A 116,140-nucleotide genomic window follows, 5' to 3' on the forward strand; every position below is an offset into this window, starting at 1 on the left:
TAGGTTAAAATCCAATCTGCACTTTGTTAAAATATATAAGAAATTGCACCAAGCTATATTAAAAAACAAATCATTATTTCTTCTAGATTTTCCAGAACAAAAATTTTAAAAGAAATTCAAAAGACTTTGAAACAAGATTTAAATTTGATTCTAAAGATTTTCTAGATCTGCCAGAATATTTTTGGGGAATTTTAATCATAATAAGTTTGAAGAAATATTTTACAAATATTCTTTGTCGAAAAAACAGAAGCTAAAATGAAGAATTAAATTAAAATGTATTTATTATTCTTCACACACACCAAAAAAAAATACTTGAACATTGATTTAAATTGTCAAGAAAGAAGAGGAAGGAATTTAAAAGGTAAAAACTTATATGTGTTTAAAAATCCTAAAATCATTTTTAAGGTTGTATTTTTTCTCTAAAATTGTCCTTCTGAAAGTTATGAGAAGCAAAGTAAAAAAAATAAATGAATTTATTTAAACAAGTGAAGACCAAGTCTTTAAAATATTTTCTTGGATTTTCAAATTCTATTTGAGTTTTGCCTCTCTTAGAATCAAAAATGTCGAGCAAAGCGAGACCAGCTTGCTAGTAAATAAATAAAATTTAAAAGAATAGAGGCAGCTTACTGGTAAGTGCTGCTATTTGAGCTATTTTTTAGAACAGGCCAGCGGGCTACTCATCTGGTCCTTACGGGCACCGCGTTGGTGACTCCTGCTATACACCATAAACATTAACAAAATGCTATGTCACATGAATGTTTTTAAAGTAATTAGTTTGTGGGCGAAAAAAAAACAAGAAATGTAAAAAAAAACATGGTATTTACTCTGATATCAATATAAAAAAACTAAGTAGTTTGGCTAATGGAGATAAAGTCAAATAAACAAACTTTGTTCTTCAACAACAACAATCTACTTCAGTGCAACAGTTTGGCCTGCAAAAATAAAAAGGAGTGACCTCTCCCATTTTAAAACAATCTTTGTGCCTGCCGGAAGACTCAGCCAGCGTTCAATTGGATGAGATGACAAAACATTTGAGCTAGTATTGATGTTATTGGAACACAAACAAAGTTAGCAATTAAAGGATGTATGAAAATCCCAGTAAACAAACTACAAACTTTATAAACAAGTTGTTACTACGTGCCCGACACATTGCCAGCTGCGAGCTAACTTTCAGCATACTTACCAACCCTCCCGAATTTTCCGGGAAACTTCCGAAATTCAGCGCCTCTCCCGAAAACCTCCGGGATAAATTTTCTCCAGAAAATCAGGCGGAGCTGGAGGCCACGCCCCCTCCAGCTCCATGCGGACCTGAGTGAGGACAGCCTGTTTTCATGTCCGCTTTCCCACGATATAAACAGCGTGTCTGCCCAATGACGTTATAACTGTAGAATGATCGAGGGTGAGTTCTTGGTTTCTTATGTGGGTTTATTGTTAGGAAGTTTCATTAACATCCTCCCAGCGCGGTAACGACACACAACAACAGCAGTCACGTTTTTGTCTACTATAAAGCAGTTTGTCTGCCGTAAACAGCAATGTTGTGACACTCTTAATCAAGATAATACTGCCATCTATTGTACATGCACCACAACACCTCCAGGCAACTTCAACCCTTTACTAATATCCTCCTCCATTCACATCTTATCTCCCCGAATTGTAAATAACCTAATGTAAATAATCGAATGTATTTCTAATGTATATACTTGTTCTTGTGCTATCTGAACTCACTATGTTTTCTGCTCGCTGTACATATCCTACCAAGTAAGACCTACACTGTTTCAATGTCCATTTCTCTGTTGATGACTGAAGTACTGATATCAACCAAAGCCCTTCATCCCACCCCCCGGATTATAAATAATTCAATGTATATACTATGATGATTAACTTGTGTGATGACTGTATTATGCTGATAGTATATATTTGTACCATGAATTGATTAACGTGGACCCCGACTTAAACAAGTTGAAAAAATTATTCGGGTGTTACCATTTGGTGGTCAATTGTACGGAATATGTACTGAACGCTGCAATCTACTAATACAAGTTTCAAACAATCAATCAATCATGCATATGTGACAATAACATCTACGGCTTTTAGAGAGTCTAGTGCGCAAGTGCAAACACAACAGCTGTAAATATACTCCTCCCCTCTTGACCACGCCCCCGACCTCCCGAAATCGGAGGTCTAAAGGTTGGCAGGTATGACTTTAAGTCCGAGCTGCACGTTCAAAATGAAACTGCAACATCAAATATTGTTCTCCTCATTGCGCTCTTAATCGCACACAGACACTTGTTACAGGATGATTGTATGGACATGCGGCGCCACCCTGTGGCAGCCACGGTGCCTGCACCTATAACTTGTCACTGTGTCACGTGTGTTTACCTCCGTTGTACTTCCTACATGCAGCCTGAATACACGGTACTGACACACAGCAGGACTCTTGTCGTCTTTATAATACAACACACACTATAACATGGTGTCAGAAGTCCAAGCAGGACCCGATTATGTCCCACATTCTGTCCGTTGTTGAGACAGTGTGCATTTATCTGTCTTGGTGAGTTTTAGCAGTTTCAGTTAGCCTGTTAGCTTTAGCACCGCGTTGGTATAATGGCATCCAACATCCCGCCTCCGGAGCCCATGAAGATGGCTGGAGACACTCACGGCAACTGGAAAAACTTCCGAGCAGAGTTTGAGGATTATCTGCTGGCAACGGGGCTCAACGAGAAGGAGAAGCCCGTCCAAGCAGCGGTGCTGAGACGGCTAATGGGGAACGACTGCCTCCATGTTTACAAATACAACCTGGGACTCACTGTCGACCAACAGAAAGATGCCGATGCTATTCTGGAGGCACTGGAGGGATACTTTACCCCCGCGAAGAATGTCACATTCGAGAGGTACGTTTTTGGAAACTTAAAGCAAGAGGAAGGAGAACCCATAGATGCTTTTGTTACAAGACTGCGAGAAAAGGCTGCCTCTTGTGAATATGGAGCTATAAAAGATGAACTCATAAAGGACAAGCTTGTCCTTGGCATTGCTGATGAGGGCGCCAGACGTCGTTTGCTAAGAGAAAATGATCTCAAATTGGATCAAGCAATCATGATCTGCCGTGCAGCTGAGGTCATGGACAATAAATAAATGATAAATGGGTTGTACTTGTATAGCGCTTTTCTACCTTCAAGGTACTCAAAGCGCTTTGACACTACTTCCACATTTACCCATTCACACACACATTCACACACTGATGGAGGGAGCTGCCATGCAAGGCGCCAACCAGCACCCATCAGGAGCAAGGGTGATGTGTCTTGCTCAGGACACAACGTGTTTTAGACCATTGGTTCTTTGTTTTATTTTTGCAAAAATGTATACAGTATATCTATTTTTATATTGCTATTTTTATCTTTGGTATGAAAATTATTAAGTAACAACATCTATTAGTATTTTTTGGTTCTTTGTTGTTGCTATTTTTGTATTATGACAATTTATTATTGGATCATGTTGTACTGCATTTTAATCGTTTGTTCTGTGGTTGTGTGATGTTTTTTGCCTGGACCCCAGGAAGAATAGTCTCCACTGCGGTGTAGACTAATGGGGATCCTTAATAAACTAAAAAACAACGGACGTGACGAGGTTGGTACTAGGTGGGATTTGAACCAGTGACCCTCGGGTTGCGCACGGCCACTCTTCCACTGCGCCACGCCGCCCCTTAAATTAAAAACAATGTCACTGGGCAACTCTGGGCCTGGAGAGAGCATCAATGCCGCGCAGGGGGGACAAAGATATGGACGCAGGTCTGCCGGTAGGTCATCTGAGCCCACCAACACCAGTGCACAGCTCCAGAGAATGAGAGACACAGTGGAATGCAAGTACTGTGGTACAAGACACGCACGTGGGCGAGACCAGTGCCCTGCATTTGGTAAATCCTGCCGCTTTTGTGGCACTGCCAACCATTTCGCCAAAGTATGCATGAAGAGGGGTCAGCACGCACGCCAGTTGAATGCTGTGGATGACCCGTCAACAGGGGAACAGGAGGACAGTGATGAAAGAGATGTGTACACAGCAGAGAGCGTGGGAGCGGTGAACACGCAAGGGAAAAAGTGGTTTGTCAATCTGCCACTGCAACAGGGGGTCCAGAGGTTCCAGCTCGACTCGGGAGCCACCTGCAATGTGATTAGCATGAAGGACAAGATGAGACTGGCGCCCAGAACGCCTCTTCAGAAGAGTCACACCAGATTGAAGCTGTACAACAGTGAGTGGATGAACTCGCTGGGGTTGTACAGCACACAGTGTGTCATTAGGGGCAGAACACACAAGCTGGACTTTGAGGTTGTGCATACAGGCCAAAGGCCCTTGCTTTCAGGGGAGACGTGTGAGAGGCTAGGCCTGATACGATTCACCATTCCTGAGGAGCTAAATAAAGTGGAGCACTGCAGGAGGGGAGACCTGACCAAAGAGCGTCTCATCAACACATACCACGACGTGTTCACCAGCCCAGTCGAGTCCCTGCCTGGTGATGTTCACTTTGAGCTGGACAGCAGTGTGGTGCCTGTGCAGTGTTCCCCCAGGAATGTTCCAGTGGCCCTCAAGGCAGCTGTTAAAGCACAGCTCGATCAATATGAAAAGGATGGACATTTAACCACAGTCACACAGCACACAGACTGGATTAGCAATCTGGTCATAGTGAAAAAAACGGAAAAATTGAGACTATGCATTGACACAAAGCCACTCAACCGAGCCCTGAAACGGTCCCACTACCTCATGCCCACTTTAGATGATGTGTTATACAAGCTGCCAAAGGCGCGTATATTCACGCTGGTGGATGCGCGTGATGCATTCCTGCAGTGCCGACTGGATGAGGAGAGCAGCCTGATGACAACGTTCTGGACACCATGGGGCAGAAAACGGTGGCTGAAGCTCCCCTTTGGTGTGTCAGTTGCTCCGGAACTGTACCAGAGAAAGCAACATGAGCTCCTAGCTGGATTAACTGGGATTGAGCCCATAGCCGATGACATCCTCATAGTTGGCTGCGGGGATACGGACGAGGAGGCCAACCGCGACCATGACACAAACCTAATTTCCCTAATGGACAGATGCAGAGAAGTTAAGCTCAGGCTGAGCCTGAAAAAGTTGCAGTTCCGAGTGAAGGAGGTCCGCTTCCACGGCCACATACTGTCTGCCGAGGGCCTCAAGGCTGACCCTGAGAAGATCAGGGCGGTTCTGGACATGCCAAACCCCACAGACGCTAAAGGGGTCCAGCGGTGTGTTGGCTTTGTGAACTATCTTTCCAGATTCATGCCCCGCCTGTCAGAGGTATGTGAACCATTGAGGAGGCTGCTAGACAAAGACGTGGCGTGGCACTGGCTGCCAAAACATGATGCTGCCATGAAGGAAATGAAGACAATGGTCACAGCAGTACCGGTCTTGCGCTATTATGACGCCATCAAGCCAGTCACCATACAGAGCGACTCCAGTCAGACAGGCCTGGGCTGCTGTCTGCTACAGGAAGGGCAGCCTGTCACTTTTGCTTCCCGCGCCCTGACCCAGACGGAACAAAACTATGCACAGATAGAAAAGGAGTGCCTGAGCATCGTGTTCGCCTGTCAACGCTTCCACTACTACCTATATGGACGGGGTGATGTGACAGCAGAGACCGACCACCGGCCTTTAGTGTCCATCTTCAGTAAGCCCCTCCTCAGCGCGCCCAAGCGCCTACAGAGCATGCTCCTGACACTTCAGAATTACTGCCTTACGGTGGTGTACAAGCCAGGCCCTGAAATGTACATAAGTGACACGCTTAGTAGAGCCACCACCCCGCCACGGAAGACAGACACACTGTACCGACGAGAAATGGTCTGCAGCATGCAACAGGAGCAGTGTGACGCAGCGGCCATTCAGCAGGCAGACTACCTCAATGTCAGCAGCCAACGTCTGGCACAGATCCGAGCACACACAGAGGAGGATGTGTGTCTCCAAACGCTCAAGGCAGTCGTACTGCGGGGATGGCCAGAACACAAAGAGGAAGCCCCCGTACTCATCAGGGACTACTGGGCCATCAGAGATGAAATAAGCGCACAGGATGGCGTGCTTTTCAGGAGCCAGCGTGTCATCATTCCGAAAGCCATACGTCCGGAAATGCTGAGGAGGATCCACTACAATCATGTGGGTGGTGAAGCATGTTACAGACATGCTCGCGATACATTGTACTGGCCCGGCATGCAAGGGGAAGTCAAAGACTATGTACAGCAGTGTTCTGTATGTAACGAGTATGCGCACGAACAACAAAAAGAGACCATGATGTCACACCCGCTCCCCACACGTCCATGGCAGCTGGTAAGCATGGATTTGTACAGCTATGCAGCACAGAACTTTTTGCTCGTGGTGGACCACTACTCCGACTTCTGGGAGATAGACCTGCTCCCTGACTTGTCGGCCGACACCACAATCCGACGAATCAAGGCACAGTTTGCACGTTATGGCGTCCCGGACAGAGCCATCACAGATGGGGGAAGCCAGTTTGCCTGCAGTGAATTCCGGGCATTTGCAAGGGAGTGGAGCTTCGAACATGTCATGTCCTCACCGCGGCACCCAAAAGCTAATGGCAAAGCAGAGTCTGCAGTAAAGATTGTGAAAGGCTTGTGCAAAAAGGCGGACCGTGCCAAAGAGGACCCCTGGAAAGCCATTCTGCATTGGCGAAACACGCCCACTGAGGGCATACATTGTAGCCCAGCACAGCGTCTCATGTCACGAAGGCTGAGAACACTTCTTCCGGTGGCCGACCAGCTCCTTGCACCTCAGGTCATCACAGGGGTTTCCGACAAGCTGAGGGGGAAGCATCAGGCAGCGAAGTTAGTGTATGACAAATCGGCGAGGGATCTTCCGGAGCTGAACGTCGGCCAGCCTGTCAGAATGAAGCCACTCCCGGGTGACAGGACGGGCAGATGGAGGAGAGGGGTGTGCCTGCAGCAGTTGGGACTCCGGTCCTATCTGGTCGACATAGAGGGGACCACATATCGACGCAACAGAATTGACCTTAGACCGGCCGAGGCAATGCCTGAGCAACCGCTGGCTCGACCAGAATTAACCCCAGAGCAGCCTGCGAGTGGCAGTGGCAACAGAGGCAGTGTTGGCGGTGCTGGGGAGTCTCCAAGGTCTTCACCGGCCCCAAGGTCATCACCGTCTACTCCGCAGGCCAGAGACACACCGCGCCGTGTGCTTCAGGGCCAGACTTTCTCCCGGAGTGGGAGGCTGATTAGGCCTCCTGACAGACTTGACCTCTAGGTCACACATGGACTGTGACACACATATACACACACACACTCACACACTCGAATACACATACATGGACTGTTTGCACTTTCAAACACACATGGACTGTGGGTTTTGTTTAAAAAAAATAAATAAATAATAATAATTAAAAAAAAAAAAATTAAAAAAAAAGTGATGTTCTGATGGAGTGTGATTTGATGACAGGTGTGCTCTTATCCTGCTACTATGTAATGTTACGTTCTGTTTTGCCATATATTTGATATCTGATATTGGATGTTAAACCGGGTGTCGCTATCTGAGGTTGAATAGTGTGTTGATGGTCTACAGTGGATTTACAGGCAGCATTGTTCCAGTGGGGATACTTTGCTAAAGGAAGGGAGATGTTACAGGATGATTGTATGGACATGCGGCGCCACCCTGTGGCAGCAACGGTGCCTGCACCTATAACTTGTCACTGTGTCACGTGTGTTTACCTCCGTTGTACTTCCTACATGCAGCCTGAATACACGGTACTGACACACAGCAGGACTCTTGTCGTCTTTATAATACAACACACACTATAACAACACTCCACAGAAGTAGGAGCGATAGAAACGAAGCGATCGGCTCCGTTAGCTCGGAGGGAACATTTTCAAAACAAAACCCATGGAGTCAGCCCCATGTTTGCCAAGTGCGCATGCGCAGACTCTTTGGCGCTTCAGTATTCAGAAAGTACGCAGTTGCCTAAAATGCATTACAAAATGACGGCTTTTCGGTAATTAAAAATAATAAATAAATGAAAAAGTAGTAACGGTGTTACTAACCGTCTGGAATTTTACCGCTGTCTACCATTATACCGTTTATCATTGCATCCCTACCCCATTAACAAGTAAAAAGTCAAGGGCGGCCACGGCATGTTTTTGCCGTAAATGTTGGTCAAATTTTAGGGCATTACAGCAAATGACAAGGGTGGTTAAATTCGAGCACTGGATACGTTTTATTAAAAACGTCGGAACATGACGTTTGTATATACGAACGTTAGCAAAATGACAAATATGTTTTACTTCCGCCATGTATTTACGAACGATAACGAAATGACAAATATGTTTTACTTCCGCCAGCTTCAAATACAGTTAACGACACAGCATTATCTAATACAAATAAATACAGAGAAAAGGCATACCTCGAACCAGTCTTTCAAAGATGCGTAGTAAGGTTTGTACCAGAGACTGAGACAAACATGAGTATTTATACCAGAAGAGAAGGGAAGAGAACGCCTTGCTCCAGGAGTTGTGACGTTGGCGAACGAACTGAACTTTTTGAGCGGTTCTTTTTAAGTGGACAATGAGAAACGATTCGCACTTGGAGGCTTATGCGTTTGGGAGCAGTTTTTTTTATGTAACTATGTTTTTATGTGTGTCGGTAATTGCCCACGCATGCCTTTGTAACCGAGGGTGTATAGATATCGCCTATACTGAATAAAACTACAAAATAACAAACAAGGAGTTTTACACGAGGACCGCTTTATTTCCTTTCTTTAAAATCTCCGCTCCACTACAAAGTGTCACCACTTCCGCTCTTAGCGCCTTCAAAATAAGAGCTCAAGGCATATACTGTATAACAGCCATACTTGCCAACCCTTCCGTATTTTCCAGGAGACTCCCGAATTTCAGTGCCTCTCCCAAAAATCTCCCGGGACAACCATTCTCCCAAATTTCTCCCGATTTCAAGCCGGACCTGAGTGAGGACAGTGTCATCACGTCCGTCTTTCCTCCTCATAAAGAGCGTGCCGGCCCAGTCACGTTATAACATCTACGGTTTTTGGAGCTCAGTGCGCGGCTGCACACACAACAAGAAGGAGACTATATAAATAAATAATAAATGGGTTGTACTTGTATAGCGCTTTTCTACCTTCAAGCGCTTTGACACTACTTCCACATTTACCCATTCACACACTGATGGAGGGAGCTGCCATGCAAGGCGCCAACCAGCACCCATCAGGAGCAAGGGTGAAGTGTCTTGCTCAGGACACAACGGACGTAACAAGGGTGGTACTAGGTGGGATTTGAACCAGGGACCCTCGGGTTGCGCACGGCCACTCTCCCACTGCGCCACGCCGTCCCAATATGTCGCAGTTATCAATCCATCCATCTTCTTCCACTTATTCGAGGTCGGATCACGGGGGCAGCAGCCTAAGCAGGGAAGCCCAGACTTCCCTCTCCCCAGCCACTTCGTCCAGCTCTTCCCGGGGGATCCCGAGGCGTTCCCAGGCCAGCTGGGAGACATAGTCTTCCCAACGTGTCCTGGGTCTTCCCCGTGGCCTCCTACCGGTTGGACGTGCCCTAAACACCTCCCTAGGGAGGCGTTCGGGTGGCATCCTGACCAGATGCCCGAACCACCTCATCTGGCTCCTCTCGATGTGGAGGAGCTGCGGCTTTACTTTGAGCTCCTACCGGATGACAGAGCTTCTCACCCTATCTCTAAGGGAGAGCCCCGCCACCCAGCGGAGGAAACTCATTTCGGCCGCTTGTAACCGTGATTTTGCCCGTTCGGTCATGACCATAGGTGAGGATGGGAACGTAGATCTACCGGTAAATTGAGAGCTTTGCCTTCCGGCTCAGCTCCTTCTTCACCACAACGGATCGATACAGCGTCCGCATTGCTGAAGACGCCGCACCGAGCCGCCTGTCGATCTCCCGATCCACTCTTCCCTCACTCGTGAACAAGACTCCGAAGTACTTGAACTCCTCCACTTGGGGCATGGTCTCCTCTCCAACCCGGAGATGGCACTCTACCCTTTTCCGGGCGAGAACCATGGACTCGGACTTGGAGGTGCTGATTCTCATCCCGGTCGCTTCACACTCGGCTGCAAACCGATCCAGTGAGAGCTGAAGATCCTGGCCAGATGCAGCCATCAGGACCAGAGACCTAATCCTGCGGCCTCCAAACTGGAACCCCTCAATGCCTTGACTGATGTCTCAGTTATCCAAAAGTTTATCTATAACCCACAAAGTAAGCAGGCACAAAGCTATTGCTCAGCCTGTGTTTATCCCAGCCAGCATGTTCATACACTGACACACAACATCCAGATTCCCATCATGCATTGCTTCCAAACTACAGCAAGTAGTAATGTCCAAAAACATAACAGTTCCAAAATGATTGGAAACAAGAATTTCAGGTCATCCAGGACAGCTCGAAGGGGAACGGGTATGCTAGGGAGAGGTGGAAGATTCCACACTCTGGTGCATTTGATGAAAGCATTTAAAATTCTCATTTTTCCTGCATTACTTTTGTACGTGCAGTTAATTAACAGTCGGATTGGATTCTCTACCATTAACCGTCTTCAAAAGCATTTTAGAGAATTTGGTAATACATCCAACCGCGGACAATGAGTAAGCATACTAGGTTAGGGCATGCATATCCAGCACCTTCACCTCTAAGGTCCTCTGAGAAGGATGCTTAAAAACGGATGAATCCATCATTATGATCAATTCGATTAAAAATGTGATACAACTAACCCATTTGCTGAATGAGTTAAAATTAATCTTATACTGTATATACTTAAAGGCCTACTGAAATGAGATTTTCTTATTCAAACAGGGATAGCAGGTCCATTCTATGTGTCATACTTGATCATTTCGCGATATTGCCATATTTTTGCTGAAAGGATTTAGTAGAGAACATCGACAATAAAGTTCGCAACTTTTGGTTTCTAATAAAAAAGCCTTGCCTGTACCGGAAGTAGCAGACGATGTGCGCGTGACGTCATTGGTTGTAGGACTCCTCACATCCTAAACATTGTTTACAATCATGACCACCAGCAGCGAGAGTGATTCGGACCGAGAAAGCAACGATTTCCCCATTAATTTGAGCGAGGATGAAAAATTTGTGGATGAGGATAGTGAGAGTGAAGGACTAGAAAAAAAAAAAAAAAAAAGAGGGCAGTGGGAACGATTCAGATGTTATTAGACACATTTACTAGGATCATTCTGGAAAATCCCTTATCTGCTTATTGTGTTACTAGTGTTTTAGTGAGATTATATAGTCGTACCTGAAAGTGGGAGGAGTGTGGCCATGAGTGTGGTCACCGCCAGTGTCTCTGAGGGTAGCCACGGAGGAGGCAAGAGAGTCGCAGCTACCTCTTTGACAGGTGCACGAGGATTGATTGATTGATTGATACTTTTATTAGTAGATTGCACAGTTCAGTACATATTCCGTACAATTGACCACTAAATGGTAACACCCAAATAAGTGAACTATATTTATATAGCGCTTTTTCTCTAGTGACTCAAAGCGCTTTACATAGTGAAACCCAATATCTAAGTTACATTTTAAACCAGTGTGGGTGGCACCGGGAGCAGGTGGGTAAAGTGTCTTGCCCAAGGACACAACGGCAGTGACTAGGATGGCGGAAGCGGGGTTCGAACCTGCAACCCTCAAGTTGCTGGCACGGCCGCTCTACCAACCGAGCTATACCGCCCCACAAATAAGTTTTTCAACATGTTTAAGTCGGGGTCCACGTTAACAATTCATGGGACGCAAGCTCCGCTCATGTCTACGGTAAGAGCAGACTTATTACCACAATTTTCTCACCGAAACCTGCCGGTTGACATGTGGTAGGGAACCATGTTCGCTTGACCGCTTTGTTCCATAGTAAAGCTTCACCTTCGGGAATGTAAACAAGGAAACACCGGCTGTGTTTGTGTTGCTAAAGGAAGCCGCAATACACCGCTTCCCAGCTACATCTTTCTTCTTTGACGTCTCCATTATTAATTAAACAAATTGCAAAAGATTCAGCAACACAGATGTCGGGAATACTGTGTAATTATGCGATTAAAGGAGACGAGTTATAGCTGGGATCGGGCTGGAACAAAATGTCCGCTACTATCCGAGACGTCACGCGTCATCATACTCACGTTTTCAACAGGATACTTTGCGCAAAATTTAAAATTGCAATGTAGTAAACTAAAAAGGCCGTGTTAATATTTCATCATTGATATATAAACTATCAGACTGTGTGGTCGGTAGTAGTGGGTTTTAGTAGGCCTTTAAATGTATGTGTGCATGTGAATTGGCCTGTGGGAAGTGGAATTCTTCTTCCAAAAGGTTCAAAACCTGTTTGGTGTTTCCAACTTCGCCTTCAGTGAACACAAAAACCTAAGACACACACATACATTTGACTTGCTGTCATTGCAATAATTATGTATGGGAAGTGTCACAAAAGATGTTTGTTCAGTCGAGTAAGAATGTGATACTGGCTCGCCCTGTTTGATGTATTCTAAAAGTGTATGCACGTGTGTGTGAGTGTGTGTGTACACATTACTTGTCTTGGTTGACTGGGAATGCAGGGTTGGTTGTAAATGTGTTTGAGCAGCTGAAGGATCTCTGTCCCTCCCAGGTTAGCTTGAAACTCCTTAACTTTCTTCAGAGCCTCTTCCATGGTCTTCTCACTGTATTCCACACCCGTCCTGCCATCAATATACACACAAGTACATGTACTCATGCAGTGTGACTTACCAGGAATGTAATGGTAGGACAAAGGGTACTTTCTTACGGGAAGACAGCGGCCAAAAATATTTTGTTCTAACTGTAGCTTTTAGGGAAGGAACTGATTTATTCTAGCAAAGCATTACAGTAGTTTAGTCTCATAATAATAAAAGCATGAATTGTTTGTGAAGGAGTTCAAGTATCTCGGAGTCTTGTTCACGAGTGAGGGAAGAGTGGATCGCGAGATCGACAGGCGGATCGGTGTGACGTCTTCAGTAATATGGACGCTGTATCGATCCGTTGTGGTGAAGAAGGAGCTGAGCCGGAAGGCAAAGTTCTCATTTTACGGGTCGATCTACTTTAACATCCTCACCCATGGTCATGAGTTTCGGGTTATGACGGAAAGGAAGAGATCACGGGAACAAGCGGCCAAAATGAGTTTCCTCCGCCGGGTGGCCGGGCTCTCCCTTAAAGATAGGGTGAGAAGCTATGCCATCCGGGAGGAACTCAAAGTAAAGCCGCTGCTCCTCCAAATCGAGGAGCCAGATGAGGTGGCTCGGGCATCTGGTCAGGATGCCACCCGAACGCCTCCCGAGGGAGGTGTTTTGGGCACGGGGAAGACCCAGGACACGTTGGGAAGACTATGTCTCCCGGGTGGCCTGAGAACGCCTCGGGATCCCCCGGGAAGAGCTGGACAAAGTGGCTGGAGGGAGAAGAGTCTGGGCTTCCCTGCTTAGGCTGCTGCCCCCGTGACTCGACCTCGGATAAGCGGAAGAAGATGGATGAATTGTTTTTTCAAGATCTGCTCACAGCGGAAGAGCCAGAGGCAGGGATAACCTGCTCTTACCACAAAGCTAATTTGTTGATTAAATTTCAGGCTGCTATCTAACAAGAGTGGTAAAAAAAAAAGCTGTAAAGGTAGACATTGTGTCAGGAGATGATTACGCCTAATAGGATCATATAGAGTGAGCATAGAATAAGCCCAAGGATGGAACCCTGGGGTAGGCCAGCCAAAAAGGTAAAATCACTAATCATCACTGAGCATTTATGGAGTGAAATTAAGTAAGCCAGGGGTGTCCAAACTTTTTCCACATAGGGCCGCACACCGACGAGTCAAAGCATGCGGGGGCCATTTTATTTTGTAAAAAAAAAATAAAAGAATCTAAAACAGACATCAATTTACAGACAAAACAATGTGTCTGCTTTGTATTAATATTAATATTAAAATTAGCTGCCATATTTGTTTTTTATGCTTACATTTTTACTGTTGTTTTTTTGTCTGATTTTATTTCAACAACATGCCACGGGCCAAAAAAACTTGTGATGCGGGCCGCAAATGGCCCCCGGGCCACACTTTAGACACCCCTGAAGTAAGCCATTTAGGCACAGAGTCACGTAGGCCAATGCAGTTTACAAGCTGGCGATGACGATGGATGGTCCACGACAGAGGTGGGTAGAGTAGCCAAAAATGGTTCTCAAGTAGGAGTACTGTTACTTTAGAATAATATGACTCAAGTAAAAGTAAAAAGTAGTCATCAAAATAATTACTTGGGTAAGAGCAAGTAGGTATTGCGTGAAAAAACTTGAGTAACTTCTGATTTATTTAGTAGCTATTTTTCAATGGTTTTTGGACTACAATTGTACTTAATGAGCGTGCATGTGTAAAACAAACTCATAAACAATTTATTGCAAAATTTTTTTTGTAGTTAGAAGTATAATTCTTGTTGGCTGAAATTTGCAAATTTTTACTGACACAGATGACAGCATGTGGTATAATTGTAATAGTTTGAAAGTAATCATTGAAGATGTGTGCTTCCTTGTCTGACGTCATGCCACTTTTTACAGTCAGGATGTTTTTATGCACTAAATTAGTCAAATCATTTAATTTATTCTATTTTGACGAAGATGTGTGATGTTCTCGGCCCCGTTTACACTGCACACCAAATCTGATTTTTTTGCCCTCAAGTGACACAGATCTGATTTTTTTTGGGGCAGTCTAAACGCTCCAAAGTGCTTCAAAGCTGATCTTTTGTCATCAGATTCAGGCCACATCAGGAGGTAGTCCTGAATCAGGTTGGAATCTGATCTTTTCAAATGTGACTTCAGTCTAACCGCAATGCAACCTGAATGTGACTTTTTTTGTCAGCTTTGGGCGACCTACATCACTCGTGTGCCGGGAAAAAACGCAGTCGCCAGCGTAAGTGGGTATTTCATCACAACATCCGGTTTCAGTGAGCAAAGTCTATATTCAAGACAACCACATTTTCGGTACATCACTTGTCAATAGTCTGCAAATAACAGGCTATACTTAATATATGAATATATATTTTGATTCCAAAGAAACAGCGATTGTTGAAAGACAATCAACTCACATGTAAACATTTGCTTACATGTGAGTTGAAAAATAAAGCGCACATAGATCCACGTTGATGTCCGTGTCTCTAATTAACAGCCAATAAAAGATTTGAACCTTCCCAAATATATTACACGATGCATTATGTTACTTACATTTATTTTAACGTAAAACACATTTTTCAAGAGTTGCGACTTTTATTTAGTTTTGTAGTAGTAGCGACTTCCACCCAGTCAACTTCCCTTGTTTTCACTTTATCGAAGTGCACACGCAAGTGACTCCGAGGCCACATTGGGGCCTGTGCGCATTTACAAAGAACACATTTTACTTGCAGTGTAATCCAGTGTTTTTCAACCACTGTGCCGTGGCACACTAGAGTGCTGTGAGATACAGTCTGGTGTGCCGTGGGAGATTATGTAATTTCACCTAATTGGGTTAAAAATATTTTTTGCAAACTAGTAATTGTAATCCGCAACTGTCGAGTTCTAGACAGCACAGACACTCAACAACGGCACAGAGTAACCGTATAGTACTCTTCCATAGCAGTAGGTGGCAGCATTTAGCCAATTTCTTTGTAGATGTGGGGAACATGGTTGGTCGTGATCACAATATGCGGGAGGCAATGTGCAGGTAAAAAGGTACCTAACACTAAAACCAATAATAAAGCAAAGGCGACTGTCGTTAAGTGCCGCTCAGAAAAGCCATTGAAGCTTAGGGATGGTAATGCAAAACGAAACTCAATCAATCAATGTTTATTTATATAGCTCTAAATCACAATTGTCTCAAAGGGCTGCACAGGCCACAACAACATCCTCAGGTCAGATCCCAAATCAGGGCAAGGAAAAACTCAACCCAGTGGGATGACAATGAGAAAACTTGGAGAGGACCGCAGATGTGGGTGAAGTTAAAGTACCAATGGTTGTCACACACACACACACTAGGCGTGGTGAAATTTGTCCTCTGCATTTGACCCATCCCCTTGATCACACCCTGGGAAGTAAGGGAAGCAGTGGCCAGCAGCGGTGCCGCGCCCGGGAATCATTTATGGTGATTTAACCCCCAATGTTCCTGGACTGCCAGGAACTCAACTCCCCTTTCCTTGGCACAGTGTGCCAGTGCTTCCGGCCTCGCCTCTTCCATCACTGTGTTTGCGTTGTAGGTTGCCACCAGAGGTGGGTAGTAACGCGCTACATTTACTCCGTTACATTTACTTGAGTAACTTTTGGGATAAATTGTACTTCTACGAGTAGTTTTTATGCAACATACTTTTACTTGAGTATATTTATAGAGAAGAAACGCTACTTTTACTCCGTTCCATTTATCTACATTAAGCTCGCTACTCGCTACTTTTTTTAATCTATCTATTAATGTTTGTTTTGGTTAATGACAGAGCTTCAAAGTAGGGTCTACGCATGCCTGCGTTTCACCAATCACATGCAGTCACTGGTGACGTTGGACCAATCAAACAGAGCCAGGCGGTCACATGACCGTGATACGTAAAACCCGATTTAAACATGTTGACAAACTTATTGGGGTGTTACCATTTAGTGGTCAATTGCACGGAATATGTACTGTACTGTGCAATCTAATAATAAAAGTTTCAATCAATCAATCAAAAGTGTAAAGGAAAAAAGACACTTTTTATTTCAACCGTACTTCCCGTCAAAAGCCTAAAGACTGATCGCACAGTTCCTGTCTTCACAATAAAAGCGCCGCTACATCGCGCCTGCGTTAACAAAATAAGAGTCTCCGAAAGCCAGCGCAAACAAGCTAGCAAACTACGGAGTTTGCCGCCAATGTATTTCTTGTAAAGTGTATAAAAACGAATATGGAAGCTGGACAGATAAGATGCCAAAAACCAACGACTTTCATGTGGTATTAGACAGAAAAGGGGAACTTTTTTTCTCCTCCATTTGAAAACGTAAACGTCTGATTCCAATCAATGCAAGTCATCAGAATCAGGTAATACACCAACTTATATTCTTGTCTTCATGTAAGATAGGAATGTATATCTTAAACATGCATGTATATTCATTAAAACACCTTCAACATGTGAACAAAAACGGCAAAATAAATAAATATAAATTATATACTGTATATATAAATGTATATATATACATACACATATATATATATATATAAATATATATATATATATGATATGTGTGTGTGGAAATGATATGTGTATGTATGTATATGTATATATGAGGTAGATCACTTCGACTTGGTCATTTACTAAGTAATTGATAAACGTTAAAAAACTTATTGGGGTGTTACCATTTAGTGGTCAATTGTAGGGAATATGTACTGTACTGTGCAATCTACTAATACAAGTTTTAATCAATCAATCAATCAAATCAATGAATGCCTACTGAGGCTACGGTGCTGTTAAGTTATTGTGGCTCAATGTGCCATTTTTAAATTGTATTTTAATGTACTATTATTTAATATATATTATTGTTTTAGTTGCTAAAGAGATATTCCTGGCTATGAATTTGCTCATTGCTATATTTTTGTTATTGTGCATTATTTGTTGCCGTAGTCAGGTTACTCATCAGTTACTCAATACTTGAGTAGTTTTTTCACAACATACTTTTTACTTTTACTCAAGTAAATATTTGAGTGACTACTCCTTACTTTTACATGAGTAATAAATCTCTTAAGTAACTGTACTCTTACTTGAGTACAATTTCTGGCTACTCTACCCACCTCTGGTTGCCACAATATATGGTCTCCTACAACGCAAGAGTGCATTGGACAGTTGGCTGTGATCAGACTGAACCCTGCCTCCCCGAGGGAGAGGATTTGGGGTCCAGTCGTCATTGTGCCCACCCGAGGGAACACCAGCACCAACGTCCGCTGCGTGGATCCTGCGGACTCTCGCCACTGAAAGTATATGATTATCGGTGTCTTGTGTCTTCGTGAAAGCTATACTTTACGCATTAATAATGACTGTGGGGCGCAACTCCTCACAGCCATACTTTGGCCGTTTCAGGCTTAAAGCCTTCATCCGCCCTTGCTGCACACCTTCAGATGGTATGCGGTGCGGAGCCAGGCCCGAGCAACACCTGTGGTTTTTGTTCGGAGTGACCTTCTCTTGGACGGGTTGCCTACCACGGCGGAGCCCCATCTGCCAACTACCAATACTTTACTCATTGCTGGGACAGTGGTTGACGGGCGGCAGGACGTGTCCACCGTGTTTATGGGGCCCACTGCAGCTCCCCGATCCCCTACAGCAGGGGTCGGCAACATAAAATGTTGAAAGAGCCATCCATCCATCCATTTTTCTACCGCTTAGTCCCTTTTAAGGGGGCGGGGGGCGCTGGCGCCTATCTAAGCTACATTGGGGCGTAAGGCGGGGTACACCCTGGACAAGTCGCCACCTCATCGCAGGGCCAACACAGATAGACAGACAACATTCACACACTAGGGCCAATTTAGTGTTGCCAATCAACCTATCCCCAGGTGCATGTCTTTGGAAGTGGGAGGAAGCCGGAGTACCCGGAGGGAACCCACGCATTCACGGGGAGAACATGCAAACTCCACACAGAAAGATACCGAGCCTGGATTTGAACCCAGGACTGCAGAAACTTTGTATTTTGAGGCAGACGCACTAACCCCTCTGCCACCGTGAAGCCCCATATTTGACCAAAAATACAAAAACAAATATGCCTGGAGCCGCAAAAGATTAAAAGCCATATTACATACGGATAGTGTGTCATGAGAAATAAATTGAATAAGGACTTAAAGGAAACTAAATGGCCTCAAATATAGCTACAAATGAGGCATAATGATGCAATATGTACATACAGCTAGCCTAAATAGCATGTTAGCATCGATTAGCTTGCAGTCATGCAGGGACCAAATGTCTGATTAGCACTCCACAAAAGTCAATAACATCAACAAAACTCACCCTTCAACGTTAAAAGTTTGGTGGACAAAATGAGACGGAAAAAGAAGTGGCATAAAACACGTCTTAGAAAGTTATACATGTTAACAAGCTACGGTGAGTTCAAGGACCGCCAAAATTAGTAGGAAAAAACGGCGCTTGCCAAATACTCGAATCAGTGAAGCGTGTTTAATATAAACAATGTGCTTTATAGCAATTAGGGAGGTTTGTGTCATGTTTGTCCTCCGACAGAAACTATATTAAAACAAAAAATATATCAGCCGCGGGTTGCCGACCCCCACCCTACAGTTTAGCCTGGGACTGCATAGTCCAAGTTACCGTGTGTGGCCACTGGGAGGCACTGCATGGGTCTTGGTCAGGGGTGCCCATTACGTCGATCGCGAGCTACCAGTCGATCGCAGGGTGTGTGTCAGTCTTCTTCTTCTTCTTTTGTTTTTATGGCGGTTGGCAATCAACCTTCTGGTGTGCATTACCGCCACCTACTGTAATGGAGTGTGGACCGAGGTGGATCCCTACTCTATATTCTTTTATTTAACCCGGTGTTTTTTAAATATGTGTATATTGCTTTGTATCCTATGTTTTCTGAATGCAATCCTAATATACTTCCCACTTCTAACCTAATATTTTCTTTTGCTAACTTATTTTCCAGTATTTCTCTTTTTCTATTGTATTTCCTACATTGTATTAAAACATGGTCAACATTCTCTATTTGATGGCAAAAATCACACAGCCCTGTAGTATGTTTTCCTATCAATTTTAGTGAACTATTAAGATATGTATGTCCTAATCTCATTCTAGTAATAATGTCTTCTTCTTTCCTATTTCTACCCCCTCCTCTCATGACACCTACTGGACTTTGTAAAACTCTCTGTTCTATCTTAATTATGCTCTTCACTTCTTCTTTACTGTGCTTAATCTCCATGTTTACTTCTGTTTTAGTGGTTGCTTGTTTTGCGTATCTATCAGCTAACTCATTACACTCGACTCCTACATGAGCAGGAACCCAGAGAAATGTTACCACACCTCCCGCTTTATTTATCCTGTAGATTGCCTGAACTATTTCATAAACTATATCTAGTCTTGTTTCTGATGCTATGTTTTTTATGCTCGTCAATGCACTGCTGGAGTCCGAGCACACGACTGCTTTCCTTGCTTTGTTTGGGTGTGTCAGTCGATCTCCAGCCAGGCTTTTAAAAAAATAGACCTAAAAATTAGTGATCATCAATCTTCACCAAGACGTCACTTAAATGACATTCACGGTACCGGAGGGTCTTGTGAGATGACGCTGGCTGCTGCAAGATCATTACTATTAAAAATGACCGAGAGGAAGGCGAGAAACACTTTTTATTTCAACAGACTCTCGCGCCGTACCTTCCGTCAAAACTCTAAAGGCCAACTGCACATTTCCTATCTTCACAATAAAAGCCCTGCTTCATGCTGCCTGCGCTAACTAAATACAGAGTCTCGGAAAACTGGCGTGCACAAGTGATCCCTCAGAAAGCTGGCGTGCACATCACTTGTGCACACCAGCTTTCCGAGAATCTTATTTTGTTAGCGCAGGCAGCATGAAGCAGGGCTTTTATTGTGAAGATAGGAAATGTGCAGTCGGCCTTTAGAGTTTTGACGGAAGGGACGGCGTGAAAGTCTGTTGAAATAAAAAGTGTTTCTCGCCTTCCTCTCTGTCATTTTTTCATAATAATGAACTGGCAGCAGCCAGTGTCATCTCACAAGACCCTCGGGTGCCGTGAATGTCAATCAAGCAAGCTACGGAATTTGCCGCCAATGATTTTCTTGTAAAGTGTATGGAAGCTGGATGAATTAGATGCCAAAAACCAACCACTTTCATGTGGTATTGTACAGAAAGGACAACTTTTTTTCTCCTCCATTTGAAAATGTGGGCGTTATCATCATTACTGTCTGATTCCAATCAATGCAAGTCATCAGAATCAGGTAATACACCAACTTATATTCTTGTCTTTGTGAAAGAAAGACATCTATATGTGTTACACATGCTTGTATTATCATTAAACACAATTAACTTGTTCACAAAAATGTCTCTTTCATAAATAAATAAATATAAATGAGGTAGATCCCCTCCAGTTGGTCAATTGATAAGTAGCTCGCCTGCAGAAAAAGTGTGGGCACCCCTGGTCTTGGTGGTGCAGAGGCTGTATACCAGGAGGAGGAGGCTGACGCACTCGGCTCCTCTTTTCACCCCCCCCACCCAAGGTGGGCTAGCCAGGCAGTAGCTGAAAGCAAGGCACAGCAAGCAGAAGCGAGACACATCATGAACAGACACATGCACAAGCTACAAACACTACTACTACGCCCACATATGCGGTCCTCTCCAAGGTTTCTCATAGTCATCATTGTCGACGTCCCACTGGGGTGAGGTTTTCCTTGCCCTTATGTGGGCCCTACCGAGGATGTTGTTGTCGTTTGCCATCCATAACCTATCTCCATCATATCTCTCTGACCTGATCCATGTCGCCACGCCCTTACGTTCCTTAAGATCCTCTTCATCCATCCATCTCACTGTCCCCTTATTTAAACTGTCCACCATGGGTGCCCAAGCTTTCAGCCGCTCTGCCCCACATCTTTGGAACTCATTACCACCTGACCTTTGCAAATTGGACTCATTATCCCTCTTCAAGTCAAGACTCAAAACACACCTATACCGGACTGCGTATTCTTTGTAATCATCCTATCTTATCTGTCTTTGTTGTTATATTGTTGTTTTTATCCAATTTGATTTTGTACGGTGACCTTGAGTGCCCAGAAAGGCGCCTTATAAATAACATTTATTATTATTATTATTATGGTTTGTGCAGCCATTTGAGGCATTTGTGATTTATCCATCCATCCATTTTCTAAATAAATAAATAAATGATAAATGGGTTGTACTTGTATAGCGCTTTTCTACCTTCAAGGTACTCAAAGCACTTTGACACTACTTCTACATTTACCCATTCACACACACATTCACACACTGATGGAGGGAGCTGCCATGCAAGGCGCCAACCAGCACCCATCAGGAGCAAGGGTGAAGTGTCTTGCTCAGGACACAACGGACGTGACAAGGTTGGTACTAGGTGGGAATTGAACCAGGGACGCTCGGGTTGCGCACGGCCACTCTCCCCACTGCGCCACGCCGTCCCGCTTATTCTCTTACGGTGGCGTAAGCGAGTCAAATGCCGCAGCGAGTAACATGCTTCATGTCTTGGTGAGCCATCAAAACGGCAGAGAAAAAAGTCTGAGGTGAGGTAAACAGTTCTCGTGTCTCAAGATAGGGGCGTTAATGATCAGAGACATACGGTGGCGTAAGCGAGTCAAATGCCGCAGCGAGTAACATGCTTTATGTCTTGGTGAGCCATCAAAACGGCAGAGAAAAAAGTCTGAGGTGAGGCAAACGGTTCTCGTGCCTCACAATAGGGGCGGGGCACTCATGTTCCCAGACATACGGTGGCCTCAGCGGGTAAGTGCTGCAGCGACTTATTTTTTCCGTCTCGTGCACCCCGACTTTCAACATGGATGACTACATTTCCGCAGTTTAAAAGTTTTCTAAAGTGGACTTTCAAGCGAAACAGGAGATAAATACTAAAGGAAGACCAACGCCGGAGCTGAATGGTTTGTTTCAATCAGCAGGACGGAGGGTTACTCGCTCTTTCCAGACAGAGTGGTATACGTGAAAAGACTGGCTTTGTGAATGTTCTGCAAGAAACCGCCTTTTCTGCTTTCCTTGCCTTCTTTTTTCAACCTGTGGAACTGTGTGGACTCAAATGGGATTTTGTGACCTAAATAATTTGCAAAGAAGCCTCACTAAACATGAGCGGTCGGCCGCCCATATCAAAAGCTAGATTGCGCTAAAAACGTTTGGGATGACGAGGATGGACTTGGCTTTGGATGAACAGCGGCAACTCAACATCAGTGTCCACAATGCTGAGGTAAAAGAGAAACAAGAGTTTTTAAAAGATGACATCAATGCGACCTGCTTCCTCGCCAAACAGCAGCTAGAATTTCGTGGAAATTATGAGAGTATGAGCTCTGCTAATTATGCAAAACTATGTTGAACCCTTACAAGACTTTTAAAACTGAAGGAAGTGAAGGAGGACTTTTACCAGAAAGTGAAGGATATTTTTTATCCAGAAGGATACATATAAAGCATTTGCATATATATACATACATAAATATATATACTGTGTATATATATATATTATATATATATATATATATACACACACACACATACTGCTAACTGTTCATATCAAATATTAATACGCTTTCCTGTTTGCACTTGGTAATATTACACAATAAAAAACTGAAGAGTGTCGATGAGTGTTCTTGCAGATATCTATGTGGAGAGGCGGAGCCAACGGGCTGACGGCGGGGCAGGCCACGCTGCAGCCCTGCCCAAGATGGCGGCAAGGAGGCGGAGGATGCAGCCGAGCGGAGAGGCGGGGCGTGCCGGTAGCGACGCCGCCGCAATCTGATTCAGGTGCGTGGCTCACACACCGGGAAACTATTAACATTTCTCCTGATGATGTATAAAAGGGGAGAAGGAGGAGAGATCGGGGAGGAAGGAGTTGGAGAGCCTGCAGGAGCAGATGAAGAGCAAGAGCGATCAAAGAGCGACAGAGAGCGAGCCAAAGAAGATGACAACGACGACGGCGGCTGAAAGAGCGGACCGTGAGCGATAAGTGGAAAGGAGCAGCTGAAAAGCGATCCGACCTATACTAAAGCTTGTTTATTGAAAAATAAACCAGAGTCAAACCTGCTCAAAAGCATGTCCTTCCTGGGTGGTCCATTGAGCCCGCACGACGACAGCAAGAGTCTGTTACAATGTAGTTCTGCATTGTATTACTTTTTATGATATATAGGTTGTGTTGTAATTTATCAATAACTCACAATTCATTATTCACTCACTATTCTTTCTGCAATGTGAAGTTATAGAGGAGCATATTTATTAGTACGGGCCAAAAAAAGCACATTACTTCTGCAGCAACATCCGCTTGTTTAACATAAACGTTCAGAAGATCTCTTCCGTTTAAAGGCAAAGCACAATGTGCCACAGGAACATTTTTAGTTCCATGAGGAAGTATAGTTCCATAAAATACTAAAGTTGGGTAGAAAAGAGGGGGGAAGTGGAGTGATTAGGCAGGTAGAGCTTGGGTCCGTTTGAAATAACCCGCCCTGCTGTCTGTCAATGGTAAATTGTCTTTTTTAACAGTACAACTATTTATACTCACTGTGTTTTACATTATACGTCACATTTACCCATTCACTCACACATTCATACACTGATGGCGCTAACCACGACCCATCAGAAGCAAAGTGGGTGAACTGTTTTTCCCACGGACACAATGGCCGTGACTAGGATGGCGCAAGCTGGATTTGAACTAGGAACCGTCAACTTGCTGGCACGGCCGTGCTCGGAGTGTGAAGAATTGTAATACTATTGCCTCATTTATTATCTACAGCTTGTGTGTTTAGCATATTGCTTGCCTCATTTATTATCAGAGCACTACAAAAAGTCAGTCTTCAAAAACAAGAGAAAAAAATACAAAAATGAGGGGTATTTTATTTGAACTAAGCAAAATTATCTGCCAGTAGAACAAAAACCTTTGGCTTGTCAACACTTTCCAAAACAAGTCAAATTAGCTAACCTCAATGAACCCAAAAAATCCTTAAAATAAGTATATTCTCACCAATAACAAGTGCACTTTTCTTGGAAGAAAAAAATTAGAACTTTTTACTCAGTATGTTGAAAAATAGTCCTAAATAAAGTAAATGCTAGTGCCATTATCTTGACATAATATGTGCTTGGCATTACATTTCTTGAAACCAACGAACTTATACTAAAAACTTATTTATTGTTCTTAATGGAAAGGCAACAAGGCAAGCACTGTTACTCTCGGGGTCTCCTAGCCGCTCAGGAAAATCATATGGTCTAAAAATGCATTTTTCCATCCATAACATGACATCATCACGCCAAGTGCGTGCTCTTTCAGTCAATTAGTGCGCATATAAAAAGCCCGGCCCCTGGCCAAAATTTTTTTAATTGTAATTTTGAGGAATTTACCTGATTGTGCATGAACTATTTCTGTTCAAAATTGTTTGAAATATTAACTGTCAGTTTGCTGTACTGTGCCAACTCTACTACTGTCACTACGTGTTTTCTATTGTTTCATTGAAAATAAAACGTTTTTTTTAATTAAGAGACACAATTGTGTCAAAATCATGATTTTTTTTCATGCTTGAAGTAAGAAATGATTACGTTAAAGTAGTTTTATACTTGTGAGTGCTGATGACACAAATTTGCAACAGTTGATATTTTAGTTTTAAGCATGTTTTACTCAATATAGGTCATCAAATCTCAGCAACAAGCTGTAATATCTGTTTTGTTTTGTTGCATTTGTTCATGCAGAGAAGCAGCGCATCCTGTACGAGTTTAGCTCTTGCAGACAAACACCACATACCGTGCAAGTCTCGGGCATACTTGCCAACCCTCCCGGATTTTCCGGGAGACTCCCAAAATTCAGCTCCGCTCCCGAAAACCCCCCGGGACAAATGTTGTCCCAAAAATCTCCCGAAATTCAGGCGGAGCTGAAGGCCACGCCCCCTCCAGCTCCATGCAGACCGACTCAATGTTGTGACCCTCTTAAACAGGACAATACTGCCATCTTCTGTACATAGAATAGAATGTGAATATATTCTACATTTAAGTGCAGTCAAGGAACATGCATTAGGGAGTCTGTTCTGAAGCCCACAGTAAAGAGACGTAACTTCATCACGTCGTCTGGTTATTGGCTCCAACCCAATATATTACACCGTCGACGAGCAAAATGAAGAAATACGCTCGCAAGTTCCAGAGCGATTGGAAACAAGAATTTCAGTTTATCCAGGAGAGTTCGAAGGGGAAGGGGTATGTTGCCTGTAAATTTTGTAGAACTGACTTCTTGCGGCCGAACCGATATACTCAGTAATGAACGGTCAGCGAAGCACAAAGCGTCCCCGGCGCTGCATCGTTCACAATCCAGTATTATGGGCCACCTCGCAAAATGGAGACCCGATGGTGTAACTTATGCTGAGACAAAGATGACTATGCTAATAGCTGGAAGCAACATTCCGTTCTCATTTGCGGATGTCTCCAACAAATCCGTGAAGGATGTTCCCGGATTCTGAGATCGCTCGCCAATACGCAAATGGCAGAACAAAGGTTACTCAAATCGTGAAAGGTAAGTGTTTTGTTTTTTTTAGTAACCAGCAAGCACAGTACAGTTTGTAGAACAACTGTGTTTTTATTACTGTGTATTTGATAGGTGCCGTTGGAAGATCAACTATTTATTTTATTTATTTATAAAATAAAATAAAAATATATAGCTAGAATTCACTGAACGTCAAGTACTTCATATATATATATGTATATATATATATATATATATATATATATTAGAAATACTCGATTCGTGGAATTATACGGCACCCCTCTTAACCACACCCCCCGCCCCAACCATGCCTCCGCCCCACCCCCGTTATGTCAAGATAATGGCACTAGCGTTTACTTCATTTAAGAATATTTTCAACATATTGAGCAAAAAAAGTCTCATTTTTTTTCTACCAAGAAAAGTGCACTTATTAGTGAGAATATACTTATTTAAGCTATTTTTGGGTTTATTGAGGCTAGCTAATTTTACTTGTTTTGTTAAGTCTTGAAAAGCCACATTTTCTTGTTCTATTGGCAGATAATTTGCTTGGTTCAAATAAAATACCCTTTATTTTTGTATTTTTTTCCTTGTTTTTGAACACTGACTTTTTGCAGTGTAGGCTCGTATTTTTTTTTTAAATTAACTCCGGATGAATTAATGTGTGTTATACAAGCCAATAAAAAACACATCAACAGGTTACCCACAGCCGCGGATATTAATGCATATGTTTTTTAACTCGGCATTCGTTTGACACTGAAACGGTTATTGTCAAACTACACTGCTGAAAAACACACACATTAAGGACACACACATCTCAACTCACAAAAATCCAAATATTCCACTTGAAATTTTTATTGTGATGGTTAGTAATTATTTGAGAATGAAATGCTAGAATACTAAAGGGACTGGATTTAGAATCATAGTGTTAGCATAAAATCCCACAAGACAAAAAAATCAGTTGTGTGTATGGCCTTTGTGTAGCTGTATGCACTCCCTACAATGTTTATGGTTCTACAGGTTTCAGGTTTGCCAATTTTTAATTGATCTGTGTAAGAAAACATGACATTGATCCATGAGCAACTTATCGAAGAGGAATGCTGACGAGAGAACCAGATTGGATGAAAATAGTGCAATGGTGACAACGTTTCTTTGTATTGGGCACCTCACAGGCCCAGTGTATCTTTATGTACGTTGCAGCCCAACAGAGTGTTTGCAGCCACAACACAGTCTGTCACAGAAGGTGCTTTGGAAAAAAAAAAAAACACACACACAACATTCAAATTCGATGGGATAAAAATATTAAAATCACACAATTGTGTGAGTTAGTTTACCATTCAGAGAAAGGAGCCATGATGCAGCCTTCCTAGCCAGAAGCTTCCATTCGACCTCAGCATCCGATTTGAAGCCATGAAGCCAGACCAGAGCAAGAATGGTGGCCCACACGTTCTCATTCGCCTGAGCTCATCCAATCAAAAGATAGAAAATAACATAAACAAGCGTGGAAAAAAGTTTCCTGGAACATTTATCATTTCCAACAAGAACTCACTGAAGCAGGTTTCAGCTTCTCCAGCTCCTTGCTGGTCTTTCCTAGCACAGCAGCCAGAGTGGGGTTGAGCTCCCAGCTGCCCAACGCCTTCTGGAGGGAAACCAACTGCAGCAAAGGGTCTGTAGGCGACGGGCTGGCTAAAGTTTTTTCAAAACATGCAGGGGAAAGGAGGTCTTGTCAAGAATAAACTTGATAATTCACTGAAGATCAATCATCTTATATTAATATTTATTGAATATATCTGCAGGAGTATAGTGTACTCATGTTCAACAACTTTACAGAACACAGCATACATATCAAATATTTTGCTCAGAACATTGTATGCACCCAACCACAGAAATATACAGCACAATAGTACGTTGTGTTTTTGTCGGGTAAGGATTAGCTCAATTTAAACACGTACATTAATAGAAAATGGATGGATGCAATTAAAATAATAAAAAAAGGCTTTCAACTGACAAGAATCCGCAGAATTCCTCATGCTTGGTGCAGATTTCTTCTTAGAGCGTTGCATCAAGCGTTTAAGTGAATGAAAAATACCTCCTTCAAATTTTTCTGCAAAGGAATAAAGAGCAAAAGCAATTCATAATTGTATGCAAGTTTGCTGGAAAACACACAGGCCTCGAGTTGCTGCACGGTAAACTCTGGCGTTGAAAAGGTAAACTATTTAGTAGGAAAAATAGTTGTTAAACACATTTGTTGGATATCCATTTCTTCCTCTAATAAGACAGGTACTTACGGCCTGCATTTTCCATTGACCTCGGCGTGGAATAATCACCTTTGGGAATAAAAAAAGGGATTATTATAAGAGAATTAAAGAGCGAAATATTTCAATAAATTTGTAAACAAGTGATTGTGAGATGCAGTGACATTAATTAACCAACGCCTTTGAGAGAAAACAAAATAAATAAAAGTATTGAAAGGTACACTATGTGCCATGTAACCTTAAGTAATAAAAATGTGTTTATTGACTTTTATTCTAGCAATCTTTTATTTTTCGTAATGATGTGCTAACTTGGTAGATTTAGAACTCACTCAAGTTTTTCATGGAAGGTGTTGGAATATTTAATAGGTACTTAAGTAGAAGTTATTTTCATGACTAAATACCATGTTGCGCAACAAAAGGTAGCGTCACAAAAGTCAGTATTTTGTCAGGATGAGCTAAGGTAAAACAAATAAAGAAATCAAAGAGGCTGTCAACTGACAAGAAGAAACAGAACACGTCAGCTTATCCATCATACCTGTACTTTCTTCAAATCCTGCAAAAGAATAAAGAGCAAAAGCAATTATTAATTGTAGATTCTGGCGTTGAAAAAAACATGTGAGCCAGAAAAAGCAAAAGTAAGGTTATTGTTATCTGTTGAATGGTGCAGTAATATATCAATCAGTCAATCAACGATTACTTATATAGCCCTAAATCACTAGTGTCTCAAAGGGCTGCACAAACCACAACACAAACCACTACGACATCCTTGGTAGAGCCCACATAAGGGCAAGGAAAACTCACACCCAGTGGGACGTCGGTGACAATGATGACTCTGAGAAACCTTGGAGAGGACCGCATATCTGGGCAACCCCCCCCCTCTAGGGGACCGAAAGCAATGGATGTCGAGCGGGTCTAACATGATACTGTGAAAGTTCAATCCATAGTGGATCCAACACAGCCTCGAGAGTCCAGTCCAAAGCGGATCCAACACAGCAGCGAGCGTTCCGTCCACAGTGGAGCCAACAGGAAACCATCCCAAGCGGAGGCGGATCAGCAGCGCAGAGATGTCCCCAGCCGACACACAAGCAAGCGATCCATCCTGGGTCCCGACTCTAGACGAGTGGTCCATCCTGGGTCCCGACTCTGGACAGCCAGTACTTCATCCATGGCCATCGGACCGGACCCCCTCCACAACGGAGAGTGGGACAAAGGAGAAAAAGAAAAGAAACGGCAGATCAACTGGTCTAAAAAAAGGGGGTCTATTTAAAGGCTAGAGTATACAAATGAGTCTTAAGGGGAGACTTAAAGGCCTACTGAAATGAGATTTTCTTATTTAAACGGGGATAGCAGGTCCATTCTATGTGTCATACTTGATCATTTCGCGATATTGCCATATTTTTGCTGAAAGGATTTAGTAGAGAACATCCACGATAAAGTTCGCAACTGTCGGTGTTAAGAGAAAAGTCCTGCCTTGTTTTTAATGGGAGCCTCCAACAAAAACTGCTCTTTTGGACCGAGAAAACGACAATTTCCCCATTAATTTGAGCGAGGATGAAAGATTCATGTTTGAGGATATTGATAGCGATGGACTAGAAAAAAAAAAAAAAAGTAAAAAAAAAAAGCGATTGCAATCGCGTTGCATTGAGACGGATTCATATGTTTTTAGAGACATTTACTAGGATAATTCTGGGAAATCCCTTATCTTTCTATTGTCTTGCTAGTGTTTTAGTGAGTTTAACCGTACCTAATAGTCGGAAGTGTACGTCCACGCCGGCCGGGTGTTGACGAGCAGTGTCTCGGGGACGCCGACTTTTTAACCACAATTTTCTCACCAAAACCTGCTGGTTGACAAGTGGTAGGGATCCATGTTTGCTGTGATCCATATAGGAAAGTTTCAGCTCTGTGAATTTTAAACAACGAATCTTCATGTGTTTGGGTGGCTAAAGGCTAAAGCTTCCCAACTCCGTCGTTCTACTTTGACTTCTCCAATATTAATTGAACAAATTGCAAAAGATTCAGCAACACAGATCTCCAAAATACTGTCTAATTATGCCGTTAAAGCAGACGACTTTTAGCCTGAGTGTGTGCGCAGCGCTCATATTCATAACAGCCCGTGACGTCACGCGTTCACGTCATCATTACGCGACAATTTCAAGAAAAAACTTCCGGGAAATTTTTAATTGCAATTTAGTAAACTAAAAAGGCCGTATTGGCATGTGTTCCAATGTTAATATTTCATCATTGATATATAAACTATCAGACTGCGTGGTCGGTAGTAATGGGTTTCAGTAGGCCTTTAAGGGGACGGTCAATATGCGCATACGTAAAAATAGGAGGAGATGCCTCATTTAGCGCAAAAAAATTGTCTGGTTTAAGCCAGGTTTTGCTGAGACCAATGACGTTAAGATTGTTGTCTCTGATGACCTCATTAACTAATAACGTTTTGGGAGACAGTGATCTTATGTTTAAAAAGCCTATATTATAGGTAGTGGGCTGTTTTTAAGAAGTTTTTGATCAAATTATCCGTAGAAACAATATTAATAATGTTGCGTTTATTATGCGTAGTGCACTTAAAATAATTACGACCATATCTAGGAATTGATATGATGGGAATTTTCCGATTTTTTGCTTGGTGCTTTGATAAACTGAACGCATCATAGTTTGCCACATCAGTAGAACGCATGTTCTGATTCTTTGCTTGGTGCTTTGATAAACTGAACGCATCATAGTTTCCCACCCAACAGTTGGGTTCCATGATTGGGTATAAAAGCAGTTTCCATTAAATGCTAAGTAATTCACAAACAATGATGGGGTGAGGTTCACCACTTTGTAAGCAAATTGTCGAACAGTTTTAGAACAACATTTCTCAACAAGCTATTGCAAGGAATTTAGGGATTTTACCATCTACGGTCCGTAAAATCATCAAAAAGTTCAGAGAATCTGGAGAAATCACTGCACGTAAGCGATGATATTACGGACTTTTGATCCCTCAGGCGGTATTGCATCAAAAACCGACATCAGTGTGTAAAGGATATCACCACATGGGCTCAGGAACACTTCATAAAACAACTGTCAGTAACTAAAGTTGGTCACTACATCTGTAAGTGCAAGTTAAAACTCTACTATGCAAAGCCAAACTCATTTATCAACAATATCCTGAAACGCCGCCGGCCTGCTCACCTAAGATGGACTGATGCAAAGTGGAAAGGTGTTCTGTGGTCTGACGAGTCCACATTTCAAATTATATTTGGAAACAGAGGATGTGGTGTCCTCCAGAACAAAGAGGAAAATAACCATTTGGATTGTTATAGGCGCAAAGTTCAAAAGCCAGCATCTGTGATGGTATGGGGGTGTATTAGTGCCCAAGGCATAGGTAACTTACATACACATCAGTGAAGGCACCATTAATGCAGAAAGGTACATACAGGTTTTGGAGCAACATATGTTGTCATCCAAGCAACTTTATCATCGACGCCCCTGTCTCCTATCGAAAATGTGTGGCACATTATGAAGCGTAAAATACGACAGCGGAGACCCCGGACTGTTGAACGACTGAAGCTCTACATAAAACAAAAATGGGAAAGAATTCCACTTTCAAAGCTTCAACAATTAGTTTCCTCAGTTCCCAAACTTTTATTGAGTGTTGTCAAAAGAAAAGGTGATGTAACACAGTGGTGAACATGTCCTTTCCCAATTACTTTGGCACGTGTTGCAGCAATGAAATTCTAAGTTAATTATTATTTGCAAAAAGAAATAAAGTTTATGAGTTTGAACATCCAATATTTTGTCTTTGTGGTGCATTCAATTGAATATGGGTTGAAAAGGATTTGATAATCATTGTATTCCGTTTATATTTACATCTAACACAATTTCCCAACTCATATGGAAACGGGGTTTGTATATTGGATCCACTTTAGACTGGACTCACCGTTATGTTAGATCCACTATGGATTGGACTTTCACAATATCATGTTAGACCCGCTCGACATCCATTGCTTTCGGTCCCTTAGGGGGGCGAGGGGTTGCCCACATATGCGGTCCGCTCCAAGGTTTCTCATAGTCATCATTGTCACTGTCACCGACGTCCCACTGGGTGTGAGTTTTTCCTTGCCCTTATGAGGGCTCTACCGAGGATGTCGTTGTGGTTTGTGCAGCCCTTTGAGACACTTGTGATTTAGGGCTATATAAATAAACATTGATTGATTGATTGCTTGATTGATTGTTGGATATCCATCTCTTCCTCTAATAACACAGGTACAGTACTTACGGCCTGCATCTATCTTTAACAGTCTGTGACAACCTTTGGGAATAAAAAAAGATTATATGAGAATTAAAGAGCAAAATATTTCAATAAATTTGTAAACAAGTGATTGTGAGATGCAGTGACATTAATTTACGCCTTTGAGAGAAAATTCTTGAAGGTACACTATGTGCCATGTAACCTTAAGCAATAAAAATGTGTTTATTGACTTTTATTCTAGCAATTTTTTATTTTTCGTAATGATGCGCTAACTTGGTAGATTTAGAACTCACTCAAGTTTTTCATGGAAGGTGTTGGAATATTTAATAGGTACATAAGTAGAAGTTATTTTCATGAGTAAATACCACAGGTGGGACCAAGTCATTGTTTTGCAAGTCACAAGTAAGTCTCAAGTCTCGAGTCAAGTCCCGAGTCAAGACAGGCAAGTCCCGAGTCAAGTCCAAGTCAAAACTGAAAAGTCTCAAGTGAAGTCCCAAGTCCTGCATTTTGAGTTTCGAGTCATTTCAAGTCCTTTGAACCACAGACTAATATATTTACACAGATTGTGTATGCTTTTAAAACGCTGTATGTATTTATTATAAAAGAAAATAGTGCTGACATTGCACTTCATAATAGCACTATTAACCAGTTATTTTAAACATGTAACTCATTCCTTTACAGAATAAACACATTTGAAAAAACAAGTGCAACTGTAATTATTTGCACCAAAGTGTTATCATTGTACTTCCATGGCATAACTGCAGTGGAACTAGTAGAAACTGCAGGATGGAAAACTGCAGTGGAACTAGTTCCACTGCAGTTTCCATCCTGTTTTTACCTTATATCATTGATCTCATCTCATATTGTATGTGTTTTAAAGTGTGCGTACACAGGAAAACCATAAATACATGAACATAACAATGAACAGATTTGTACTTTTTAGATGTCAGGGCCCTATGGAAGGTGTACACATATTCTTAATATAGTATACATTTTAACTGACCTTTATTTGACTGTTTGTCATTTTTTGGGTTGTGGTAGGTGGCTAAAATATCTGGTGCTGCTGACCGCCGTCTAACGTTACGTTACTGTGTGTGATACATTCACTAACGTAACATTATGTGTAGATACCTCATGCAACCCTGCTTAAAAAAAAATCACTTGACAATAAGTATGAATAAGGTAGCGAACTGCAGTGGACGCAACAGATTGTAGTGTTTGCAATGACGTTATAACCATAGACATCTTATAAGTAGACCCAGCATTGGCTGCTGTGACGCGAGCAACTTGGCCACCATCTTGAAGTGGTGATGAGGAGCTGGGGAGCAGCTTAAACTGACAGTTGAGAGGTAGAAAATAAAGATGCAGTGGTGTTCAGCGTTTTCCTGCTTAAATGAGCGGACTGTTAAAAATAGGAATCGGGGGATTACTTTTCACAAGTAAGATTTAACATTAACATACTATTGGTTGTATTTTTTGAAAATAATATTATCACAGAATTGTGAAGGAGCAAAGATCTTCAATATTTGTATGTGAAAATCACAAAGAAATCTTCTGGAGGAGGATGACCCCCCTACTGGTATTTGGTTTACTAACTTTCAGCCACACCTAAAACAAAATTCACCAGCCACCACTGATTATGATGCATTCATAATTTTAGGCAAAACAGAAGACAATACTCTCTTAACAGTAAAACTGTAACCAGGAATAAGTCTTCAAGTGACAATATTCAAATACTAACATTGTTGGGTAAGACAGACTTTGATTTTATTCTGAATCCAGTGCAACAGATTGTTGGCTTTAGCTGATATAAAGACTTTCAGGCTTTAATATATGTTTAAGTATTTGGCAGACACTTTTATCCAAAGCAACATACAGTAAAAATACATATAAAACAATCACTGTAAACATGATCGTTTAGGGGAAGAATGTAATAGAAAATATCAATACAAAATGTCAAGACAAAATAAACTCTCTGCTGTTGCAGCAACACAGATACAGTCTATTGGTTCGTAAGATATATAGATATCTAATATATTCATACATTGTTTATGTAGGATATTTAAAAATAGCTGACCGTTTTTTTCCCCCTTCTCTGGGATTATTATTCCCAGTTTTGATCTTGGACGTCTGGTCACTTATAGCATATAAGAATATTCAATTACTGTTAAGCAAACTATGAACACGCCAAAACATGTGTCCTTTATCATAGTTACACGTATGACAAAAAAGCGCGTGAAAATCAGTGGTATTCAGTGAGATAAAATGCGCTGACAGTTCATTGTTCCTACCAAATGAATTGCACTGAGTGGAGTTGATCACCACTCCAAGACGGCGGCCGCGTGTCTCGTTTCGTCAGCGGCAGTAGTGGTCGATGCTGCGTCTACTTATAAGATGTCTATGGTTCTAACGTTAGCAGTGAGTTTGCAGCCTGACTGATTTAATTACAAAGCAAATAAAAGTTATGTTACACAGCCAATAAACGTTAGCTTACATTCAAAACTTACTCTTCATTGTGCATCTTCAAATGTCGAACGAAGTTGGAAGTTGTTGCGTCTCCGTCTGTAATCTTCCAACCGCATGTTTGGCATACGGCAATTCGTTATTTGTGGATCAAGTTGTTTCAATACCCGAACAAAACTACTTTTGGCATAATTTTTCCTCACTGGCGCTTTGTTTGAGAGCTCTTCTTCGTTGTTTATTCTGCAATTTGATTGGATGAATGCTGTGTGACGAAAATAACGTGGATGTAATTTGATTGGCTGTTGTACTGACAGGTAGCACACACGCTGTAACATACACTTGTACACAATGGAAATACGGAGCACCCCTGAATAACTTTTTAATTGTTGGGTTTTAGGTAAAGTAGCAAGTCATGTCAAGTCAAAAGGCTCAAGTCCAAGTGAAGTCACAAGTCATTGATGGTAAAGTCTAAGTCGAGTTGCAAGTCTTTTTACATTTTGTCAGGTCAAGTCTAAAGTCATCAAATTCATGACTCGAGTCCAAGTCATGTGACTCGAGTCCACACCTCTGGTAAATACCATGTTGCGCAACAAAAGGTTGCGTCACAAAAGTCATTGTTTTGTCAGGATGAGCTAAGGTAAAACAAATAACTTAAAGAAATCAAAGAGGCTGTCAACTGACAAGATTCAACAGAACACATCAGGCTTTGCATCTTCTTAGATATACTTCCTACAGATTGTTTTGCAAAAGAATAAGGAGCAAATGCAATTATTAATTCTATGCAAGTTTGCTGGAAGACACAGGCCTTAAGTTGCTGCACAATAGACTGGCGTTGAAAAAAAAACATGTGAGCCAGAGAAAGCAAAAGTAATGTTATAGTTATCTGTTGAATGGTGCAGTAATGTACAATAATTCTCTCACAATCAATAGTTATGTTAAGTTTGAACCTTCCTTAAATAGAATAGAAAATCGCGAACATGGTAGTTTTTTTTTTAACTCACATTTGAAGTTATTTGAAGGTGTTGGAATATTTCTGAGCAGCAGAGGTCCTTGAACGGCTTCTTTGCTTGCTTCTTTGCTTGCTTTGTTGATTGCAACAAAGGCGGTGAAGGAGCTGCTCACTCCTGATTGGACGCTGACGTCCACCACCTGGACCTTCACTGTCTCATCCTGCTGTGTGCCGCGTTTGCTCTCCTTTGTCTCCAAGCAGCGAATCAAAGTCCGAGCACACAGTCTATGGATGGTTAATCTGCGGACAGCAAAAACTTCCCATTTCTATCACAAACTCTTCAATTTAATACAAAGCAGTAAGTTCATATGTCAATAAATACTCCTTATTTGTCTGCTGTTCGGGGCAGTGAAGTTTTCTTCCCCAAGTTGCCAAAGTAACAGTGAGAGTGACTGGCCATGCTATTTTTTATATTTGGCTTGATTAACCAAATTATCATGTCTCACAAATTCTACCTGGCAACAAGTGCCAATAATTGAAGTTAGTAGTGTGTCAAAAACATGAATTAAGCCTGCATTACCCTGTTTCCTCTGTGGGTTTTAGAACGAAGCGGAGCTGGTTCTGGTACGGATGACCTGCTAGGCTGTACTCGACAGTTACACAGCCATCTGTTGCCTCGGAACTCTGAGGAAATACAGCGGGGTTAGAAACCCAATGACACATCATTCTTGTATGTGCTTAAAGACAAGACATGTGACCGACCTGTCCAGTGAGCTGAACATAAATGAGGGACCTTTGACCCTGGAAAATTGATGTGAGAGGTGGAGACAAGACAGTGACAGACACTCCCTTTGGCAGATCCCACTTGACCAAAATGTCCGCCACTGCTGGTTGCAAAGCAAATTGCAGCGATTGCATCACCTGTGTAGGACAAGTGTCAATTATTTATTTGGGATTTATCTTTATAGTGAAAGTCTTGATGTCTCGCCAACTTTTGCTTGCATTCTGTCAGCTCCTGTGATGAACTGAGCATGACCTCCTCCCTCCTTAGCCAATCCATCGATGAGAGCAGTGCTGGCCCCTTCGCCCATCCCAAAAGAGAAACACCTGCAAGACAGCCTTGTTGATTATATATACAGTATACATATATAAACAAAGATATACAGCAGGGGTGTCCAAACTTTTTCCAATGAGGGCCACACACGGAAAAATAAAATCATGCGGGGGGCCGTTTTGATATTTTTCATTTTCAAACCAAAACAAAATATATGGATTCCTTTTTTTTTACCTTTAGGACTCCCAGGGACCATAGAGGGTCTCCGTCATTAACATGTTAAAAATAAGTCAAATGATTATTTTCATTTTTTATGTAACGCTTACAATAAATCTCTATATCAACTTCAGGTTGATATAAAGTAAAAAAAAAAAAGGTTTTATGGCTTTTCAGTAAAAGACAACTTAGTTTTTTATAGTAAAACTGAAATATGCAGTATTTCCCCTATTGCCCAAAACATTCAAAAAACAATGTTTGATCTGAAATAATTGGTGCCCTAAAAAGATCAATAATACAGAATACTATTGATTTAAATGTATTATTTTTTCTGAGTAATCACAGTGAAAAAATAAATAAAATCCCACTAAATATCTTTGGGAACCAAAAGGTCCCCCCACTCATAAAGTGATACATTTTTATTATTATTTGTTCTACTTTCAACACTTAAGTTACGAGATCAACTTCATATATATCTGTCGATTTTACGTTTGAACTATTTTGTTGGTTTTATGCTCTTTTGTCAAAGAAAACACTGTTTTTATATGGCAACCACACAGTATATGCACATATTTTCCACATAAAACATTATGAAGTGAAATATTTGAAGTAATTGGAGCCTTAAATAGGTCAATAATTAATAAAAAAAAAAAATATATATAACTTTTTTTTTTCCCCGCATCGGCAATAAGAGCAAAATAAAGAAAAACAAAAGAAAAACAAACAGTCTTCATGGCAGCTTTGTGTTAACATTGCAACTTTTCCCCGTTGGAGTTCACATCCTTCTACTTTTTTTAGTGTTTTTAAAATTTATTTTTGCAATAGCATTTCCAGAATGTGTGGTGGGCCACTAAACAATTAGCTGCAGTCCACATTTTGGACACCCCTGATATACAGACATATTATACATATGCATATATATATATATATATATATATATATATATATATATATATATATATATATATATATATATATATATATATATATATATATATATATTATAGAAGGCTGAACTGCTGATCAGCAAGTTGCACACTGCTGCACCAAAGTTATAGCAACATTTTTTAAATTATGTATCCTCAGAAAGCCATTTATACAGGCATTCAATTTAATATGTTGATGCTAAGCAGAGGTCTCCCGTCCAAAGGCAAAACCTAGTAACTCACTTCTAGCTGATTTTGAGAAAACAAAGGAAAACCAATCTATCTTGATGCTGTCTTATAAAGATCTACAAAGTCATCAAACGTATAGATGTTTTTTTGAGCTTTCATTTTCTTGCCGATTGAGCAATGGATTGAATCTGCTCTCATGAACGTGTGCCCTTTCTCCAGATATTTTATCACAATCTCGGGTGGGGCCCATTCTGCGTTTGCACATTGGGCAAGAGCCGTGTACAGCGTCCAGTTTTTATTTTGACCTCCACAGTTATCTGCCCAAAAGAGTATGCAAGGTGAAGAATCAAAAACAATACATTTAATGAAGGTGCTTGCAACCTCCTGGGCCAATCTTCCAAATATCCCCTCGTGCCATAATATCACAATCAGGTTGACCGTCGGCCCCCGTTCGTGCAAATGTCTCATTAAAGACAATAAGGCGACTGACAAAGAAGCTTCGATTGGTCCCTTGAGATACTAGGTTTTTCTGTTGTATCTAGGTGGTTATGTGGTAGTTGCTAGGTCCTGCCATGAGCGTAACAGCTTACTTACGGAACAAATTACAATATCGCATACACTAATGTAAAGCATATCACCTACGAACTCCAAAATTATTATCAGCTCAGTTTTGACCAAAATTGAGTTACTGGGTTTTGCCTTTGGACAGGAGAGGTGTGAACTCGAGTCACATGACTTGGAATTGAGTCACACTCGAGTCATGAATTAGATGACTTTAGACTCGACTTGAAAAAATTTAAGGAGACTTACAACTCAACTTAGACTTTAACATCAATGACTTGTGACTTCACTTGGACTTGAGCCTTTTTTACCTGACAAGTCTTGCTACTTTCCCCAAAACCCAAAGTTATTCAGGAGCGCTCCGTATCTTTCATTGTGTACACGTGTGTGTCTGTCAGCGTGTGTGCTCTCAGTACAAAAGCCAATCAAATTAGATCTACATTGTTTTTTATCCCACAGCATTCATCCATTGCAGGACAACCAACGGAGAAAAGTTGTCAAACAACGCGCCAGTGAGAAAAAATTAGGCCAAAATTGGTTTCGTTCGGGTATAAAAACTACGATTCGGTCAACAAATTGCAGTATGCAAAACATGCGGTTCGAAGAATTCAGGTTGGAAACGCAACAACTTCCAACTTTGTTCGACATTTGAAGATGCACAAAGAAGGGTAAGTTTTGATTGTAAGCTAATGTTTATTGGCTAAGTAACATAACTTTTATTTGCTGTTTAGTTAAATAAGTGAGGCTGTAAACTCACTGCTAACGTTATAACCATAGAGATATTTTACAGTAGGTAGACGCAGCATGGAGCTCTACTGCCTACTGGCGCTGACGAGATGAGGGGCCGCCATCTTGGAGTGGTGATCCGCTCCACTCAGTGCAATTCATTTGGCAGGAGCAATGAACTGTCAGTGCATTTAATTTATTTTACCTCACTGAATACCACTGATTTTCACGCACTTTTTTGTCATACGTGTAGCTATGATTAAGGACACATGTTTTGGCATGTTGTATTATTCATATCATAGTTTGCTTAACCGTAATAGAATATTCTTATATGCTATGAGTGACCAGATGTCCAAGATCAAAACTGGGAATATAATCCTAGTGATGGGAGAAAAAAACAGTCATCTATTTTTAAATTGAAGAAACAATATGATTAGGTTATATATACATGCGTGTATCCTACATAAACAATTTTTGAATATATTAGATATCTATATATTGTATAGATTGTATCTCTGTTTCTGGAGCAGCAGAGAGTTTATTCTGTATTGATATTTTGTATTACATTCTTCTCTTAAATGATAATGTTTACAGTGATTGTTTTATTGTATGTCACTTTGGATAAAAGTGTCTGCCAAATACCTAAACATTAACATATATAAACACCTGAAAGTCTTTATATCAGCTAAAACCACCAATCTGTTTCACTGGATTCAGAATAAAACCAAATTCTGTTTTACCCAACAAAGTGAGTATTTGAATATTGTTACTTGAAGACTTATTCCTGGTTACAATTATACTGTTAAGGAAGTATTGTCTTATACTTTGCCTAAAACGAGAATGCATCATAATCAGTGGCGGCTGGTGAATTTTGTTTTAGGTGGGGCTGAAAGTTTGTAAACCAAACCCCTGTAGGGGGGTCATCCTCCCCCAGAAGATTTCTTTGCGATATTCACATACATATATTGATGATATTTGCTCCTTCTCAACTCTGTGGTAATATTCTTTTCACGAAATACAACCCATAGTACTTAATGTTAAATCCTACTTGTGAAAAGTAATCCCCCGATTCCTATTTTCAACAGTCCGCTCAATTGATTAGGAAAACGCTGAACACCGGCATCTTTGTTTTCTACCTGTCAACTGCCAGTTTAGGCTGCTCGGCGGCTCCTCATCACCACTTCAGGATGGCGGCCAAATTTCACGCGTGACAGCAGCCAGCGCTACATCTACTTATAAGAAGTCTATGGTTATAACGTCATTGCAAACATGGAAATCTGTTGCGTCCACTGCAGTTTGCTACCTTTTTCATATTTTTTGTCAAGTGATTTTTTTTAAGCAGGGTTGCATGAGGTACTTACACATAACGTTACGTTAGTGAATGTATCACACACAGTAATGTAACGTTAAATGGCTGTCAGCAGCACCGCATATTTTAGCCACCTACAAAAAGACAAACAGTCAAATAAAGGTCAGTTAAAATGTATAACATATTAAGAAAATGCTTACATATTCCATAGGGCCCAGACATCTAAAAAGTACAAATCTGTTCATTGTTTTGTTCATGTATTTTTTATGTTTTTCATGTGTACGCACACATAAACACACATACAGTATGAGATGAGATCAATGAGATAAGGTAAGAACAGAATAGAAACTGCAGTGGAACTAGTTACAATGCAATATGCCATGGAAAAACAATGTTAACACTTTTGTGCAAATAAGTACAGTTGTACTTGTTTTTTCAAATGTGTTTATTCCGTAAAGGAATGAGTTAAATGTTTAAAATGGCTGGTTAATAGGGCTATTATGAAGTGTTTCTGTCAGCACCATTTTTTTTTTGCTGCAATTTCAAATGCACTTGTTTTAATAAATAAATACAGCGTTTTAAAAGCATGCACAATCTGTGTAAATATATTAGTCTGAGGTTAAAAGGACTTGAAAGGACTCAAAATTCAAAATGCAGGACTTGGGACTTGACTTGAGACTTTTCAGTCTTGACTTTGGACTTGACTCGGGACATGCCTGTCTTGACTCGGAACTTGAGGGCAAAGACATGAGACTTGCTTGTGACTTACAAAACAATGACTTGGTCCTACCTCTGCTGCTAAGACATTTAACATTCAAATGTTTCCTGCATTACTTTTGTACGTGCAGTTAAATAACAGTTGAATTGGATTTTTCTACCATTAACCGTCTTCAAAAGCATTTTAGATAATTTGGTAGTACATTGAATTGTGGACAATAAGTAAGCATACCAGCTTAGGGCATGCATATCCAGCACTGAGAAGGATGCTTGAAAATGGATGAATCCATCATAATGATCAATTTGATTAGAATCTGATACATCTAAACCATCTGCTGAATGAGTTAAAATTAATCTTATATATACTTAAATGTATCTGTGCATGTGAATTGACCTGTGGGAAGTGGAATTCTTCTTCACCAGGTTCAAAACGTCTTTGGTGTTTCCAACCCCGCCATCAGTGAACACAAAAACCTAAGACACACACATACATTTGACTTAAAAGGTACACAACTACATGTTGTCATTGCAATAATTATGTATAGGAAGTGTCACAAAAGATGTTTGTACAGTCGAGTAAAAATGTGATACTGGCATACTCTGTTGTATTCTAAAAGTGTATGCATGTGTGTACGTGTGTGCGTGTGTGTACACATTACTTGTCTTGGTTGACTGGGAATGCAGGGTTGGTTGTAAATGTGTTTGAGCGGCTGAAGGATCTCTGTTCCTCCCAGGTTAGCTTGAAACTCATTAACTTTCTTCAGAGCCTCTTCCATGGTCTTCTCACTGTATTCCACACTTGTACTGCCATCAATATACACACAAATACATGTACCGGTACTCATGCAGTGTGACTTATCAGGAATGTAATGGTTGGACAAAGGGAACTTTCTTACGGGAAGATGTGTTCAAAGCTAGATCCGAAACTGTAGATGTTGAAGTAGCAGCCCATTGGTAAGCTCTTCAGAAGCAGCAGAAGAGTATCCTGTGTGGAAGTGAAAGTCAAAGAGTGAAGGCCACCGTAGGGACAAAAGACAAATGAATGATTTATTAATCCGCTGATTACCCTGGCACTGCTGATGCAAGTCTCACTCTTCTTGGTGTTGTTGATGGGACAACCCATACTTCCAGATCGATCCAGTAAGAACACAAATTCTCCACTTGAGGCCAGTGAAGACATCACAGCCTGAGGGAACTCAGGGTACACACTCAGCATCACGACCGCATCTCCCATCAGTGTACCTAAAACACAATGAAAACATTCAAACACATTCAATGGATAGTTTTACATCAGAAGCAACTCACCAGGCTTGGCAGACGCCTGACCTGCCTCCACCACAGCAGCCGGCTGGTGGGCGTCCTGGTAGTAAATCAGCAACTCAACATCCCTGTCAAACTTGTGACCTGCAGCCAGTTTCACCTAAACCCAGTGAGTAAATAAATACATACATAGCACTTCTCAACCGTGAAAAACAGTTGTCAGCGTTTACGTACCACAGCCTGGCTTTGCTCAGCGTTGAGGTACTGCAGAGGCTCCAAGGAACAGTTGGAGTCGATTTTGGAGACCTGACGAGGAGAGGACACCCGAGCAGAGAAAGACAGACTGTAGGGCACTTGAGAGGCGGGGACAGAGGTCACCTGGACGCCGCCACCTTCACTCCCTGGAAACATCATACAATCAACAAGAACTCTGCCAAAACTAAGTATCTACATCAGGGTTTTTCTAAATGTTTTCAGCCCTAATATTTGGTTTTATCATTACTAAAATACACAATAATTTGCCATGACATTAGCAAATACTGTATAAACACTAATAACATGAACAGATATGATATTAGCATGAATGAAAAAGGTGTTGCCAAGTGCCTTACCGTGAGGTTGGTAGCGAGGGTTGAGCACCGCAGGCAAACAAAACCTCAGCGCATCATCCGCCTGAACAGCCAGCTCAATGATATACTCCAGCCTGATGGAGGCGCTCTCTCCTGGAGGAAGACTGCCCACACTGAGAGAGAAGATATCCGGGCTTTGCTCACTCTCCTCCAGGAGGAAGGCCTGCTGCCCTGAGCTCAAGGCGTCGTCGTACTCCTCGCGGGCCTGGAGAGGACAAAACCTGTTCGAGGACTCTCTTTTCCAGCCTTTCCGTCTTCATCACTCATGTGACTTACCGCCAGTTTCTCCTTCACCTCGGCCACAATCTCAGTCTGTCCGACCTTAGCGCTGAAATGGCAGACAGCAGCATCTCCGGGCAGAGGGAAGACAAAAACAGCTTCTATGGCTTTGTCCTCCTTGTTCTCATAGTGCAGAGTGGACACTACTGTGGCTACGTGGTCCTTCACCTCCAGCTCTACTTCAATGCCCTTTAAAGGAACTGAACCACACACACACACACACACACACACACACACACACACACACACACACACACACACACACACACACACACACACACACACACACACACACACACACACACACACACACAAAAGTTGTAATAAAAGGTGCAAAGATAAACAATGTGTCTGGGGATGATTAAACCTAATGGAATCATATAGAGTGACAATATTACAGGCCCAAAGATTGACCTAATGGAATCATATAGAGTGACAATATTACAGGCCCAAAGATTGACCTAATGGAATCATATAGAGTGACAATATTACAGGCCCAAAGATTGAACCCCGGGGGTACATCAGAAAAAAAGGAGAGCAACTGTATCCGAAAAAAATTAGTAATCATCACTGACAATTTACTATTGGAGCGGAATTAAGTAAAATATATTAGCACAAAACCACATAGGCCAACTCAGTGTATCAGGTGGGAGATGAGGACTGCATGGTCCATGGTGTCAAAGGCTGCTATAAGAGCCAAAAGTAATTGACATTGTGCACTTTTATTAAGCCTAATCAAAACATTTCAGCAATATCATGTAGGGACAGAAATGGCTGAAGGAAAAGTTACTTTGCGACTTTGGACAGACAAGGCAGAGATAAGATTGGAGGAAAGTTGGACAGGTCTGAGGTATGCGTTTTGAAGACTGGTCTGACTACAACTTGTCTAAGAACAGTCCCTTAAGATACTTCAAGTCTAGCTTTCTTCTAATTTTGCTCAGCCTCTTTACACTGACATCTCAAGACATGTGTGGTTTAATTTTGCCACGGGTCAGGAGTAGTTGTAGTTACAGTGACTTTGTCTCCTACATTCTTTTCACGTGTTGTGCAATTCATAATTATCACTTTGTTTGAATTGATTATTATTTAATAGTGATATATGATTGATCTGTACCTGGCTCTCTGTTGTAAGTGAGCAGCCCACAGCGTCTCATCATGATGCGGCGTCAACAGGAAACTTTTCAATATTGATTTTTTTTCCTGCAAAAGAAGTCGACAAGTAAAGGGAAACGGAAACATATTACAAATACAATGCAGTTGTAGACTACACAAGAGCAAACATATTATATGAACACCTTTTTTGGGAAATGTGAGCATTATTATTATAGTTAAACAAATACTCTACAGCTTACCTGTTGGTGTGTGTGTGTGAGGAAGTGTCCACAGTAAACACGGAAGAGGACTCAGTTAAGTTTAGAGTAGAAGGCCACACCCACTCAGCGTTGAGATATTTTTTTTTGTCGTTTGGCACACCACGCCCGACTGGGTACACTCCTATTTATTTAGTTTTAATTTCAGTTTTTAAAAGAAATCAAGAACAATCCAAAATAAATTGCAAATGTTGGTGATTATTTTTAGAAGGTTTAATTAATTGATGTACTGTTTGATTTTATTGAAATAATTGCTTGTGTTTAAAATAACTTAAATGTATTTGTATAATTAAGGCTATTATTTTAATGTAAATTAATAATGGAATATTGATTTTAATACAATAAACAAATCTTACTTTGATGGATATTTATTCCCTAGGTCAGGAAAACACAGAGGCTATTTAATCTCTGCAGGTTTGTTTCACAGGTTTCCCTGCTCTTGAGGGGAGTTTTGATAGATTAGTATGGATTAGTATAGATTAGTATAGATCGATAGATCGATAAATAGCGACAGATATAATATACATGTATATGTCAAATATATATATAGCACAGAAAGTTGTTAAACAAAAAAATTCCACATTGGATGCATCAGTTGCAACGTGAGATGGTAGAGAACAACAAAGAAGCAAACGTGGTCTGCTGTTGACCACAATTAAGATGATCCAAGAAGACACAGAGGGCAGCGAAAGAAAACAGAGCGCCGCAGCAAAGTGCAGACTGTGGAGTATAATTGTGCAGCAATAGGGTTGCTTGCGTTGGCACGTGTATACTCAAATGCACCCAGACTGACAAGCTACAACAAACCATATCAGTTTAAGTGAATGGAAAAGCATCATGCAGAGTAGGGCCAGGTCAAGTCCAGTAGGTATTGTGCAGTGGGAAATGAGCATTAGCGTGAGTCAAGTGGGCATTGAATTGAAAATAATCCCATGCAAACCGAAGGAAAGTCATTTATATTTTAACTAGTACATTACTCCTATCTACAAATCCTTCAGTAATTACTGTAAGATACATAGCCTGAAACAGCTGATCACTCAATTCACACGGGTGTGCCATGCCCTGCTGCTCAAACAGTCATTGATTTGATTTTGACATCAGACCGGACCAAGAACTCCAGAAGTGGTGTAATCGAGTGCGTAATAAGTGATCACTTCATCATTTTCTGCACACGTAAAATTTAAAAATCTGTATCAAATTGTCACAACACAATAAGATTGAGATCGATGAAAAAGTACACCAGCGAAGCTCTAACAGCAGCCCTGGAGAGACTGGACTGGTCAAATGTACTAAATTGCTCATCGTTTGAAAAAGCATGGGCATGCTTCAAATCCAACTTCCGTAATGTATCTGACCAGCTAGCACCCATGAAAGCTTCCAGGGTAAAATCCAGAACAGAACCCTGGATCAATGCAGACATAATAGAAGCCATGAAACTTAGAGATGACAAACACGCTAAGTTCACAAAAAATAGGGCTGAACAGCTCCTTAAAGAATACAAAAAACTAAGAAACGAAGTAACTAATATGATCAGAAAAACCAAATCCAGTTACTTCAACGACAAAAATAGTGGAAAATACAAATATCCCGCAAAAACTCTGGAAGACACCGAAACAATTGGGCCACAGCAGTCTCAAAACAAAAAACACCAACCTCAACTTGAAAATAAGCGGCTCACTCACGACAGAAACTGAATGTGGAAAATTGCTTTAATAGATTTTACTCAACCATCGCTTCCACGTTGGTAAGCAAATTGCCCTCACATCCAGGAGTCTACAGTGAACAGCACATCCAAGACGTTTACAAAAACAAAGGGCTACGCAAGGATGACTTCAAATTTGTCAAAGTTAAAAACTGATGATGTGTTAAAGAAACTCAGCTCTCTGCGGCCAACAAAGCCACAGGACATGATAATATTCCCACCAGATTTCTCAAAGACACAGGTGTCACGATTGTCCCAATGGTTGCTCATATACACTAACTTATCTATCAATCAGTGTCTTGTCCCACAAGAATTCAAGCATGTGAGAATATCGCCTATATGAGCAAATAGATAATTATTTATCAAATCGCAAGCTTATTTTCAAATTTCAATCAGGATTCAGAAAATCAAATTCCACCGATACATCCCTACTGTACCTAACTGACTACATGAGGCGAGAGATAGACATGGGCAAGTACTATGGAATGGTTATGTGGACCTTTAAAAGGCATTCGACACAGTTAACCACTCGATACTGTTAAACAAGTTGAGGACAATCGGTTTTGACAGCGCAGGCACAAACTGGATGAAATCTTACCTTGAGGATAGAAAACAGGTGGTCGAGGTGAAGGGATCGCTGTCCTCTTCCCTCAAGGTGATGTGTCCCACACGAGAGCATTCTGGGACCATTGCTATTCTTGATTTACATTAACGACATGAAGTAAGCCCCAGATTGTCCAGAATAGGGCAGCAAGGCTGGTTCTGGGTTGTTCACTAAAAACCAATGTAAACCAAATGCATGCTCCTCTTTCCTGGCTAACAGTGTAGAACAGGTTGTCAGCTAATACTCTTATATTCTTCAAATCAGTAACCGGTAGTAAAACTCCTGCTTTTCTCATGGCCCAAATAGTTCACAGTAGCACTATGCACAATCATAATACCAGGGCGTCCAGTGAGGGGCATTTTGTACTCCCTCGTCCCAGGAAGAATGATTTGCGGAAATCTTTTATTTACAGATCTGTACCGCTCTGGAATAACCTGCTTTAAATTCTCACCGCCGCTGAAAGTAAACAGGTTTTTAAAATGAAAGTAATATTTTATCTGAGTTCTTAAATTACTTTGCTCGTTGATGATTTTTTTTAATGTTTGGTTTTATATTGTGTAGTTATATTTATATGGTAATAATTATTCTGTGACTGTAAATTGTTTGCCTGTTTTCTTATTGATGCTTTTATTTTTACATATTTTTTATTTTTGTCTGTATTGTGTAGTTACAATTATATGCTTTTACTTGTAATTGTATTGAGTTGTGGACCCCAGGAAGACTAGTGGGTTGTTGTGGCAACCAGCTAATGGGGATCCCTAATAAAAATCAAATCAAAAATCAGCATGTAACAGCAATGTGTTCCTGTTCGCGGACGATTCTGCGATCCTGGCCTTGGAGAGGTGCAAATTGAAGGTTGAAAGTGCCCTCAGCAACAAACTAAGTAATCTCTATCCCTGGCTTTCCGATAAACTGTCTGTACACCTGGGTGAAACAGAGTCCATCCTATTTGGGTCCAGGCCAGTGGTTCTTAACCTGGGTTCGAACTCTAGGGGTTCAGTGAGTCGGCCTCAGGGGTTCGGCGGAGCCTCTGCCGCGGAGGTCAAGACACACCCGACTCATCGTGTAAATAAAAACTTCTCCGTATCGGCGTATTATGCATACCCCCAAACAATGTTCCCGCTAATGTTCCATCTGATTTACAGGTGTGTAATTAGTTGTGAGTTCATGCACTGTGTTGGTTTTGTTCTTTGAACAAGGTGATGTTCATGCACGGTTCATTTTGTGCACCAGTAAAAAAAAACAACTAAAAAAAAAAAATTCACTAAAGAAGGGTTTGGTGAATGCGCATATGAAACTGGTGGGGTTCGGTACCTTTAACAAGGTTAAGAACCACTGGTCCAGGCACAACCTAGGTAAATCCCAGGGTTTTACGATTAAAGCAGGTGATACCAAAATCACCAGCAAAGACAAGGTAATTTACCTATGTTGTATATTGGACAACACTCTCTCGGGTGAAAAAATGGCATTAAAAGCAATCACCAAGATCAATAATGAAACTAGATTTTTGGCCAGGATTTCTGCATTTATCAACAGGGATTCACTTAAGACCCTTGCCGGTGCCCTCATACAGTGTCATTTTGGCTACGCCTGCACCTCATGGATCACCAGTATCCCCAAGCCACTAAAAACAAAACTGAAAACTTCCCAAAACCAGCTGGTGAGACTCCTGCTCAACAACCCATACAAGACTCACCTCACTCAAGCCCACTTTACCAAATTGGGATGGCTCAGAGTTGAGGAAAGAGTACACCAAGTTGCAATGTGCCTGGTATTCAAAATACTCAGAGAAACTGTCCCCAAGAACCTGTCAAACTATTTCACCAGAGTAAGTAATGCTCACAGGTACTACACGAGAGGGAGTTCCTCAAACCTCGTCCACCCCAAATTCAAGACTCACATGGGAAAAAATGCATTCTACTATTTTGCCACCACACATAGGAATGCACTACCAACAGACCTTAGAATAAGTACTTCCCTACTAAATTTTAAAACTGCCATAAAATCATGGCTCAGCTCAACCTCTACCTGATCTGAACCAAAATTGATCCCCGGCAACTTTCCGAAGCATCAAACAGGTTTATATGTGGTTATAGTGTATATATATTCTCTCATGCTGTTTTGCAAACTCTTGGAGTCAACATGTGCATAGTCATGTACTTAGTGTCATGTACATAGAGTATATACCCCACACCCCCATTTTTTCTATTTATTGTTTTTCAAATCACCTGACGTATACTGTGTATATGTACATAATCTATCCATTTTTTTAACGTAATTTTTTATATACATGTTACAGGTTATATATCTTTTATTATTGAGTGGATCAAGTGTGATGAATATTTAATGCACCACAATGGAAACAAGCCTTTTGGCATTTCGTCCCATCCATTTGCCTTTTTAAAGCATTACATGGATTCAATTCTTTAAGATGTCTCTGAGCTGCTACCTTACCGTGGTAGAGGAGTTTGCGTGTCCCAATGATCCTAGGAGCTATGTTGTCTGGGGGCTTTCATACCCCCTGGTAGGGTCTCCCAAGACAAACAGGTCCTAGGTGAGTGATCAGACAAAGAGCAGCTCAAAGACTTCTATGGAATTACAACAAAATGAACCCAGATTTCCCTCGCCCGGACGTGGGTCACCGGGGCCCCGCTCTGGAGCCAGGCCCGGAGTTGGGGCACGATGGCGAGCGCCTGGTGGTCGGGCCTGTCCCCATGGGGCCCGGCCGGGCACAGCCCGAAGAGGCAACGTGGGTCATCCCTCCAATGGGCTCACCACTCATAGGAGGGGCCATAGAGGTCGGGTGCATTGTGAGCTGGGCGGCAGCTGAAGGCAGGGCACTTGGCGGTCCGATCCTCGGCTACAGAAGCTAGCTCTTGGGACGTGGAACGTCACCTCACTGGGGGGGAAGGAGCCTGAGCTAGTGCGCGAGGTAGAGAAGTTCCGGCTGGATATAGTCGGACTCACCTCGACGCACAGCAAGGGCTCTGGAACCAGTTCTCTCGAGAGGGACTGGACCCTCTTCCACTCTGGCGTTGCCGGCAGTGAGAGGCGACGGGCTGGGGTGGAAATTCTCGTTGCCCCCCGGCTCAAAGCCTGCACGTTTGAGTTCAACCCAGTGGACGAGAGGGTAGCTTCCCTTCGCCTTCGGGTGGGGGGACGGGTCCTGACTGTTGTTTGTGCTTACGCACCAAACAGCAGTTCAGAATACCCACCCTTTTTGGGTACACTCGAGGGAGTACTGGAAAGTGCTCCTCCGGGTGATTCCCTTGTCCTACTGGGAGACTTCAACGCTCATGTTGGCAACGACAGTGAAACCTGGAGAGGCGTGATTGGGAAGAATGGTCGCCCGGATCTAAACCCGAGTGGTGTTTTGTTATTGGACTTTTGTGCTCGTCACGGATTGTCCATAACAAACACCATGTTCAAACATAAGGGTGTCCATATGTGCACTTGGCACCAGGACACCCTAGGCCGCAGTTCCATGATCGACTTTGTAGTTGTGTCATCGGATTTGCGGCCTTATGTTTTGGACACTCGGGTGAAGAGAGGGGCGGAGCTTTCTACCGATCACCACCTGGTGGTGAGTTGGCTGCGATGGTGGGGGAGGATGCCGGACAGACCTGGCAGGCCCAAGCGCATTGTGAGGGTCTGCTGGGAACGTCTGGCAGAGTCCTCTGTCAGAGAGAGTTTCAATTCACACCTCCGGGAGAACTTTGAACATGTCACGAGGGAGGTGCGGGACATTGAGTCCGAGTGGACCATGTTCCGAACCTCTATTGTCGAGGCGGCTGATTGGAGCTGTGGCCGCAAGGTTGTTGGTGCCTGTCGTGGCGGTAATCCCAGAACCCGTTGGTGGACACCAGCAGTGAGGGATGCCGTCAAGCTGAAGAAGGAGTCCTATCGGGTTCTTTTGGCTCATAGGACTCCGGAGGCAGTGGACGGGTACCGACGGGCCAAGCGGTGTGCAGCTTTAGCGGTCGCGGAGGCAAAAACTCGGACATGGGAAGAGTTCGGGGAAGCCATGGAAAACAACTTCCGGACGGCTTCGAAGCGATTCTGGACCACCATACGGCGCCTCAGGAAGGGGAAGCAGTGCACTATCAACACCGTGTATGGTGCGGATGGTGTTCTGCTGACTTCGACTGCGGATGTTGTGGATCGGTGGAGGGAATACTTCGAAGACCTCCTCAATCCCACCAACACGTCTTTCTTTGAGGAAGCGGTGCCTGGGGAATCTGTAGTGGACTCTCCTATTTCTGGGGCTGAGGTCGCTGAGGTAGTTAAAAAGCTCCTCGGCGGCAAGGCCCCGGGGGTGGATGAGATCCGCCCGGAGTTCCTTAAGGCTCTGGATGCTGTGGGGCTGTCTTGGTTGACAAGACTCTGCAGCATCGCGTGGACATCGGGGGCGGTACCTCTGGATTGGCAGACCGGGGTGGTGGTCCCTCTCTTTAAGAAGGGGGACCGGAGGGTGTGTTCCAACTATCGTGGGATCACACTCCTCAGCCTTCCCGGTAAGGTTTATTCAGGTGTACTGGAGAGGAGGCTTCGCCGGATAGTCGAACCTCGGATTCAGGAGGAACAGTGTGGTTTTCGTCCTGGTCGTGGAACTGTGGACCAGCTCTATACTCTCGGCAGGGTTCTTGAGGGTGCATGGGAGTTTGCCCAACCAGTCTACATGTGCTTTGTGGACTTGGAGAAGGCATTCGACCGTGTCCCTCGGGAAGTCCTGTGGGGAGTGCTCAGAGAGTATGGGGTATCGGACTGTCTTATTGTGGCAGTCCGCTCCCTGTATGATCAGTGTCAGAGCTTGGTCCGCATTGCTGGCAGTAAGTCGGACACGTTTCCAGTGAGGGTTGGACTCCGCCAAGGCTGTCCTTTGTCACCGATTCTGTTCATAACTTTTATGGACAGAATTTCTAGGCGCAGCCAAGGCGTTGAGGGGTTCCGGTTTGGTGGCCACGGGATTAGGTCTCTGCTTTTTGCAGATGATGTAGTCCTGATGGCTTCATCTGGCCGGGATCTTCAGCTCTCACTGGATCGGTTCGCAGCCGAGTGTGAAGCGACCGGAATGAGAATCAGCACCTCCAAGTCCGAGTCCATGGTTCTCGCCCGGAAAAGGGTGGAGTGCCATCTCCGGGTTGGGGAGGAGACCCTGCCCCAAGTGGAGGAGTTCAAGTACCTAGGAGTCTTGTTCACAAATGGGGGAAGAGTGGATCGTGAGATCGACAGGCGGATCGGTGCGGCGTCTTCAGTAATGCGGACGTTGTATCGATCCGTTGTGGTGAAGAAGGAGCTGAGCCGGAAGGCAAAGCTCTCAATTTACCGGTCGATCTACGTTCCCATCCTCACCTATGGTCATGAGCTTTGGGTCATGACCGAAAGGATAAGATCACGGGTACAAGCGGCCGAAATGAGTTTCCTCCGCCGGGTGGCGGGGCTCTCCCTTAGAGATAGGGTGAGAAGCTCTGCCATCCGGGAGGAGCTCAACGTAAAGCCGCTGCTCCTCCACATCCAGAGGAGCCAGATGAAGTGGTTCGGGCATCTGGTCAGGATGCCACCCGAACGCCTCCCTAGGGAGGTGTTTAGGGCACGTCCAACTGGTAGGAGGCCACGGGGAAGACCCAGGACACGTTGGGAAGACTATGTCTCCCGGCTGGCCTGGGAACGCCTCGGGATCCCCCGGGAAGAGCTAGACGAAGTGGCTGGAGATAGGGAAGTCTGGGCTTCCCTGCTTAGGCTGCTGCCCCCGCGACCCGACCTCGGATAAGCGGAAGAGGATGGATGGATGGATGGATGGAAGATGTCAATAAACTTCTGTCATGCCCGGCTCTGCCGGTTAGTGTTTGGGGCACTTTGGTCCTCCGACCCGCAGGTGGAGCTGGTCTGTGAAGACGTGCAACATCTCAGAGGGCTGCTGATTGGGCGGCCTATAAAAGGCCTCCCATCAGCATGCTCTCGCTTATCTCTCGTCCCACAGGCACATTCGTTTGGTGACCGTATGGTCACGGCAACGACGGCCGGGATTAGCACCACACTTGCACCCTTTTGGGACAACACTCATTTACTGATACATTCCTTGGTTAATTCACATTACTGATCACTGATACATGTTGTAAAATAAAAGATCTGTTGGCTAAAATGTACAAATCGGTGTGGTCTCCCTTAATGTTACAGCCACTAACAAGCCAGTGGTTGTGACATATGGGGGCTCGTCCGATCTTTGGTAGTAACTTTAGGCTATGGTAATTCCTTCTACTGGCTATGGCAGCGTAGGAAGGTACGTAGAGCTCTTTGTATTGAGTATTCCTTCTACTGGCTTTTGGAGCGTTGGAAGGTGAGTAGAGCTGAGTTACTAATTGTGAACTGCTGATAGTCAGTTGGGGCCTGTTATCAGTTAGTTAATTGGGGGATCTACTGATTTGTACTTTTGAGGCTTTGTTTGACCGTGCAAGTGTAGGTAGACACTGAATTGTTTGTTCCAGCCATCTTGGTTTAGTTTCATTGCAGTTTGTAGCATTGCATTCAGCCTCTTAGGAGCTGTCGCCTTTATCCCCATCTAGTACGGGTTCTAGGTTCCTGCTGTCACAGAGCCTGGGCGAGGGCACCGCCTTGGAGAAACGGCTGAATCGGCTTTGTCGGGATGGTACGTCTCCACAGGTATTGGTGAGTAAATGATCCTCGTCCTCGGGCTCTGTGTGAAAATAGATTAGTCTAGTGGGGGGAAAATGTTTAGGGGGATGCTCCGAGGTTAGTTTGCTGTGTTAACATAACTGTAATGTTTTAGAGACCTGGTTGGATTGGTTGGAGAGAGAGAGCCTAGCGTAATTAGAGCTAGTTTTTGGTTGGGTTGTTTTTTCAGTAGTTTCATTGTTGGTTTGGTACAGTAGCCAGATTGGTACTGACGGCCTGGGTTGAGCAGGATGGAGGCTTTTGTGGAAGCACCATCTGAGAAATTGTTGTTTGCCCTTAATAAGGAACAATTGTTGCAATTGGCAGAAAAGTATGGCATGGAATTGTCATCAGCCATTAGAACTGGTAAGAAGGGACCCTTGCGTGACTCCATTCACGAGTTTTTGTGTGAGCAGAGCATTTTGCCTTCAGGAAAAGGTGGTGACGCTCATGTGAAGGGTATGTCAGAGCCTATGCAGTCAGAGAGGGTAGGCATACTGACTTTTGAGCAACAAAGAGAGATGAAGGCACTTGAATTTGAGTGGGCGCAACAGGCTAAGGAGAAAGAACGTCTTTTTGAACTGGAAAAAATCAAATTAGAACGAGAATTGCAACAGCAAGCAGATATGGAGAGACTCAAATTTGAAAAAGAAATGGATTTGAAAAAAGGTGAAATGGACCTTACAGTACAGCTTGAGAAAATTAAAATTGAACAGGATCGTTTGAAACTAATGTCAGAAGGTAAGATTAGTGGAAATCTGTCCGGGTCAAGTATGGATAGCATGGTAAAGTATGTTCCAAAGTTTGACGAACGTGACCCAGACGTGTTTTTCTCACTGTTTGAACAGATGGCCTCTGACAAAAAGTGGAGTGAAGAGGATAGAACGGTGCTTTTGCAAACTGTACTAGTAGGACGGGCACGGGAGGCATACTTGGCATTAACACCTGTTGATAGGCACAAGTATGCTGAGGTGAAAAAAGCGGTCTTGAAATGTTATGAACTGAATCCAGAAGCTTACAGACAACGTTTCAGAAACTGGCGTAAACGTGATAATCAGACCCATGCTGAAGTGGCAAGACAGTTGAGTACTTATTTTAACCGGTGGCTCACTTCAGAGTCCGTCTCAACTTACGAAAATTTGCGTGATTTGTTGATTTTGGAGCAGTTTAAGAACATTGTACCAGATCGAATTGCAACCTACATTAATGAGCAAAAGGCAAAGTCAGTGGAGGAGGCAGCCTCGCTTGCTGATACCTTTGTGTTGACTCATAAACGTCCTCCACGGTATAATAGCCACCAACGTTATGATCCTGCTCGTTCTCCTCCACAACGTTCTCCTCCTCGTTATGGTCGTAGTTCAAATCGATCCAATTATGGCAATTCCAGTAATGTTCCTAAATTTGATAATGGAAGTAGCAAATCTCGCCCAAGCCCGACGGATAAATGTCATTACTGTTTGCAGGAGGGACATTGGAAAAAGGACTGCCCGCTGTTGAAAGGCCGTAAATCTAATGCCAAGGTAGCTGGGTGTGTTTCTGTTGTGCATCCAGTTGATTTTGGCGTCTCTGATCTAACACCGTTACCTCGTTTGGAAGTTCATTGTGAGCAAGTGATTGAAGATGGTGCATCTGTGTCAGACGAGCAGACGAAATCAGTAGAGTCAGCTGCGTCTGATTTCGCTCCATTCATTAGTGATGGCTGGGTGTCATTGGTTGGAGAGACACAAAAAGTTCCAGTTAAAATCTTAAGAGACACTGGGGCATCTGAGAGTTTCATTTCTGGAGCAGTTTTGCCATTTTCCACAGCATCTGACACTGGGAAATGTATTTTGATTAGAGGAATAGGCATGCAGTCATTTTCTGTACCGTTGCACAAAATTCACTTGTGTTCAGGATTTGTGAATGGGGAGGTGACTATTGCTGTGAGACCGTCTCTGCCTATGCAGGATATCCATGTAATTCTGGGGAACAATTTGGGTGGGTGTTTAGTTTCTCCACCTCCAGTTGTTACACCTGTACCGCTATCTGTAGAGGAGCCAGACGCGTGTTGTCAAGAATTCCCAGAAGTGTTTACTGCTTGTGCTGTGACTAGGGCAATGTCTCGCACGCAGGCGCAATCGTCGGATGTGTCCAAATCTGTGCCTATTTTTGTTCCTGAGCTGCCCGAACCTCTGTCATGTCAAGATTTAATTGAGGCACAAAAGAATGATCAGAGCTTTGAGAAATATTTTGCCTTAGTTTCTACTGATCCAACGATGGGTTACTTCATTCAGAATGGCGTTTTGCTGCATACGTGGTTGCCAGGTGTTGATCCTGAAGTGGCAGGTCAGGTGATTCAAGTGATGGTACCTGACAAATACCGTGATTTGATTTTGAGAACAGCCCATGGAGCAGAGTCTGGGCATTTTGGAGTTAAGAAAACCTACCGACGTCTTTTGGAACATTTTTACTGGCCACGGATGAAACGCCATGTATCTAGATTTGTCAAAGCATGTCATGTTTGCCAGGTTGCGAAACAGAGTACTCCCATTAAACCTGCACCACTTCAACCTATTCCGTCTGTTGGCACACCATTTGAGCATCTCATTATTGATTGTGTAGGTCCACTACCCCCTTCGAAATCTGGTTGTGTGTACCTCTTTACCATCATGTGCCAGGCCACTCGGTATCCAGCAGCGTATGCCTTGAGAACAATTACCACAAGGTCAATATTGAAATGTTTGTCTAAATTCATTTCTGTCTTTGGCATTCCAAAGGTAATTCAGAGCGACAGAGGGTCTAACTTTACCTCCAGAACATTTGCTGCAGCGTTGAAGTCGATGCAGGTGAAGCACAATTTGAGCAGCGCGTATCACGCACAGAGTCAGGGGGCATTGGAGCGCTGGCATGCCACGTTGAAGTCTCTCTTGCGCGCTTACTGTGTTGAGATGCGGAGAGATTGGGAGGAGGCGTTGCCATGGCTCTTGTTGTCTGCGCGTGGTGTAGTTCAAGAAAGCACTGGTTTTAGTCCAAATGACCTAGTCTTTGGCCACAAAGTCCGGACCTCACTGTCTGTTTTAAATGCCAATCTGGATCTGCAGAACACTCCCGTCAGTTTCATTGAGTATGTAGATGGTTTTCGTCGTAGGCTGTTGCTTGCATGGAAAGAGGCAACCGAGCATTTGACTAAAGCTCAGGTGAAAATGAAGCTGCGTTATGACCGTAAAGCGAAGATCAGAGTTTTCAATCCAGGTGATCAAGTTTTAGCTTTGCTGCCCATTCCGGGGTCACCATTTACAGCAAAATACTCTGGTCCATTTACGGTTATGAGCCAAGTGTCAGATCTCAATTATTTACTGTCAACTCCTGATCGTAAACGATCACAGCAACTGTGTCATGTGAATTTACTCAAGCCTTACCACTCTGCAGGTTCCGACAAGGCGGGTGGGATTGCTGCGAGTCCAGTGGGTCTAGCCGTTGGGGTTGGGGAACCGCTCAACTGGCCGAAGGTGGCAGCTTGGGATGAAGTGCGCGCACCTGATGATTCAGTGTTACACGGGCGCTTGGATAATACTCAGCAGTTAAAGGAGCTAGATAGTCTCCTCGGTCATTTAAGTGAGGTACAGCGTAAACAGTTGTCGGATTTGATTTTTGAGTTTTTGCCTTTGTTTTCCGACACTCCAACCTGTACCACACTAATTGAACATGACATTGACACACAGGGTGCCCGCCCAATACGACAAAGATTTTATCGAGTGGCTCCCGATAAACAGAAGAGTATGGAGGACAGTGTGCAGTATCTGCTTGATCATGGTCTCGCCAAGCCATCTTACTCCAGTTGGGCATCGCCATGTCTACTGGTGAAAAAATCAGATAACACCTATAGATTCTGTACGGATTATAGGAAAGTAAATGCTGTGACTAGACCAGATTCTTTTCCATTGCCACGTATCGAGGACTGTGTGGATCAGGTTGGGAGTGCTCGTTATGTCAGCAAATTTGATTTATTGAAAGGTTACTATCAAGTGCCTTTGACGCAGAGAGCGCAGGAGATATCTGCATTCATTACCTCTTCCGGTTTGTACTCGTATACTCGAATGAGCTTCGGTTTGCGGAATGCTCCTGCAACCTTCCAACGGCTCATGAATAGGGTCGTTGGGGGGCTGCAGGGGTGCGCGGTTTATTTGGACGACGCCGTTTGTCATTCAGACAGTTGGGACGAACATTTGGCTCGCATTCGAGCGCTTTTCCAGAGGTTGGTGGCAGCAAACCTCACAGTAAATTTAGCGAAATGCGAGTTTGCGCGCGCCACAGTCGTCTATTTGGGTAAAGTAGTCGGCCAGGGGATGGTGCGGCCCGTTAACGCAAAGGTGGCAGCTATTGATAATTTCCCTGTGCCGGCGACGAAGAAAGAACTTATGCGCTTTTTGGGTATGATCGGGTACTACCGCAATTTTTGCTGCAATTTTTCAACTGTTGTATCTCCTCTGACCAATTTGTTGAAGGGTGGCGCCAAATTCATTTGGTCGAAGGAGTGTCAGCAGGCTTTCCAGAATGCAAAGCTTTTGTTAACATCAGCTCCGGTCCTGGCTGCACCCAAACTGGATCTGCCATTCCAGCTGCAGGTGGATGCAAGCCAGGTGGGAGCAGGTGCGGTCCTCTTGCAGGCTGATGATGATGGAGTAGCCAGACCGGTTTGCTATTTTTCAAAAAAATTCAACAAATACCAATTTAATTATTCAGTGATTGAAAAGGAAGCATTAGCATTGATTTGGGCATTGCAACACTTTGAAGTCTATGTGGGAGGGGGTCTCCATCCAATTGTGGTCTACTCAGATCACAACCCTCTCACTTTTCTGCAGTCTTTCAAAGGGTCCACCAACCAGCGCCTGTTGCGCTGGGCACTGTTTCTGCAGCCATTCCACCTGTTGATCCGCCATATTCGCGGGGTGGAAAATGTAATGGCTGATGCGCTCTCTCGGGCTCTGGACCAGGAGGTCTAATCATCTCTACTCACTCCTAACCTGCGGTTTTTCTCTGTTTCCCTTAAAGGTCGCTGTCCGGGTACCAGGATTTGCTGGGTGCAGGGAAGGTCGGAGGGGAAGGAGGGTGTTTGGGATGGTTTGGGTTCTGGTTGGTCTGGGGTGGAGGGGAGGTGCGTCAGTGGGACTAGAATATAGCTACTGGGGCTACTGTAGTTTTTTGTTTTCTATTTTTTGATGGTGCTTCAGAGACCCAGTTAACACGGGTCTCTGTTTTTAAGGGGGGGGATGTCATGCCCGGCTCTGCCGGTTAGTGTTTGGGGCACTTTGGTCCTCCGACCCGCAGGTGGAGCTGGTCTGTGAAGACGTGCAACATCTCAGAGGGCTGCTGATTGGGCGGCCTATAAAAGGCCTCCCATCAGCATGCTCTCGCTTATCTCTCGTCCCACAGGCACATTCGTTTGGTGACCGTATGGTCACGGCAACGACGGCCGGGATTAGCACCACACTTGCACCCTTTTGGGACAACACTCATTTACTGATACATTCCTTGGTTAATTCACATTACTGATCACTGATACATGTTGTAAAATAAAAGATCTGTTGGCTAAAATGTACAAATCGGTGTGGTCTCCCTTAATGTTACAGCCACTAACAAGCCAGTGGTTGTGACACTTCTCAATAAAATCAATCAATCAATACATTACCAATCCAACCATATATTTTCTACCGCTTGTCCCTTTCGGAGACGCGGGGGGTGCTGGAGCCTATCTCAGCTGCATTCGGCAAGTAGGCGGGGTACACCCTGGACAAGTCACCACCTCATCGCAGGGCCAACACAGACAGACAACATTCACACTCAGATCCACACACTAGGGCCAATTTAGTGTTGCCAATCAACTTATCCCCAGGTGCATATCTTTTGGAGGTGGGAGGAAGCCGGAGTAGCCGAAGGGAACCCACGGACTCATGGGGAGAAGATACAAACTCCACACAGAAAGATCCCGAGCGCAGGATTGACCCAAAATACAAATGCTTAACTTCATGTCCAACGATGTAATGTTCGCCAATTCCCCCAGTGATGGACAGCAACTGCCACCCCTTTGCCATCAATAGTGGGGTGGGAGGAAGGGGCTGTGTTTTTTGTAATAGTAAGAAAAAAGGGAGAGTGATAAATGGAGGACGAAAGGGGGGAGGGAGGGTTAAGACCTAAGTTGAGCCCAATGGATGGTAATATATGCGTCTCTATTGTGGTGAATCAATGCACCGTGCGTTAATGAGGGGGGGCAAGTAGGCCCGTAGGGAGCGATGACGAGATATCTTCTGCCTCACACTGTGTCCCACTTCCCAAGAAACACACTCAAGACCACTCAGTGCCGAGCCAGAAACTCTTTCGAAGCCCAGCAAACTACCTCTTGGAGCCATGTCTCCGTTGTCATTTCACTTTTCAGGGTTTAGAGCAAAGTTCAATTGAAGACTTTACTTACATTTTGTTAAGCGGAGTGAAAGTGTCCTGCTGACCTTTTGAAGTGAAAGTCTACATTGTTACTTGAACGTACATATGCGGTGCACCCGTGGGATTGTGATTCTGCATCAAGTGTGAAGACAAGGAGAAGATGTGAGGTGAGAACTTTTTTCTTAATTTGCATTCTTCTTATGTGTTCTTTTAGGCATAGATGTAAAATCCCATTTTCCAAATGCAAAGGCAATGCACATGCTCACACTGGTCACAAACGACAAACTACAGAAGTTTCATTTTTGCCACACAGATTAGTTTAAACGCCGAAGAGGGTATGCTTGTTTGTGGTTTTTGTTTCAGCTTCTTCCTTGTGAGAGTTAGGAGAACAAATGTATTGTGTTGGAATAAAGAACAATGAGGGGACTCAATACAGACCAAGCTCAGAGAAATGCATGGAGAGTTTTTTTTGGACCGAAGGGCGGGGTTTATGAGTGGGTGACTAATTTAACAAATTGTTTAATGAACCAATCTTGCATTGTGTTTCAGACAAAGTCCAACAAGCCCCCTTGAATGTCACTTTGTTGTACATTAATATTGTCAGACAATACAACAAATTTGTTTTTCACGCGTTGGCTCCAACGCTCTAGAGCATGGGTCGGGAACCTTTTTGGCTGAGACAGCCATGAAAGCTAAATATTTCAAAATGCATTTCTGTGAGAGCCATATAATATTTTTTTACACTGAATACAATTAAATGTGTGCATTTTTAAGTAAGACCAACATTTTTAGAGTATAATAAGTCTCTTATTATTTTGAATAACATTGTTATTCTTAAACTAACAATAATAAATATAATACTTCTTACCATTAATGCAACTTCTTGAACAGGTGCGATAGAAAATGTATGGTTGGATTAAAATGCATGAGAATGTTTTATAATTTAAATGTTATTTTTATCACTGTGATTACCGGCGGAAATATTAATTACTTATCGTGTTAAGCAATGTCAGCTAAGATTTATCTGAGAGCCAGATGCAGTCATCAAAAGAGCCGCATCTGGCTCCGGAGCCATATGCAGTCATCAAAAGAGCAGCATCTGGCTCTAGAGCCATAGGTTCCCTACCCCTGCTCTAGAGGAAGCTCTGGAGGGAAAAAGAAGAAGCTAGAATTACAGTAGGTCTTCAGTATTCTGTTCCAAGCTGTTCCGTAAGAGAAACCTTATGAGTTGAATTATTTTGCTCATATTACTATTTTCTTGATTAGCAAAGGCAATGTTTAAGATAAGTTAAGCACTGTATGATAAAATACAGTAAAACTACAATAGGCTACTCTCCTTTGACGTTGCGTAATAGAGTAAAATAATAAATACACTTTTAAAAAAAAATTGTCACATAGTGAAGTTTTATTGGTATTGCTGAAGTTAATACAAGCACATATGCAACAGAAGATCACACACAATAACCGATCGTTTACATTTTGAGACATTTATGAACATTTTTTGTTTAAAGTCTGAATAGTACGACTTCTGTGGCATTTGTCTTTTTTTAAATTCATTTTAAATATTTTTTTCATTGAATCTTGATTTATTTTATTTCATATTATGCCAAAACTAAACAAAAAACAAATACCTGTCCCAACTGTGAGCAACTACAAAAGGAAACTGAAATAGACTATTTATTTACTAAATATTAAAAGCGATGAACGATTAAGATTTGAAAATGTTTGTTTTTCTGTGATAACCAAATCTTTCATATGCAGGTAAGATGTGAGGCTAAGACATGACTGCACAAGGAAGAAGAAGAAAGAGAAGAAGCGTTTGAAAGGACAATCCAAGTAAGATGCACTGGTTCATTTGTGCTTACCTTTTCCTGGCGGCACCGTGCACATGCTTTCTCCCCAACTTTTGGTCTCGGGTGTTGACGCTGTCCTGGGATTCGCACACACACCAGTACATCACTGAGCAGGCTATCCTCAATGTCACCTTGGAGACTCTGAGGGACATCCATAAATACAAGGAACACCATGCTGAGGAAGAGGTGTGCCACAATATTTAGAGAGAAAAAAAAGTGAAAAGTGTTGACTTTTTTCAAATAATTAATGAGATTTAACAATAACATACCATGAACACGTTTGGAAATCTACATGTCCGCTTGCATCCTTTGCAGACCAGTCTGGGGCGAGGGTTCTGGAGAGCCATGGGAGAGGTGGTGAATGCCAATGCAGAGATGGACTTCCTGAGCTCTACCAAGTCCGACCCTGTGTACCACTTTGATTCCGAGCGCGTGGACAGTGCCATAGCAATGCTGCGGAGGTTCTGGGCTCATACGCTGCTGTCAGTACGGGCCCATGAGCACCAAAGTGCCCGTCACAGCTTGGGCCAACTATTTCACTCCTTGCAGGTACACAGTACCACTTAAATTATTATATGAAACGTTCTGTCTTGCAAATTTATGTATTTAACTTACATACAGGACTTCTACAGCCACAGTAACTGGGTGGAGATGGGTCAGCGCTCGGTTTACCTGCACCTGTTGCAGCCTGAGGAGCCAGCTGTCCCTGTGGCTGAAGGTAACTTAGACATACACCTAAGGTTCAACATGTCATGCTTGCTGTCTACAAGGTCCTTTTGGAATGAACTAAAATAGTGACAGTGGCAATGTAGCGCTAAGGCTTGTCTAACCAGTTCAGGGATCGGTTAATCATGAATTTGAAACTGAAAGACTACTATAGGAGGATGAACAAAGATTAAAAAAACAAATTGGCAACCCAAATAAACCTACTAAGCACACAAAAGTGAAATACGGTTATATTAAAAAAAAAAGACTGATAATGAAGGAGTAGTCCATACTGGTAGAGTTGAGTTGCTGTTTTGTATTCTTAAATATTTGTCTAAATGTAATTCTAAAAAACAAGTTTTAACTCAAGAAAGTTCAGCCTGAATAAGTAGGTAGAATTGATATGAAGTGCACAGTGTTAATTACATAATATCGGTACAATGATCCTGTCACTGTCCTTCATGCACTGAGTGATTGTTTGGACTCTTGAATATAATATGAACTATGGGTATAGGACAAACTATTTATGTTGTGAATATCATGATTCAGCACATTGGTATCAGTCACAATACAACTTTACTTAAAATCAATACGGTCACTGTCCTATGCACAGCACACTTGTTCTTAGATGTTTTAATATGAAGTGAATTAGGGGTTGATACAAAATATCCATATTGAAGAAAATATCAATATTGTGATGTTTTAAATATTTGGCAGGACTAAGATGAGTATGAGTGGTTTTGTGCATATGCACTGAATGTGTACAGGCAAACTGATGCTCTTGTTTCTGGAAAAATAATCCAGTTTTAACAATGGACATCAGGGATCTCAACAGGGGGCTGGACTTCTTTGTCTTATTTTGTATTTTCCGGAAAAAAAACTCAGTCTTTTACAATAGATGTGTCATTTTAATATCTTTATTTTGTCAGAATTACAGGAGCGCTGTGCTGTTTTTAAGAACCTTCTGCAAAAACGATAGTCAAAGATTATCTCTGACAGCACTCTGTTTTTAAGGAGGTGCTGCAAAAATGTGAGTCTCTCACAAGTTTTTTGACAACAGTTGAATTGGCCAAATGCTGAAAAGAGCCTGAAATGGAACCTTGAGGAACACCCCTAGTATAACTGAAAAAGTTGAACAATTGACTACTGACTAAATTGAAAGTTAACAAGCAACAGCAATACATCGGTTACAAAAATTACATCACGAAAAAACAATTTTAACTGCCATGAGGAAAATCACAAGTTTTGACCCTGTGTAGTTTGTTTGCTAGCAAGGTTAAAATGTCAATGCAAGGATCTGCCAATGCGCTTACAGTGGTCTAAATTTATGTAAACAACAGAAGCCATCCATTGTTTTTAGGAATTTCTGCAAAAAAATGTGTCTCAAGTTTTGAACTGAACTTGTGGGCCTGTATGGTCTCATTTCCGGGCTGGATATGGTCCCCTGGCTGCCAATTGAATAGCACTGGTGTAAATATATTGAATTTTATAATATAAAGTATTCATACCTTGGGCAGAGGTGCGTCAGTCATGATAAAGGGTGAATGGTCGTTAACTCATGTAATGGGCGTTCTTCTTGCTCCACAGGTGACACACCCACCTGTATGGAGTGCTTTAGTGCCACCTGTCGAAACAACCTACTTCCGAGACTGACAAACACAAAGCGAGACGACCAGATGCTTACAACCGGCTACTTCAGCAATTTCCCTCCAAAACCTGAAGGTATGCAAAAAAAAAAAAACAAGTCAGTTAAAGTTTTCAAACAAATACTTTTACATGTACAGTGGGGCAAAAAAGTATTTAGTCAGCCACCGATTGTGCAAGTTCTCCCACCTAAAATGATGACAGAGGTCTGTAATTTTCATCATAGGTACACTTCAACTGTGAGAGACAGAATGTGAAAAAAAAAATCCAGGAATTCACATTGTAGGAATTTTAAATAAATTATTTGTAAATTATGTGAAGTGAAGTGAATTATATTTATATAGTGCTTTTCTCAAGTGAGTCAAAGCGCTTTACATAGTGACACCCAATATCTAAGTTACATTTAAACCAGTGTGGGTGGCACTGGAAGCAGGTGAGTAAAGTGTCTTGCCCAAGGACACAACAGCAGTAACTAGGATGGCACAAGCGGGAATCGAACCTGCAACCCTCAAGTTGCTGGCACGGCCACTCTACCAACCGAGCTATGCTTTATGGTGGAAAATAAGTATTTGGTCAACCATTCAAAGCTCTCATTGACGGAAGGAGGTTTTGGCTCAAAATCTCACGATACATGGCCCCATTCATTCTTTCCTTAACATAGATCAATCGTCCTGTCCTCTTAGCAGAAAAACATATCCAAAGCACGATGTTTCCACCTCCATGCTTCACAGTAGGTTTGGTGTTCTTGGGATGCAACTCAGTATTCTTCTTCCTCCAAACACGACGACTTGAGTTTATACCAAAATGGATACATGGATGATACAGTAGAGGATTGGGAGAATGTCATGTGGTCAGATGAAACCAAAATAGAACTTTTTGGTATGAACTCAACTCGTCATGTTTGGAGGAAGAAGAATACTGAGTTGCATCCCAAGAACGCCGTACCTACTGTGAAGCATGGGGGTGGAAACATCATGCTTTGGGGCTGTTTTTCTGCTAAGGGGACAGGACGATTGATCCGTGTTAAGGAAAAAAATTAATGGGGCCATGTATCGTGAGATTTTGAGCCAAAACCTCCTTCCATCAGTGAGAGCTTTGAATGGTTGACCAAATACTTATTTTCCACCATAATTTACAAATAAATTCTTTAAAATTCCTACAATGTGAATTCCTGGATTTTTTTCCCACATTCTGTCTCTCACAGTTGAAGTGTACCTATGATGAAAATTACAGACCTCCGTCATCGTTTTAAGTGGGAGAACTTGCACAATCGGTGGCTGACTTAATACTTTTTTGCCCCACTGAAAATATCTGCCTTAGACATAGTCAAACAACAACATTAACCAATTAATTATGTAAATTTAGTCACTATTGCCTTGAAAATAACCTCTGTTGTCAGGCAAATGCAGCCATGGAGGCATTCTGGACAGCAGTCGCTCTATAGGAGCCAAAGGGGGCATCAACAAGGACAGCACTTCCCCGGTCTTCTCCCCTCATCATTACCTCCACGTGAAAGCGGCGATGCTGGCATCTGAAGCCACGCTGACAGTACTGAGAGACCTCAGAGACACAGTGGGACACAAGACCTTCCTCAGGTGCTTTTCAAGATGTTTTCGCCTGTCAAGAAAATCCTGAAGAATACTGTAATAGATATGCATGTTTGTAATGCAGGCTTTTTAGCGTGAAGCAGGTCCCAGCGCTGGTCTTTGTCATGGACACCACAGGGAGCATGTTTGAGGAAATCACAGCGGCTCGCCTGCGGTCTCATACCCTCATCCAGAATAGAGCCAGCCACCCTGGACAACCCGGCAGCTTTGTGTTGGTACCCTTCCATGACCCTGGTGAGAGTTCACTGCCGTGAATAACCGACTGTCATGGCAGTGTCTCAGAAACGACAGCATTTGATCCCTGCTGGGCACAACTTTGTCTTCCCAGTACCCAATACTTGGCACTGCATACTGTTAGGGTTGAGAATATGAGTTATGAAATCATGTGGCTCGGTTTATATCCATCCATTAATTTTCTACCACATGTTGCTCTCGGGCTCAGTCACACAACATCCACAAGTGACAGTTTTCACCATTAACACATGAACTAATATACGTTTTATATTACTTAATGGATGAGAATCAGCACCTCCGAGTCAGAGTCTATGGTTCTCGCCAAGGAAAGGGTGGAGTGCCATCTCCAGGGTGGGGAGGAGATCTTGCCCCAAGTGGAGGAGTTCAAGTACCTCGGAGTCTTGCTCACGAGTGAGGGAAGAGTGGATCGTGAGATCGACAGGCGGATCAGTGCGGCATCTTCAGTAATGCGGACGCTGTTATCGATCCGTTGTGGTGAAGAAGGAGCTGAACCGGAAGGTAAAGCTCTCAATTTACCGGTCGATCTACGCTCCCATCCTCACTTATGGTCATGACCTTTGGTTTATGACCGAAAGGACAAGGTCATGGGTACAAGTGGCCGAAATGAGTTTCCTCCGCCGGGTGGCGGGTCTCTCCCTTAGAGATAGGGTGAGAAGCATCCGGAAGGAACTCAGAATAAAGGGTGGCATCTGGTCAGGATGCCACCCGAACGCCTCCCTAAGGAGGTGTTTAGGGCACGTTCGACCGGCAGGAGGCCACGGGGAAGACCCAGGACACGTTGGGAAGACTATGTCTCCCGGCTGACCTGGGAATGCCTCGGGATCCCCCGGGAGGAGCTGGACAAGTGGCTGGGGAGAGGAAAGTCTGGGCTTCTCTGCATAGGCTGCTGCCCCTGCGACCCGACCTTGGATAAGCGGAAGAAAATGGATGGATGGATGGATTACTTAATGGGCACCTCCTCTAAATGTTAAATTCTAAATGTGCATCTTAGTCAACCCCAAAACAAAATATGTAAACTTTAAGAGGAAAGACCTAAATGGGCGAGATGCAAAGAAAGAAGTGTAGTTGTAAATCCTCTGCCGGCTGCCTGGCAACCCAACAGAGACTACAACAATTTGCTGAAAAACCTGTTACAAGCTGAGAAAGTGAGGTTGAAAAAGTTATGGGTACAATTAAGCTGTAATTTCAGACATGGCAGGTTGAGTTAAAAAAAAAAAAAGTGTGTGTTAGCATTGAAAGAATGCTTTATGGTGGGGTTTTTTGTTTTTAACCAATGTTTTTTTGGTTTAATCACATGCTTGCAGCCACCTGCTGCAATCATACCTGCCCTAAAGATTAACAGAAACAGACAATTGGAATTAAATGATCACTCTGCATTAAAGACATACAAGTTTTATATTTAATATAGAGTGACAAGGGAAATATACATCCCATTAGATTTATTACCAGTGTTGTGTGCAGAGGTGGGACCAGTGTACGAGACGGATGACCCCAACCAGTTTATGCAGCACATGGAGAACTTAATGGCGCTGGGAGGAGGAGACGAACCAGAGATGTGCTTCACAGCCATTCAGGTAGATCCAAAACTCCCATGACTCAAGTGTGTTTGTCCGCTAACTGTTGTGTTCTTGCAGCTGGCTCTCTCTCACAGTCCGCCCCTGTCCGAAATCTTTGTGTTCACTGACGCCTCCCCCAAGGACGCCCACTTGTTTGACGTGGTGAAGGCCCTGGCGCTTGCCAAACAGAGCAAAGTAAGACTGTTAGTTAGAAGATACAAACCAAGCATTTCCTTAACTAATGCTCCCACAGGTGACATTTCTCCTGACTGAAGACCCCAATCATGCCACAGAGAGCACAGAAAGGAAGAGGAAGAAGAAGAAAAGGAAAAGGAGGAATAGAGAATCTTTGCCCCCTGATCGGTTCTCCCTCTACATGTCCCTGTCATCTTTATCTGGAGGACTGACGATATTCACCAGCAACTCTGACATACACAGCGTCTCCTCTATTGTGGAGGACAACACAGCAGCTGACAAGGTAAATGCGTTGCAAGGTAAACATCATATTCAAAGGACAACTGTAATATTAATTTTGTATTTTTTGTATGTTCTTTTGTCCGTTCATCATTTTTTTTGTTTAATACATCAGGATTACGCATCGATTTTCATAAAAACATTGTAAAGGAGTGGCGCAAGGACCCAGGAAAAAATTGAGTTATTTAGTACAAATCTGGATACAAAAAGAGGTATCGGAATCTAGGTTATAGTATCTTTGGCATTCTTCATGAACCAAAACATAGCCCACTAACTAAAATAAAAAGATAGGTGCAAAATAATGGTATAGTTTTGGCCATTAAAGAAGGCATACGACGATTCTAATCTACATTTAAAACACTTCATCGTGGTTGGTCCTGATATTATGCACAGTAAATATTTTGATGTAATTATTGCGTATATTTTGCTCCAAAGACATTTTAATAAGCTATTTTTTGAGTCTTTCTGCAAGATGTTTGATTTTGAAGTCGTTCCTCGATTGCAAATGAAACCAATGCCTCACACTTTCCAAAATGATCATTATTCATCTTTTGAAACTGTACACTGTTTAAATGTATATCTTGAAGTAGCCAGCACTGTTCCCCCCCCCCCCCCAGACACAGTCAAAAAGAGACTTCATAAACATGATAACCATAACCATATATTCACCCGGTCACAAATTTAGGTACACTTGCACACTCGCTGAGCAATTTAGACAGCATAAAAAGCAGTTGTTTTTTACCAGCATTTATGTTACTGCATGTCACACGTCTGTGTTTTATGCGCATACCAAGAATTATTGAAAATAATACTTTATCCTAACTTGTTTGCATTTTCTTACAGCTTGAACCAGAGGGATAGGATCTTAACTTTAACGAGCTCATGCCAAAATGTATGAACCTCAGTGATTTCATGCTTTGGCATTGTTTAACACAAGTATCCAACAATGTAACACATTTTTACAGTAATAATACATGTATTTGGTGTAGAGCTTTTATGAATACTCAAAGACGCTTAAGACAGTGCTAGAAAATGGTCTTAAAAAGGTTCCTACAGGTGTGTTCAAGGTTTTTTTTCTTACCAGGTGACTCTTCTCTATCTCAAGACGGACCAGGACCAGAGGTCTTCACACTCCTTCAGAGTTGACAGCTCTGTAAAAAACGTGACCTTACACATTACTGGCCTTCTGACAGAGTGCATCCTTGTCGATCCTTCAGGTAAACACAGACACAACTTAACAGAGAGTATAGACAAATCACTCTATACCTTTTTTAGGCCACAGCCAGTCTCTGCTGAGCGAGGAAGGCTCTCTGGCTGACTTCCAGCCCTTCAGTGGTCTGTACCGCGTTCGTCTGCGTCCTCCTATCCAGCCGGGTCAGTGGCACCTGCAAGCCACAGCTGATGGACACATAACATTCAACGTAATAGGTACTACTGTGAAAAATGAACCATTAAATGGCAGAAATAATATTATTGTGACAATTGGTCCCCTCAGCTGATAGCCGTGTGGATTTCCTGTATTATTTTGCCACTGTAACCAATGACCCACACCCTGGACTGGCCAGAGTGGACGGCGGCCCTGTCGCAGGTTAAAGATATTTATATTTTTAGTATTAGAGGCATCATAACACTGATTTGTGGAGTTGATTTCTTATTTCATCCTTTAGGTGTTCCAGCCTTCCTGGTGCTGGCAGTGACGGGCCTGGCTCCTCACCAGGAAGTTTCCTTTAGTCATGTGACGTTGCTGGGCGCTGAAGGGGAGAGCCTGAAGCAAGTGTTACTAAATTCCTCCTCCACGTCTGCGTCATCTTCTTTGTCAAGCTACGCTGCCGAGGAGCTGGTTGGATGGGTGGATTCCATTCCCAGAGTTCCCTTCTGTGTTCGCCTCACGGGACGTGACGGCGAAGGAAACAAGTTGGAGAGGGTTGCCACGGAAATGGTACAGCCCACTCGTGTCCAGATACAGGTGAGCAAGTAGCCATTGTGCTTAACATCACAGTCAAAAATTCTTAGGTATATATTAAATTATCATAGTGTATGGCGGATGCACACCAATTGTTTACCTTTTTAGACAGTGGAGCTGAATGGCCAGCCCAAGGGCCATTTGCGCCTAGAAGCTCATTTTCATTGGACCACAGCCCATTTAAAAAAGGCCTATTTTCCAATTTATACGGGGAAGGATTTTTTTGGCCTAATTAGAATTCTGCAACAAGCCGCATTTTACTCGTGGGTTAATAAATGGCAGCAAAGCTTATTTTTATATAGTTTTTTGTACAGTGTCAGATTAAGAAAACCACTCACACTCAATTTACCAAGAACAAAACATGTTAGCGTCCCAATATACCGCTGGAATAAAAAATAACTACTTTGGACAGATTGTATACCAAATATTTCTTGAATTTTCACCCTTTAAAGCAGTGGTTCTCAACCTTTTTTCAGTGATGTACCCCCTGTGAATTTTTTTTTAATTCAAGTACCCCCTAATAAGAGCAAAGCATTTTTGGTTAAAAAAAAAAGAGATGAAGTAAAATACAGCACTATGTCATCAATTTCTGATTTGTTAAATTGTATAACAGTGCAAAATATTGCTCATTCGTAGTGGTCTTTCTTGAACTATTTGGAAAAAATGATATAAAAATAACTAAAAACTTGTTGAAAAATAAACAAGTGATTCAATTATTAATAAAGATTTCTACATATAGAAGTAATCATCAACTTAAAGTGCCCTCTTTGGGGATTGTAATAGAGATCCATCTGGATTCATGAACTTCATTCTAAACATTTCTTCACAAAAAATTAAATCTTTAACATCAATACTTATGGAACATGTCCACAAAAAAAAATCTGTCAACACTGAATATGCATTTCTTTTCACTGTTTATGAACTTACATTCATATTTGTTGAAGTATTAATCAATAAATATATTTATAAAGGATTTTTGGATTGTTGCTATTTTTAGAATATTTAAAAAAAAATCTCACATACCCCTTGGCATACCTTCAAGTACCCCCAGGGGTACACGTACCCCCATTTGAGAACCACTGGTTTTTAGTACCAGTTGAGTGGAAAAACTAGTTGCCTCTATATTGAACCTAGTATCATATATATCTGATTTATGACACCAAAAGACTTCCAAAGTTTGCAAATGAATAAATATGATCAAAATAGTATCAATCTCAGAGAGATTCCCCAGCCAATTTGAGAAATAATGAGTATGCCAGTCATGTGATCGCACGACATAGCGCTAGGATCAAAATTCTCTTCCCGAGCAACAAAAATGCTGGTCAAGCAGACTTTGCGAGAGCCAGGACCTTATATATTTGAGCCCGAACACAAAGAGGATGAGCGAGTGATGGATGGAGTTTCATTGTGACATTATCATCCGCAGCATTGCTAGGTGCTAAACAAACAAACTAACAATAACAAACCATATTAAAACAAACACTTACTGTAATATTTCTACTCACGCTTGGATGCCAACCAACGGCACGCTCACATAATTCCGTTTGGATAAAGATCCATCTTGTGGGGTCTATTTTGCCATTTCGGGGGATGTGAATGTCGACCATCGTCACTCACATTAGTCTACAAACAGGTGAGAGCTGCATGAATTATAATCTGGAATTTTGAGACGAAGCAGAAGCAGCTCACTGCTATCAATGCGCCGCTAAAATAGTCAGTCTGCGTTGAAGCTTACAATAACAATCCATTCATCCATCCCTTTTTCTACCGCTTGTCCCTTTTTTGAGGGTTTGTGGGAGGTGCTGAAACCTATCTCAGCTGCATTCGGGCAGAAGGCCGAGTACACCCTGGACAAGTCGCCACATCATCACAGGGCCAACACAGATAGAAAACATTCATACACTAACAACATCACTCATATTTAATTAATTTTAAGGTATCAATTTGTAAATGGTATATTGTTGGCAGTTTCTGGATGTTTTTAGAGTGTAACGAGCGCAACAGAGGATCCTCGATCTGTTGAATCAATTGTTGGCTATTTACGATTTCGAATGCATAAAAAAGCCAAGCATATGTGCTCTTGTCTCACATAAGGGTTGTGAATGAGAAACACAACAACTCTTCCCTTTTTTTGCGTATATCCAGTACGACTGATCTGATAACATTGTCAGAGTGCGGAAGCATTACTACCTTGATGTCAACCTCTGATCGCAATATTCATAATGGCTGACTGAATTTGTGGCATTTTGTGAGGTTTACACAGTGTTTTCAGATACTTTGTGGATTGTAAATACAATTGGATATGGTTTAATGCAGTGGTTCTCAACCTTTTTTCAGTGATGTACCCCCTGTGAACATTTATTTAATTCAAGTACCACCTAATCAGAGCAAAGCATTTTTGGTTGAAAAAAAAAAGAGATAAAGAAGTAAAATACAGCACTATGTCATCAGTTTTTGATTTATTAAATTGTATAACAGTGCAAAATATTGCTAATTTGTAGTGGTCTTGCTTGAACTATTTGGAAAAAAAGATATAAAAATATCTAAAAACTTGTTGAAAAATAAATAAGTGATTCTATTATAAATTAAGATTTCTACACATAGAAGTAATCATCAACTTAAAGTGCCCTCTTTGGGGATTGTAATAGAGATCCATCTGGATTCATGAACTTAATTCTAAACATTTCTTCACAAAAAAATAAATCTTTAACATCAATATTTATGGAACATGTCCACAAAAAATGTAGCTGTCAACACTGAATATTGCATTGTTGCATTTCTTTTCTCAGTTTATGAAGTTACATTCATATTTTGTTGAATTATTATTCAATAAATCTATTTAGAAAGGATTTTTGAATTGTTGCTATTTTTAGAATATTTAAAAAAAATCTCACGTACCCCTTGGCATACCTTCAAGTACCCACAGGGGTACGCGTACCCCCATTTGAGAACCACTGGTTTAATGGATAAAATGAAACACATATTAGCATATAAAGTCAACTTGTTTTTGTACTCTACTGGTACGTTAAACACCAGTATGTTTACCATGCTCATAGCATATGCTATACAGTACACACAGCTTGTTTTTTTTTTGTTTAAATCACACAGGTTCTATCTGCCCCTCCTCTGGTGCCTGGTCACAGCACCATGGTGGACTTCCACATCATGAACCACGGCCCAGACAGACTCTTCAGTTTGATGGCTGAAGATGACTCCGGGTATCTTCATACAAGAGGACCTCACAGGTAGTACAACCCCTAAGAGAGTTTGCATGGAAATCAAATCCATCCATCTTCTTCCGCTTATCTGAGGTTGGGTCGCGGGGGCAGCAGCCTAAGCAGGGAAGCCCAGACTTCCCTCTGCACAGCCACTTTGTCCAGCTCTTCCCGGGGGATCCCGAGGCGTTCCCAGGCCAGCCGGGAGACATAGTCTTCCCAACGTGTCCTGGGTCTTCCCCGTGTGGCCTCCTACCGGTCGGACGTGCCCTAAACACCTCCCTAGGGAGGCGTTCGGGTGGCATCCTGACCAGATGCCCGAGCCACCTCATCTGGCTCCTGGCAGATGAGGAAATCAAATCTTATATCCTAAACAAAATGCAGTCCGTCTCTCCTCTCAGGTTCCACATTGGTGCCAACAAGCTTTTCCCCGGTCAGGTGGGCTTTCACACACCCTCCACGGCTCAGGCAGGAGCAACTGTCACCCTGACGCTTTCAGTGCACGCTCTTGATTCTGCTGACACAAATTACGCGGTGGCATACCTGACAGTGGTTCCTCCAGTAAGTATGGGTCAATTGGATGCGATTGTTCAAGGATGCAAATTAAGTTTTTATAATATGTTTTCTTGAAGGACCCTGACACCTCCCCTCCATTCTGCTCCACCACACAAGTGCAGTCCTCCTGTTTTCTGGCTTGCAATGACTCCACCTGGAGCGTGTCTTTGGCTCTGTCAGACAGGGGGCGTTCTGGCCTTGCTGCCCTCCAACTACTGCGAGGACAAGGCACTTTGACAATATTCCACATCCCCCCGCCTGCAGAGGACAACACGGGCAAAGGTCAGCCCCAGCAGCACGAGGTTATATTAGTAGAAGGAGAAGCCCCCTTAAATGTGTCCAAGTGGGCTGTCGGCTCATCTCAGCCACTGTGGGTGAGGTACACGTCCAGCTGCTGCTCTGCCCAGGCTGAGCTGCTGGTGTGGGACGCAGTTGGAAACATGAAGCGCTGCCATCTTGCATCTGGTCAGCAAAGAGAGCTCAGTGATACAAGGACAGAAAGTAGTGCAAGCAGATCTGTGACACCCACTGGCTTCTTTTTCTTCTTCTTCTTCTTCTTCTTAGATGCTTTAGTGGGGACACTGGAGCATATTGCTGCATCAATTGAGATAAAAAAATCTGTTTTTTTGTAATAGATACCTACTGCATTAAAAACGGCACTTTTTTTTTTTGAGGAAGTGTTGACTCACATTGTAATTGCCAGCTGCAATTTCCACTCTAACAAACGTCTCACCATGAAGCATTTTTTTATTCGCGGATAACAAAAAAATCATAATTGGTATGGCTTAGGCTTTGATGACAGTATTAAAACAATATTTGTTCTGTTAATATGCTAAGGACTGCAAATAAATTGACATATTACATAAGAATTGAATCAAACTATTTATATAGCACTTTTTAAAAACATAGGCAAGTGGCACAAAAAAAATTGAAAACAAGAAAACGCACACACACACACACACACACACGCACACACACACGCACACACACACACACACACACACACACACACACACACACACACACACACACACACACACACACACACACACACACACATCACTACTGACAGTAATAAAGCAAAAACAAACACGGCACTGATGATTTGAGGAAAAACGCCACCTTTGAGGCCTCCACACTGGAGAATAACTCAAATTAACGCCATCTAAATACTATAAAACATATGATAAAATATATGTTAAAAAAAAATACAAATATAATTATTATTTTAATAAGTTAATAAAACACAACATTGTGAGAATAATTGTAGTAATACAAATAATTAAGATAGAAAACAATACAATAAATAATTAAAAAAACATAAGAGTTTAAGGTGTGTCTTAAGTCTTTTTTTTTTTTTTTTAATTTCAACGGTCTTTGCAGTCCTGAGGGACAGGTGAGGGCCAAAGTGGCTAAATGACGCTTCACCATGGGCCTTTGTTCTGGTATTTGGTAAAGATAGAAAGCCAGTACCAGAGGACTAGCGAGGGGTTGGTAAACGCAGGTCAGATAAATAAGAAGGCGCAAGACTCTGAAGTCATTTCAAAATTAAAAATAGAACTTTAAAATCAATCCTGCAGCAGAAGGATTTTTCTTTCTTTTTTTTTTGGCAGTAAAATTCAGAACATTCAAGGATTTATTTTTGCATCAAAAATACAATTGCAGTAACAGGGCTTCTACAGGACAGGCTGGTGTATTTCATTACAGAAGCTTAAAAAATTATTTTGGTGTGTAAATTCAGAGAAGCTGTAGCTTAAAGCTTACATTGGGTCTAATACAGATTGTACACTTTTATCTAAGTATCATTATTTGTAAAAACATATCAAAATTACACACGCATGCGCACATGCACACACACACACATAAATAAATAAATGCCTTTCCCCTAAAAAACACATTTTCCTTGCTACTATTTAAAGAAATATGTACATGCTACAGTTAGTGACAAATGTAGCCAGACATAAGCAATACTGTGTCTGATGAAGAGCGGGATCGCTAAACAAATGCCTATCACATGAATTGGGACGGCGTGGCGCAGTGGCAGAGTGGCCGTGCGCAACCCGAGGGTCACTGGTTCAAATCCCACCTAGAACCACCCTCATCACGTCCGTTGTGTCCTGAGCAAGACACTTCACCCTTGCTCCTGATGGGCGCCTTGCATGGCAGCTCCCTCCATCAGTGTGTGAATGTATGTGTGAATGGGTAAATGTGGAAGTAGTGTCAAAGCGCTTTGAGTACCTTGAAGGTAGAAAAGCGCTATACAAGTACAACCCATTTATCATTTATCAATTGACCAGTGATGGGCAAGCTAATTGGAAAATGTAAGCTAAGCTACAAGTTACTTTCGATTAAGCTATCCCCGGAGTATTGTAGCAAGCTACACGGCAAAAGTACCTTACTACATCAAAGCTTTACATTCAACAGCATTTATATCTATGGACCCACATGTATAATATCAATGTTAATGTACCTGAGAGTGTACAAATGGACCCTTCTTAGCTGGGGACACCCTACAACGACCACAGGGGTCCCCTGCACACCACTCTATGTATTTATTTAGTTTGCCTTTTCTTTGACCCAACTCTATTTTTTCTACTTACAGTAAAAAAAACAGCATATATCTATATCTTGACAAAAAAAAAAAAGACTTGAGTGATGTTTGGGAACAGATGGTAATGGTTACATGCAGAAAAACTTTTCAAATTTTTATTTTTTTTTTTAAATAATGTGTGTTCCTAAATTTGTGTTGGACGCCTTAGATAAAGAAAGCAGATATGATTTTAGTTTACAGAGTAAACAAATAAAGACTAAGGTTTTGATCATTGGTTTCTCTGAAAGCATACATATGTCTGAATATGGCTAACGACACGCATTTTTGTGGGTTTCCTGCATGTCATCTTCATCACTAAAGGAAAAATGTAATCAACGGGAGAGAATCCCTCATTTTTCAAGTATGTTTCTTTTTTTCTTTTTTTGAGTTGTCAGCTTGAAGCATCGCTCTGTCTCTGACTCCCTCACCATCATGTGACGAGTGTGTGTCTGCTATGATTTTGCTTACTAGTTTTGATGACCCGCCTTACCTTGCATCTGATTGGCCAGTCCAGAACAGTTTGCCCTAACCTTAGCCAATTGTGACTCATACGAACACCAACCAATCATCCTGGATTTTCTCCGTATGTACAGATTTTCTTGGTTATCCAAGTCATGCTATTTTCTCCATATTTTCTTGGCCTGGATTCGTAAGCCATTTTCTCTCTTTGTAGCTTGCAGCTTTGATGTAAGCTACCCACCTACATGGGTCTAAAAGTAGCTAAGCTACAGGAAAAGCTACTCATTAAAAACGTAGCTAAGCTCCCACCAAGCTAATGGAAAATGTAGTCAAGCTATGTTGGTTAGGTACATGTAGCTTGTTACTACCCATCATTGCCAACCAATCAACAAACATGCTAGAATATATAGTTTGTAGCCAATTGCGGAACTTTTCTTAATCTTTGTGGGTTTTAACATTACATAAAGGTGTACCCATGACTTGCAGCTGTATTGTACAAAACGTCGCAGTTCATTCTCAACTTGGAGATCATTTACATTTCTAGCGGAAACTGATTAACTGTTTGGTAGGTTGCTCATTAAGTGACAAAGTCATCAATGCGCATGCAAGTAAACCTTAACACCCAGTGTGGACACTTGCATTCACGTTAAGATTTTTGGGAATGTGGAGGAAAAAGCGTGGGACGAAACAAAGCCACAATGAGGTGGAGGAAAGAGGACACTGGGGCAGCAAGGTGGAATTCCTCCTGGCTGTTGCTGGCAACATAGTTGGCTTGGGCAACGTGTGGAGGTTTCCTTATTTGTGCTACAAAAACGGCGGTGGTAAGTCTCCCACAGAGCATCTTCCCTTCTGAGTGTTGTACATTTTGCATATCAATATTTGTTAACATACAGGTGCATTCCTGGTGCCCTATCTGGTGTTTGTGGTGACGTGTGGCGTACCGCTCTTCCTTTTGGAAACTGCCGTTGGCCAGTACACCCAAGAGGGTGGGATCACATGTTGGAGGAAGCTGTGTCCACTGGCTGAAGGTGTGTAACACTCTGAAAGACAAACCGCACATCAAAACCTGCTTGTGTCTTTTTCCATCTGTTACGGCATTTCACTATGAGGTCACATGACTGTTACGTGTGTGATGCCAGTGACAAATTACCAACCTTCTGCCAGTCAAACAAAAACACTTGAAATGTTCTGTCAAGGCAAACACTGACAGCACAACCTCTCTAACATCGAATCCAAAGCAAAAATGAATAGTGTTTATCTTCATGCACCCATCTGAACACTTATGTACACTTCCATGACAGACTAAAATCCAACCCAAAGGCTGAAATTTATATATTGCATTTCTAAATTAAAGTACTGTAATGTATTACATTGTATTTCAAATATAGTGTGTGTGCGTGTGTGAGTGCGCCAGGTATTGGATATGGAGGGCAGCTGATCCTGCTCTACAGTTGCATGACTTACATCATTATTCTGTCCTGGGCTCTCTTCTACCTGCTGTTTTCCTTTAAGTCCCAACTGCCCTGGAGCACATGTGACAACTACTGGAACACAGGTGAGGGCATATATTAGCTTAGTTTAAAGGCTTTTTTTTGTATACCAGCATGGCAGTTGTAGTCTGCATCAGCCTAGAACTGAACTACGCCATACTCTGAGCTGTTGCTAACACCACAGTTAATAATCCATCCTTCCATTCATCCATCTTCTTCCGCTTATCTGAGATCGGGTCACGGGGGCAGCAGCCTAAGCAAGGAAGCCCAGACTTCCCTCTCCCCAGCCACTTCGTCTAGCTCTTCCCGGGGGATCCCGAGGCGTTCCCAGGCCAGCCGGGAGACGTAGTCTTCCCAACGTGTCCTGGGTCTTCCCCGTGGCCTCCTACCGGTTGGACGTGCCCTAAACACCTCCCTAAGGAGGGGGTTCGGGTGACATCCTGACCAGATGCCCTAACCACATCATCTGGCTCCTTTCGACATGGAGGAGCAGCGGCTTTACTTTGAGTTCCTCCCGGATTACAGAGCTTCTCACTCTCACTCTTTAAGGGAGAGCCCCGCCACACGGCGGAGGAAACTCATTTCGACCGCTTGTACCCGTGATCTTATCCTTTTGGTCATGACCCAAAGCTCATGACCATAAGTGAGGATGGGAACGTAGATCGACCGGTAAATTGAGAGCTTTGCCTTCCGGCTCAGCTCCTTCTTCACCACAACGGATCGGTACAACGTCTGCATTACTGAATACGCCGCACCGATCCGCCTGTCGATCTTACAATCCACTCTTCCCCCACTCGTGAACAAGACTCCTAGGTACTTGACCTCCTCCACTTGGGGCAGGGTGTCCTCCCCAACCCGGAAATGGCACTCCACCCTTTTCCGGGAGACAACCATGGACTCGGACTTGGAGGTGCTGATTCTCATTCCGGTCGCTTCACACTCGGCTGCGAACCGATCCAGTGAGAGCTGAAGATCCCGGGCAGATGAAGCCATCAGGACCACATCATCTGCAAAAAGCAGAGACCTAATCCCGCGGCCACCAAACCGAAACCCATCAACGCTTTGACTGCGCCGAGAAATTCTGTCCATAAAAGTTATGAACAGAATCGGTGACAAAGGGCAGCCTGGGCGGAGTCCAACCCTCACTTGAAACATGTCCGACTTACTGCCGGCAATGCGGACCAAGCTCTGACACTGATCGTAAATGGAGCGGACCGCCACAATAAGACAGTCCGATACTCCATACTCTCTGAGCACTCCCCACAGGACTTCCCGAGGGACAAGGTCGAATGCCTTCTCCAAGTCCACAAAGGACATGTAGACGGGTTTGGCAAACTCCCATGCACCCTCGAGAACCCTGTCCAGAGTATAGAGCTGGTCGACAGTTCCACGACCAGGACGAAAACCACACTGTTCCTCCTGAATCCGAGGTTCGACTATCCGGCGTAGCCTCCTCTCCAGTACATCTGAATAAACCTTACCGGGAAGGCTGAGGAGTGTGATCAGTTGGAACACACCCTCCGGTCCTTCTTCTTAAAGAGAGGGACCACCACCCCATCTGCCAATCCAGAGGTACCGCCCCCGATGTCCACGCGATGCTGCAGAGTCTTGTCAACCAAGACAGCCCCACAGCATCCAGAGCCTTAAGGAACTTCGGGCGGGTCTCATCCACCCCTGGGGCCTTGCCACCGAGGAGTTTTTTAACTACCTCGGCAACCTCAGCCCCAGAAATAGGAAAGCCCACCACAGATTCCCCAGGCACTGCTTCCTCATAAGAAGACGTGTTGGTGGGATTGAGGAGGTCTTCGAAGTATTCCTTCTACCTAACCACAACATCCGCAGTTGAGGTCAGCAGAACACCATCCACACCATACACGGTGTTGACAGTGCACTGCTTCCCCTTCCTGAGGCGACGGATGGTGGTCCAGAATCGCTTCAAAGCCGTCTGGAAGTCGTTTTCCATGGCTTCTCCGACCTCCTCCAATGTCCGATTTTTTGCCGCACACCGTTTGGCCCGTCGGTACCTACGAGCCAAAAGAGCCCGATAGGACTCTTTCTTCAGCTTGACGGCATCCCTCACCGCCGGAGTCCACCAACTGGTTCTCGGATTACCACCACGACAGGCATCGACTACCTTGCGGCCACAGCTCCAATCAGCCGCCTCGACAATAGAGGTACGGAACATGGTCCACTCGGACTCAATAAAGTTCTTCCGGAGGTGGGAATTGAAACTCTCTATGACAGGAGACTCTGCCAAACTTTCCCAGCAGACCCTCACAATGCGTTTGGGCCTGCCAGGTCTGTCCGGCATCCTCCCCCACCATCGCAGCCAACTCACCACCAGGTGGTGATCGGTAGAAAGCTCCGCCCCTCTCTTCACCCGAATGTCCAAAACATGAGGCCGCAAATCCGATGACAACTACAAAGTCGATCATGGAACTGCGGCCTAGGGTGTCCTGGTGCCAAGTGCACATATGGACACCCTTATGTTTGAACATGGTGTTTGTTATCGACAAACTGTGACGAGCACAAAAGTCCAATAACAAAACACCACTCGGGTTCAGATCCGGACGGCCATTCTTCCCAATCACCCCTCTCCAGGTTTCACTGTCGTTGCCAACATGAGCGTTGAAGTCCCCCAGTAGGACAAGGGAATCACCTGGGGGAGCACTTTCCAGTACTCCCTCAAGCGTACCCAAAAAGGGTGGGTACTCTGAACTTTTTTGGTGCGTAAGCACAAACAACAGTCAGGACCCGTCCCCCCAATCGAAGGCGGAAGGAGGCTACCCTCTCGTCCACTGGGTTGAACTCCAACATGCAGGCTTTGAGCCGGGGGGAAACAAGAATTGCCACCCCAGCCCGTTGCCTCTCACTGCTGGCAACGCCAGAGTGGAAGAGAGTCCAGCCCCTCTCGAGTGGTTCCAGAGCCCTTGCTGTGCGTCGAAGTGACTCCGACTATATCCAGCGGGAACTTCTCCACTTCGCGGACTAGCTCAGGCTCCTTCCCCCCCAGTGAGGTGACGTTCCACGTCCCAAGAGCTAGCTTCTGTAGCCGAGTATCGGACCGCCAAGTACCCTGCCTTTGGCTGCCGCCCAGCTCACATCGCACCCGACCTCTATGGCCCCTGCTATGGGTGGTGAGCCCATTGGAGGGGTGACCCACGTTGCCTCTTCTGGCTGTGCCCGGCCGAGCCCCATTGGAACAGGGCCATTGGAACAGGCCACCAGGCGCTCGCCATCGTGCCCCACCTCCGGGCCTAGCTCCAGAGGGGGGCCCCGGTGACCCGCATCCGGGCGAGCGAAATCAGGGTCCATGATTTGTCTTCTTCATATTGGTCTTCGAGCTGCTCTTTGTCTGATCCCTCACCTAGGACCTGTTTGTCTTGGGAGACCCTACTAGGGGGCATAAAGCCCCCAGACAACATAGCTCCTAGGATCATTGGGACACGCAAGCTCCTCTACCACGATAAGGTGGCAGCTCAGAGAGGAGTTAATAATACATTATTAAAAAGATATTTGACTCTATTAAGACCAGTGAAACAAAAGATACAAAAAGACAACTGTCATACTCAGACTCAATAACTTGTCTGTTACCCATAAGTGGATTGTGTAGACTTCACAACAAGAAATCACACACTGGAGGGCAGCAACCACACCAAAGGAACTTCAGCAGCAACAGAATTCTGGGAGTATAAACAATAAATAAATTAATAAATTGCTTCTAAATGCATATTTTCCCATAAAACATACATTTATTTATTTATAGACATAGGGTGTTGAACATCTCAGGGGGCATTGAGGAAATCGGCAGCATTAGGTGGGAGGTGCTGCTGTGCCTCATCGCCATGTGGATCATATGTTACTTCTGCATCTGGAAAGGGGTTAAATCTACCGGAAAGGTAAAGTCTTGAAAAATGGCAGCAAGTGTGTGATACCTCATTTAAAAGCAAGAAACTCCTATCCTTTCCAGGTGGTGTATTTCACCGCCACCTTCCCTTACATTATGCTGCTTATCCTGTTGATCCGTGGACTCACTCTTCCCGGGGCCAGACAAGGAGTGGTGTTCTATCTTCTTCCAGAACTGTCACGACTCACAGACCCTCAGGTATAGGCGCTGTTACGTGGTGGGAACACAATGCAAAGAGCAAAACACACTCATTTGTCAGTGGGTGGTGTTGACAGGTGTGGATGGAAGCTGGCGCCCAGATCTTCTTCTCATACAGCATTGGTGTGGGCACGCTCACTGTACTGGGCAGCTATAACCCTTACAGCAACAACTGCTATAAGTAAGTGTCAACAGGAAGCAAATGTGTATATCATTACTTCGTATGTGTTTTTGTTTTTTAAGGAAAAAGCTTTGTGTCGTTATTGGCTGATGTTGACATTTTTTACTTTTTCTCATCATGCTTCTGGTTGTTTTCACAACTTTTGCTGGTGTTTATTTGTTTGTGCGGAATGGGATAAAGGCATGGGCCCGAACTAACTGGGTTACAAATATGTAAAATTTTGGTTCTATTATTTGTGAAATATTAGAAACACTTAATAGAAAAGAAGTATGAAGCCATGTAGTTCAACACCACTGCAAACTACAATAAACATGTATTGTTTAGTAATTGTATGCGAAAGGGACTTGTCACAACAGAGTGAGTGCAGAAAATCTTCATTCAATTTCATTAGAACCTCTGTGGGCTTTTTTTTTTTTAATGATGAACACATCCAATAAAGTAAAATGTTTATTAAATACAGTTGCACTTGAAATGATATACAGCCCCCTTTATTTAATACATAAAAGCCTTCAATATTTTTTGGAGTAACTTTTTGAAAGATGAGTTAAGCTACTGTATTTTAATTGTATAAACTTTTGTAATTGTATAATCTTTGCAAGTAAATCGACAGTGAGTGCAACTGTATTTTTTCAGTATAGTTCATGTACATATTTATATTTTTGTACGTATTTCGACATTTAGACAAATAAAAGTATTGCACGGTATATAAGTACAAATAAAAATTGGACTTAAATGTGCTGCGTATGTCAGTTAGAAATGGACTGATTTATTCCCAATTTGTCAGGATTAGTTTTAACATCATTCACGCCCTTATTTTAACTGCGCACCAGAAGTACAAAGTCTAAAGAGTGTGATGGACCAAGTTGTACCAAAATATTTAAAAAAAAGTCAATTTGTGTGTTGCAGAGACTGTTTGTGGCTGTGTTTACTAAACAGTGGTACCAGTGTGGTGGCTGGTTTTGCAGTCTTCTCTGTGCTGGGGTTCATGGCCCATGAGCAGGGAGTTCCCATTGCAGAAGTAGCTGAGTCTGGTAAGCTTTAAACCCTATTAAAATGGCACCTGCTATTGAAAAAAAATAGAGCAAAATTAAGCTCAGAGATAACATAAGGGTTTCAAACACAGTAACAGAGTTTGCAAAAAATATGAAAGATTTGTAAAAATGTCTGCTGCCATCTTGAGGACACCCACTCACATCACATGCACAGGTATCAAGAAACAGTTTTTCTATAGTTAGTGTTCTTACTAAAGATAACTGCACAATTACATATCTTCCACAGTTAGTTGTGTTTATGTAATAAATTATATGAACGTTTTCTTAACCAGTTAATATCAAATAAAAAGAAAAATACTATGAACACAATCAATGGACGCCAACATTTGAGCAACTGTAAGCTTATTATGCTAATATATAACAAGTATACAATTAGCCAATCACAGTTTAGCAACTGTGGCATTAGCAATGTTGGCATGCCAGTATGAATAAATAGTTACAATTGAAATAGGCTCAATAATATGTAACAATATATGAGCTCAGCTGGTTGCAAGCGTATGCTAACATTGGGGTTGCCATCTTGTCTCATTTGACTCAGGCCAGAAGTAAATGGTAAATAGGTTGTACTTGTATAGCGCTTTTCTACCTTTTTTTTTTTAACAAACTCAAAGCGTTTTGACACTATTTCCACATTCACACATTGATGGCGGTGCTGTTTCACATAATAAAATTACATTGTAATACATTTGAAGAAGCTCTCTAATTGACCATTTGTAAGCTTGTTTCTTGTTCCATTTAATTAATAAAAAAGCTAACTACACTGATGAAGAACGCAAACAATGTGTTGCCTTCAATGTGTGACAAGACAAAATAGCAGCCAGTACAGCGTCAATCCTGAAAATGATAAAAACATAATGTTAGTGCCATTGTTCCACTTTAAATCTTCCATTGAATACAATTCAAACATGATAGGAAATGGTTGAAATGTCCTATATTGATGGTGACAGTGCATGGGCGTGTTTTTTCCAGGTCCAGGCTTGGCATTCATCGCTTATCCTCAGGCGGTGGCCATGATGCCGTTACCTCAACTGTGGTCCATCTGCTTCTTCTTCATGATCATTCTCCTGGGCTTGGACACGCAAGTATAGACTTATTGTCATTCTGAAACTACTGACCTGTGCAACGTCCCTCATGGCTTGATCTTTTCTTTTTCTGTATAAAGTTTGTTGCCATGGAGGTAGTGATCACGTCCGTGGTGGACATGTTTCCCGCAGTGATGCGCCAGGCGGGCAGACGGGAACGTTTCCTTCTCCTCTTTTGCCTCACGTGTTTCTTCTCCCAGCTCATCATGATCACTGATGTGGGGATACATACTTCTTAAACATATATGCACAATTACATGACAAACAAACAAACAAGATAAAAAAAAATTATAATTACCCCTGCTCTCATTCTCAGGGAGGAATGTACATCTTTCAGGTGTTTGACTATTACGCCTGCAATGGAGCCTGCATCCTCTTTCTCTGTGTGTTTGAAACCTTGGCAATAGGCTGGATATTTGGTAGGTATGCTGATGCAGGTAAGTACTGTTAAAAAGTCCTTTTTACTATTATGCAAAAAATATTTTTCAGTGGTGTTCAAACACAGATCCCAAACATGAGAAATGCATAATGCCTGGGCCACACTTTGGACAACCCTCATTTTGAAAACTACCACAGGGTTGAGTGCACAAATTGACATCCACTCATTGAGACACTACAACTACAAACTAAAACTGTCAAACTTTTTAACTTGCGAGCAAACTATAGTAATTAAAGAGAGAAGTGTTAATGCAGTTCAAACACAAGACTCAAGCGCAAGACTCAAATAAAACTAAAACTGGCAAAAAGCAACAGAATGCATACCAGAGAGCAGTGAACCATTATAGGTGTAGTTAAGAGTAAAAATGTGTACATGTTGGAAGGTCTTCAATCTACATGCAGATACCTTGTCAACTTTCTCCATTGATATGCTGTACATACAAACCTAGGAGTGTTTCTGTTGTGTCTTAGGTTGGTTGACATAGGAGTTACTAGTGATCTTACACTTCATCTTAGATAACTACCCGTTTGTGAATATTCAATTAAATACTCATTTTGGTATCGCTTCAATCTCACTATTGTCCACAAACCATTTGTTTTCCTATTTAGGTTTGTGCTTGTGGTAGGAATTACATGTTAATAGTGGTAGTTCCAATACGGGCTCATCTGTTTGTGTAGTAGATGTTACAAAATGACTTCTCTGTACAGGAGCAGAACGGCTATTTGCCATCATCGCGGATATGACGGGCGAACGTGCTAATCCTTTCTTCAGAATCTGCTGGCTCTACCTCACACCCATCGTTTCACTGGTGAGTACAGGGGCGTCACGAGACCTAATACTGTACTGGGGCACAAATAATTAATGTGAGCGTGCAAAGCGCGCAAGCAAAAACATTTTTAGCACTTATTTATCATAAAAAATACATAAATAGTGCTTTAAACTATGAAATCGTATCAGATTATGTTGTATGGATCTTTGATTAACCACCTGAAATTAACTAATGCATTTGGCCTACTTGTGCACTTTTTTACTGCAGACTTCTAAACAGATACTGGTAGAAGCAAAAAGGAAGAGCAATTAATCTTTTTGAAATATTTATTGCAGTAATCATCTGCAAATGTAACATCTACAAAGATAAAAAAAAAAAAAGAAGCACCCCTACATCTGTGTTCTTTTATATTATTTAATTTCCATTCCATCCTATTTCAGATACACCATGTGCAGGTCAAAAAAGCAAAACTGCTTGATGTGCTATTAGACAGTCAACTGTCATGGTCCGATCATATCGTTAGTATTTTAATGAAAATGGGAAGAGGTTTAGCCATGGTCAGAAAGTGCTCCACCTTGTTGACATCCTCAACAATGGTGTAAGTTGTACAGTCCTTGGTTTTCTGTCATCTTCCTTACTGTCTTATAATATGGTTTGCTAAAACTAAGTCTGACCTGAACAAACTTCAACTTGTTCAAAACAGAGCGGCTAGACTGTACTTAAATGTTCATTGCGCACTAATGTTTAATTTATGCATTCACGTCTGTCCTGGTTGTCTGTTGAAGAAAAGATGCAGTGTAGGCTCCTTATGATCTTTAGAACTATCATGTTAGATCAATCACCAGATTACTTTTACAAACAATTTTTAAAATCAACTAAGACACACATTCATGACACTAGAAATGCCAGCAAAGACTATTTGGCACTTCCTGCTCCCAGGACCAATCTCCTCAAACATACAGTCATGTATAGATGTATTTCATTCTGGAATATATTGCCATCACACATTAATCTCTCACAAAGTAAATTGTCATTCAAGACAGCTTTGAAGATACACCTATTGCAGCTACCCACATGATGTGAATTTTTAATACTGGTTTTAACTAGCTATGTTATCTTATGTTGTATTTTTCCATTGTATGTTGGGTAATGCATGTATTCTTTGTATTTTAATTTTGTATGCTCCTATATGGACCCCAGGAAGACTAGCAGTTGCCTTGGCGTCAGCTAATGGGGATCCATTCAATAAACAATAACCAACATTATGTTTCATGTTCATTAGAAATTCCCCCGACAGCTCGTACAGCAAATGAATATGTTTGTCTAGATACAAGGAATAACGTTAGCTAACTTAGCATCAACTTAAGACAATGATGTTGCCTAGCTAGCTAGGACTTCACTGACATCTCTCATTCCTCGCTGCATCCCTCCTTCTGCGGGCGAATAACTTTCTGATATCCATAGGAGTTACAGTTTGAGTCAAATCAAAATCAAAATAATATAATTAACAAATTGTTGTTGGCTAACGTTACCTACCTCACGCAGTGATTGCATTCTCTCTCTCTCACGTGAATAAATTACCATATTAATTAGCCATGTGCTCATTGTTAAGTGGAGTGAATACAGTAGCAATCAATTACCATACTAAGTAGTATGTGCGCTGTTGTCTATGTTATGTAGAGTTAAAACTCTGAAGTGTTTTTTTTTTTTATTGGTGAAATTTGTACTGGGGCACTGCAGATCAACATTGGGGCACGTGCCCCAGTGAAATATGTCTGGCGACGCCCCTGGGTGAGTATATAGAAGCACAATTCAATAATATTTTAGTACAAGAGCTCTGTCTAAAAAAACAAAAAACAGAGGCATTTCTTTTTTGGCAGTTAAAATACCAACATTGATTTTGACAAACATATGACAAATTTTCAAAGGGTTGACAAATGTGTAATTCACTACTATCCCCACTGGGTAGATCATGTGATTTCATGAGGGATTCATTATGGCTATCTACGAGCATGCATTAGCTTGCTTTCTAAATCATATATTCAGGTGTACCTGCAGGTATAACAACCATTTTTGTTTCCCCAGGGGTCCTTTCTATGTTCACTTATTGAGTATCAGCCCTTGACCTTTAATCGCTGGTATGTGTATCCTACCTGGGCCTACGTAATGGGCTGGATCCTGGCCCTCTCCTCCATCCTGCTGGTGCCAGGCTGGGCACTGTACAAGCTAAGCACTGCCACTGGAACCCTTAGTCAGGTGGGGCAAGGCTGTACCTGACAATACCCAGTGAAAGACTTACAGTATCAATGATAACATGACACAATGCCTATTTTGCATCCTTCTGTAAAGAATAGTCTGAAGATTTGAGCTTACTTTGATTTGTGTCCACTTGTTAGCGTCTCCATAAACTGTGCCGGCCCAAGCAGCCTGACCACTCGCTGACCAGAAAGGAAGAGACGGCACTGCAACCCATCACTCGGGAGGATCTCATATGAGTAACAGAAAAACACAAGGGAGACAAGCACTGGACATCAGTCTATTGTTTATATTATCTATACATGCCACCAATGTAAAGTTCATTATCTTACCCATAGCTGACATATGTGCTAAGGAAGTCATTTAAATTTTCGATGAACATGTGAGTTAGTCTATTCCAATTTAATCCTTGGAAAAAAGAAGTTCATGAACAATTAGGTTATTTGCAATTTTACATTGGATGTATGACGAACAAAATGTGAAATAAAACTATCGCTTGCACTCACACAAAGTAATGAACATTTTCTTCAACTTTTTTATTATACTACAGTTACGTATTCTTTATAAATGTGGAAAAATGACTTGCAGCTGTATTGTGAGTATCTGAAACGTTGCAGCCCATTCTCAGCAAGGAGATTATTTACATTTCCAGTGGGAACTAATTAACTGTTTGGTAGGTTGCTCATTAAGTGACAAACGCCTCAAAGATTATGAATTTAAACCTGGATAGCCTGTGTGGACGCTTGTTTTCACATTGAGACTTTTAAGAATGTGGAGGAAAAAGCGTGGCACGAAACGAGGCCAAAATGAGTTGGAGGAAAGAGGACACTGGAGCAGCAAGGTGGAGTTCCTCCTGGCAGTTGCCGGCAACATAGTCGGCTTGGGCAACGTGTGGAGATTTCCTTACTTGTGCTACAAAAACGGTGGCGGTAAGCCTCCCGCAGAACATCTTCTCTTCCAAATACTGCACATAAGTATTTGTTAACATTCAGGTGCATTCCTGGTGCCGTATCTGGTGTTTGTTGTTACGTGTGGCGTACCACTCTTTCTTTTGGAGACCGCCGTAGGCCAGTACTCCCAGGAGGGAGGGATCACCTGCTGGAGGAAGCTGTGTCCACTGGCTGAAGGTGTGCAACACTCAGTGTATACAAACCATTCACACTTGTTTTTATACTGTATATCATTGTTTTTCAACCACTAGCGTACCGTGATATATTGTCTGGTGTGCCGTGGTAGATTATGTAATTTCACCTAATTGGGTTAAAACATTTTTTTTGCAAACTAGCAATTATAATCTGCAAATATAACGTGGTTGAGTGTCTGTGCGGTCTCGAGATCGGCAGAGTAACCGTGTAATACTCTTCCATATCAGTAGGTGGCAGCAGTTAGCCAATTGCTTTGTAGATGTCGGGAACATGGTTTGTCGTGATCACAATATGCAGACAGCGGGGAGGCACCATGAAGGTAAAAAGGTATCTAACGCTTAAACCAAAAATAAACAAAAAGTCGGGTGCCGCAAAGAAAAGGCATTGAAGCTTAGGGATAGCTCTGCAAAACAAAGCTAAAACTGAACTGGCTGCCAAGTAAACAAAAAGAGGATGTTGGACGACAGCAAAGACAGCGTGTGGAGCAGCAGACGGCATCCACAAAGTACATCCGTACATGATATGACAATCAACAACAAAATAGAAGCGCAAGACAAGCACTAAAACACTACACACAGGAAAAACTCCAAATAAGTCACAGGGGTTGAAATGTGACAGGTCGTGACAGTAGACCTACTCTGAGACAAAAGCTATAGTGTGGCATGGTTGGTTATGACTTGAATTCATATCAAACAATTGCGAGAACAACTTATTATTGTCAATGTCAGCAGCTGAGATTAATTTTTTAATGTTTTCAGCTGGTGGTGTGCCTTGAAATTTTTTCAATAAAAAAATGTGCCTTGGCTCAGAAAAGGTTGAAAAACACTGCTGTATATGACAATGTGCGGTCTGTCGCGTGTGTTGGTGAGCCGAACACAATGTTCCACCTTAGTGGGCTATAAAGACTTATTTTGTTCTATTCTAAAGACAATGCACACAGATCATACCTTATACTACTTTATCATGCAAAAGACTGCACAACCAGTCTAAGATTACATCCAAAGCAAAAATGGACAGTAAGTAATAGAGATGCGCGGTTTGTGGTCTCATCCGTGGAGTCCGCGGTTGGGCGGTTTACATGACGAAAAAATAGATTTTAATTAGATAAGGGCGGGTGGCGGTTGATCCATCCGGAAATATTTGATATACATGGTTCTGGGATCGGTATTCTTTGCCATTCAAAGAGCCATTCAAGACCCGTGTCATAAAGCGAAGAAGACAATACGAGACGCTATTATTCTCTTGAATGACTGCCAGCAGTCACCCAGATTATAAATGTTGGGGCGTGCTATGAAGCCATTGACTTTGTTGCCTTCTACAACATGTACGATCTGCTTGTCAGTCCAGCAACATGTTGGGTGTGGCTTCCGCAGCAACACGCACACGACTGCAAGGCATACTGGGTGACACAGAGTACACTAAAGGTTGTGATATAAACTATTTTAACATTTTTAGTAATATGCGCCACGCTGTGAAGCCACACCAATTAAGAACGACAAACACATTTCGGAAGAACATCCTCACAGTAACACAACATAAACGCAACACAACAAATACCCAGAATTCTTTGTATTCATGACACTTCCTGACTATTTCATACACCCCGCTAGCAGCAACCCCCCCCCACCCCCCCGTGCGTCTGTAAGGTGGGCAGGGTTGGGGGCGCGGGTGTGTAAAATATATTCAGAAAGTGTCACGGATACAAAGGATTCTGGGTTTTTGTTGTGTTGCGTTTATGTTGTGTTACTGTGAATGTTCTCCCGAAATGTGTTTGTCAATCTTGTATTGTGTGGCTTCACAGCGTGGCGCATATTAGTAAGTGTTAAAGTTGTTTATATCACAACCATCAGTGTACTCTGTATCACCCAGTATGCCTTTCAATCTTGTTCGTGTGGTTGCGGAAGCTACACACAACGTGTTGCCGGACTAACAATCGGTTTGTACATGTTGTTGAAGGTGTCTAAGGCAATGGCTTCACAGCACGCCCAAATTTTTGTCATCAGGATGAACGCTATTGGATCGTCGCGAGAACGTTAGCGGCTCAAATTGTCATCATTACTCTGTGAAACATGTTTAAATAGCTCTGTGAGTGGTAAAGGCGGACGACCTCTGATATATGTCAGCGGGCGGTTGGCGGGCGGGTACGGTCCTGACAAAATGTTGGTTCGGGTGGACGGCGGGTGGATGATGACTTTGGTGAAGCGGATGCGGATGATATAATTGCCTATCCGCGCATCTCTAGTAAGTACAGTATATCCTTCGGACAACCAGCATCTGTGTCCTCTGTAATTTACTTTTGCATTAGTCTGTTTCTTTGGTCAGAGTTCAAAACTATGAACGGGAACATCATCCTCCTGTGGGCAAAGACCAGCACATATGAATGACAAGATACGGTGTTCATGCCATTGGTGATTGTGTGTTTTTCCTCCCCATCGTAGATTTCAAACTGAGCTACTCAGGACTCCCAACCGTCATGATGACCCCACCATTTGTATAAAGTTTAGACATAAGGAGCACTTTCTCTTTGAAGATGTAGCAGCATTCACAAATGAGAGGGGCAACAGACGACAGATTTGGCATTTCAAATCACATGGCATGCCTTCCCCTGCCATTACCTGTCACGTCGGGTCTGATTTTATTATTGTGTTTCCTAATTTTCTGTAATTGTTTCCTTTCCAGCATTTTTAATTTAGTCCCACTTCCACTTAAGTTCCAACCCAAGCACCCTTTTTGTGGTTGCCAAACAGACATCTTTATACGCCAGTCTGTCCTGCAGTCAGTGTGGGATGATTGCTAACTGCTGCAAACTGTTTCATGTTTATTTTCTTGCTTATGCTTTTGTGCACTTTCCTGATCCATTACTTGAGAGACTTAAAGACTCCTACCTGCACGTCGTCCTCCAGTCTGTTGCATCTTGAGGTTACAACTACAGCAGCGATGCATGTTTGTGACACACCTTCCCAGAATCCACATGTTTCACTGCAGTGAAACCAAAACAAAGAAGTAAAACATTCCTTAGACGGAGTAAAAGATGGGTGCAATCACTGAGCAAATGATCCCTTTTAGGAGCCGCTATCTATTCATGCAATTTGTTCCATAGAAGCCCTACCCTACTGGCTTAAAGGTGTTTGTCCTTGCCTCTCCAGATGGTTGAATGCTGGACTTTGAAAGCTATCAAGGAGAAGATACATTTGCTGATCACAGGTTGCGAATTGGGGTAGCAGCAGTTGAAACTTTTCCACGTAAAACCGCGACTTCACATCAATTAAGCTCATGCACGTCACTGGAACTATCATGAAAAAAAAATGTCTCAAAGCAATGTCTGTTGCCTGATGAAAAAACATTGAAAAGGTACATTTATAAGCCAGTGATGATGGTTTCCACTGAGCCTGGAAAGAAAGCCTGTAGATGTTTGCACCAGATGGACAAAGAAAGACAAAGGCCTGGTTCGAGTGAGGAGACCCGCAAACATTAGGTAATACAATGACATCATGGGAGACCGCATGCTGATGGCAGAGTGTACCAGCAAGAACACCGGACATCAAACTGAATCGGGCAAATGACCTGCTGAATTACCTAGAACCTCAACACTTCTTCATGACCGGCTTCTGTCTCCTCCTCTTCAAGGACATCAGCAGCTTAAATGGAGACACCCATTTGTACCTGCTGCATTGGAATTGCTAAATGACTAACCAGTCAAACGGCAGCGTAGCCAACTGTGCGGACTACAAACGGAACATGGAATGGCAGGAAAACTCTTCCAGACTCCACGATTACATCTCTGAGGCCAGTACATCAACACCGGGAATATTTTCTTTCCCAGTCCTGCTTGGGTCAGGCTTAATCGCCTTTGTACTGGCGTCAGCCTCTTCCGCTTAACTATGTGCAAATGGGGTATGGCTTCATCTGCGGCATGTGATTGTGGTGCAGAGGAGCAGACTGCAGACCATATCGTAACATCCTGTCCCATACAGTAAACCACCATTCTAATGGGAATCGTGGTCTGGCAGCTGTAGACGAGAGCTTGGTCAGTTGGCTGTTAAACACTTGCCCAGCTGTATTGTGGTAACAACTCTAATCAACATCTTTATCCAAACGAAGAAGAAGAAGAAATTCAAAATAAGTTATTTGTACTTTGTAAACACTGAGTTTGAACAGTTTCTTAAATTGAATCATATTAGTACATTGTTTGATTGCTTTACTTAAAGGTCTGATGAAACCCACTACTACCGACCACACAGTCTGATAGTTTACATATCAATGATGAAATATTAACATTGCAACAATTCCAATACGGCCTTTTTAGTTTACTAAATTGCAATTTTAAATTTCGCGCTAAGTATCCTGTTGAAAACATTGCGGTATGATGACGCGTGTGCGTGACGTCACAGATTGTAGCGGACATTTTATTCCAGCCCCGATCCCAGCTATAAGTAGTCTGCTTTAATCGCATAATTACACAGTATTCTGGACTTCTGTGTTGCTGAATCTTTTGCAATTTGTTCAATTAACAATAGAGACGTCAAAGAAGAAAGATGTAGGTGGGAAGCGGTGTATTGCGGCCGCCTTTAGCAGAACAAACACAGCCAGTGTTTTCTTGTTTACATTCCCGAAAGATGACGGTGAAACTTTACTATGGGAACAGAGCGGTCAAGCGAACATGGTTCCCTACCACATGTCAACCGGCAGGTTTCGGTGAGAAAATTGTGTTAATAAGTCGGCTCTTACCGTAGACATGAGCGGAGAGCTTGCGTCGTTCCTCGGGCACCTGTCAAAGAGGGAGCTGCGAACTCTCTTGCCTCCTCCGACCGGCCGCCCCCGAACGTGGGATGCTTCCACCATGGAGGAGGGAAAAAAAAATAATCTCAGCCCGGCCCCAACGGCTGCCTTCGCTTCGTCGAGAAACGTGGCTTCCCTCAGAGACACCCGTGGCCACACCCCTCCGACTTTCACTAAAACGCTAAAACACTAGTAACACAAGCAGATAAGGAATTTTCCAGAATTTCCCTAGTAAATTTGTCTAATAACATCTAGATCGCTCTACCGTCTAGTTTTTTATTTCTTTTTTTGCTAGTCCTTCACTCTCACTTTCTTCATCCACAAATCTTTCATCCTCGCTCAAATTAATGGGGAAATCGTCGCTTTTTCGGTCCGAATCGCTCTTGCTGCTGGTGGCCATGATTGTAAACAATGTGCGGATGTGAGGAGCTCCACAACCCGTGACGTCACGTGCACATCGTCTGCTACTTCTGGTACAGGCAAGGCTTTTTTATTAGCGACCAAAAGTTGCAAACTTTATCATCAATGTTCTCTACTAAATCCTTTCAGCAAAAACATGGCAATATCGCAAAATGATCAAGTATGACACATAGAATGAACCTGCTATCCCTGTTTAAATAAGAAAATCTCGTTTCAGTAGGCCTTTAATCCATTCCATAATTGTATTCCACATATAGATATACTAAAGGTTTTAAACAAATGTTTTAAATAAAAATGTGCTCTAAGGTAATATTTCTCCTCTTTTGTTGAGAAGAATTGTTGTACGTTCTTGGGTAGCATGTTATAGTTTGCTTTGTGTATCATTTTAGCTGTCTGCAAATTCACTATGTCTTACGCATGCATTGGAACAGAAAAATTATGAAAACTGAGATACGTGTGTGTGTGTGTCAGGTATTGGCTATGGAGGGCAGCTGATCAGGCTCTACAGCTGCATGACTTACATCATTATTCTGTCCTGGGCTCTCTTCTACCTGCTGTTCTCCTTTAGCGCTCAGCTGCCCTGGAGCACTTGTGAGAACTACTGGAACACAGGTGAGGGCAAACCAACTTAGAGTCAGCTGTTCGGAAAAAGAAAAAAAAAAGAAAAAGAAAAAAGGTACACATGTGGTTGTGGTCTGCATTGGTGTGGAGTGTACTGCATCATACTGTGTATTGTAGCAAATATTGCACTACAGCATTAATCACACTTCGAATTTGGACTAATCATGATTAATTACATGTTATTACTCGCTTACATATTTTACATTATCTTAAAGAAGACCCCACTATTTAAACACAAACTCAATTTTATTTTCAGAAGGTCATCCGGGAAAATGTGTGTGTAGATTTTATATATATATATATATATATATATATATATATATATATATATTAGGGGTGGGCAAATTAATGCATTAATTATGAGTTAACTCATCAATCTATTAACGCCGACAATTATTTTATCGCACATTTGCGTATGTTGTTTACATGCTTTTATTTTGTTAACGCCTTTTCTTAACAAGATGGCGTCGAGGGGCTCTTGGTAAAGATGGAACATTTGGCAAAAATACCGGACAATTCTGCAAATTTCATGGCTGGCTTACAGCGTGGTCACCCCGGGATCACTTACGACCGCCAGACAATTCTGAATGTGGATAGATCGGGCCGTTTTGGACTGAATGACGCTTGCTTGCTAGACCGACTAGTTAGCATGGGAATACTTTGCCGGCTACATCCAGCGGCCTGTGAAGCAGTGGAGTATTTGTGTTGTCTGTCTATTTATGAATAATGCAGACGAGGAGTGTTGGCTGAGTTCTTAACGGTTGCTTTCAGAGCGTGCATATCACAACATACAAGATGCCGTCATGGCAACACACAACCTTTACCGAGCTACCGCGCATGCTCGTCACTCCTGTTGCATGCTGGGTAGGGTAGTTCTTTTATTCCCTGGCTCATAACATCACAATATAGTACCATGTATATGCGTTCAGTTTATCAAAGCACCAAGCAAACAATCGGAAAATTCCCATCATATCAATTCCTAGATATGGTCGTAATTATTTTAAGTGCACTACGCAGAATAAACACAACATTATTAATATTGCTACTACGGATAATTTGATCAAAAATTCCCTAAAACAGCCCACTACCTATGATACAGGTTTTTTAAACATAAGATCCCTGATAAAAAAAATGTTTCTGCTGTTACCTCAGAAATTGCCTGTTCAGATGTTATGATTGTGGCTCAGAGATTTGCATGTAAATTATATTTATTTTCCATAACAAACAGGATAACTTAAATACCCTGGCAGTGGCAATAAGCTTAAATGTTTGTATTTACTTTTTTTGAGTTGATTTTCATAAAATATGCTATTTAACTGCTACTGTTTAACAAGGACTGATTTAAATTCTGTTTGCACAACAAATGTTTTGGCGCTTTTGTTCATGTGGGGGAATATTCCAATAAAGGTGCACTACACACTACTTTTGAACTCATTGGGCTTTGCGTATACAATGCAGTTAATCTCGATTAATCAGAGAAATAGTGCGATTAACTTAGATTAAAATTTTTAATCGTTGCCCAGCCCTAATATATATATACATATATATATATATATATATGTATATATTTTCTGGTTGACTTTTTGACCACTCCTCTTGACAAAATCGGTGCAGTTCAGCTAAATTTTATGGTTTTCTGACATGGACTTGTTTCTTCAGCATTGTCCACAATGTCAGGACTTTGGGAAGGCCATTCTAAAACCTTAATTCTAGCCTAAGTATGCCATTCCTTTACCACTTTTGACATGTGTTTGGGGTCATTGTCCTATTGGAACTCCCAACTGTGCCCAAGACCCAACCTCCGGGCTGATGATTTTAGGTTGTCCTGAAGAATTTGGAGGTAATCCTCCTTTTTCACTGTCCCATTTAGTCTGTGTAAAGCACCACTTCCATTGGCAGCAAAACAGGCCTAGAGCATAATGCTACCACCACCATGCTTGACGGTAGGCTTGGTGTTCCTGGGATTAAAAGCCTCACCTTTTCTCCTCCAAACAGTTTGATTAATTGATTGAAACGTATTAGTAGATTGCACAGTACAGTACATATTACTAAATGGTAACGCCGGAATAAGTTCTTCAACTTGTTTAAGTCGGGGTCCACATTAATCAATTCATGGTACAAATATATACTATCAGCATAATACAGTCATCACACAAGTTAATCATCAGAGTATATACATTTAATTATTTACATTATTTACAATCCGGAGGGGGAGTGCGGCGGGGGTTAGGTTTGGTTGATATCAGCACTTCAGTCATCAACAATTGCATCATCTGAGAAATGGACATTGAAACAGTGTAGGTCTGACTTTGTAGGATATGGACAGCAAGTAGTGGACATAGAAAGATCAGAAAGCATAAGATCAAGTATATACATTTGATTATTTACAATCCGGGGAGGTGCGATGTGGAGTGGAGAGGGTGTTAGTCTAGGGTTAAAGTTGCCTGGTGGTGTTCTTTTAGTGTGGTTTTGAGGATAGAGATGTGCTTTCTTTTACACCTGTTGGGAGTGCATTCCATATTAATGTGGCATAGAAGGAGAATTAGTTAAGACCTTTCTTAGGTATTGCTGGGTATTGTGGCCAAACAGCTCAATTTTTGTTTCATCTGACCACATAACTTTCCTCCACAAGGTCTAATCTTTGTCCATGTGATGTTAGAAACTCAACCAGAAGCTTGCCAGAAGCTTGTGGATAGCTACCAAAAGCGCCTTATTGCAGTGAAACTTGCCAAGGTACATGTAACCAAATATTAACATTGCTGTATGTATACTTTTGACCTATCAGATATGCTCACAATTTCAGTAGACCCACAATAAATTCATAAAAGAACCAAACTTCATGAACATTTTTTGTGCTCAAGTATGTGCTCCAATCACTCTCACAAAAAAATAAGAGTTGTAGAAAATTATTGGAAACTCAAGACAGCCATGACATTATGTTCTTTGCAAGTGTGTGTAAACTTTTGACCACGACTGTACACACACACACACACACACACACACACACACACAAATGTTTTGATTTTTAATAAATAGAATAAAAATAATTTTCAAAACCGATAATTGGCGAAATTTTTAAAAAAGGCCATATATAAGAAGAAAGAAGAATATTAAACATGTATAGTGTAATTATGACTATAACAAATGTCTTATAAGTGTTTAAGGAACATTTTGGGGAAAAAGAAGTTTAATTTTGTAAATGTGATAAAGAGTGCCTACTTTTCCAAACGCTATAACTAGAGCCTATAACAGTTCAGGCAGTTGCCAGTAACACAAAAGAGACATACTGTATAGATGACTGTCTTTGAACTTGTCTCTTACCCGTCAGTGGATTGTGTAGACTTCACAACAAGAAATCACACACTGGAGGGCAGCAACCACACCAATGGAAGTTCAGCAGCAACAGAATTCTGGGAGTATGAACAATAAATACATTAATAAATAGCATCCAAATGCATTTTTTTCATGCCATAAAACATACATATATTTATAGACGTAGGGTGTTGAACATCTCAGGGGGCATTGAGGAGATCGGCAGCATTAGGTGGGAGGTGCTGCTGTGCCTCATCGCCATGTGGATCATATGCTACTTCTGCAGCTGGAAAGGGGTTAAGTCTACCGGAAAGGTAAAGACTTGAAATTGGCAGCCATTGTGTCATAGCTCATTTAAATGCATTTAACTTTGATTTTCCTTTCCAGGTGGTGTATTTTACTGCCACCTTCCCCTACGTCATGCTGCTCATCCTGTTGATCCGTGGACTCACTCTTCCTGGGGCCAGACAAGGAGTGGTGTTCTACCTTCTTCCAGAACCGTCCCGACTTATAGACCCTCAGGTATGTGCATTTACGCAATGGTAAGAACACACTGCAAAGAGCAAAACACACTGATTTGTCAGTAGGTGGGGTTTTGACAGGTGTGGATGGAAGCTGGCAGCCAGATCTTCTTCTCATACAGCCTTGGTGTGGGCTCGCTCATTGTACTAGGCAGCTATAACCCTTACAGCAACAACTGCTACAAGTAAGTGTCACCCGGAAGCAACCCTGACAATCCACAACAATAGGTGCACAGGCATAATCTGATGTCAGTCTGGCTTTTAGATTCTAGCGGGAAATCTCATTCAACCCTTTTTCGATTACGCATTCACCTCATGGTACCCCAGCACCTCCAAAACCTTCAACTCTAGACCCCAAACATCCCAGAACAAGCTAGTCAGATTACTTCTCGACCTCCACCCCAGATCACACCTCACTCCTACCCACTTCTCCAAAGTGAGCTGGCTCAGGGTGGAGGACAGTAAAACAACTTGCACTGAGCCTAGTCTATAAAATCCGCTACACCTCCCTGACACCGAAGTACATGTCAAACTACTTCCTTAACATAAATGATCGCCATAACCACAACACAAGGGGGAGCTCCACAAACCATGTTAAACCCAGATTCCGATCTAACACAGGTCTTAACTCATTCTGCTTTTATGCCACATAAATATGGAATGCACTCCCATCAGGTGTAAAAGAAAGTGCATCTCTATCCTCCAAAATTGCACTAAAAGAACACTTCCAGGCAACTTCAACCCTAAACTAACACCCTCCCCCCACCACATCCCAGTAATTAGTCAAATGTAAATAATCAAATGTTCAAATGCTTTCTGATCTCTTTATGTCCACTACTTGCTGTACATATCTTACAAAGTCAGACCTACACTGTTTCAATGTCCATTTCTCAGATGATGCAATTGTTGATGACTGAAGTGCTGATATCAACCAAACTTACACCCTCACCCCTCCACATGCCACCCCACGGATTGTAAATAATGTAAATAATTCAATGTATATACTCTGATGATTAACTTGTGTGATGACTGTATTATGCTGATAGTATATATCTGTACCATGAATTGATTTAAACAAGTTGAAAAACTTATTCGGGTGTTACCATTTAGTGGTCAATTGTACGGAATATGTACTGTACTGTGCAATCTACGAATAAAAGTTTCAATCAATCAATCTTTACACATATAACGCTTGTTTTTAATATCCGTCATGTACATTAACTTTACTTCATTATAGGGAAAACCATTTCCAAAATATTGGTTATTTTGCAAATAATATAAACACATAACTCAAAACTATGGAGCAAATTAGTTCAATGCCACTGCTAAAACTACAATAGAAGACTTGGAATAAATACATTTTTGTGTTTTTTATTACAGCTGAACATTGTTTATTGTTTTACCTTTATCCTTTATTATAATCAATGAAAGGAAATTGTGTATTTTGCATTTTTTTGCAGGCAAAGGGAAATTGCCACAATAGAGTGAGTGCAGAAAATTGGCAGTTGAGTTCATTTGAATCTTTGAGGGGAAATTGTAACACCTATGTACTGGCACATGTATAATTTGTATTATACAGTTTCACTTGAAATTACAACTGCATATGACATTGATTTTTAACATGCACAAAGTTTTAATATATTTTTGTGACAATGTAAGATTTTTCAGAGCAATTTCAGTTATATCAACAATCACAGGTTCTAATTTTCACATGTAAAATTTTACATGTTTCAAATTATCCACTTTTAGCCGAGTCCACCAAAAATAAAACTATTTGTCTCCAATTTGAACACCCTCACTTAGGGTTTGTCTCTGTGCGATATAGAAAATGACTGTATCGTGATATTCGAGTATTCGTTCTTACGCAGTTGCTTTTAGCTGCTGGCATTACACTACAGCAGGGGTGCCCACACTTTTTCTGCAGGAGAGCTACTTTTCAATTGACCAACTCGAGGGGATCTACCTCATTTATATATATCATTTATATTTATTTATTTATGAAAGAGACATTTTTGTAAACAACTTCAATGTGTTTAATGATAATACAAGCATGTGTAACACATATAGATGTCTTTCTTTCACAAAGACAAGAATATAAGTTGGTGTATTACCTGATTCTGATGACTTGCATTGATTGGAATCAGACAGTAATGATGATAACGCCCACATTTTCAAATGGAGGAGAAAAAAAGTTGTCCTTTCTGTACAATACCACATGAAAGTGGTTGGTTTTTGGCATCTAATTCATCCAGCTTCCATACACTTTACAAGAAAAACATTGGCGGAAAATTCCGTAGCTTGCTTGATTGACATTCACGGCACCCGAGGGTCTTGTGAGATGACGCTGGCTGCTGCCAGTTCATTATTATGAAAAAATGACAGAGAGGAAGGCGAAAAAAAACCTTTTTATTTCAACAGACTTTCGCGCCGTCCCTTCCGTCAAAACTCTAAAGGCCGACTGCACATTTCCTATCTTCACAATAAAAGCCCTGCTTCATGCTGCCTGCGCTAACAAAATAAGAGTCTCAGAAAGCTGTCGTGCACAAGTGATGTGCACGCCAGCTTTCTGAGGGATCGCTTGTGCACGCCAGTTTTCCGAGACTCTGTATTTAGTTAGCGCAGGCAGCATAAAGCAGGGCTTTTATTGTGAAGATAGGAAATGTGCAGTCGGCCTTTAGAGTTTTGACGGAAGGTACGGCACGAGAGTCTGTTGAAATAAAAAGTGTTTCTCGCCTTCCTCTCGGTCATATTTTCATAATAATGATCTTGCAGCAGCCAGCGTCATCTCACAAGACCCTCCGGTACCGTGAATGTCATTTAAACGACGTCTTGGTGAAGATAGATGATCACTAATTTTTAGGTCTATTTTTTTTAAAAGCCTGGCTGGAGATCGACTGACACACCCCCCGCGGTCGATTGGTAGCTCGGGATCGACGTAATGGGCACCCCTGGGCTAGAGAATGAAGAGTGCTTACTCCGCATGGCAACATCTCCATTCGGTGCCACACGTCCACACCATCAAAATGCCGAGGCAAACATTTCCAGATCAACACCGTATGAAAAAAAATAGTGATATTTTTAGGTGTGATTTCATTCCCTGCATAAAAGTTTAAAATGAGCAAATATTAATGTAGTATGAACAAGAATGTTTTAATGTAGACACATTGAATCATCATACTGCTATTATTATACGTATCAAGTGTTCATTCAAGGCTAAGGCAAAATATCGAGATATATATTGTGTACCGAGATATGGCCTAAAAATATCACAACATTAAAAAAAGGCCATATCGCCCAGCCCTACCTTCACTGATTATTTTACAACTGTACATCAGAAGCACATGGTCTGAATTATATAGAGTGATGAGCTGAGTTGTACTACAGATGTATTGCAGTAAAAAACCGTGTTTGTGTGTTGCAGAGACTGTTTGTGGCTGTGTTTACTGAACAGTGGTACCAGTTTGGTGGCTGGTTTCGCTGTCTTCTCTGTGCTGGGGTTCATGGCTCATGAGCAGGGAGTTCCAATTGCAGAAGTAGCTGAGTCTGGTAAGCTTTAAACCTTCCAAAAATAACACATAATGATTAAAAAGGAGTAAAAGATTGAACTCGCAGGGATAAAAATACACAGTTGTTTTAACCACAGTCAAAAAGATATATTGGATATTAATTCACATAACAGGCACAGTTGTCATGGCGCTCTTCATATCCAAAGTTAGCTTCTACACTAAAAAATAACGACTGAAAATGTAAATATTTGTTATGTCACAATAATTTTTTGTCAATTAGCTAGGTATGTCAAATTAGAAAAAACATTTCAAACACACGCAAACAATAGAAAGTTAAGCAACTGTTAGCTTACTATGCTAATATAGAGTATACAATTAGCTAAACACAATGGAAAAACTTTGTCTATTTAGCCACATAAGCAAAATTAAGGAGAGGAAATGTGTTTATAAATTTGAACAAGCTCACCAAAATTGGACCATAAATGATTAGTAAAGTGAAGGAAAGCTGGTTAGCAAGCGTAGGGTAACATGAGGGTAGCCATAGACATGTTATAAGTGGACGCAGCATCGATCGCTACTGACGAGACGCGGGGCCGCCATCTTGGAGTGGTGATCCGCTCCACTCAGTGCAATTCATTTGGCAGGAGCAATGAACTGTCAGTGCATTTAATTCATCTTACCTCACGGAATACCACTGATTTTCACGTGCTTTTCTGTCATACGTGTAGCTATGATAAAGGACACATGTTTTGGCGTGTTTAATTATTAATAGTTTGCTTAACAGTACTAGATTATTATATGCTCTAAGTCAGTGGTTCTCAAATGGGGGTACGCGTACCCCTGGGGGTACTTGAAGGTATGCCAAGGGGTACGTGAGATTTAAAAAAAAATATTTGAGGAATAGCAACAATTTAAAAATCCTTTATAAATATTTTTATTGAATAATACTTCAACAAAATATGAATGTAAGTTCATAAACTGTGAAAAGAAATGCAAAAATGCAATATACGGTGTTGACAGCTAGATTTTTTGTGGACCTGTTTAAAAAATATTGAAGTTAAAGATTTATTTTTTGTGAAGAAATGTTTAGAATTAAGTTCATGAATGCAGATGGATATCTATTACAATCCCCAAAGAGGGCACTTTAAGTTAATGATTACTTCTTTGTGTAGAAATCGTTATTTATAATTGAATCACTTATTTTTCAACAAGTTTTAAGTTATTTGTATATCTTTTTTTCCAAATAGTTCAAGAAAGACCACTACAAATGAGCAATATTTTGCACTGTTATATAATTTAATAAATCAGAAACTGATGACATAGTGCTGTATTTGACTTCATCTCTTTTTTTTTCAACCAAAAATGCTTTGCTCTGATTAGGAGGTACTTGAATAAAAAAATGTTCACGAGGGTACATAAATGGGTTGTACTTGTATAGCGCTTTTCTACCTTCAAGGTACTCAAAGCGCTTTGACACTACTTCCACATTTACCCATTCACACACACATTCACACACTGATGGAGGGAGCTCCCATGCAAGGCGCCAACCAGCACCCATCAGGAGCAAGGGTGAAGTGTCTTGCTCAGGACACAACGGACGTGACGAGGTTGGTACTAGGTGGGATTTGAACCAGGGACCCTCGGGTTACGCACAACCACTCTTCCACTGCGCCACGCCGTCCCTATCACTGAAAAAAGGTTGAAAAACCACTGTTCTACATCAGTGGTTCTGAAACTGTGGTATGTGTATGTGAATGACTCACGCTGTCGTCGTGCGGGTTCCATGGACCACCAAGGAAGAACATGCTTGTTCAGGTTTGACTCTTGTTTATTTTTTCAAATAAAGAAAGTCTTCTGCGCCGTCGCCTCTCCTCCGTGTCGCTCGTCCGTCGGCCGAGTCTTCGTCGTCGCTGTCTTGCTCTTTCTGTCGCTCATGCGCTGCGGGCTCTCCAACTCCTTCTTCATCTGTCCTCCTTCTCCCCTTTTATACATTGAGAGGAGATACATTGATTGTGTCCAGGTGCGCGATCCACGCACCGTATCTCGCCTGCGGCGTCGCTCCCGGCAGGCCAATCCTCGCCGCTCGCTCCCATTCTCTGCCTCCTTGCCGCCATCTTAGGCCGGGCTCCAGCGTGCCCTGCCCCGCTGCTCGTTTGCCGGCTCCGCCTCTCCACAGTGTACCACTAGTCAGAGTCGTGTACAAAGACAGGCGCCATGACTGCTACCAAGAACATGTGTGGCTGTACCCCAATGCATACAGTCTCATCAACCATTAAGGAGATCACCTGAAACCTAGTTGGCCATACTCGCTTTATACACAACCCTGCTACTAGTGCTACGCCAAAGAATCATCCGATTAAAGTGTTATTTTCCTAAACTCAAACAGTGCTACTGTAAAAATTGTACGTAATGTTACAATGGCCAAACATATTAAATATACCTGTTAAATAAAACCTCTGCCTTGTTTTTAACGAATACCTAGCCCTGCTATGCCACAGTATTTCAATGTTGGTCATTATGGTGGGACTTGGAGAGCCAAGTTTTTACTAAATGTGGTACTTAGTGAAAAAAGTTAAAGAAAAACTCACAGTGCATGGCTGTGTTCTTTCCAGGTCCAGGCTTGGCATTCATCGCTTATCCTCAGGCGGTGGCCATGATGCCGTTGCCTCAACTGTGGTCCATCTGCTTCTTCTTCATGATCATTCTCCTGGGCTTGGACACGCAAGTATAGACTTCTTCATTCACGGCTCACCCATGCAATGTCCCTCATTTGTTTTTTCCTGTGTAAAGTTTGTTGCCATGGAGGCGGCGACCACGTCCGTGGTGGACATGTTTCCCGCAGTGATGCGCCAGGCGGGCAGGCGGGAATGTTTCCTTCTCCTCTTTTGCCTCACGTGTTTCTTCTCCCAACTCATCATGATCACAGATGTGGGGATACATACTCCTTAGACACACCTGCAAAATCGAATGACATGCAAGATAAGTACATTCCAAATAATCTTCCCTGCTGTCATTCTCAGGGAGGAATGTACATCTTTCAGGCGCTTGACTACTACGCCTGCAATGGAGCCTGCATCCTCTTTCTCTGTGTCTTTGAAACCTTAGCGGTGGGCTGGATATTTGGTAGGTAGACAAGCCTGCCCTGTGTATACTCCCAAACTTCACATCTTTTTGAATTCCATCCATCCATGTATTTTTTTATTATTCATCCATCCATTTTCTACCGCTTATTCCCTTTCGGGGTCGCGGGGGGCGCTGGCGCCTATCTCAGCTACAATCGGGCGGAAGGCAGGGTACACCCTGGACAAGTCGCCACCTCATCGCAGGGCCAACACAGATAGACAGACAACATTCACACTCACATTCACACACTGGGGCCAATTTAGTGTTGCCAATTTACCTACTAGAATAAAACCATCATAATAGAATTCCGAATTCCAAAACCGGCCCAACGACATTCAGAAATAGTTTATGAACAGGTTGATAGATACCTTGCTACTAATAAACTAATGTACAAATTCCAATCCGGCTTCAGAACAAACCACTCCACTGACACATGCCTTCTCTATCTGACCGACCACATCAAACATGAGGTGGACGCGGGAAAATACTGCGGCATGGTCATGCTGGACATTCAGAAGGCCTTTGACACCGTTAACCACGCTATACTGTTGGATAAGCTCCGAGCAATCGGATTCGACGAAACCTCATCGAGCTGGATGCAATCTTACTTGGAGGGGAGGAAACAGGTGGTAGAGGTGAACGGACCATGTCCCCTCCCCTCTCAGTAAGCTGTGGAGTCCCCCAAGGCAGTATACTAGGACCTTTACTGTTCCTAATATACGTGAATGACATGCCCTCAGCATGCCACTGTGAATTGTTCCTGTATGCGGATGACTCGGCCCTGCTGGTATCCGGCAAGGACAAGTCACAGGTGGAACAAATCCTCAGTGCTGAACTCCTCAATATTTGCACCTAGCTCGCCGACAACAAGCTATCCATACACTTAGGTAAAACGGAATCCATCCTATTTGGGTCCCATATCAAACTTAAGAAGGTCAGTGACTTCACTATAAAAGTGGGTGACATTGTTATCACCAGGAAGGATGAGATCACCTACCTAGGTTCCATTCTAGAGGCTAATCTTTCCTGTGATAAAATGGCAACCAAGGTGATCAAAAAGGTCAACCAAAGAACGAGATTCCTCTACAGAATCTCCTCTCTGGTCAACAAAAGCACCTTGAGGATTCTAGCGGGAACTCTCATTCAACCCTTCTTCGATTACGCTTGCACCTCCTGGTACCCCAGCACCTCCAAAACCCTCAAATCTAGACTCCAAACATCCCAGAATAAGATAATCCGGTTACTTTTAGACCTCCACCCCAGATCACACCTCAATCCAACCCACTTCTCCAAAGTGGGCTGGCTCAGGGTGGAGGACAGAGTAAAACAACTTGCACTGAGCCTAGTCTATAAAATCCGCTACACCTCCCTGATACCGAAGTACATGTCCAACTACTTCCTTAACGTAAATGACCGCCATAACCACAACACCAGGGGGAGCTCCACAAACCACGTTAAACCCAGATTGTGATCTAACAAAGGTCTTAACTCATTCTCTTTCTATGCCACATCAATGTGGAATGCACTCCCAACAGGTGTAAAAGTAAGTGCATCTCTATATTCCTTCAAAACCGCTCTAAAACAACACCTCCAGGCAACTTCAACACTTTACTAATACCCTCCTCCATTCACATCCCATCTCCCCGGATTATAAACAACTCAAATGTACTTCTAATGTATATACTTGTTCTTATGCTATGTGAACTCACTATGTTCTCTGCTGGCTGTACATATCCTACTAAATAAGACCTACACTGTTTCAATGTCCACATTTCTCTGTTGATGCAATTGTTGATGACTGAAGTACTGATATCAACCAAAGCTCCTCATCCCACCCCCCGGAGTGTAAATAATGTAAATAAATCAATGTAAATACTATGATGATTAACTTGTGTGATGACTGTATTATGTTGATAGTATATATTTGTACCATGAATTGATTAACGTGGACCCCGACTTAAACAAGTTGAAAAACTTATTCGGGTGTTACCATTTAGTGGTCAATTGTACGGAATATGTACTGTACTGTGCAATCTACTAATAAAAGTATCAATCAATCAATCAATCAATAGCAATCAACAGAGCAATTTAGAGGACACACAAACATGACACAAAATTATCCAAAAGTAGTCAAACAAAAAATTAATAACTGTATCAATACTACTAAGAATTGCAACATAACAGTGATTATGAATCCCTCATTTACATTATCATCACAGCAATTTATAAAAAATAAAATAAAAACATTTCAAAAATGAATGGAGTCACAGTGGCTTACACTTGCATCACATAAGCTTGACACATTATGTCCAATATATTCCACAAAGATTAAATAAGTCATACTTTAGGTTCATTTAATAGTTAAAACATATTGCAATATATGACTCACATCATAAAATAGAACCTTTCCATTTAAAATGGTTGGAAAATAGTGTAGTACGGACCTTTAATATATTTTAGTTCCATCGTGTGAGCCGTACAGAGACACTGTATTTCAGGTTTCATTTCAAAAGATCACACAAAGGCTGAATTGGGTGAAAACTGAAGCAACTTTCCCAGAAACTACTATACAAAACCAATTAATACTTTCAGACACCCAAAATATTAACACAAAACACATGAATGATGGCTGAAATGGACATACTGTACATTTAATATCACTTTTACCTCCAATAAATATCCTGTCGACTAAGATAGTGACAAGTGGAGAGGAAGTTGGGGGGAAAATATAGTTGATGTAGATGCCCAAAAGAAAAATTGTGGGATTATGCTCTTGTTGCCTGATTAGTGTTTGACGTTATTAAAATGCACCTGGGGATAGGTTGATTGGCAACACTAAAATTGGCCCTAGTGTGTGAATGTGAGTGCGGATGTTGTCTATCTGTGTTGGCCCTGTGATAAGGTGACGACTTGTCCAGGGTGTACCCTGCCTTCTGCCCGATTGTAGCTGAGATAGGCGCCAGCGCCCCCCGCAACCCTGAAAGGGGATAAGCGGTAGGAAATGGATGGATGGATGGATAATATTTGGTGCAGCCGGGCCGGAGCAGGAGGGGATAGAATGAGAAAACAAACAGAGGGGGATAAGACAGAGAGACAACAACAACAGAACAACAAAAACAAGCATTATTAATCCAAAAGTGTTTCTCACCTTGATTATCAAACTGCTGGTACTTTCTTCGGCCACATGGTAGCTTATTTTGCAGTTGTACTCAATTAAAAAATAAAATCAAGACTAGTCACCAATGTGGGAGATTCCTGGTTTAAAAACTTGATTCTGCAGGATACTTAAAGGAAAAAAACACTACAGTCGGCCCTTGTTTTTCTTTGCTAATTTGTTTCGGATACACAAATTTCCACAAAGTAGGACCATTTTCTACCGCTTGTCCTTCTAGACCAGGGGTCGGAAACCCAAAATGTTGAAAGAGCCATATTGGACCAAAAATACAAAAACAAATCAGTCTGGAGCCGCAAAAAATTAAGAGCCATATTACATACATGTAATGACGATTATGAATGGTTAAATATGGATTAGAAATCACTTCAGGGTGTCTGGTCAGGACAGCAATTATTCGTTCAGGTGAGTGCAGGAGAAATAATAGATTGTCCAAGTCCAGATTTGCAGGTTCAATTGTATATTGAAGACATGCATCGTGCAACATAAAAGACATAACACAGGATAGAAGAACATGAGCTGTAACTGAGATATCAGATCTTGGTATTGATATTTATTGTTATTTACTATAAAAAACAAAGTTGTCTTTGACAGAAAAGGCATAAAACCTTATTTACTTTACTTTATATCAACCTCAAGTTGATAGAGATTTACTGTAAGCATACAAATAAAAATAAATAATAATAATGACTTATTTTGAAAATGTTAGTGATTGAAACCCTCTAAGCCTTAAGGATAAAAAAAAATCCATATATTTTGTTATGCTTTGAAAATGAAAAATATCAAAATGGCCCCAGCATGCTTAAATTTTAAATTTTTCCGTGTGCGGTCCTCTGTGGAAAAAGTTTAGACACCCCTATCCTACAGAAACCATATTAAAACAAAAAAGTTTTTTTCCCCCTCATTTTTCATATATTTTTGAAAAAGCTCCAGAGAGCCACTAGGGCGGCGCTAAAGAGCCACATGCGGCTCCAGAGTTGCGGGTTGTAGACTATGTTCATAGCTAAATCATAACTGTTTACTACCTTCTAAAGACACTTTTTCAATGTCACGAGAGACCTCGAGACATGAATAACACGCTTCAGTCAACTTTACACTCTTAATACAATTTAGTAATTCTGCCTGAGGCTGTGCCAATAAGTGGCCCTAATACAGAACCAATCTGATTGGGTTGATCTCATCTAGTGGCCAATATTCCATCCAGCCATCCATTTTCTACCGCTTGTCCCTTTTTTGGGGTGGCGGGGGGGGGGGGTTGCTACCTATCCCAGCTGCACTCGGGCGAAAGGCAAGGTACACCCTGGACATTATAAATAGACTATGTTCATAGCTAAAGCATAACTGTTTTCTACCTTCTAAAGATACTTTTTCAATATCATGAAAGCCCTCCACGTGAAATAACACGCTTTAGTCAACTTTACACTCGTGGGGGGTGCTGGAGCCTATCTTGGCTGCATTTGGGCAGAAGGCGGTGTACACCCTGGACAAGTCGCCGCCTCATCGCAGGGCCAACACGGATAGACAGACAACATTCACACACTAGGGCCAATTTAGTGTGGCCAATCAACCTATCCCCGGGTGCATGTCTTTGGAAGTGGGAGGAAGCCGGAGTACCCGGAGGGAACCCACGCAGTCCCGGGGAGAACATGCAAACTCCACACAGAAAGATCCCAATCCCGGGTTTGAACTCAGGACTTCTCAGGAACTTCGTATAGTGAGGCACATGCACTAACCCCTGTACCACCGTGCTGCCCTGTGGCCAATATTAATGTAGTATTTATATTTTTACTTAATTTGATAACTTTTTGTCACGCCTATGTATTATGTTTTGTTTTTGTCATGTTGTGTTTCGTTTATTGGACATTCAGATCTGTTTTTGCACTTCCTGGTTTGTTTTCGTCTCCATGCCAACTCATTGATTTTCACCTTGCCCTCAAGTCACGCCCCAGTCCTCAGCCCTCACACCTGTTAGTAATGATCACAGTTATTATTTAAACCAGAGTTACCAGGTAGTCGGCCTGGCAACTTCACTTTTCCCACATTTCCTGTACTTACACATCCCGTATTATCTGCTTCATGCCTTGCTGTTCGTTTTTGTCCACGCCAAATAAGTTTTGTATTTATGCCTCAGTGCAAGTTTTGTTTTTTCATGCCACAGTGTTTTCTTTTCATGTTTGTAGTTTGCAGCATTTATGCTAGTCTTTTGTTTTTTCATTAGCCAAGTTTGTTTTCCGCCCTCGTGCGCGCCTTTGTTTGCCTTTTGCCTTTGTAGTTTGTTTGTGTTAGTAGTATAATAAAATGTACTCACGTTCACGCCTGGCTCGTCCCGAATTCCCTCTGCATCGAAGAAACAACCCTAGTCCAAGTCCTTGTTTGACACTTTTATGCTTGCTAATGTTTAATTTTGGCTAAATAAAAGTTGTAAAATATGGTTAAAAAAAATTACATTTGGTTGTGCGGCGTTGATACAAGATAAACGGCGAAAAAAAAGCAACCTCATCTGCCGTAAAAGTGGGGCGTATGGCCTTATTGACATAATGTGGTTTGATGGCAAAGGAGTAATGACAAGTTAAAAGTTGTAGTTCCAATATTGGCACATCTGTATGTGTGGGATGTTACAAAATGACTTCTCTGTACAGGAGCAGAGCGGCTGTATGCAGTCATCGTGGACATGACGGGTAAACGTGCTAATCCTTTCTTCAAAGTCTGCTGGCTCTATCTCACGCCCATCGTGTCACTGGTGAGTGTATCGAATTCCATTTCGACGCCCAAGCTAATAATTCAGTATCCGATCTCTAGCTAGAAATAAAGAAAAAAAGACCATACTGCATCATACCATCTCCGGGTTGGGGAGGAGACCCTGCCCCAAGTGGAGGAGTTCAAGTACCTCGGCGTCTTGTTCAGGAGTGAGGGAAGAATGGATCGTGAGGTCGACAGGCGGATCGGTGCGGCGTCTTCAGTAATGCAGACTCTGTATCGATCCGTTGTGGTGAAAACGGAGCTGAGCCGGAAGGCAAAGCTCTCAATTTACCAGTCGATTTACGTTCCCGTCCTCACCTTTGGTCATGAGCTTTGGGTTTTGACGGAAAGGATAAGATCACGGGTACAAGCGGCCGAAATGAGTTTCCTCCACCGGGTGGCGGGGCTCTCCCTTAGAGAGAAGCTCTGCCATCCGGGAGGAGCTCAGATTAAAGCCGCTGCTCCTCCACAACAAGAGGAGCCAGATGAGGTGGTTCCATCTTCTGGTCAGGATGCCACCCGAATGCCTCCCTAGGGAGGTGTTTAGGGCACATCCGACCGGTAGAAGGCCACGGGGAAGACCCAGGACATGTTGGGAAGACTATGCAAGGCATACTTGGTCAACAGCCATACAGGTCACACTGAGGGGGCCGTATAAACAACTTTAACACCGTTACAAATATGCGCCACACTGTGAACACACCAAACAAGAATGACAAACACATTTTGGGAGAACATCCGGACCGCAACACAACAAACAAAAACAGAAGGAATACCCAGAACCCCTTGCAGCACTAACTCTTCCAGGACGCTACAATATACACCCCCTCGCGCTAAACCCCCCCCCCCCCCCCCCCCCCATCTTAACCCCGCCAGGTTCTCTCAGGGAGCGCATGTCCCAAATTCCGAGCTGCTGTTTTGAGGCATGTTAAAAAAAATAATGCACTTTGTGACTTCAATAATAAATATGGCAGTGCCATGTTGGCATTTTTTTCCATAACTTGAGTTCATTTATTTTGGAAAACCTTGTTACATTGTTTAATGCATCCAGCGGGGCATCACAACAAAATTAGGCATAATGTGTTAATTCCACGACTGTATATATCGGTATCAGTTGATATTGTAATCTGTATGTAAGAGTTGGACAATATCGGACATCTCTAATTGAAAGAGTGTAAAAGAACAGAAAATAAAAAACAGTTTTGGATGTAATAAGACTTAGACGTCCTTTTTATTGTCATTCAAATTTGAACTTTATAGTACGAATAAGAACTAAATTTTGATGCATTAGGTAATGGTAGTGCAGGATAAAAAAAGCAATAAGGTGCAGGTACCGAATACAGATAAATATATTGCACTATTGCATATGCATCCAGGTTTATGGATGTATGTTATATTGTCTTTTTTATTCCAGCGAGTTAATCAGTTTTGGGGGGGAATTGAGGGCATAATAGATATAATTAACTGGACATCTCATTAAAAATATATAACAATGTGGCATGAAATATGTCAATAATGAATAAATATGACCTGGACCGGCAGCACGGTGGTACAGGGGTTAGTGCATGTGTCTCACAATACAAAGGTCCCGAGTAGTCCTGGGTTCAATCCTGGGCTCGGGATCTTTCTGTGTGGAGTTTGCATGTTCTCCCCGTGACTGCGTGGGTTCCCTCCGGGTACTCCGGCTTCCTCCCACTTCCAAAGACATGCACCTGGGGATAGGTTGATTGGCAACACTAAATTGGCCCTAGTGTGTGAATGTGAGTGTTGTCTATCTGTGTTGGCCCCGTGATGAGGTAGTGACTTGTCCAGGGCGTACCCACGCCTTCCGCCCGAATGCAGCTGAGATAGGCTCCAGCACACCCCACCACCCCAAAAAGGGACAAGCGGTAGGAAATGCATGGATGGATGTCTTGGACCAAAAATCACTCCAAATTTTCAACTGCTCGCCAGTCTTACCATATCTGAGTCATTGTGCAGAAATATGGGGAAATAAGTGCAAAATTACACTTATTCACTTAGCATATTACGAAAAAGAGAGATTAGTTAGAATAATACATAAGAGTAATACAGTGTTTACAAATACATTGAAGACAATTGACATACTTTAATTTCTCTGTGATTGTTGGTCCAAAGTTAATGAAGATTTTGGCAAAATGAGGGTGGTAAGTTATATTCTTGGTTGTTCTGTATATATTTTTTTTATGTTTGTTGCGACGTTGCAGGTGTACCTGCAGGTATAACATACTTTCTTGTTTCCCCAGGGATCTTTCATATGTTCACTTGTCGAGTATCAGCCCTTGACCTTTAATCGCTGGTATGTGTACCCTACCTGGGTCCATGTGATGGGCTGGATCCTGGCCCTCTCCTCCATCCTGCTGGTGCCAGGCTGGGCACTGTACAAGCTGAGCACTGCCACTGGAACCCTCAGTCAGGTGGGGCCAGGCTGCATCTGACAAATACTCTGTCAAAGACTTACAGCAGGGGTGTCCAAACTTTCTCCACTGAGGGCCGCACACTGAAAAATCAAAGCAAGCGGGGGCTATTTTGATATGTTTTTATTTCAAACCAATATGTGTAAAAAATATACATTAAGGCCTCCACTCAGGCTTGATCCCAGGGACCCCAAAGGAATTTGGTCAAAAAAATATTTAAGTTAAGGTTTAAATCTCTAGATCAACATTAGGTCTATCTGTCAATATAACATTTTTAAAGATTTAAGTTGTATGCCCTTTTTGTCAACGAAAACCCTGTTTTGTTATGGAAAAAAAAATGCAATAGTTTCCCCCAATAGAATTTTAAAGTGGAATATTTGACATTATAGAATAATTGGAACCTTAAAAATGTCAACACAACAGAATTGATTTCAATTTGTTATTATTTTTTTAGCAATGACACACGGAGAAAAAAAAAAAAAAATCGCACTAAAATTATTGGGGATCAAAAAGGGTCCTACTCATTAAAAATAAGACTTTTTTTTTTTTTTTACTGTTTAAACACAATCGTCTTGAGATCAACTTCAGATCCATCTGTCAATTATAACTTGTCTTGTTGTTTATGTTTTTTGTTTGTTCTTATTAGGCCCTTCTTTAGAAAAAAACTTTGTTTTTTATATGGCAAACACAAAATATGCAACATTTCCCCCAAAAAAAGATATCAAAGTGGAATATTTAATGTGACATTGATTTTGATTAATTATTTTTTTTAAAGAAAATAACAACCTGCATGGCAGCTTTGTGTTATTAGAGTAAACATTGCAACATTTTCTTGTCACATTTCACCTGTTTATTACTCTTACACCACTTTTCTGTTTTTTATTTTTTTTTAATCGTATTTTTAGAATGTGCTTAGGGCCGTTAAAAAATTACCTGCGGGCCGCAAATGGCCTCCGGGCCGCACTTTGGACACCCCAGGCTTACAGTATCAATGATAAAATGACACAATGCCTATTTTGCACCCTTCTGTAAAGAATAGTTGGAAGATTTGAGCTTACTTTGATTTGTGTCCACTTGTTAGCGTCTCCACAAACTGTGCTGGCCCGAGCAGCCTGACCACTCGCTGACCAGTAAGGAAGAGACGGCACTGCAACCCATTAATGTGGAGGATCTGGAATGACAAACAAGGGAGACCACCACAATGTATCCCATTGGATACCATCCCATTGAAGTAATGTCAAGGTTACCCTTACCTGATACAGTAGAGAAGGGATTCATATGGCCCCGCTCCTGGGTGGATCTCATGTAAGAGGAAGGTAGGGGGGTTAATCATCTTGCAATGCAGTCTGCTGAAAATGATGGAAAGCACCACTACATAGCAACCGACT

At 42.2% G+C, this 116,140-nt stretch overlaps 5 protein-coding genes and 1 long non-coding RNA gene across 9 annotated transcripts in view; 3 read left to right on the forward strand and 3 right to left on the reverse strand.

Moving 5' to 3' along the window:
* LOC133537557 (von Willebrand factor A domain-containing protein 5A-like) overlaps positions 1–12,679 on the reverse strand; it is a 44,379-nt gene extending 31,700 nt beyond the window's left edge. Inside the window, exons 1-2 of one of the 3 annotated variants that reach the window (XM_061878680.1) lie at positions 8,423–8,595; positions 1,184–1,308 (exon numbers count right to left, since the gene is read on the reverse strand). The gene's annotated coding sequence lies outside the window, so the exon portion shown is untranslated. Of the gene's footprint in view, positions 1–1,183; positions 1,309–8,422; positions 8,596–12,562 lie in introns of those variants that run through there. The other 2 variants (XM_061878681.1, XM_061878679.1) reach the window with 2 other exon arrangements.
* Positions 12,680–27,030: 14,351 nt separating this feature from the next.
* On the reverse strand, positions 27,031–45,388 carry LOC133537558 (von Willebrand factor A domain-containing protein 5A-like). Of its 2 annotated transcripts, none has more exons than XM_061878683.1 (21): positions 45,317–45,388; positions 45,079–45,164; positions 43,962–44,164; positions 43,668–43,890; positions 43,291–43,457; positions 43,102–43,216; positions 42,863–43,038; positions 42,693–42,781; positions 42,456–42,600; positions 42,191–42,270; positions 37,091–37,205; positions 36,861–37,019; positions 36,679–36,782; positions 36,151–36,398; positions 32,714–32,746; positions 28,982–28,999; positions 28,480–28,518; positions 28,200–28,295; positions 27,741–27,877; positions 27,526–27,649; positions 27,031–27,437 (listed from the first exon to the last, which is right to left on the reverse strand). In XM_061878683.1, the coding sequence occupies exons 2-21, from the start codon at positions 45,119–45,121 to the stop codon at positions 27,358–27,360; spliced, it is 2,394 nt and encodes a 797-aa protein (XP_061734667.1). In that variant the 5' UTR covers positions 45,122–45,164; positions 45,317–45,388; the 3' UTR covers positions 27,031–27,357. The 2 variants fall into 2 exon arrangements, with proteins under 2 accessions (XP_061734667.1, XP_061734666.1); XM_061878682.1 differs by having other exon boundaries at positions 28,946–28,999.
* Positions 45,389–60,667: 15,279 nt separating this feature from the next.
* On the forward strand, positions 60,668–75,418 carry vwa7 (von Willebrand factor A domain containing 7). The gene is made up of 17 exons (XM_061878685.1): positions 60,668–60,896; positions 62,491–62,768; positions 62,898–63,131; positions 63,204–63,300; positions 64,875–65,009; positions 66,331–66,526; positions 66,603–66,772; positions 68,255–68,367; positions 68,428–68,544; positions 68,603–68,827; positions 69,908–70,040; positions 70,099–70,251; positions 70,319–70,411; positions 70,491–70,789; positions 73,895–74,031; positions 74,403–74,562; positions 74,634–75,418. Exons 2-17 carry the CDS (start codon positions 62,571–62,573, stop codon positions 75,186–75,188), a joined length of 3,015 nt encoding a protein of 1,004 aa, XP_061734669.1. The 5' UTR covers positions 60,668–60,896; positions 62,491–62,570; the 3' UTR covers positions 75,189–75,418.
* Positions 62,594–85,791, reverse strand: LOC133537562 (uncharacterized). The gene is made up of 8 exons (XR_009802718.1): positions 82,846–85,791; positions 82,690–82,778; positions 79,070–79,149; positions 78,547–78,645; positions 70,090–70,221; positions 69,905–69,974; positions 62,852–62,917; positions 62,594–62,723 (listed from the first exon to the last, which is right to left on the reverse strand). It is a non-coding gene; the product is annotated as an uncharacterized LOC133537562 (long non-coding RNA).
* Positions 78,225–89,475, forward strand: LOC133537560 (sodium- and chloride-dependent GABA transporter 2-like). The gene is made up of 14 exons (XM_061878686.1): positions 78,225–78,426; positions 78,499–78,633; positions 79,020–79,160; positions 82,697–82,784; positions 82,862–82,994; positions 83,066–83,200; positions 83,278–83,381; positions 84,288–84,412; positions 85,403–85,515; positions 85,596–85,733; positions 85,832–85,934; positions 86,662–86,762; positions 88,809–88,979; positions 89,120–89,475. The coding sequence occupies exons 1-14, from the start codon at positions 78,267–78,269 to the stop codon at positions 89,216–89,218; spliced, it is 1,746 nt and encodes a 581-aa protein (XP_061734670.1). The 5' UTR covers positions 78,225–78,266; the 3' UTR covers positions 89,219–89,475.
* A 273-nt stretch (positions 89,476–89,748) lies between these two features.
* LOC133537414 (sodium- and chloride-dependent GABA transporter 2-like) lies at positions 89,749–115,932 on the forward strand. The gene is made up of 14 exons (XM_061878421.1): positions 89,749–89,908; positions 89,972–90,106; positions 95,795–95,935; positions 99,273–99,360; positions 99,438–99,570; positions 99,644–99,778; positions 99,859–99,962; positions 103,199–103,323; positions 105,896–106,008; positions 106,074–106,211; positions 106,304–106,406; positions 112,218–112,318; positions 114,582–114,752; positions 115,834–115,932. The coding sequence occupies exons 1-14, from the start codon at positions 89,749–89,751 to the stop codon at positions 115,930–115,932; spliced, it is 1,746 nt and encodes a 581-aa protein (XP_061734405.1).
* Positions 115,933–116,140: the final 208 nt, after the last annotated feature.

The sequence above is a fragment of the Nerophis ophidion genome, linkage group LG18, assembly GCF_033978795.1.
Source record: "Nerophis ophidion isolate RoL-2023_Sa linkage group LG18, RoL_Noph_v1.0, whole genome shotgun sequence".
NCBI lineage: Eukaryota > Metazoa > Chordata > Actinopteri > Syngnathiformes > Syngnathidae > Nerophis > Nerophis ophidion.

Coding starts and splice junctions, on each gene's coding strand:
- LOC133537558 (XM_061878682.1), bottom strand. CDS start 45,121: ATGATGAGACGCTGTGGGCTGCTCACTTACAACAGAGAGCCAG. Junction 42,782..42,862: donor CTTGCATCAGCAGTGCCAGG/GTAATCAGCGGA, acceptor ACTTCCACACAG/GATACTCTTCTGCTGCTTCT. Junction 42,601..42,692: donor AGCTTTGAACACATCTTCCC/GTAAGAAAGTTC, acceptor TATTGATGGCAG/TACAAGTGTGGAATACAGTG.
- vwa7 (XM_061878685.1), top strand. CDS start 62,571: ATGCACTGGTTCATTTGTGCTTACCTTTTCCTGGCGGCACCGTGCACA. Junction 66,527..66,602: donor GGACACAAGACCTTCCTCAG/GTGCTTTTCAAG, acceptor TTTGTAATGCAG/GCTTTTTAGCGTGAAGCAGG. Junction 74,563..74,633: donor ACCTGACAGTGGTTCCTCCA/GTAAGTATGGGT, acceptor GTTTTCTTGAAG/GACCCTGACACCTCCCCTCC.
- LOC133537560 (XM_061878686.1), top strand. CDS start 78,267: ATGTGGAGGAAAAAGCGTGGGACGAAACAAAGCCACAATGAGGTGGAG. Junction 78,427..78,498: donor GTGCTACAAAAACGGCGGTG/GTAAGTCTCCCA, acceptor GTTAACATACAG/GTGCATTCCTGGTGCCCTAT. Junction 88,980..89,119: donor CCACTGGAACCCTTAGTCAG/GTGGGGCAAGGC, acceptor TCCACTTGTTAG/CGTCTCCATAAACTGTGCCG.
- LOC133537414 (XM_061878421.1), top strand. CDS start 89,749: ATGTGGAGGAAAAAGCGTGGCACGAAACGAGGCCAAAATGAGTTGGAG. Junction 95,936..99,272: donor TGAGAACTACTGGAACACAG/GTGAGGGCAAAC, acceptor CTTACCCGTCAG/TGGATTGTGTAGACTTCACA. Junction 99,361..99,437: donor GCAGCAACAGAATTCTGGGA/GTATGAACAATA, acceptor ATATATTTATAG/ACGTAGGGTGTTGAACATCT.